Genomic DNA, 127,139 nt, shown 5'->3' with positions numbered 1-127,139 from the left:
AACAGCGAGACTACCGATACCAATAAATAGAGGGAGAGAAAGAAGGGATAAAAACAAAATGAGATTGATACCGTGTGCATTAAGATCTAATAGTGTAATATCTAAGGACTATTGCTAGAAATTTATCTAAAACTACACTCAGCCAAATAACCTTAAGATTTCCATAAGGCCCAACTTATGAAACGGCCTTTAAATAATTCATAATGATTCGGATGAATTTCATAATGTCACTCTATGACGTAAAATCGTCTCACAGCTTGGCTTTTATTCATGTTTAGCAACATGGTATTCTCAAGCGTCGGTAGCCGTGTGGATAAAACACGGGCTCGGTGATCCCGACGTTCATGGATCGAACCCAGTCTGCATCATTTTAAGATTTTTTTGTTATTTTCATAAGTCTATCTTATGAAATTTGTCATAGCAAGCGCGATCAATTTTCATAAGGTATTCTTATGTCATGCATAAGAATTAGTTATAGCAAATTTTCATAAGGTATTTCGATGAATTTCGCTAGTTTTTTTCGCTGAGTGTAAATCTAATTAAAAAAATGAATTGGATTAAATTAAACCTAAAAGTAGTACGGATACGGAGTGGTGAATGGATGCTAAGTGATAGGTAAATGTTAACGAGGTAGGCGTTGGATAACTGTCTTTGACACTCCTGAAAATTTTCAACATTATTCCACACCAAGACACCGAAGTGTACAGAAGCTTTTTTCGATTAATAAAACTTGTTCGTTGTTGTTTGAGCCGCGTCTGTTCATTCCGTCCAGCCCTCCCCACACCGTATTCCTTCAGGTTATGGGCTCGTCAACGAAGGAAGGTTCCGGAATTCCGCAGCTGAATGGAACGAATTTCGAGAACTGGCGTTTTCGTGTTCAACTCTATCTGGATGCAGCGGAAGTTTCGGAGGTCCTAACGAAGCCAGTCCCCGGTGAAGCGGATGCTGGAAGAGCGAAGTTCCTGCAGACAGATCGGAAGGCGAAATCTCTTTTGGTTGGATTCCTTTCCGATGAGTGTCTTGGTATAGTCCGGGACAAGGAGACGGCTCGCGATATGTGGAAGGCCCTTGAAGATACCTACGCGAAGAAGTCTGTTGCAAGTCAGACACTGCTACGAAAACAGCTGGCGAGACTTCGGATGAAGGAGGGTGTGCAATTCCGCATTGTGTTATGGGGGAAATCAGTTTGGTTTTTCTAACACATGCTTGCTTAATTTTCTCACATGTGTGAGTTTTCAATTGAAGATGAAGAAATACTCGAATTTTCACCACTATCTGATATCGAGTTATTTTAAAATTTGCTTCAACACTTGCTCAGGACACTTACCTTTTCATTGAAACCAAGAAACACAACATTTTCACAATATTTCACTGCAAAACTGCTAATTTATAAATTATGCGCTATCTTTTCCAAATTCCCCCCCAACGCACACCAGCTCGCACCATTTCACTAGCACTATCTTACCGGGAACAGTCTCACTTTTTAATTGCCTCTCGAAACGTAATTGCTTCCATAATCGAAGTGTAAAATGTTTCACCGGCTTCAGAAATGGAATAATATTCACTACATCACGAAAAAGTCCGCGGCGATAGCCACACAATCGCGAAAACTGCACAAAATCGTTTTTCACTTTCCAACCGGCGCGGTATTTACTTCCATGTAGTGCACATACATGGTGTGGCTTTTCTTGATTTGCTGTTTCTTTTATTCTCCCATTGCCTATGCGTGCATATTTCTTGCGTCATATGCACAGCGTGATAAACAAGTTGAAGATGGGAAAGAGACAAATGAAATGCACTAACGAACCTGCCTCATCTGCACATCCGCGTGCAGGAGTGTTTGTTTACTCTCTGTAATGTCAGTAGGCGCTTTCACCAATACTTATAAATTGTGAGTTGAACCTTATGGGAAAGGAATCACCCGCAGCTGGGACAACACATGTCTTACTTCGATGAGAGGAAGATACTGAAGAGGCTAACCCAAAGATGTCGACGTGCGACGCTGGCCCACACGAGGGACGAGTCTTGCTGCGAGCATACCGACGGCCGAGCCGGCGTCGCTGCGAGCTCTAGTTCAGTTCCAACTACACTCAACATTGAGACTAGCATTGGGAGATCTTTTGCGCCCACACATCCACCCCTCTCTCTCAAAAAAAGTTTTAAATGATAAAGAAAAACAAAGTGAAAAATGCAAGTCGTTTGCACGGGTGAGCTACCAAAAAACCCTCAATGTCTTCTGAATAGGGATATTGTGGCGACCATTTTTCAAGACTTCAATTGTCGGGCGAAATTCAATCGCAGTGCAAGTACGACATGCAACACCCGGTTATGAGATAACCATCTTCCCTGCAATCAAGAAACACTATGATGGAAAATTCGAATCAGCTTTTCTTCCTGATGTTGCTATCCCGCACGTATCTTAGACTGCGGTTAAACTAGTCACTTATGTAGATCATATTTATCTCTAGTCTTAACTTGAATCCGCGTATTGGCCAACAACTTGTGCACTGCTGTATAAGGAATGCTGTATACAAATCGAGCTAACATTCGCAAAGTGCTCAACACGCCCAACACACCCTGGTGTGAAATTTAGAGGTTTAAAAGAAACTCGTTGAAATGCTAAACATTCTCGTAAATCTCAATAAATCGCCATAATATTCACATACAGCGAGGATTCATTGGTTGGTGGATCACGATAGGTCACGATGCCATACGTAGCAGCGAAGCAGTGTCGATGTTTTAAGCTAATTTTTGCCACGAATTAGGCAACAAAAACAGTGAGGTTTATGTTGAATCGAATGTTGGATTGCTGACTCTTAGTCTTTGGCAACCCCCTGGAAAAACTACTTGTGCACTATAAATGAAATTTTATGAAGAAGCATTTTTAAGCTTCAAGAATTTCGGCTTGACTTACACAATTTTCGTATTGCTTGGTTTACATGGTGTAAGTGACTTGATTCAAGTTAATGGAAAATGCTCAATTAAATGTGAATTGAGCGTGAAAACACCACCATCCATTTCACTTGAGCAACTGACTTGACTTGAACGAAAGTTGAACATGTTGAACTTTTTCATTCAAGACACGAAATCAAATCTCACTAGCCCCGTTTAAACACGCGATTCATGTGAGATGGATTCTTGAAAGAGAACATTATCCTATTTATAGAAGTGGTTCGTTCACAAAACCACAAATCAACTCAAATTTAGGTTCTCACAATTTAGGTTAATCGAAAAATGTGTCGTACCAAGCTCCTGTGACAATGCATTACACATACAAAGGTTCGATGTTGAACAAACGCTAGCCAAAATGTCTTGTTTAACCTGGATGCAAAAAGCGAGATTTTTTCCAGCGTGTTGTACAAAATGCACTAGCGCAATCGCTCGAGAGTTATTACTTAAGTTTTCAAAATTACACAACCTCATCGTTGGTGAGCACATCCAATTCTTTAGTTTTTTAAACCATTATTATACTAAGGGGAAATGTTTACACAACTCTGACGAATATTTTTTCTGGATTGTATTTCAATATATTAAGGTTTTTTGTCTAATTTGGTGAGTTTGTTCCTGCACATCGTTTTAAAACTTGGTACTTAATCGCCTACCAAACGTATCCTTTGGTTTTACCCTTCCACCAACAAAGTTCAAATTACCGAGACACCTAGGCCTGAGGGGACGTAGGGGTCTTTACACCTTTCATAGGTGTCCTAGAAATCATCCTTTCTCGTCTCTCCGATGCCGCTAGGACGTGGCCAGTACAGTTCTCAACCGTCGGAGGATTGTATTAAGCTTGTCTTAGAGTCAGTGATTTTCACCAAATCTCTGTGTTTTTTTTTATCTCCCTTTTTTGACACAGACCTAGTGATCTATATCGATCTTTGTAGTTTGGTAACAAAAGCAGACAACCCTCGTAAAAGCGGTCTATTACTGTACCACCTACGAATTGTGCGAATTCTTAATTCTAGAAGCTTCATATACTATCATCACGTCAAAATTCATTTTTGTTTAATTTTTTGTTACTTCTGAAACAGTATAAGACCGGTTGGGTGCGGTATTACGGTATGCTTCTATACCCGTTTGTTAGCGCACTATCGTTGCCTCAAATTAAACTGATCACTCTGCTTGATGCGTTATCGAAGATAATAGCGGTACAAGTTTGATCAAATATAGGAACTTGCGTGCTATTTTACGTTGCACTGTTAAAGATGCTATGGAAATATCGTGGGTTTCAGAGCTAGTTGAATTTATTTCAAAATGGTGGATCACAACACTTCATCAAAGTGTTTTTTGCTCGTACTTCTACAAGCTCTCTCAATTGGCACCAAATTGTTTGAAGTGGAATGATTTCCTCTATCATCTGTGTGTACATTTCCAAATGTTTTGTTTTTGTTTTCGGTTATAATCATTATCGTTTTTGGGTAATGCATTATAAAGGTTTGTAATCGCAAATTGAGTTTCTTGAGCTGAGAAGGGCTTGGTGTTTTTGTGGCTATCGCTTTTGATTCGTATGCAGAAGGTTCTAAGGTCAATCCCTGGCTCTTTCTTTATAATCCTACTTTGTATCTTACTCTCAGCTTTTTTTCATCTCTTCTACATGTGCAACTAATGTATAGTTTTATGTTTATAGCCATCGCTAGGACCATAAACGGAAGAAAGCCAAGCCACTTACCTACCTCAAAATTTCACAGCACAGTGTCAATTTTCCAATCACGTCTACACGTTATGTAACCAAGGAGCTTTTTCGTATCATCTTCAGAATAATCAACACCTTAGGCCAGGCATTAACGCACCGCCGTGAACCTTCTGCCACACAACCATATCATTAAACCCAGGGATGCGAAAGAAATCCATCTCATTTATTTGAATAATACCAACACATCTATCCAGTTTTTTTCCCAGCTTCTAATCATGTTTAAAGAGCACTCTTCAAATAAGAAGCGATCCCTTATCATTCGAATAAATTGTAACTCAATTGATTATCTGGGCATGAAACACGAAGAACTCTAAACATTCTTCAGACTGAATAAATACTGGATGTCGGGTAAAAGCCGGATCAAAATTTACCCAATGTTAGACCACTATTGGACCCACATCGGATAACTGTTGGGTCGGGTCTATGTTGAGTTTGGTAACCGAAATAAAATAAAAAAAACAGGTCCATTGTAAGTTTTTGTCGCGTTATACGTCATCAACGATGAACAAAGGTATAAGTTTGCGATTGGTTGCTATTGCTAGCTCGGGCTTAATTAAATGGTATGTACCGGTCATCAGTCGTCAGAGAGCCTTGACTGATGCAGGAGTTGGTGTCAATTGCATGATTGGAGGCCAGTTAGTTGGTTCCTGATGGTAAATAGAAGAATGAGTAGTTGCCTATTTCAGTTTCAATTTGAAATGTTGGTTGGTATTGAAATTTTGCAACACTGCATAAAACACTGACATCCCAGCATAACTTTGTGCAGGCGCAGAGGACTCAACGATCTGCCATGGGCAAGTGATTGTAATCATCACTTCCTTCTTCTATATATTAAGCTGTAATCTGATGTATCCAGTGCCATTCTCGCCTTAAAATAGAACACTACCAACACTCGCACACACTAAAGATGTCTATGGAGTTGTCCGGCTTGATGTCTGTTAATACCAATCTCGCTATTGTGATATCGTTTGTCTGACAACTTATTAATCTGACTTCAGCGGTCTTCTATATTAACTAGAGGCACCTCAACTAGGAGCAAACGCATTATATACCTCCATCTAATTAGCGTTCCTATCGTTCACTGACTCGTAGCTCTCACACACCCATATTAGGATGCCACATCCTCCCCTTGCAGAAATGTTCAAATACTACCAATAACAATGACTACTTTGAAGCAAGCTACAAGATATTACATAACTTGGATATAGGTAAGCCTGTGCAATTCAATTCGCCAAAATTCAATGGTCGATTTAAAATGTAATGATTGCACTCTGACAGAAGAAGAAGCACTGTTTAATAAGTAAGGCTCCTTTTATCACTTACTACTCCACCCTTGGTAACTTGAAACCTACTCGTCTCACTGTTGCTCCTCCCAACCAAAATAGGGGAAAAAAATGAAAAGAAAAGCATTATTGTTCTATCAATTGTGAGATTTTATACAATGAACTATACGCACTGCATCATTCGAAGTAAAAAAAACTTTTTTTTATTGCATAACAAGACGGCCTCTGTTAGATCCATAATTAAGTCATCGTGCCTTTTTTTTTTTGGTTGTTACAAAACATAGCACACATTAATAGTCTCTTCATATTCGTAATTTTACCAGATTTTACAAATTTATATTATAGAAACAAACAATTATTATTTAACCATCACTGAGCATATTAAAAACCGAAACGAGCATTGATGATTGCGCGCCTAATGTTTGCGGCCGCGATTTCATGCCGCTTGTGGTTAAAAAAAAAGGAATCTCAGCTAAAATAAATTTGCAGACAGAAAACTTAAAAAAACAGAGATCCATGGAAACAAATTTCGTTAATTTTGGTTACCCTTCAGATAGTCGCATGTTTGCATAACTATGACAACTATTTTCATGTACATACCTGTTATGTCCTGTGACTAATACTTAAGCCAAAATCCCTCAACGTCAACGTTACAAGTATATCAGATTAAAAAGAATCCATTACAAACATGTGATTGGTAAGCATCTCACATCAATGGCTACTTGTCCGATAATCGCTTTCACCCTTTTGGTTCAAGCATGTGCCCATAAAATTCCATTTTAGTTAATACTAGCTGTACCCGGCAAACTTTGTCTTGCCTACTGCGTTTTTTGGCGTTTCAAGTTTCTATCCAAGACCATGCCCCCGGTCACAAAATGTATGGATGATCGATTTTCAAAAACTCTAAATTTTTCCATGTCTTTTGCCTCATAAACCTTCCTTGGGTGAAAACTAACAGAACAAAACTAAGCCGATCATAATCGGACCTTCCGTTCGCAAGTTATGCGCGGTCCCACTTATGCCACTGCATTTTTATATAGATTTACGAAAGCAGATCAACACAGCTCCTCTTACCCTAATGAATCGAAAGGGATAATAACAAAAACAGTCTGAGGTCCCGGATGTTGCCTACCAACACGTCTCATGAACGCATGCGTGTGGCAGCTTTGTGTGTGTGGAACTGTCACAACTAAAGCCAGCGCAACGCGCTCACCGATCCACACTCACACCAAGATTCATGTACTATGTATTATGGTTTCACGACACCCGCACCACCCCACACTTTTCTTGATCAACTTCTCGTAACTGTCAGCCAAACACAACGAAAGTATGCTTATACGGCATGTGCCGAAAAGCACTCGCCCATATTTACGCATGTTGACGAGTATAGGCTTCTTCACCGTCCGCCGCAAGCAACTTTTTCCAACGATTCAGCGCAGCGGTCGGTGGCACGTACGGAACAAAACGCAAGCAAATGGGAACAAATCTGAGAAGGCTCTGCGAACCAAAACCCGTCAGATGTTTTGCATCCCCGCCCCGGTCACCCCCTCCGGTCATTGCGGCAGGCCCAGCAACGCATTTTGTTTTGCTCTGTTCCAAAACAAATACAACCAAACATTTGAAATGAACTCTCGATTCGGACGCCACCACGTGGCGGTGAGTGCATGGACAGTGCTGCTAGAAAACACATCTAGTTTAATTTTCTGAATTCTCATTTTCATTTCATTGTTTTTTTTTGTTCGGCATATTTCTTTGAAAACTTCAGTTTCTCTGCTTGTTTTTGATTCACGTGGTGACCGTTGGCTTATTCTTATTCAACACTAAAAAAATGCGTGACATCTACTTCACATTTGCGTTTTTTTTTTCCAATTTACAGTATTGGCCATGAGCTAAACTCGACGCAATATACAATGTTTGTTGGCCTTGGACTTATCTGACTCAACTTTGAAAATTTTATGGGTTATGTATTACTTGTTTTACTGTATTGGCCATGAGCTATACTCGACGCAATACATTTGTTGGCCATGGGCTTTACCCGACGCAACAATTCTAATGCTTGGCAATGAGCTAATACTCTACGCAAGCGTTACCTCCAGAGCTTCCACTGTATTGGCCATGAGCTATACTCGGCGCAATACTTCTGTTGGCCATGGGCTCAACCCGACGCAACAGGCAGAATACTTGGCAATGAGCTAAAAACTCTGCGCAAGTCATATCGTTACTATAAAGAGAAAGCATTTTTGGCAACCCTATTGCGTGAACACATCACCTATACTTACAATATTGACTCTTCATGGCACTCCATTACTTACACCACACCAACATTTCAAGTTTTTCTTTGATTTTATTTCACTTTCTGAATCTACGTTTACAACAATTTTCACTACGTAGCCATCGCGAATATCATGGCAGGATCGCCAATGTGATATCGTTTGTCTGACAACTTATTAATCTGACTTCAGCGGTCTTCTATATTAACTAGAGGCACCTCAACTAGGAGCAAACGCATTATATACCTCCATCTAATTAGCGTTCCTATCGTTCACTGACTCGTAGCTCTCACACACCCATATTAGGATGCCACAGCTATCTCCCTGCGTTTCCATGCGTTCTGGTGAAATAATCAACATCTTTTCCTCGATCTTTTCTTCGTCCTTGTAAAAAAGGATCTGCCTAATTCCATATGTAATGCTCTAAGTTTAACGTTGAACTTTCAATATTTTTCCCAATTCTTACATCGAATTTTGCATATCTGCGATTTTTTTTGAAAATGCATCGTGACCGTGGCATCCCAGAAGGTGCTTCACAACCAGCAGATTTTTTGTGCTCATTGAGCTAAAATACTTATTGCAGATGAAAACCGACAAAAATGTGGCAACATTGTCGACTGACAGCATGAAAGAAATGTCCAACTGGGTCAATTCGTCACCAACCGGAGAAAAAGTTATTCGTGCATCAACGGCAAGTCTGTCTGATGTGTTGGTCTGCTGTCTCGTTCCTCAATCAAGCGACAACTTAAACGGCGGTTTCATCCCGTTATGTTCAGCGATCGAATCTCCGTACAATAGAGGCTTGCGTTAGGAACCTAACCTCAACGAAATCTCATACGATTTGTAAACATTGCAACCCGCTTCATGCGCGGTTTTTTCGGAACCCGTTTCGTGCGCGATCTCTCGGAACCCGCTTTGAGCGAGGGTTTTCGGAACCCGCTTCCTGCGCGGTTCCCTGGAACCCGCTTTGTGCACGATTCTTCAGAATCCGATTTTGAGTGTGGTTTTTCGGAACCCGCTTGATGCGCGGTTCCGTGGAACCCGCTTTTTGCGCGATTCTCTGGAACCCGCTTTGTGCGCGATTCTTCAGAATCCGCTTTGAATGTGGTTTTTCGGAACCCACTTGATGCGCGGTTTTTCGTAACCCGCTTGATGCGCGGTTCCTTGGAACCCGCTTTGAGCGCGATTCTCCGTAATCCGCTTCGTGCGCAGTTTTTTTTGACTCGCTTTTTGATTCGCGGTCTAGCGAAATCCACTTGATGTGCGGTTCTTCCGCACCCGCTACCAGCGCAGTCTTTTCAACTCGCTCAAATACGTTCTCGTGGGACTCGCTTCGTTGAAATCTTGCAGATTACTAAAAACACAATTTTCTCACCTTCACTTTACTCACTTGTTTTTGTCTCAACCCGGGTGATTCCTTTCCGTCTTTAATAAATATACGGTTCGTAGCTTGTGTTGCAGTAAAAAAAAATATCTGCAACTCCTGGAAGGTTCGCCATTGTGCAATTCCGCATTGTGTTATGGGAAAGGAATCACCCGCAGCTGGGACAACACATGTCTTACTTCGATGAGAGGAAGATACTGAAGAGGCTAACCCAAAGATGTCGACGTGCGACGCTGGCCCACACGAGGGACGAGTCTTGCTGCGAGCATACCGACGGCCGAGCCGGCGTCGCTGCGAGCTCTAGTTCAGTTCCAACTACACTCAACATTGAGACTAGCATTGGGAGATCTTTTGCGCCCACACAGAGGGAACTTCAATGCGGCATCATTTCCAGCAGTTCGACGACATCGTGCGACAACTCAAGACCGCTGGCGCGAAACTCGAGGAGAACGATACGGTGTCGCAGTTATTTTTGACCCTTCCCGACAGCTACGACTCTTTGGTAACGGCATTGGAGAACATCGGTGAATACGATCTGACGTTGGAGACCGTGAAGCAACGATTGCTGGCAGAAGAATCCAAGAGGTCTGATCGGATGGAAGATTCTTGTCAGGATCGAAGCGCTGCGTTTGTCGGAGGAGGAAGCAAGAAATCTAAGAAGTTTTCCGGCAAGTGTCATCGTTGCGGCAAACAAGGCCACATGCAGAAGGATTGTCGCGTAAAGAAGCCCGAAGGTAAGGTCAATGCTGCCGTTGGAAGCAAATCGGTTTCGTTCATGGTCAGCAAGATGCCGGCGCAAGTGGAGCGGAAGCAGTCAAGTTTCGTAGTCGATTCCGGATGTAGCGATCATCTCGTGAACAACGTGGACTGTATGCAGTCAGTCAGGAAGCTTGAAGAACCGTTCGTGATAGATGTGGCCAAGGACGGCGTTTCGATCGTTGGAAAGTACGAAGGAGAAGTAACCGGGCTTTCGAAAGAAGGTGTGCGCTTCGAGATGAAAAACGTAATCTTCGTCCCCGAGCTGAGAGGAAACCTGCTGTCCGTGAAGAAAATGTCCCAAGGTGGAATCGATGTGCTGTTCACAAGCCGTGGTGGAAAGCATCAAGCGATCATGAAGAAAGATGACTCGGTTGTCGGAGTAGCAAATCTGAGAGGTAATTTATATGTGCTCGATTTAGACTTGGATGTTGCAGGCGATTCAGCAAATCTTTGCGCCATGGATGTTGGGAACCTCTGGCACCGTCGGTTGGGTCACGCTAGCCAGACCATGATGAACACGTTGGTGCGGTACAATATGGCGGAAGGAATCGGGCCGAAGGTCAATGCTGTTGGATTTTGCGATACCTGTGTCCTTGGCAAGCAATGCCGAGAGCCCTTCGATGGAACTCGTGTAAGAGCTGGACGTTTACTGGAGCGGATACACTCGGACGTCTGTGGCCCGATAGATCCCCCGGCCTGGGACGGATCAAGATACTTTGTGTCTTTCATCGATGATTACAGTCACTTTGCATGCGTCTACGTGATGAAAAGGAAGTCTGAAGTATTTGGTCGTTTTCAAGAGTATGAAGCGATGGTGACTGCCCAGTTTGAGAAACGGATCAGCAAACTAACAGTAGATCAAGGAAGGGAATACTGCTCGAAGGAACAAGAAGCATACTACAGACGGAAGGGAATTCAAGTCCAACCAACCGTAGCGTATTCGCCGCAGCAAAACGGTGTTGCGAGAGATTCAACCGCACCCTGGTTGAAAAGGTGAGGACAATGCTGATTGACTCGAATATGCCGAAGTACATGTGGTCCGAAGCGGTGCTTACTGGTACGTATATCCTGAATCGTTGCCCTACTGCTGCTGTTCCTGATAATCGTACACCTGCTGAGTATTGGACCGGTGCCAAACCTGACCTTTCCAAGTTGAGGATTTTCGGATGCAAGGCGTTTGCCTGGGTGCCTGGTCAACTGAGGAAGAAGCTAGATAACAAGAGTCGGGAAGCAGTGATGATTGGTTATGCACCCAACGGCTATCGACTCTGGGATAGGACATCGAGGAAGGTCTTCGTTGCCCGTGACATCAAATTCGACGAAAACTGTTTACCGTACTCTTTAGAAGATGATGAAGAATCGAAAGTTCCGTTGGTGATTCCGACGGTGTATCCGGCCGAGGAGACTGATCAGCAGGTTAATCAGGAAGATCCGATTCCGGTATCGAATGGCGACGAAGATGAAGCTGAAGTTGAATCTGACGATCAATTCGAAAACCCTGGCGCGCTCCCTTCACAATTGAGAGGTAATGACTGTTCGGAGTCTAACACCAGGCGTAGTGAACGGGAGCGCAAGCTCCCAGGTAAGTTTTTCGATTTTTTAACTGGGTTCAGAGCAACGTCTGCTGGCAAAATTCCAACATTCTCAGATCCACCGCAAACGTACGATGACATCAGAGCGCGAGATGACCGGCAGCTGTGGATGGATGCAGTTGGTGATGAACTCAAATCCATGGAAGCAAACGGTGTGTGGGAGCTGGTGCCATGTCCAGCCGGCGTCAAACCCCTCCAATCCAAGTGGGTCTTTCGTACCAAAGAAGATGAGGAAGGAAATCCTGTGCGGCGAAAGGCAAGACTGGTCGTCAAGGGATTCTTGCAAAAATCTGGATTTGACTACCACGAAACGTATGCCCCTGTTGCGAAGCTGACGACAATACGAATGGTCCTGGCCGTCGGTGTTCAACGAGGATTCCATTTTCACCAAATGGATGTGAAGACGGCGTTTCTTCACGGTGATCTGAGGGAAACGATATACATGGCAGTTCCGGATGGCGTCAAAGCGAAACCAGGATCGGTGTGCCGACTGTTGAAATCACTTTACGGATTGAAGCAATCCCCTTGATGTTGGAACGAGAAGTTCAATCAAGCGCTGCTGAAGTTGGGATTCGTTCGTTCGAAGCATGACTATTGTCTATACACCCGTACCGACGAGAGGGGGAATGATGCGATTTACGTCGTTCTCTACGTTGATGACCTGCTCATTGCTGGATTGAAGTTAGCATCAATTCTGAAGCTGAAGCGTGAACTGTCCCAGATGTTTTCGATGACCGACTGCGGAGAAATCAATCACTTCCTTGGAATCAAGATACGTTATGATCGAACCAACGGGCGGATGATGTTGTCTCAAGAAGCGAATTTAGAGAAGATGTTCCAGAAGTTTGGCTTGTCGGAATGCAATTCTACAAGGAACCCAATGGAGAAAGCGCTGCAATTGGAACGTGAGATTTCCGGTGTAATTGAAGAACCTTATCGGGAGCTTCTAGGAAGTCTAATGTACGTTATGGTTTCGACGAGGCCGGATATATGTTTTCCTGTCGGATACTTGGGAAGATTCCAAGCCCAGCCCGGGCATCAGCACTGGACGGCACTCAAGCGAATCGTGCGCTACCTAAGAGGAACAATGGACCATTGCCTAACCTTTACCCGAGACGACCAAGCAAAACCATTAGTGGGATTCGCGGATGCAGACTGGGCTACCGACACCGAAGACCGGAAGTCAGTGAGCGGTTTCGTGTTCCAGGTATTTGGATCAACTGTGACCTGGTCAAGCAAAAAGCAGACGACGGTGGCAACCTCATCGAGTGAAGCAGAGTATGTTGCATTAAGCGCTGCAGCATCGGAAGCAGTGTGGCTTGCTGGTGTACTGAACGATTTGGGCGAGAAGATGGAACCTGTAACAATATTTGAAGATAATCGTGGTTGCATCGGCATGGCTAAAAACGCGGAGAGCAAGAGAGTGAAGCATATTGATATAAAACATCACTTTCTTCGAGATCTGGTGGCTGCTGGAAAGATTTTGGTCGAACCGATAGCAAGCAAGTATCAAGTAGCAGACTTCTTCACGAAATCCTTGGACACTGGACGATTCGAGGAACTGCGGAAGGAGATAGGAATATCCAAACGAGAGGGAGTGTTAACGAGGTAGGCGTTGGATAACTGTCTTTGACACTCCTGAAAATTTTCAACATTATTCCACACCAAGACACCGAAGTGTACAGAAGCTTTTTACGATTAATAAAACTTGTTCGTTGTTGTTTGAGCCGCGTCTGTTCATTCCGTCCAGCCCTCCCCACACCGTATTCCTTCAGTAAACTTAACTAAAAAGGAATACTTTTTGTAAACGTAAATTAACAAAAAAAAATCCATCACCAACAGAAGGGAACCATAATTGGCGAACACATGAAACATCAATTCCGCAAATTTGTACTTGCTAGAAACAGGTAAATTGCTTAATTCATACTACATAACAGTGATTGTAAAATTAATTGAAAATACAGGATCTACACAGATACCGTACGCATGCACATTCCGGACGGAACGGAATTGCTATAAGCCACTAAACGTAAGTAACTCAAAGTATCCTTTTGTCGACTGAAATTCAATACATTTAAGAACAAAACATATGTATTCTTACACTTATTTCTGAATTGCCTGTTCGGTACTTTTTTGACGAGATTATAACAGCAGTACGATCTCGGTAGTTTCGGTAAATCGATTTTACTGAGGATCAGTAAAACACCTGTCAAAATCGTATGGAAAAGGTAAACAATGCATTTTTGCTGAACGAGTTCGGTGCTCAGCAGTTTTAATCTCGTCAAAAAATTACCGAACTCGGTAATCAAAATTAAGTGTGCTGCAGGGAAAATTTAACATATAAAGCATTAAACATATTTCTGTGCGTTTGTTTAAATTTTCGGAAGTCTGCCGTGTCTTGTTGCCGTATACGGGAACAATTTAAATTTTCCGTTTAATTTTTCCGGAATGTCAAGCCAAGCCGGAGAACAACTCCGTAAAAAAAGTGATTCTCCTGGTGGTGAGGGGGCGAGTTGTGGTACGTGTCGCCGTGTAGACAATAGTCGAATGTGTAAGAAGAGGCTTTCAGCCCTTACTCGCTGTTACCCGGCAGGGCGGCTTTGAGCAGGGTACCTCCACTAAAGTAAGGATTTCGGACGGAATTAAATGTATAAAATAAATAATAAATAATTTTGCAATATAAAAAAAAACTTTTAATCTACTTCTAACCTTTTGCCCCGTTCTCCCCAAGGCACTGGTAGTTGCTGCTGCTCGTTGGGGCCCTTGCTGTTCAACGGTGGTGGTGGTCGCTGTTGCTCTGCTCCCGCACGGTCTATAGTGGTAATCACGTCCAAATGTATGCGTGTCTCTTTTGTAGATGTAGTAGTGAACCTTGGGGGAAAATATGTGCACTCTTACCCCGGTTGTTAGTTTTATCATTATTTAGCCGTTTTACCCAAATCAGTTGGGTAATATTTTCATATGCAATCTGAATAGCCTTTGAATTGGCGTGCATTTTTGTGTATGGAAAAATTCAAGCTAGTGTTCGTGTGATGAAATGTCACTTATCTCTATGCGGAGCTTCTTCTTCTTCTTTCTTCTTCCACTTTTCTTCTTTGGGCTCACTTTTGGACTACCGAAGTAGTCGTCTTTGACGATTAGCTAGGGGGAGGAGATTGACTCCTTTATCAGACCCCCCCTAGCGACGGTGGTGATAAATCACCGGACAAGCTACTCGCCGTAGCAGGTCCCGGTAGAAACCGCAGTTTTACTACCGCAGGCAGTACTCCCCTTTGTACTGTCCTGCCTTCGTTCTCCTTTGCTATTAGCTACACGGGCGAGACAAAGCTCTATTGGCTGAGCCCGTGTAGTGAGAACGGTGGGATTTCGGACGCTTTGTGAACCGCTACGCAATGGCGGTGGTGGTCCTCACCCTAGCACTTTTAGCACTAATCACTGTGCCCGAACCACGGGCCGGCACAAATCGGGGAGAAATGTTCACTTTTCACACCCGACGAGACTGGGAACAACCATCCAGCCTATACGGACAACGCGAAAACGGCACTAATTAATTGTTCCGGCACGTCTTTCGCGGAGTTAAACATGCGTCCATCGCATTTCGTGGTTCGACATTTTCCCCTCAATCAAAACAAAACAGCCACACACCGCACTCGATTGTTTCTGCTGCTGCTGTTGCTGCTGCTGTCAATGTGTGCAATGAGTGGGGAGATTGGGGGTCAAATGACTCACCGATACAATAAGTGCGATACAATTTCCCTACATTCTAACTAAATAAATATCAAATAAAAAATAAATAAAAAAACAAACAAATTAAAATGATCCAAAACACAGTGGTGTAGGTGGTTGAAATGCACGTAACGACAAAAGTACACAAAATTGTAACCACGAGTTACAATGCTTCGATGCTTCGTTCGTCAGATTTGTGCCTCTATAGTTTGTATGCAAAATTGCAATGGGATTTCTTGATGTTTCACCTTAAGGTAAACCATTGTCATTGGGGTGGGGATTTCACCTGTTGACGAATAAACAATAAATATTGTTCGTGCAGTTGAAAATCGGAATTTTTGACACGCGAAAATCGATTTTTCTCCTAAACCGTGTGTCGGACGTACGTCGGGCACAGTGCGCTGGATAGAGGGCCAGGTCCGCTATCCAGCGCACTATGTCCGACGTTAGGTTTTATAATAGAGTTAATAAACTATAGAGGACGAATGTCGCTGCTGTTCCCTTTGTTTTCGTTCGCAAACATCCCGGGTATCTATCTGTCAATCCGCATACTTTTTCGCTTTGACACTTATATCCCTCCCTATCCCTCCCTAACGCAGAGTAAGGGATCTAGGAGTTATTTTGGATTCTAAACTAACTTTCACAGACCATTACAATACGATAATCCATAGAGCAAATAATATGCTTGGGTTTATAAAACGCTTCAGCTACAATTTTGAAGACCCGTATACAATAAAAACTCTGTACATTTCTTATGTGAGGTCAATTCTGGAATATTGCAGCGTTGTCTGGTCCCCTTTCAGAATAACGCACATCGACAGGATAGAATCAGTACAAAAACAATTTCTATTATATGCTCTTCGGAAACTAGGTTGGACAGTATTTCCTCTTCCATCATATGAAGCACGCTGCATGCTTATAAACATTCAGACATTAAAAGAGCGTCGTGAGATCGCCATGATCTCATTTGTAAATGATATTATTTCGCAACGAATTTACTCATCTGAAATTTTATCTACACACTTAAAACAGAATGCCGAGATCGGCTGTGCGGATCTCGGTTAAAGTTCATTTGCTGAAATCTCGGCTAAACGCTTGACGTTTAGTGTTTGATGATAGCGTCACCCACACACCAAATTATGGATTTCTCATCCAGCAAAATAAATTGCTGAGACGCAACCAGCAAATTTCATTTTGCTGCAACATCCGTAATGGTAACTGATATGTCAGCAATGATTGCAATTGCTGAATCATCAGTAAATCAGTTGTCAAACACTTGTAGTTCCGGAAAAAATGTTGCGCAACACTGGATTACCGAGAATTCAAAGAAATTCCGACAAAAAAGCCTCTTGCAGCCCGAAATGTAAGGCATCGCATCCATTATTGGTATTTCCTGCATTTGAGCATTGTTGGTCAGCTAAAAAATGCTGATTAAACCATTTAGTTTTAAAATTTGACAATTTGTAAACATTAAAAAAAAGAACAAAAATTTTCAGCTGGAGTCGAGCGCGGTCAAAATTGCTGGTCAACCAGCAAAATATGCTGTCAATACACATTGCTGGAGATCCAGCAAAAAATATTTTGCTGGATCGATTGCTGTATAGGGCACTGCATTGTTTTGATTTTGTATGGGATTTTGACGTTTCTTGGCCTTGTTGTTTACAAAGTCTCTGTAAGAGTGAAAGAGAAGGAAAGAATTCCATGCAGTGGCCTATTTCTCTCTTCTTGGCGTAACGTCCTCACTGGGACAAAGCCTGCTTCTCAGCTTAGTGTTCAATGAGCACTTCCACAGTTATTAACTGAGAGCTTCCTCTGCCAATGACCATTTTGCATGTGTATATCGTGTGGCAGGCACGAAGATACTCTATGCCCAAGGAAGTCAAGGAAATTTCCTTTACGAAAAGATCCTGGACCGACCGGGAATCGAACCCGTCACCCTCAGCATGGTCATGCTGAATACCCGTGCGTTTACCGCCTCGGCTATATGGGCAGTGGCCTATTTACAGCTTGTCAAAAACCAGCAAAATTTTGCTGGTTTCCAGCGAAATAAAAATAGTGTGCATGGGTGCTGCTATGAATAAACTTGACTTTTTGCTGATATCTCAGTTAAATTGCGATTGCCGAGCGCTCGGCTGTGCGTATAAATTTCAGTCGGCAGTCCGAAAGGCCACTTAGGAGGGCCTCGGTCAGCACTCACCTGCCGGGGATGAAGGGCCAATATAAATTTCAGTCGGCAGTCCGAAAGGCCACTTAGGAGGGCCTCGGTCAGCACTCACCTGCCGGGGAAGAAGGGCCAATATAAATTTCAGTCGGCAGTCCGAAAGGCCACTTAGGAGGGCCTCGGTCAGCACTCACCTGAACTGCTCCAAAACCGATACCCCAAGATTTTCAGTAGTAACTTGAATTAAAATACTTTTCTTATAATAATTTCTAATATTACTTTATTTAAAAACTAGCAATTTATCACTACAATTCCATTTCACAATTTGCAACTAACTAGAAACACGCGTCTGGTTCGGTTGAAAATTTTCACGTATATGAATTTCTGCTCGCATGCTTTGATCGCGAGTCGCACGTTGGCATGGTAACCGTGGACGACGTCGCCGCGCCAAGATACCCGAGCAAAACATCTACAGGGGATAGACAAAATGATCGGGACAGGCAAAATTTTCACTTTTCAAAAAATGTTCAATTAGATGTAACTTTTCGAAAAGTGCATCAAATATTTTCAAATTTTTACTGTAAGTTCCTCAACTAGTTGTGTATCAGTGGACAAAATTTGGAAAAGATCGGACAATTCTTCACGAAGTTATAACAATTTTTGAAAAAGGTAAAATTATCCGATAGCCAACTTTGAGCTGCTATATCTCCGGATTCAATGGACCGAATGCAATGAAATTTTGTCCATTTATGACTTATATAATGAGCTATGAAAAACCATTGACTTAACTTAATATTCTTAACACGGAAGAAAGTTATAATGACTAGATTATTTTTCTAAAAAAACACCAAATTATCCAAAACATCAACATCGTTTCAAAATTCAAGATGCAAATTATAGTTCATTTAGTTCCCCTCTAATTGACTTATATATAAATGCGTTTTGAAGGAAAGTAACAACATAGCCGCCAACAAATTGAAAAAGAAATGAAATACATATTAAAAATAGACCAATTTGCTAAAAAATCGTGAAAAAAATAAAATCGCTATAATTTTTTCTCTTGTTCAAAATTTCAAGTTAAGTCAAATGTTTTTTAGATTTCATTATATAAGTCATGAATGGTCAAAATTTCATTGCAATCGGTTCATTGAATCCGGAGATATAACAGCTCAAAGTTGGCTATAGGATAATTTTATCTTTTTCAAAAATCTTTATAACTTCGTGAAGAATTGTCCGATCTTTTCCAAATTTTGTCCACTGATACACAACTAGTTGAAGAACTTACAGTAAAAATTTAAGAATATTTGATGCACTTTTCGAAAAGTTACAGCTAGTTGAACATTTTTTGGAAAGTGAAAATTTTGCCTGTCCCGATCATTTTGTCTATCCCCTGTAGTTGCAGCTACTGTTGGCAACATTCTCCGGGCCCAAAGACGAGCTGATCGCTTGAAGTAAAACAATCTTGCTAACAGGCCTCGTGAACGACGATTTTGAAGTCTTGACGGACACAGTTCTAACATTTCCATCTGGACCCTTGAAAACCTTGTCTACAATTCCTTTTGGCCAACATCCTCGGTGTAAATTTTCATCCACTATCATTACAACGTCGCCTACATGATACTCGTGGTAGCTTCGGTTGTCTGGCCACTTGCGGCTTCTGATTAACTCCGGTCTGTAGGATGACAACCATTTTCGCCAGAAACGATCTGCGTAAATTTGAGCACTCTTGTAGGCCGCCCGGTAATCCATATTCCGCTCGTCGAAATCGTGATCGAACTGTATCGAGTTGTTTCTTCCCAATAGCAGCATGTTCGGAGTTAATGGTTCTGCATCAAGAGGATCGTCCGAAACGTGCGTCAACGGCCTGTTGTTGACAGTGTTCATCACTTCGCAAAGAGCAGTTCGCAACACCAAGTCCGTCGGATGTCTTTCTCGGAGCATCACACGTAGAGCATTCTTGACAGAGCGCACTAATCGCTCCCAGCATCCTCCAAAATGCGGAGCGCCAGGCGGGATGAACTTCCATTGTACACCTCTCACGCTCAACGTGTCCTCGATCTGTGGGGAATCCAGTGTTCTGACCAGTTTCTTGAGCTCTTGATCTGCACCGGTGAAATTTGTCCCATTATCTGTCATTATGCATTGTGGTAACCCACGGATGGACATAAAGCAGCGGATTGCCATTATGCAACTGTTCGTGTCCAACGATGGTACCACCTCGAGATGGACAGCCCTTGAAGTCATGCAGGTGAATAGAACCACCCACCTTTTCTCGACACGACGACCCACCTTAACAGACATCGGGCCGAAATAGTCTATTCCGGTGTTTGAAAACGGAAACACAAACGGGGTTGTTCGCTCCGGGGGAAGATTTCCCATTTGTGGGACGGTTGGTTTGGCCCGAAGCTCTCGACACTTGATGCAGGACATCGTTAATTTCTTCACCTGTGAGCGGATCTTCAGAATACGATGACGTTCTTTGATATTGTTTATCACCGTTTCCAAACCCTGATGAGCGTTGGCGACGTGGTACATACGAATCAGTAGGTTCGAGAAAGGATGATTATCGGGGAGAATTATCGGGTTGTTAACATCAAACGGTTTGCTGCAGTCTTGCACACGTCCGCGCATACGGACGATTCCATTATGGATGAACGGCGAATAACTTTTCAAGCGACTGCTGCTCTTCACAAAACCGGTCTGCTTCAGACTCCGCAACTCTTCGCCAAAAACCTCCGATTGTATCTTCCTGTACCATGCATTCCTTGCTTCGTTCATGTCATGAACAGTGATATTTAAACGTTTTGGTTTTTCATTTTTCGGTAGTACTAATATCCTTCTACTCTGTTAGCTTCGCAAGTGTTCTGGAAATCAGCTCCCAAATTTTTCGGATTCTTCGCGGTGAAAGTGCATCCTAATTTTGCGAGTGATTAAAGTGCATAAGTCCGAAGTGCTAAGAATTACTTCTTTTATGTGAGTAATCAACAGAATTGCAAATTGTGTGCTAAAATAGCAGTTTTAGTTTCTTGCGGTTTCGACTAATGAGACGGAACAATATAAGTGTGCAGTGTGTGTGGAAGACAAAGCCCAACTTGCATACAAGTTATGCTACCATCTGTATGGAAAGTGAGGTGGTGTGAATAACAATCCAGATAAAAAAAAAAATCAAGTGGCGAAAAAGTGCAACACATATCCCACAAGTACCGAAATTTGCTGGGCTGCCGTTTTGATACGATTAAAACCTAAAAGCAATTTAACGGCAAAATAAATCCGTTCGGGTGTCTTTGCCTTCTCAGTGCTTCTCGGTTCACTTGTATGAACTGCGGGGGGAACTGTTGAAATTCAATACGTGAGAGTAACACACTCACAATGCCGGTGGTGTGTATACACCGCAAACAAAGCAAAATTGCAGTCCTCGGGGGAGATTGGGGATAAATGCTTCTTACATAAATACTCATCTGTTTATTTATTTATTATTATTTTTTTTTGTGTGTGATCTAATCCAAATTTAAGTGTTATTCTACTTACAGAAATTATTATTGTGTTATTTAATCTTCCTTTTTCTTCTCTTTATTATACCTAAATTACTAATTGACGTTTGTTGCTTATATTTCGTGCTAGTTATTTTTATTTATTTATTTATTTTTATTATATTTTTTTTATTGTTATTTATTGAAGCTTTTATCGTGCAATCGTCCTATTTTTTTTTATGTTCTAGCGATATCATGAGTGGATCAAAGATGGAGATTGATAGAGAAAATGAGGAAGATGATTTGCAACTCCAAAGCAAATCAACACCCTCCGTCTCCTCATCCATCCTCAACACCGATAACGATGGCGCCGATAATGATGATAGCTACGATGATGATGACGACTACGAAGATGGAATCAACGTCACCCTGCTATCCTCTCCGCCATCAATTCAGGTCCCCCTAAACCCTGAGGTGTAATTAAATACCTCTACACAGGAAATTAAGAGGACAACTAAAATTAAACTAAGCGGAGCGGGTCAAAAACGCTTCAAGAGGCTCGTCGAGAGTGGGTATAGCCGAAAAGATGCTCATCTTTTGGCTTTAATACCATCTAACGATTCATCCAAGCGCCAAAGAAATACGGACTTGAATGGATCAAATACCAGCGGCAATCCAACGCCAGCTAAAATTGCGCGCAACAACGGAGGTGCCCATAAACCTCAGGTGACCAGCAGCAATGTGCAAAACCGGCTTGACGCGGCTCGATCGGGACTTCCTATACCCCAAAAGGGATTTGAAGGCAAGATCAAGCCATCATACCGGGATGTCACGAATTATGTAAAGCTGGGGGTACGCCCAAAAGGATACCCCGATATAGAGCTTTCAACTGAACAACTGACTGCTATTCAGAAAGATATATTGAAAAAAGTGGCAGGCCAACGTAAAGAGTTACTTAAGCCTAAATTTGGCAATTGTGTGCTCAAGTCAGGCTATTTAATCATCGTTTGCAAAATGCGGAGCGCCAGGCGGGATGAACTTCCATTGTACACCTCTCACGCTCAACGTGTCCTCGATCTGTGGGGAATCCAGTGTTCTGACCAGTTTCTTGAGCTCTTGATCTGCACCGGTGAAATTTGTCCCATTATCTGTCATTATGCATTGTGGTAACCCACGGATGGACATAAAGCAGCGGATTGCCATTATGCAACTGTTCGTGTCCAACGATGGTACCACCTCGAGATGGACAGCCCTTGAAGTCATGCAGGTGAATAGAACCACCCACCTTTTCTCGACACGACGACCCACCTTAACAGACATCGGGCCGAAATAGTCTATTCCGGTGTTTGAAAACGGAAACACAAACGGGGTTGTTCGCTCCGGGGGAAGATTTCCCATTTGTGGGACGGTTGGTTTGGCCCGAAGCTCTCGACACTTGATGCAGGACATCGTTAATTTCTTCACCTGTGAGCGGATCTTCAGAATACGATGACGTTCTTTGATATTGTTTATCACCGTTTCCAAACCCTGATGAGCGTTGGCGACGTGGTACATACGAATCAGTAGGTTCGAGAAAGGATGATTATCGGGGAGAATTATCGGGTTGTTAACATCAAACGGTTTGCTGCAGTCTTGCACACGTCCGCGCATACGGACGATTCCATTATGGATGAACGGCGAATAACTTTTCAAGCGACTGCTGCTCTTCACAAAACCGGTCTGCTTCAGACTCCGCAACTCTTCGCCAAAAACCTCCGATTGTATCTTCCTGTACCATGCATTCCTTGCTTCGTTCATGTCATGAACAGTGATATTTAAACGTTTTGGTTTTTCATTTTTCGGTAGTACTAATATCCTTCTACTCTGTTAGCTTCGCAAGTGTTCTGGAAATCAGCTCCCAAATTTTTCGGATTTTTCGCGGTGAAAGTGCATCCTAATTTTGCGAGTGATTAAAGTGCATAAGTCCGAAGTGCTAAGAATTACTTCTTTTATGTGAGTAATCAACAGAATTGCAAATTGTGTGCTAAAATAGCAGTTTTAGTTTCTTGCGGTTTCGACTAATGAGACGGAACAATATAAGTGTGCAGTGTGTGTGGAAGACAAAGCCCAACTTGCATACAAGTTATGCTACCATCTGTATGGAAAGTGAGGTGGTGTGAATAACAATCCAGATAAAAAAAAAAATCAAGTGGCGAAAAAGTGCAACACATATCCCACAAGTACCGAAATTTGCTGGGCTGCCGTTTTGATACGATTAAAACCTAAAAGCAATTTAACGGCAAAATAAATCCGTTCGGGTGTCTTTGCCTTCTCAGTGCTTCTCGGTTCACTTGTATGAACTGCGGGGGGAACTGTTGAAATTCAATACGTGAGAGTAACACACTCACAATGCCGGTGGTGTGTATACACCGCAAACAAAGCAAAATTGCAGTCCTCGGGGGAGATTGGGGATAAATGCTTCTTACATAAATACTCATCTGTTTATTTATTTATTATTATTTTTTTTTGTGTGTGATCTAATCCAAATTTAAGTGTTATTCTACTTACAGAAATTATTATTGTGTTATTTAATCTTCCTTTTTCTTCTCTTTATTATACCTAAATTACTAATTGACGTTTGTTGCTTATATTTCGTGCTAGTTATTTTTATTTATTTATTTATTTTTATTATATTTTTTTTATTGTTATTTATTGAAGCTTTTATCGTGCAATCGTCCTATTTTTTTTATGTTCTAGCGATATCATGAGTGGATCAAAGATGGAGATTGATAGAGAAAATGAGGAAGATGATTTGCAACTCCAAAGCAAATCAACACCCTCCGTCTCCTCATCCATCCTCAACACCGATAACGATGGCGCCGATAATGATGATAGCTACGATGATGATGACGACTACGAAGATGGAATCAACGTCACCCTGCTATCCTCTCCGCCATCAATTCAGGTCCCCCTAAACCCTGAGGTGTAATTAAATACCTCTACACAGGAAATTAAGAGGACAACTAAAATTAAACTAAGCGGAGCGGGTCAAAAACGCTTCAAGAGGCTCGTCGAGAGTGGGTATAGCCGAAAAGATGCTCATCTTTTGGCTTTAATACCATCTAACGATTCATCCAAGCGCCAAAGAAATACGGACTTGAATGGATCAAATACCAGCGGCAATCCAACGCCAGCTAAAATTGCGCGCAACAACGGAGGTGCCCATAAACCTCAGGTGACCAGCAGCAATGTGCAAAACCGGCTTGACGCGGCTCGATCGGGACTTCCTATACCCCAAAAGGGATTTGAAGGCAAGATCAAGCCATCATACCGGGATGTCACGAATTATGTAAAGCTGGGGGTACGCCCAAAAGGATACCCCGATATAGAGCTTTCAACTGAACAACTGACTGCTATTCAGAAAGATATATTGAAAAAAGTGGCAGGCCAACGTAAAGAGTTACTTAAGCCTAAATTTGGCAATTGTGTGCTCAAGTCAGGCTATTTAATCATCGTTTGCAAAAATCAAGAAACTGCAGACTGGTTAAAAAGCATTATTCCTTCAGTTAATCCCTGGGCAGGGGCGGAGCTTTTAGCGGTGGAAGAAAAGGATATCCCCCGTCCAGAGATACTCATTGGTTTCTTTCCATTGAGTGCAGAAGACTCCAACGAAGAGATTCTGGCTCTATTAGAGAGCCAAAATGATGGGTTGGCTGTCGATACGTGGAGGGTACTCCAACGTAACGTTAAAAACCAACATGTTGAACTAGTTTTCACAGTTGACGGAGGATCTCTGAACTCCATCAAAAAAAGTGATTTTAGTTTGGACTTCAAATTCGGATATGCTAACCTCAGGAAAAAATATCAAAAGAGGAATGAGGAAGGCAGTAGTGAAAGACCAGAGCTACGGGATGGTTGTGATTCTCACAAGACCCATACAAGTACTGGAGATGGCATAATGGTCGTAGATCAAAGTGCTCAAATCCCAGGACCCAGTGGTGTTAAGAGAGCACAAAAAATCCCTAAAAACTCTGGCCACGCTACAAGTATCGGTATCGAAAAAAATACAAACACAACGAAAAACGAAGAATCAGCACTAGGATACAGAGACCTGAAAATCCAAGGAGCGAAGTGTTCAAGTAAAGGTAGCCGCAGAACCAATGTTGGGGCAGCATTAAATCCCCGACCAAGCGGTGAACCAGATCAAATTCAACCCTAAAAATTTAAAATTCGTCCAAGTGAACCTTCACCATGCAAAGGGAGCAACCGCTATACTTTGTAAAAGGTTCACTGAGAGCAAACTGGATGTTGCCTTCATCCAGGAGCCGTGGGCAAATAAGAGTAGGATACTAGGAATTCCTACAACTTCTGGTAAGTTGATTTACGATAATGGGCAGCTCGTTCCAAGAGCTGCAATTTTAGTAAAGGGAAATTTAAAAATAGTTCCAATTACAGAATTCATAAATAAGGATATCGTTGCAGTTATGTTGGAGGTACCAACAACTCACGGGAAAACAGAAATTTGCATTGCATCTGCATATTTTCCTGGAGACCTGGGAGAGGTGCCTCCACCAGAAGTAGCGGCGTTTGTCAAATACTGCAGAAGGCAAAATAAGGCATTTATAATAGGATGTGATGCAAATGCCCATCACACTGTATGGGGAAGCACGGACATCAACTACAGAGGTGAGTACCTTTTAGAATATATTTCCAACAATAACATAGATGTATGCAACAGAGGAAATGTCCCAACTTTTATGAATATTAATAGAGGGGAAGTTCTTGATTTAACTTTGTGTAGTCCAACTATCACAGATAAGATCAAAAATTGGCATGTGTCAGACGAAATATCGTTATCTGATCACAAGCAAATATTGTTTGAATATGATGCTGGTCAACAACTCATACAAACCATTAGAGATCCCAGAAAGACAAACTGGGATATGTATAATATAGAGCTAGCAGCACTGGATAACACGTTAGCAATTAACACAAACACTATTGAATCGTTTGAGGAAACCTCAAAACAATTTTCAAATTTGATTATGCGTGCATTTAATAAGAGTTGCGCCGTCAAGGAACAGTCTACAAATAGAGATGTACCATGGTGGAACAACAAATTACAAAAACTTCGTAAAAAGACCAGGAAAATCTTTAACTGGGCGAAACGAACACAACAGTGGGCTCAATATAAAGAAACCCTCACTTCTTATAATAAAGAAATACGAAGATCGCAAAGGATACACTGGAGGCATACATGTGAAAACATTGAAAATACTCCTGCAACCGCAAGGTTGCAAAAAATCCTTGCTATAGATCACTCTAATGGGCTGGGTACTTTAAAGAAAGAAGATGGTTCTTTCACTACAACTGCTAATGAAACTTTAGAACTAATGATGAGAACTCACTTCCCCTGTTCTATTATTAATTCAAATGAAGACCAAAGTACATCTGCATTAGGAACTGACATCTGTAATACCAGGACGATCAGTCATACAACAATGAATGAAACGACTGGGCAAGAAAGATCCAGGACAAATGCCTCTACCTTGGCCGAAAAAAATTTCAATGTGAATAAAGTTGAATGGGCGATTGACACCTTTGAACCATTCAAATCGCCAGGTAGAGATGGAATTTTTCCTGTACTACTGCAGAAGGGTAAGGCGATTTTAACACCCATATTGACAAAACTTTTTCAAGCAAGTTTAGCATTAGGCTACATTCCAGAAGATTGGCGAAAAGTGCGGGTAGCTTTTATCCCAAAGGCAAATAAAAAGGATAAAACCTCACCAAAATCCTTCAGGCCGATAAGCTTATCGTCAGTTCTGCTTAAAACTATGGAAAAAATTATTGATGAATACGTAAAATCATCATATATGGCCAAAATTCCTCTCAGCAAATATCAGTTTGCATATCAGGAAGGCAAATCATCAGTAACAGCGTTACATGCAGTTGTTACAAAACTAGAAAGATCTTTGGGAGCAAAAGAAATTTCACTTGCGGCTTTCCTTGACATTGAGGGAGCATTTGACAACTCATCTCATAACTCAATGATATCTGCAATGACAAATCGTAATTTTGACAAATGGATCATAGATTGGGTTAGCGAGATGTTATCTAAAAGAGAGATATCAGCAAACCTTGGAAACTCTTTTATTAGTATTAAAGCAGTTAAAGGGTGCCCACAAGGAGGCGTACTATCACCTCTATTGTGGTCTTTAATAGTTGATGATCTTCTCAAAAATTTAGAATCTCAGGGATTCGAAGTTATTGGCTTCGCAGACGATATAGTCATATTAGTTCGAGGCAAATATGATTGTATCGTCACTAGCAGAATGCAAAGTGCTTTAAATTTTGTCTCTTCGTGGTGTGATAGGGAAGGACTAAACATAAACCCTTCTAAAACCACTATTATACCATTCACGCGAAAGAGAAAATATGTAATAAAAGATATTATATTGAAAGGTACACTTCTGGAACTTTCACATACAGTTAAATACCTTGGGGTATACCTTGACAGCAAGCTAAGCTGGAACTTTCATCTAGAGCAAGCAATCGCCAAAGCGACAAATGCTCTATGGATAAGTAAAAGAACTTTTGGTAGGCAATGGGGATTAAAGCCAAAAATGATCCATTGGATCTATACGGCAATTGTGAGACCCAGGGTAACCTACGCTTCATTGGTATGGTGGAGAAAAACTGAAGAAAAAGGGGCTCAAAAAAAGCTAGAAAAGCTTCAGAGATTAGCAACTTTTTCAATAACTGGTGCAATGAGGAGTACACCAACCAAAGCATTGGATGCTTTGCTTTGCTTGCTACCATTGCATCAATTTCTGCAACTAGAAGCTGAAAAGAGTGCGCTAAGGATCAAGAGATCTGTGAACCTCTTGGAAGGTGACCTTATTGGGCATCTCAGTATTCTTAAACAATTTAACGTTAATCCCTTGATTTTGAATAATGGAGATTGGATGGAGAAAAAATACAATTTCAATTGTTCATATCGAGTGATTGACACATCCCGTGAAATGTGGGAGTTAGGTGGTCCAGATCTTCGTCCAGGATCAATTGTATTTTATACAGATGGTTCAAGACTGAATGATCAAGTAGGAGCAGGAGTGACTGGTCCTGGGATAAACCTATCGATTTCTATGGGCAAGTGGCCCACTGTATTTCAAGCTGAAATTCAAGCAATTTTAGAATGTACTGTAATATGCTTACGCAAAAATTACAGGCATTCAAATATCTGCATCATGTCTGACAGTCAAGCAGCGCTGAATGCTTTGAGGTCGGCGACATGCACATCTAAACATGTGTGGGATTGTATACAATCACTTCAAAACCTGTCTTGTCGTAATCAAGTCAATTTATTTATTCTTCTTCTTTTATTCTTCTTCTTCGTCTTCAGTTTAAACTGTACAGACTGTTTCTTAAGAACTAAGCAACACATATTTTTCTGCAATAGAATCAGAACACCTTACATTCTACTAAACCATTTAAAATGTACAATCTGTTCATACAACACAATCTACTAAACATTACACATGTATTCGAAATCAAACTTTTCAATCTTATTGCAATATTTCTGACTACAATAACAATCTTTTAAAAAAAAAATCTAGCTGGTCACTATATTTCAATGTTTATCGTTCACCATGACTTGAAATGATACATAATCGTAAATATTCTTTGACCATCCAAACATTATCAATAGTAGGTACAGATGAATTAGCAAAATAATACACACAGTACAAAAAAAAAAGGAAAAAAACAGCGACAAATGACAAAAACCACGAATCCAACATAACACAAATCTTATGAATCAAGGCCTCCATGTGTTGTTAGACTTATTCACAAACTCTCTAAATTTAACATTAACTGGCCAAGTAGCTGGGTTCATTGCGCGAGATTTGTATTTTCCGTCTAATACCACCTTGAACGACAAATAATCGATTGCTCGGCGATCACTCCAGTTCGTCGTCAGTCTAATGATATCGATTTGCTCAAGCTCAGAAGTTCCAAGAGAACGGGAAACCATTCGATAAACGTCCCTTTCGCTAACGCTCACATCGATATTAGAGAGAAACAGGGAGAAGTTGGCATCATTCGTCGTGTTGTCCGTCGCACATCTTGATCGCTGGCTATCTTCGGCTTCGCTGCTTGTACAATTCGCAACGGCAGCACATGCATCTGTCCCATTCAAAAGTGCGTGTTTTGATTTTGGAGTCGAGTGACATGGTGTCATTCTTTTCGGTACATCCGACGGAGCAATTTTGGAAAGAGTTTGCACGATCTCCGATACTGTGTCTTTTAGCTCTCTCACTTCTTCTTCAATCGACTTGGCAGCAACTGTTCCATGAGAGAATGGTCGACGTTTACCTCTCATTTGTTGGTAATCTATCATGCACTGATCACACATCCATATTATATTGCCAGAAAGGACTGGCAACACAGCTTCGGTCAAATTCACACAAGCTGCATGAAAGAAGCAAGCGCAGTCTCCCTCGCAGACGGTGAAGTAATCAACACTCAAATCTATTCCTTCAGAGCATTTTTTGCAGCACTTGTCGATCGCCATTGTTCACTGGAAATTGTTTCTCGATACGCTTATTGCAACAAAATAAATCGCTGTATTTTGGAATTCACCGTTGATAATTACGACACTGATGAACTACAATCGCGTTCACATTTATTTCTTGAGCGGCTGGCGGTAGTCAAACAACTTTGAATTAGTTTTTGCAACAAAAAATCGTTAATCAAATACGGAGCAAACACCGACACGTTCGCACACAAAGCGGTACAACGCTAAATATTGGGCCATTGTGGAATTGATGGTAACGAAAAAGCCGATATGCTAGCAAGACTTGGATCGGCCCGTCAATTCATAGGGCCAGAACCCTATTGTGGGCTTTCTGCTGCATCTCTTAGAATGGAGCTGAAAGCTTGGGAAACTTTAAAAGTGGATGCCAATTGGAAAAACACTTCTATAGCGAGGCAGGCAAAACGTTTTATTACTCCGAACGTTAAAATGACTCGCAAAATACTAGAACTTTCCAAGAAAGATCTCAGTATATATGTCGGTCTAGTTACAGGCCATTGTCCGAGCCGATATCACTTGAAGCTGATTGGAAAACTTCAAGATGATTGTTGTCGCTTCTGTGAAGCAGAGAAAGAAGACTCGGAACACTTATTATGCCACTGTCCGGCAACTTTCAATACTAGAATTAGGTTCTTCGACAAAGGGCTGTTAGATCCCTTTGAAATATGGAGAACAAATCCCAGTACGGTAGTGCACTACATTCAGTACGCAATACCGTGCTGGAGTAATGCTATAAGTCCAACATTGACAATCACTTCCAATAGTGCTATGTCATATGGACAAAGCTAAAAACAAAATGGGGAATATATCACAATAGATCAAAACAATGGTCGCAGTGATGGAAATACCCGACACGGAATAAAAAAAATATCCTTCTCATCCTCAGGTAATATGCTGTTGACCTGATTAGGCGGTTGAAGTCGGAGAATCGCTCGATCTCGGGAAGGTCCATTAGGCAATCTTCAGATACAGTGCAGCACAACGAATCAACGGAAGTGTCGACGATCAGCTCGGCGTGGAAATTCACAAACTCAGCAGGCGACAGTTCTACCGGCGCGTCGATCGGCCAGCGGGTGCTGACATGTGGCAGGAAATCCGGACCTTTGAGCCATTCTTGCATACTGCCGAATTTGCTTGACTTCGTTGCCAGATCAGCAATGTTCAACTGCGATGGTACCCAATGCCACATATCGACACTGTGTCCGTTCTCCTTAATCTTCATAATGCGGGATCCAACATAGGCAGTAAGCTTCTGACTTGTCTTCAACCAACTCAAGCAAATTTTGGAGTCGGTCCAGAAATACACTTTCGTGATCTCTATCTTCATTTCGTCCTGAAGAGTTTTCACCATCTGACTCGCAATAACGCAGCCCTGAAGCTCCAAACGTGGCACTGTCGAATTCTTGAGAGGAGCGACCCTAGCCTTGGCGTAGACTAAGGCGACATACGACCTGTCTTCATGACGATGAACCATATAAACGACGCAAGCGAAGGCCTTATCACTAGCGTCACAAAAGGCATGCAGCTCAGCATTAGAGAACGACGGAATCTCTGGGAAATAGTACCTTGGCAGTCGAACCTCGTTAAGCTTCGCAGTTTGCTCCAACCATTCCCTCCATCTTGGAACCAAACCATCTGGAATCTCGTCATCCCAGCTGGACTGCAACCGCCACAGTTCTTGAAAAATAATTTTCAGCTGGATGGTGATGGGACTAAGCAAGCCCAACGGATCAAAAATGCCCATCATGAACTTCAAAAACTGTCGTTTTGTAGGTACACTTTCGCCGGTTCGAAACTCCTCAACCAGCTTCGGAAAATCCAGAGAAAATACAAGTTCGTCGGAGCGGAGATCCCATCTAATACCAAGCACACGTGTTTCGTTTTCCGTTCGATCGGCAATCAAGGTGGGGTCCAGGGAGTCTAACAGGGCTTCACTGTTCGATGCAAATTTGACCAACCGGAAACCACCATGTTCGTGAGTCTTGACTACACGTCGTACCAGTTGGATCGCCTCTTCCTCGGTGTCAGCACAATCAAAATAATCATCAACATAGTGCTGATCTACTACGGCTCGCTCCACATCTGGATACTCTTCTTCCAACTCCTTCGCATTGAAATTCTTGATGAATTGAGCCACGGAGGGAGAAGACACTGCTCCGAATATCATGACCATCATGATGTACACGTTAGGGGGTAACGAGCGATCCATTCCACGAAAAAAGAAGCGCTGCGAGTCCTGGTCCACTCTACGGATGAGAACTTGGTGGAACATCTCCTTTATGTCCGCCACGAAAGCAATCTTCTTCTTCCTAGCACGCATCAGTATGGCAATTAAAGCAGGAACGAAGTCAGGACCTTTCAGCAGCAAGTCATTGAGGGAAAAACCGTGCGATTTCGCCTTGGCGTCCATAACCAGGCGGAATTTTTCGCCAGACTCGACGCTGAAGTGTGGCAAGTACCACGTATTTGACGTTTCATCCAGCTCTCCAGGTTCCAGCAGCCGAGCATACCCCTTGTTCACGTAATCTTCGATCTTGCTGCAATACTTCTCTGCGAACTCGGGATTGGAGTCCATCTTCCTCTCGATAATCTGCAGCCGCCGCAACGCATGGGGTTTGCTATCCGGAAACGAAAAATTGTTATACTTGTAGAGTTGGCCTACTTCGAAGCGTTCTCCACGCCGTGTGATGGTACGGTTCATAATATCGATTGCACGTTGGTCCTCATCGGACATCTTCGGAGACTGTCCGGTTATCCCAAAATCTTCCACCTTATAGACCTGCTTCACCAGATCCGTCAGCTCAACGTCGTCATCCTCAGAACACAGTAACGCATGACAGTAGTCCGGTGCTGCATCGCTCGGTTCAATCGAACCGTGAACGGTCCAACCTAGATGGCAACGAGTCAACTGCAGACCGTACAGCGAGTATTGCACTGTTTTTAGTGGTACAATCAAACCAGCATTATTTGAGCCGATGAGCATACACGGTCTGGCACCGTGAACTGCGACCAGCTTATCTTCGTCGAGCATTGGATACAGCTGCTTCACCTTGTCGATGTCGAACTTCACTGGTGGCAAATCGAGGTTCTGTACAGTGCGAATGCCATTTGCCCTAAAACGTTTTGCTTGAGTCGAAGGTCCAGAGATGTCGAAAGATAGCAGCATTGAATGTTCCTCCTTGTGCGAAATACCGTTCGTCCATCGGTAAGTCACAGGAGATGTCCTTCTGTTTGTCAAATGATTGCTATAATGAATTTTACATGAAATGTAATAACTGTAATGTAAGCTAGATTTAAGACACACTTCCTTAAAAGAGAATTATTTCTCACTGGAAGTGTACCTGAATTGTACAAAAATTTGAAAAGAAAAAAAAAAATGTCGGTCCCTGCAGACCAATCCGCGCAGCAACGTTGGCATCAACCATCGACAACGAAGAGCCTTCATCAAACAGAGCAAACACTTCCTCGACGCCATTCGGACCCATGATCTTCACTTTTCCTACACGTAGCAGCGTGTTCACGTTCCTACCATTCACATTGCACACGTTCGGAGTGCCAGGCGTGATGTTTCGTGGCACAGCATCGGTATGAACCAGGTCGTGATGATTTTTACCGCAGATGGAACACGTTTTCTTGGATTTACAGCTCTTCCTGGCGTGGTCAGAATTCAAGCAGATATAACACACCTTACACGATTTTGCGGCGGTCCGACGCTGAGCTATAGACAGTGCATGGAACTTCTCGCACTTGTCCAGACTAAAATGCGAACTCTCCAGGCATAGTGGACACTGCTTTGCTGCTGCTGCTGCATCATCACGACTGTTGACGTTGAATACAACCGGCTTTGACTTTGCGGAGAAACTCGGTTTCTTGATGCCGAACGCAGGATTGAGGCTTGCCAACTGGTTGTCCATCTCATCCTCCAACCAGCGAGCAAAAGTGTTGAAGTCCACTACGATGTCTTGCTTCATCAATGCTGCCTTGTGTCGAACCCACATCTGTTTGCTGAATCCAGGCAACTTTTCAGCCAGGTGTGATATGAGTTCGGGGTTGAGAAGATAATTATCTGCCTTTGCGTTCTGCATTGCGACCATAGTACCGACTACAGCATTGTAGAAAGTCCTAAACGACTCGATGTTGCCTTCTCTTACGACTTCGAGGTTCCTCAGTGCTTCCAATCGATTGGCCACGACCCATTCCGTGCGCCCGAAATTCGATTTCAGCATCCTCATAATCTGAGTAACGTTGTCCGGGGAAGACAACAATGACTCCACGGTTTTTCGCGCCTTACCTTGTAACGCCTTGTTTAACCGTCTCAAGTTATCACGGTCGGTCAGTTGGAACTCCTCAGTGGACGTGTTGAACTCGTTCTCGAAAATCGTCCACTCCATGATGTCGCCAGAAAATGGTGGCAAATCCTTCACGTTTCTGCCTTGCAGTGCCTTGAACGCTTCGAACAGGATCGCATTCACTCCAGGCTCGGGAGCACGCTGGTTGTTCGCTACAGCCTCGCGACGGGGTTGTCGAACCACGTGATTTGATGGTTCCAGGTTTGCATGGCACAGATCGTTCGGGTTTGTTGGCTCCACATTTCCGGACTCGGCGATCCATTGGGTGACACGTTGGGATACACTGGTGTACGCACTCGAGTTGCTACCCCTGCTACTGCAGATGCTCGAGCCGTAACTTGAACCAGCCTTCAGTTCTTCCTTCTTGAGTTCACGCTCACGTTTTCGCCTGAGAAACTCAGCCTTCCTCTCTTCCGTCTTCAGCACCAGGTCTTGCTCAATCTGAAGGGCAGCTAATCGTTTTTCAGCCAGGATCCTGTCTCGTTCGATTGAAGCCTTCAATTCATCCTCCTCGATCTGCTCCTCCAACAACAGGGCCTTCAGTTGGCTGTCGGTTTCGCTAATACGGGAAGATCGGCTTTTGTTCGAACGCCTACCGGATAGGGCAGCACCGATCGATACACGGGAACCAGGAACAAAGTTGTTTTCCACGTCATTCGGGGTCGGAGCTGGGACATTTTGCTGATTCGATTTCGCCTGCTGCTGCTGACTGACAGGTGTGCGAAGCATGGTCGACGGTCGCGGAAGTCCTATTAAAAAATTCTCAAAACGCTTGGGCACTGTACCTTTATTTTCTCTTTCAGAGCGGCGCAACTGTTGCTCCATATAAACCGGCGCCTGGTATTCGAAGGACCAATATAAATTTCAGTCGGCAGTCCGAAAGGCCACTTAGGAGGGCCTCGGTCAGCACTCACCTGCCGGGGAAGAAGGGCCAATATAAATTTCAGTCGGCAGTCCGAAAGGCCACTTAGGAGGGCCTCGGTCAGCACTCACCTGCCGGGGAAGAAGGGCCAATATAAATTTCAGTCGGCAGTCCGAAAGGCCACTTAGGAGGGCCTCGGTCAGCACTCACCTGCCGGGGAAGAAGGGCCAATATAAATTTCAGTCGGCAGTCCGAAAGGCCACTTAGGAGGGCCTCGGTCAGCACTCACCTGCCGGGGAAGAAGGGCCAATATAAATTTCAGTCGGCAGTCCGAAAGGCCACTTAGGAGGGCCTCGGTCAGCACTCACTTGCCGGGGAAGAAGGGCCAATATAAATTTCAGTCGGCAGTCCGAAAGGCCACTTAGGAGGGCCTCGGTCAGCACTCACCTGCCGGGGAAGAAGGGCCAATATAAATTTCAGTCGGCAGTCCGAAAGGCCACTTAGGAGGGCCTCGGTCAGCACTCACCTGCCGGGGAAGAAGGGCCAATATAAATTTCAGTCGGCAGTCCGAAAGGCCACTTAGGAGGGCCTCGGTCAGCACTCACCTGAACTGCTCCAAAACCGATACCCCAAGATTTTCAGTAGTAACTTGAATTAAAATACTTTTCTTATAATAATTTCTAATATTACTTTATTTAAAAACTAGCAATTTATCACTACAATTCCATTTCACAATTTGCAACTAACTAGAAACACGCGTCTGGTTCGGTTGAAAATTTTCACGTATATGAATTTCTGCTCGCATGCTTTGATCGCGAGTCGCACGTTGGCATGGTAACCGTGGACGACGTCGCCGCGCCAAGATACCCGAGCAAAACATCTAGTTGCAGCTACTGTTGGCAACAGTGCGAATCTCGGCAAAAGAATGAAAATTAGCCGAGCTCATCTGAGTGTGTAAATTCAATTTCTATGCGCCTACACGGCGTCTTCGTAGTCGAACACCTTTTAAAACTTGTTATAATCGGACGGATTACGCTAAATTTGGACCAATCAATCAAATGATGTCAATCTATAATGAACATTGCGAAATGATTGACTTTACAATGTCTCGGTATAATCTGAAACAATATTTCAATAACAACAGAAATAGACACGCATAGTTTGAACGAACTACCACAGACAAACAGACGTCACATTTCGAAGATTTTTCAAATCAAACTATAGTCACGCAAACAGGTTCGCCCAATGCTAAAAGGACTGAGTTTGGCCGACCATCAACTAGGTGGCGGTAGTGGGCAAACGTCAAACTCGAGCAAAAACGATGCGAGCGCCACGGGTGATCAGTTGGCCAACTATCAAATTTTTAAATATACCGTTAAATCGGTGTACGATGCGAAATATCAGAGTGTTACGTCTGTTTGTCTGTGGAACTACTTTTTAGACCCCTATGAAAAAATAATAAAATGCATTAATTAGAAATAGAAAACAAAATTTATGTTTATGTTTATGTCTATGTACTAGTCTACGTTGGATTGACGAAATAAAGAAATAAATAAATTCCAAGTATCTTCACCAGCAAGAGATGTTGCGGCGGCGACGCCAGCGACATTCTCCCTCTATAGTTTATTACCTCTATTGGTTTCATGTATAGATTTTGAGAAAATTCAATTGTCGGGTGTGGGGAAACTTCGGGTTTCAACCGCGACGACAATAAATAAATAAATAGGTTCCCGGGCACCAAAATGAATTAAAATTTGGATTTCCACTCAGCTTAACGTGTAGACCCAAGTAACAATCTTAATTCTATTTGGTTTTATTTGTTTTTATTTATTTGGTTTTATTTTGTTTTATGATCTTATCGGAGTTTCAGCTGAGCACAACTATTCTTCGTCAATATGTGGTTTTAAAAACACCTCCAAGAATACTTGAGGTTCAGTTCATAAAACCATAAACACAACAAGAACTGTTGAACTTATTTTCAGTTTTATAAGGTTCTTGTAGTTATCTTCAATCATCCGTTCTTGGTCAAGAGCAACTGTTCTCGCATGAGAACAGTTTGATACATGAAAAATACAAGAAAAAACTCAAGCATTGGATTTTGATTCTCGTCGTTCCATTATTGCTGCCAATCAAGAACACCTACCCAGAAACCCAACCGCGACGCGGTGCAGTGCCAAGTTCCTCTGGTTGCAGCACCCGAAATGGGGTGGGTATGATCATCCAGGACGTCGATTCCCGTGCAATCGGGGTTCCAATTATCGATCTTCAAAATCAACAACTACTTCAAGCATAACTTTTCAATCCGACGTAACTCGAGAATGTAAACAAATCCGGGTTAACTGCTGCATGCATGATTCATAAAGCAAATTGAAGAATCCACATAACTGTTAGTTGATTTATTGCTTAATTTGTTTAACTAAGCATATTATTCGAAACGACGTATCTAACTATTTTGATGTTTACAACTTTACTGATAGATACACCGTTTTGATATATGAGAAAACCAAACGACGTATCTAGCCAAAATCAAAAGTAACAGATACACCAAACTGGCACCATACAAAAGCGACGTATCTGGCATGACGTATCTCGAACCAACCCGGTGTATGTGTATTTTTGTCAAAATTCATTGTGAAAATGATATGGAATGAGTAGGTTTTGTTCCTTACCTAGTGCGTGCAATATCCCTGGCGATGTTAAGCACGAAAGAACTTATGAAAAGTCTTTTTATAAAAAACTATTTTAGTGAAATGGTCGTCAACATTGACCATGAATTTACTCAGATCAGTGAAAAAGTTAGATACGTCGATTTGAAAAATTATGCTTGACTTACCAGTTGGAAGTGCTGACCGGAGGAATGAGGCACTGCACCGCATCAAGGCCGGTTATCGAAAAGGTGTGCCTGGTTGGCAACGGTACCGGGTTGATAATTAAATTCATCGGACGAGATTCACTAAATCCACCGCGGTGCGATAACACTAGCACAGACAAACAGACGTAACACTCTGATATTTCGCATCGTACACCGATTTAACGGTATATTTTAAAATTTGATAGTTGGCCAACTGATCACCCGTGGCGCTCGCATCGTTTTTGCTCGAGTTTGACGTTTGCCCACTACCGCCACCTAGTTGATGGTCGGCCAAACTCAGTCCTTTTAGCATTGGGCGAACCTGTTTGCGTGACTATAGTTTGATTTGAAAAATCTTCGAAATGTGACGTCTGTTTGTCTGTGACACTAGTTTACAAAATAAAACGAAAGTCGTGAACTTCTGTCAACGACCAAAATTTTTGAAGCATAATTTAGCGCTGATTTCGAAACCGTGCTTCAAAAAAATTAAAGTAGAACAGTTTTTGAGGTTTAGCTCAATATCGAAATTTACAACTTTTTAAAATATGGAATTTAATAAAATTCAAATATCTTGCGTTTTGTTCAACCAATTTTAAATCTTTTTCCATAAATTAAAAGCTGAATATAATACCATTCGATCATCTGAATGCAGGTTTCAGACTGATGAAATTCAAAATATTGGCGAGTTTTGGGGACAATCTCTTTAAATTTTAGCAATTTTTCCAAAAATTTATGAAGAAATGTATTTTTTTCAATGAGAAAAAATCAATTTAAAAATTCTTTCTCAACGTTTATTTGACACATCATATGTAGGCGAGTTACAGTAAAAAATTCAGCTCAATCGGAGCATTGATTACGGAGAATGAGATGTGTGAAATGAGCGTCTTTGCATAAAAATAGAGCAAAAATCGATTTCAAATCATCATCCTTGTATCGAAAGTCGAAAAAATTTCCGCTCTACAGTAATTTTTTTTCTTTCGCGTTTTCGTACTCAGGGCATGATTCTACACCAAAAACGATCATCAGCTTACCGAGTTCAAAAATGCTGTAAACTAGTGTAGTTTATTATTTGTTTACAATGTGGCGTACATGATTTATGACGTTCTTGGCGGAGTTTGCATAAACCTACATCAAGAACGTTATAAACCTGAGTACACTTGAGTAATACTTCTTAGCCTTGCATAAGATGAAATAAATTTAAGACGTTCTTGATGGAGGCCAACCAGGCTGCATTGAGAACGTTATAAATCCTAGTGTTCTTGAGTTATGCTTTTAGCTCTGGCATGAGTTGAAAGATATTTAAGATGATCTTATGGTGATGTTGATTAAAACCATCGATGATGGACCGACCACCGGCCTAGATTTCAATGGAAGCCATGTTGAGAAAACTAATGTGCAATGTTCGCATGACCAGGAATAATATTTTTAAATATTTTATTAGTGCGTTATAATGGAAGCGCGTTGCAATTTTTGGAAGTATCTTGCAACATATATACCACAGACAAACAGACGTAACACTTGCGAAATTTCCATCGACCACGCATTTAACGATCATTTTAAATTTTCATAGTTATGGCTTTCACAACCAGAGGCGCGCGCATCGTTTTTCTATGCGTTTGACGTTTCACACTAGCGCCTTCTGTTGACGATATTGCACAACACAGTGATTCGTGCAACTTTTCCACCAGGTGATGGTAGTGTAGACTGAGCGATGGATTTCCATGAAAATCGTTCGAGCTGTTACGTCTGTTTGTCTGTGTATATACGATGAACTTTGCTTGGCATTTGGCATCCTTGTTACACCACGGAAATATTTCCAATTTGTGTAATAAAATAATCCCGATTACAATAATGTGTCATTTTCATTGTGTTTTTAATTTCAATTTAATTCACCAAACTTTTCTGACGACATAAAAGCTGCATCAGCAACAACCCCGACAAATTTATTATCGTTTCATCGTGCACTTGAAGAATTCTACAAGGAGAGATCAATTCGCCTTGAGGACAACTTGGGAAGAACAACAAGTTTTAAGAGAAATTTAAAAACAACTCTCCAAGAGCATCTTAGGATGGGCCTCTTTGGTCTTATGGCGGGTTTATGGATGAGTTTAACCGTTATGTGACCGGCAAACTTTTTGCTTTTTTCTACACCGTGTATTTTAAATGGGTGCTGGGTACCCGGGTACCCTGCCGGCCACATAAGGGTTAAAGACACTGTATGCATATAGTGTCTTTAGATGAGTTGATGTCGTTTTGCAGATAAGTTTGGTTTATGCATGGTTTTAAAGAACAGGTGTTGAAGAATACTTCAAAAGCATTATAAATTTAATTTTGTTACTTGGGGATTCAGAATATGGAATTATCTCAACACCGTTAAAGAAGCCAATTAGCGGCCTTGCTGCTAAAAAGCATTGCAACGACTAGATTTGCAATGAGCGAACGGACGCTGTAGTCCAACCGCCATTTCAAACAAAAATATATACTGCACCAATGCGCCACATGCGGCGGGTGACAGAACTTTCAACCTAATCAAACTCAAAACTCGTGTCTTTCAAGTTTACAGTGCTGAAACCGCTTGAAACGCTTTTTTCGTCCACCCGCCGCGCTGGAAACTCTTGACTGCGCGTTTGTCAGCCGCAGCTGTCAGTGCTTTGTGTGTCCGAGAAGGAGCAAAATCTCTTTGTTGTCAAAATAAAGTTTTGTCGCAGCAGCAGTCAAGTCAAGTCAGTCGTCGTCGTCCCCAGTCGGTCTAGGTTCAATCCTAGTCGACGCCGTCGGTATTTCTGAGACAAAAATATCTGATCACGCCTTCCCTCGGATAGGAAGTAAAGCCGTAGGTCCCGGCCCATGTGTTGATGGGTTCGATATGTAGGGTGTCAGGTGTGTGTGGATGTCTCCCTGACCGTCCGTGTTTAGGCTAGTACCAGAAATAGGCGGACGTTAAACTAGAGCTGATGCCGAACGGTGTCGGCTCGCCAGAAATAAGAAGAAGAAGAAGAAGTCGTCGTCGTCGTCTCAGCAGCAAAAAGCATCGCAGCCAGCCATCCGCGGATCAAAATTAGGAGGAAGAAATATTTTTCGTCGCCGTTCGAATCATATATTTCGTCGCGGAAAAAGTGTCGTCGCAGTCGTTTGTGTGAAATTTTCTGTGTTCGAACCAAATTGGAAGTGTTTGCAAAGTGGAAATTGCAAGTTGATTTGATTTTTCTTCGCTGGTGCTCCACCTCGGGGACCCATCAGAAGCGCAGTGCACTCTTGGTCGAGTAGTGGAGTGGAAGTGGGAAGGTCAAGTAGCGCTCCGAAGAGAGTAGTGCCAAGTTCTTATTTTTTTCTCGGTCGCTAACGGATGTGTGTTGTGACATAGTGGCTTGCAGAAGCTTACCAATTTTGCGAAGAAAAGGCCAAACCTACGATTGAAAGCCTCCGGGTGATCCTTTTGACGTGGGCAGGAACCTGTGGAAGGGAGGATTACCGTCTGAAAAACGCACTAATTACAGTGTTGTCCAAGGCAGCAGCAGCAGGTAAGATGTCCGCCATTGTTTTTATTCTCTGCGGTGCGTCAATCCGGGATTTTGGCAAAAATGATCATTAAAGTGTCGTTATGTAAAGTATACGCTTTTTTAATTAGCTTATGATCGTTTTCTTGGACTTTGTACACTTTTTTTCAGTATTAAGTATATATTCAGTTTAACGTTAGCCTATAGTTCTAAACTTTTCATTATGTCAAGGAAGCATTACAAATTGATACAAATTGTTTAAGTAGTAACTTATTATAGTTTACATTTTGTCTAATAAAGCTATGGTTTGCCGCAAGAAGCATTTACTTTGATCTCGGTGGCATTTGGTTCTCCTAGGATATCGTAATGTGTTTATTGAATAAATGAATTAAAAATACCGTAAAATAGGGTGTAATGGGAACTCACGGAAGTGGAGGCGAACAAGCTCTAACACCAACTATGCAGAAGTTTCACATTAAGAACTTCTGAAGAAATTCGAATGGATTTCCGAAATTCAAATGCCTTCTTTCAGATAATTCTTCAGGGATTCTTCGGAGATTCCTACTACAAAATTTCTCCCAAAGATTCTTCTAAAATTTCAATCAGAGATCTCTTTAGATTTTTAGAAGTTCCTTAAAAGATGTCTTCAGGAATTCCTTCAGAGATGTATCCTGTAGCTCCTTCTGAGATTTTATCCAAGTTGGTAGATTCAAGGGTGGTCCTAGGAGTTTCATATTATTTTTTTCAGAAGATTTCATAGGTATTTCGACAGGAGATATTCTTTCAGGAGGAATCGGGGATACCTCGAGGAGATCCTACAGTAAATCATCCAGAAGGAGTTTCTTCAGGATTTTGTCCAGAAGTAGAGAACTCCTGGAGTAATCTCTGAAGGAATTTCAAAAGGAATCTCCGAAGGAATTATAGAAGAATCCCTGAAGGAATTTCTGGAGGGATCCTTGAAGAAATTCTAGGATAGATCTCAGCAGGAACTCCTGTAGGAACCCTTGATGGAACTCCTGGAGCGGTCCCTGAAGGAACTGAAGAGTAATTTCTTCAGGAGTTCCTTTAGGAATTCATCTACAATTATAATCAGGGATTTATCCTGGCGTTCCTTCAGGGACCGCTCCAGGAGTTCCATCAAGGGTTCCTACAGGAGTTCCTGCTGAGATCTCTCCTAGAATTCCTTCAAGGATCCCTCCAGAAATTCCTTCAGGGATTCTTCTATAATTCCTTCGGAGATTCCTTTTGAAATTCCTTCAGAGATTACTCCAGGAGTTTTCAAGTGATTTCGGCAGGAGTTCTCGCCAGTTGATTTAGGGATCTATCCAGGAGTTCTTTTAGGGAGTTCCATTATATTCAGTATTCAGGAATACCTACAGGCGTTTTATCAGGGATTACTTCAGAAGTTTCCTCAGCTATTTTAACAGGAGTTCCCTCAGGTATTCCCTCAACAGATTAGTCCAGGATTTCTTCTGAAGTTCTTTCAGGAGTTCTTACAGGAGTTTTTACAACAGTGATTAGTTCAGGAGCTAAAAAAAATCATCCAAAAGTTTCAGCGATTCTTGCCGACGTTTCTCCAGATATTCGTCATGAGATTTCTCAGGGATTCTTTCCTTCAGAGATTACCCCCTGGAGAATTCAGAAATTTCCCAGAAATTTCTTCAGTGATTACAGAAGTTAATTCATGGATTTGCCCAAAAGTATCTTCCAAGATTCCTCCAGGAGTTTATACAGGGCGTTGCATGCTAGTCCGTTGTCTTCAAAAAGCTATACTATGGAAGCATTGAACGTGTCCGTGTCAAGCCTGGCCACCCCACGAACATTTCTGGCGTTCGGTTTGAATAGGCCGAATCTGCATAGGAATTACAGCAAGATTACGACATATTCAAATCGGCCTTACGACCTAAGATCAAAACAAGCACGCAGCGTTGGCAAGATCTGCCATCTTACTGTTTTATTTATTTATTTATTATAATAGAGTATAATACCACAAGTAACCTCTTAATGGTTTTCAAAGTATATGCTATTCTGCCGTAATTCTGCAAAGTTACGTAAGCGACATTGATAGCTTTGGCCCATTTTTTGGTTATCATGCATAAAACTCTTGCTCATCCTCCAAGTTTCCTTCCATAGATGTCAGATTACGACTAGATCTTGCAATCTAAAACAGCAGGCATATCACAGTGTTATTTTTAGACCAGATATTATACATAATATACCAAAAAATGTCGACATTTTGAATGGCGCTTACGTCACTTTGCAGAATTACGGCAGTATTGTTGTTGTTGATGATGTTTATTTGACTTATAATTTTGAAAGAGGGAAAAGCCCCTTTGGGTATTCGTTGCAATTCGAAATCGTTCTTAAAGAGACATAAATTCTCTTTATCTAAAAAAGAACAATACATAATTACAAAAACAATACTTAATATTAAAGGCTTATCCGGAATCGATCCATGTCAGAGGCGACAACATCCAAGGGACCACCACATGTATCAGGAATCAAAAGCTTGAGTGGAACCAGCGTTGCCTAGGCAGGAGGTTACTGAAAAAATAAAAATGAAAAAAACAATGTGAGTAATTTCTTTGAACTAAGAATTGTTTCCGAAGTTACAACGGGAATGCCTCTAGGAGTTTCTCAGGAAAATCCTCTAGGAGTCCGTTACGAATTTTCCTAGGAGTTCCAAATAGACTGTCCCTATGAGTTCCATTAAATGTTTTTTTTTTTACTTTTACCAATTATTTCTCTAGTAGATCCACTGGGAATTCCTCTAGGATTTTCTTCGGGAATTCCTGTCAGAGTTTCACTAGGAATTCTGCTCAAAGTTTCAATGGAAGGTCTTCCAGTTACACCGGAAGTTTTACTCGAAGATCCTCTGTGAATACTTGTAGGTCCTCATCCACCCCCAGAAATTGTGATAGTTGCACCACCGTCAATCCATCCAGCAAATCCACCGTGAATTCCTTCAAAATGTTCACTGGAATTCCTCTAAGACTTCCACCAGAGATTCCTCTGGGAGTTACAGCAAGAACCCCTCTGGGAATTTTACTAGGGATTCGTCTAGGAGTTCCAAAGAGAATATCTCTAGGAGTTGCATCGATTATTTCTCTAATTTTCAACGGGAAGTCCGGCAAGAGTTTTATCGGGAATTCTTCTCGCAGTTCCACCAAAAAATCTCTTTAGAAATCGTTCCAAATGCTCCAAAGACAATTTCTCCAAGAATTCCTCGTCATCAGGGATGGGAACACTCACTTTCAAAGAGTTACACTCACTTGCTATTTTCTCAGCTCAGAAGCGTGCAATCAAGAAACGATGTATGGACTACTTTTGCCCTGTGGTTTTGTCTAAAACTTTGCCGAATAGAGTAGGGTCGCACACAAATCCCAAAGTCGTGACAGAGCTATGAATGTGACTCTCCACGATGTGAGTGTAATTTACATTCACCTCGTGGAGAGTTGCTTTCGCAGTTCCCTCACGACTTCGGTATGCATGTGCGACCTGTACTCTATTCAGCAAACTTTTAGACAAAACCACAAGGCAAAAGTCGTCCATACATCGTTTCTTGATTGCACGCTTCTGAGCTGAGAAAACTGCAAATGAGTGTAACTTTTTCCAAGTGAGTGTTCCTATCGTTGCTCGTCATACTTCTCTATGTGTTCCACAGTGAAATTCTTTAGGAGTTTAACCGCAAATTTCCCCTGGAAGATAAACTTTTAATCCCTAGAGAAGTTCTGTCAGGAATTCCTTTGAAAGTTTAATTCACTGGGGATTCTTCTCGAAGTTCTAATGTATAAACATGTAGGAGTTCTACTAGATATTCCTAGGTACTCCTTACCGTCGAGAATACTTGTGGGAATTCCTTTTCAAAATACCTTCGGAAAATCCTCTCTCTAAGCACTAAGAATTGCTTTAGGAGATCCAGAGTTTCTCTAATAATTCCATCGATAATTCCACTAGAATTTAGCCCGGAAAACATTGTATGAGTTGCACACAGATTTTTTCTCAGAAGTTTCACCAGTAATTACTTTAGGAGTTCCACCGTACATTCCTGCAGGACTCTACAAGTTTCACCAAATAGTGCTCTAAAATTTCCGCAGAAAATTTAGCGGAAAGTCTTTTAGGAGCTCCTTCGGAAATTTCTCTAGGCAGCATAAATTTATTACGTAATAATTAAATTTTAATTTTTGGACCCTTCCCCTCCATGACGCATTTTTTTTTTGTGTGAAAATCCAGAGTTCCACTCTAATTTCTCTTGGATTTCTACCGTTACCGGATTTTTATCTGGGAGCTCCATCAGATAGTCTTCCTAGAGTTTTTCTGTGAATACCTGTAGGAGCTCCGCAACACATATAATTCGTGAATTCCTCTAGAAGCTTCTCCGGGAATTCCTTTTGAATTTATAGTAGGTACACCCAGAGGAGTTTAACCGAAAAATCCTCTACGACTTTCACTAAATGCCCTATGTTTATGGTTTATAGTTTCTATGGATGCTCCACATGGAATTCTTCGAAGACTTATAATCGATTTTTTTTTCTAGGATTTTCATCGGGAAACCCTTTTAGATTTCCTACGAAAAATTTTCAAGGAGCTTCACCGGGAAATGCTGTAAAAATTTCACCAGGCGTTACAGCAGTAATTCCTCTAAGAGCTAATTTTATTTTTTTTTAATTAAAATAAAACATAAACAAAAAACAGTTCCACCAGGATTTTCTCAAGGACTTCCACAGGAATTGCCCTAGGAGTTTCATCGCTTATTCTTCTAGGGTTTCTACCAAGAATCTCTCTAGCAGAAATTGTTGGAAATAAAAACACAGGCGAGGCTTCGTTCTCCAAACCCAGGCACTGACTGATATCGCTACCAGCTCAGTGCTTCTCCTTTATTCAATCTAGGCATAACATATTTACAATTTATTTCCATTTACCTACCAGTTGATACCTAGCTCTTCACTGAGCTGTGTGATGAACCTCCAAGGATATATGTACCTACATTTAACAGAAATTTCTTCAGTAGATCTCCAGAATTTCGTCTCTCAGGAAATTTCTTCAAACCATCGTCCGAACCTTCACAATTTTTTTCCCATTATTTTACAAGTCCCGATGGAGATCGACCTGCAATTTCTTCACTAGTTTCTCCGAGAAACTCTTAAGGAATTTTCCGCGGTATTTTAGATGATTTATCGGTAAATCCCTCAAGGAGGGATTCCATTTCCCGGTTTGACTACAGAAATTCTCGGCGCATCTTCTGGAGAAATTCTTGGTGAACCTCCTGGAGTAATCCTCAGTATAACTATTTCTTTGGAGTAATCCTCAGTATATTCTATTTCTAAAGCACGGAAAACTTCATTTTCTAAAGTACGGAATTATGTTATAATCAATTCTTTGATCACAAAGAACCATATGCCAGATTGGTTTCTCCCACTTTGCACCACAAGCGTGAAACACCATATGAGGTCAGCTGTCAAATGTCCACTTATGTTGCAAGAACACATTTTGAGTTTCTCTGATGATCACACTAGACCATGGCCTGGAAAGATCGAGATCATCATTTGTTCATTTTTATACCAGAACATTACAGTGACGGTAAATGATGAAAATTGAGCCTTCGAAAGCCTACATTTGTTGTAAAAATCTGAGCGCAATACAATATGGTTTTCTCCGGTTGCCACTCCGGGACCACGTGGAACCAATATGACTATTCGTTTAGAGCCCCTAGGAGCTCTTTCGAAGATATTAGTTTGCTCACTAATAAATTTGTTTAGAATACCAGATTGGTTTCATTTGAATAAAATTCACCATGACGTTTAAGGAGGAGGTGTTTCTTCTAAAATTCTTTCAGCAGTTCATTCTGGAATCCCTCAAAGTGTTATTGGATTTCCTTTTTCTGCGAAATCCTCCCTTTTTAAATCCTCCAGCACTTCCTTCTTAGATTTCTCCAAAAATTTCCTTAGGAATTCCATTTGAGAATTCATCCTTGTATTCCTTCAGGGGTTCCTTCAGAGCTCCCTCCAAGAATTCCTTTCGGAGTTAGTTCTTAGATTCCACCAACAGTTCCTTCTGAAATTTCTCCGGTAATTTTTTTTTCTAAGGTTTTTTTTTAAGTTTATTCATGGTTTCCTTCAGGAGTTCTTTCAAGATTTTCTTCTCCTCTCTTTCACCAACAGGGAAGAGAACCGGAATTTCTTTTGAGATTCCATCAGAACTTCTCTCTGAGTTTTCTAAAGCAGTTACTTTCGGGATTCCTCCAGCATTTTCTTCTTGGTTTCCTTCAGCAATTCACTCAAATATTTATTCCGAGATCTCTGCAAGTAACCCTTCTGGCATTCTTTCAAAACCCCTCCAGGAGTTGCTTCTGGGATTTTTCCAGGAGTTCTTTTTCGGGTTCCGTCAGGAATTCCTTCCTGGATTCTTCTGGGATCCTTTTACGGATTCCTCCCATAGTTCTTTCTGGGATTCCTCCAGGATTTTCTTTCTAAGGTTTCACAAAAAGTTCTATCTGGATATCTTCCGGAATTCCCCAAAAGTTATTTTCGGGTTTCCTTCAGAAATTCAGAAATTAAATAGCTGCATGTCTCATGAAAGGAAGCCGGCATTTATGTCCGATATTTGTTCTTTTTTCCTCCCCTGTTGGGGAAATCAAGCCACTGTGTCCAATAATTATTAATTAATGTGAATTGAAAAAAAAAAATCATGCAATATATTATTTTTTAATTTACTGCATAATGATACATAAGCAAATTAAATTTTTATTAATTACGAAATACCTTTTTGCAATAGGCTTAGTAGAAAGCTACGTTGCATATCATAAGCCCCTGACGATAGGGGGTCACACTTCGTCACAAAATCACAAACACCCCCTTCCCCCCCAAAAAGCTACGTCATTTATGGACGCCCCCTAAGATAATATATCGTTTCATGTACATTTAATCACTCATTCATGTCAAAGTGTGAGAAACTTTGGGACACGGTGAAAATCGTCGTTATTTTCATACAAAAGTACGAATGGTGCAGTTTCAAAATATTGATTTGGAAGTAATCACTCTGTAGTTCAAATTTCAAAAATATTAATAAACCGTATTTGCCACTGCTCCGAAATAAAAGATTCAACGGTTGAAAATTGGCATTCAAAATGTTGGCATCCTTTCAAAACACATGACTCTGTACGACGGTAGAACAAGTTTTATGTTGGCTGATGGCACAAATGTTGCGAACACACGAAGAATGTAAAAAATAGGATATAATGACTCATTTATAACAGTAGGAATCTACGACATATGAATGCTAATTCAATGTTAGCTTCAAACATATCTTTTAAATATTGTTTCCATTATTATGAAGAAGTTTTTAAAGAAAAATGTTTCAAATTAAACGACCATTATTTTGAAAAAAAAAATTGGTTTTGAAGGCACTGAAAATTCCCTGAAATCTGTGTCCGCTAACAAAGCTGCCAAGAAGTAGCTTCGTGAGGACATGTCATGTTCCAGTGCGATCGTAATTTCGTATAAAAGTTTAAAATGTGGAATTTAATAGTAAGAAATCAAAGCTTGTTTTTTATCGGAGATGGCGCCACCACATTAAAAGTAAAATCATTTTTCTTGTTTTCTTATTCCGCATCGCAGCGATTTGTGCCTTGGGGCAAAAAGTTGCAAATTAGAAACAAAATCATTATACCTATGCGTTTCTTCCGGATTCATTACAGTAACAGAGAATTTATTACGCCACCATACTAATTTCAAGCTGTTTACTTCTTTTTTTCTGACTGGCTTTTTCCACCCATGCTGCGCATGATGTTTCCGAGTGGATAGGTGCAGGCGGCGCCGCTGTATATGTGAAAAACACGTGGAATACGAGCGCCGTCTACGATCGCATAGCGTAACCTTCGCCATTACTTTACACTGTTATCACGTTTACCGCATTCATCAGAAAAGTGCCTCTACCGGCACTCTAGCAAAAACACAGCTGATTGCTTCCTATTGAATTTCACCTATGACTGATGTTTTTATTACAACAAGTTATCACTTCCAAAGCAGAAATAGGAACCAAATTTATAATCTCTTAATTTTACATAAAAAATCATTATTTTGTATAAACATCATATTTTTTCACTTATTAACAAGGCTTGTAACTATGTACTGTCAAAAATTCAGACAAATCGGTTCGAATTGCAATTTATTACAGCTCAATGAAATTGAAAAGGTCTTACGAAACGAGATCTAGTAACCAGTTAATATGAGCATATCGACATATGGAGAGCAAATCTAGAACAAAAACGAATCGAGATGAGGAGATATCGAGATAAGGAGATATCGACATGTAGAGAGGTAAAATGTATGCAGATTGAAGGGACCGATCAATCCATCGAGATAGGGAGAGATATTGAGATGTAGAACATCAACATGTGGAGAGTCGACTGTAGTTTTGTTCTCATTCCCTGCTCGGGTATAGTATCCCGAGCAGAAGAGAATAACAACAGCATAACAAAATGCGTTATTTTGGCAAATTAACCCTCGAGCGATCGCGCTGTTGTATTTTGTACAACACGTTGAAAAAATCTCGCTTTTTGTACTCAGCGTTAGCGTGGTGCTGACGCAGGTAGCGAACCGCGCGAGTTACGGAAGGTTAACTGCATAATGGAATTAGTTATTTTTATTGTTATTAACATAACATATTGAGTTATAAACTTGTCTGTCATAAGCGGCAAAATAACAAGTCACATAACAAAAATTTGTTCTTGGAAAATCAATTTAATAACATGTTTTGTTAGTGTCAATAACAACTTAATAACAGTGAATTTGGGAAATATTTCAAGAACAAGTTTTGATATTATAGAGTTATTGATAACATCCCGAAAGCAAAATTAGTTATGATATCAAACAATCGCACATGCTGTTGAATAGGATGCTAAAGTGGAGGCGATATGCGTACACTTTACCCGTGGTTAAATGAAATCTTGTACGCATATGGCCTCCACATTAGCATCCTTTTCTACATCATATATGACTTCGTGTTGGCTGAGAATGCTACACATATTTAGACTAGCATGTGAGAATGGTGGAACAATCATTGCGAACTTCAGTTTCTCTCTTCCCTCATATAGGCGTATTTTCAACTATTCATGTAATCTTTTACCACAAATAGGTAGATCCGACTTCATACTCTGGAATGACAGGGAAAACATGTGAAAATATAAAATATTTCTCTTTTTTTTCAGCATTCGAATTTCGGTCCCCATACAGAGTACCTCGGATCATTATCATCGTTTGACGAATTCTTTTCAAGATTACGGCTCAGCTATGGATTATTTCCGGAAGAGCCTTTATTTAGTTTTAAATATTGTTTATAATGTTTTTCGAAAAGATAAAGAGGTTTTGTGCCTTTTTGAGAACGATTTCACGCATAGTTTTCGAAATCACTCAAAGGGGTTTTCCCTCTTCCAAAATTTAAAGTTAAAAATAAATAAATAAATAAATAAATAAAATATTTCTGAAGCATGACTCGCGAAATACTGTAAATAACGTTGTTGAATGACGTATCAGAAGGCCGGCTCCAGAGGCACGTTATCCTTCATTTGGGACATTTGTGCCATTAAAAATATACATTTTAAATATAACAATTTTAAATACATTTTTGCTGTATAAGAATGGAATCAACCATTTTTAAGCTTAAGAAACTGTTGTTCAGTTACTTCTGTTCCTTGGGATAGCATAAAGTATTTGTACACTCTCAATAATACAATAATAATCAAACTTGTTCCACAACAAAATGTAATATTGAAATGTTATTTGATGGCTGTATACCAATAGCTTGGTCATAACAAAAAAAGATTGTCCAACAAAACATGTTACGGAAACGTAATGCCTTGATGATATAATAACAAAACGAGATATAAAAACAGGTTTTGTAATTTCGTAGTTATTAATTTGATATTCCCCTCTGCTCGGGTATCTTCGTGCCTGCCACACGAATACATATGTAAAATAATCATTGGCAGAGAAAGCTCTCAGTAAATACCTGTAGAAGTGCTCATAAAACACTGAGAAGCACGATTTTTTCAGTAGGGATGTTACGCCAAGAAGAAAAAGAAGCCGACTATCAATCTCTTTGGGTATCCTAAGAACAACAGACATGAAAATCCAAGAAGGTTGAACCATGTGGCGCCGGGTATTGGAGCAAAAACTATACGAAGTTCATTGTCGTTACCCAATTTCCGGAATTGCGCATTGACCAGACCTGACCAGAACCCTTCAAAAATGATCCTAAACGATATGTTTCTCATTTTAAAGAAGTGTGCAGAGAAGTTATATAATAAAATGTGTACAGTTGCTTGGTTGCAAAGTTATAGCTTGCCAATTTAGGGTCTCTAAAGCGGTATTTTTCAGTTGAAGCAGGTTCCCGGTGGCCACAGTGGCAAAATCCGGATTTCTCCGGTGGTTTAGATATGTGCCCCTATCATTTGAGCCAAAGAGATCCACCATCGGACAAGACATTGATTTTTGCGGGCTGTCCAAAGTTTGGGGTCAAAAATGACCCCAGGGCAGGCATGGGAATGAGACTTTTTTCAGTTTACCGTTCATCGATACTGGCAGTAAAATAAAAACAAAACAACGGCAGCACCAATACCATCAGACGCCGCGCCGACGGCAGTCGAGCAGACGCTTGACGGTTTTCGCTTCCCCACGAAAATTTTTATGAGCAGTCGTGCTGAGGCGGGTGATTGCGAAAAATGTCAAATATTTTCAACTGCTAATAACTCATTTGTTTTAATAAATAACTTAATTCGATTTGCACAAATAGCTAGAGCACACTCCTAGCCTTGTGATGCATGTAAAGAAGTTTGTCTAGAAGCGGTTGGAAACGCAGAAAAATGCGAAAATGGGAAAGACAGAAATTTCTGTTGTCGTTGTGCTCGAGTTCTGGCGCTCTCGCACTTGGAAACCGTTTCGAGGAAGAAGGCTGCAGGAAAAAAAATGTTATGACATTTATTTTTCGAACAGTTTGAGTTTGGCTGGGCCTGTGATGTTCGTGTGGAAAAATGTCAAATGTACAGCCGGTAACCGTTTTTTCCAGTACATTTCTCATCCCTGGTCCCAAGCACCGTGCATTACTCCCTGCGCCGTAGAGCTAGTGCTGCGATTGTCTCTCGCACAATTACGAAAGCTCTCACTCATACGTCTCTTGTCTCTCGGCAAAACGGGAGACGAGCACTTGCGATTGTGTGAAGCACACCCTTTTTTCGCACCGCACGGTGCATCCCGCCAATCCCTGTTTTTAATAGATGCATCATACCTAAATACTAACATTAATTCAGTTTTGTGTTCAAGATTTGCCGAAAAACCTATTTAAAACAATTAACTTCCTTAATTTTTTTGCTCCTTTGCACCTATAGTGGTGGTAGTGTTCCCATAGTGGTGGGTCCCATAAGAATTCAATGGGATGCGCCACTATAGGAACCAATGTTAAATTTTACCTCCATAATAGGAACCGTGTACCTATAGTTGGTGCAAGTGATTTATTAGCAAAAACTGAAATAAACAATAGTTTTTGCATTTTTTCTAGAAAGTTTATGTGAAAAACTACCGATCAACGTTTTCAGCCTTTTTATTTTGTGGTTTTATCAATTTTATTCAATTATTTTACTACAAGGAGCTACTAATAGCACCACTATTGGTACATTTACCCTACTGAAGGACCGCGGGTTCAGAATCGTAGCGCTGCAGGAGGTGTGTTGGACAGGATCTATGGTGCGAACGTTTAGAGGTAATCATACCATCTACCAGAGTTGCGGAAACACATGTGAGCAGGGAACAGCTTTTATAGTGATGGGTGACATGCAGAGGCGCGTGATCGGTTTGTGGCCGATCGACGAAAGAATGTGCAGACTGAGGATCAAGGGCCGATTCTTCAACTTCAGCATAATAAACGTGCACAGCCCACACTCCGGAAGTACTGATGATGACAAGGACGCATTTTACGCGCAGCTCGAACGCGAGTACGACCGCTGCCCAAGCCACGACGTCAAGATCATCATAGTGGATCTAAACGCTCAGGTAGGCCAGGAGGAGGAATTCAGACTGACGATTAAAAAGTTCAGCGCCCACCTGCTGACGAACGAAAATGGCCTACGTCTCATCGATTTCGCCGCCTCCAAGAACATGGCCATTCGTAGTACCTTCTTCCAGCACAGCCTCTCGTATCGTTACACCTGGAAATCACCACAACAAACGGAATCACAAATCGACCACGTTCTGATTGATTGACGGCACTTCTCCGACATTATCGACGTCAGGACCTATCGTGGCGCTAATATCGACTCTGATCACTACCTGGTGATGGTTAAACTGCGCCCAAAACTCTCCGTTATTAACAATACAGTACCGGCGGCCGCCCCGGTACGATCTAGAGCGACTGAAGCAACCGGATGTCGCCACCGCATACGCGCAGCATCTCGAGGCAGCGTTGCCGGACGAGGGTGTGCTCGATGTGGCCCCTCTAGAAGACTGTTGGAGTACAGTCAAAGCAGCAATCAACAACGCAGCCGAGAACACTATCGGGTACGTAGAACGGAGTCGACGGATCGATTGGTTCGACGAGGAGTGCAGAGCGGTTCTGGAGGAGAAGGATGCAGCGCGGACGGTAATGCTGCAGCATGGAACCCGACAGAATGTGGAGTGATACAGACAGAAGCGGAAGCAGCAGACCCGTCTCTTCCGGGAGAAAAAGCGCCGCCTGGAAGAAGCGGAGTGTGAGGAAATGGAACTGCTGTGCCGTTCACAAGAAACACGTAAGTTCTACTAGAAGCTCAACGCATCCCGCAAAGGCTACGTGCCGCAAGCCGAAATCTGCAGGGATAAGGACGGGAGCCTCCTGACGGACAAACGTGAGGTGATCGAAAGGTGGAAGCAGGACTTCGACGAGCACCTGAATGGCGAAGAGAATGTAGGCACGTAGGACCAAGGCAGCGGAGGAAATGACTATGTTGGTGCAGCAGAGGACGGGAACGAACCAACTCCCACGCTGAGGGAAGTTAAGGATGCCATCCTCCAGCTCAAAAACAACAAAGCAGCTGGTAAGGACGGTATCGCAGCAGAACTCATCAAGATGGGCCCGTAAAAGTTGGCCACCTGTCTGCACCAGTTAGTAGTCAAGATCTGGGAAACCGAACAGCTTTCGGAGGAGTGGAAGGAAGAGATAATCTGTCCCATCCACAAGAAAGGCGACAAGTTAATGTGTGAGAACTTTCGAGCGATCACCATTTTGAATGTCGCCTACAAAGTGCTGTCCCAGATCATCTTCCGTCGTCTTTCACCTAAAGTAAATGAGTTCGTGGGAAGTTACCAAGCCGGTTTCAACGACGGCTGGTCGACAACGGACCAGATCTTTACCGTACGGCAAATCCTCCAGAAATGCCGTGAATACCAGGTCCCAACGCACCACCTGTTCATCGACTTCAAAGCGGCATACGACAGTATCGACCGCACAGAACTATGGAAAATCATGGACGAGGATAGCTTTTCCGGGAAGCTTACCAGACTGATAAGAGCAACGATGGACGGTGTGCAGAACAGCGTAAGGATTTCGGGTGAACTATCCAGTTCATTTGAATCTCGACGGGGACTACGACGAGGTGATGGACTTTCCTGCCTACTATTCAACATCGCCCTGGAAGGTGTTATGCGACGAGCCGGGCTCAACAGCCGGGGTACGATCTTCACGAAATCCGGCCAATTTGTCTGTTTTGCGGATGACATGGATATTATTACTAGAACATTTGGAACGGTGGCAGAACTGTACACCCGCCTGAAACGCGAAGCAGCAAAGGTCGGACTGGTTGTGAATGCGGCTAAGACAAAGTACAAGCTGGTAGGTGGGACTGAGCAAGACAGGACAAGCCTTGGCAGCAATGTTACGATAGACGGGGATACTTTCGAGGTGGTAGAAGAATTCGTCTACCTCGGTTCCTTGCTAACGGCGGGCAATTACGTGAGCCGTGAAATACGAAGGCGTATCATCAGTGGAAGTCGTGCCTACTATGGGCTCCAGAAGAAACTGCGGTCAAAAAAGATTCACCCCCGCACCAAATGTACCATGGACAAGACGTTAATAAGACCGGTGGTTCTCTACGGACACGAGACATGGGCGATGCTCGATGAGGACCTGCAAGCACTCGGAGTTTTCGAGCGACAGGTGCTAAGGACGATCTTCGGCGGCGTGCAGGAGAACGGTGTGTGGCGGAGAAGGATGAACCACGAGCTGCACTTTACGGTGAACCCAGCATCCAGAAGGTGGCCAAAGCCGAAAGGATACGGTGGGCAGGGCATGTTGCAAGAATGCCGGACAACAACCCTGCAAAGTTGGTGTTTGCTAACCATCTGGTTGGTACAAGAAGGCGTGGAGCGCAGAGAGCACGATGGGCGGACCAGGTGGAGCGTGATCTGGCGAGTGTTGGGCGTGACCGAGGTTGGAGAGCTGCAGCTGCAAATCGAGTATAATGGCGGCAAATTGTTGATTCAGTATTATCATGAATTTAATGTTAACTAAATAAATGAATGAATGTTAATACTGGTCCTGCCTTCGTTGTTATCATTCAACTAATGTTTTAACGTGATTGAAAATGCAGAGGATTCCTCGGTCTTTAATAGTGTTCATTTTATGATCTTTACTCTTATTTTTTACTGTGGAAGTGCTTGTCGCTTCCTGTGTGTTTCTGTCTTAATGGGCGTGTAGAAAAAAAAATAATAAAAAGATTCGTAAATATTTGTGCCGATGTTCATACTCATATTTTAATTTTATATTACCTCATCGTACCAAATTGGTTTGATAATTATTGGTCGTAAGATTCACCTTGGATAAATCCGTTTTTACCAATGTAGGAAATCTTACTCATAAAATCGCACATCCCGAACACCGTTTCTCGCGTGTTGGTGGATAGTCGAAAATCGCGTCGCGATTCGCGATTCAATGCCTCGCGCGCTGACATTCTTCGTTGGTTGTTTTTCCAATTCGCAATGTAGGTAGGCAGAGCATTATTTGAGACAAGGATTTTCTCTCTTTGTTTTCAATAGCGGTGGAAATCGGGCCAAAATTGTACGCACCACCCAACCTAGCTCGGTAAATAACAGTCATGAAAAATTCTTTTGTCCCAGCTGATGATGTGCATTTCCTTCCGTTTTTTCTTCTCTATTTCGCAGATACTGTGCACTGACTGAAGTGTTGGTGCAGTTTGAGCTCAGCTCGGTGACCGTAGTGTGACTGAGTGAAGAAACAACCAGACGCAGCAGCAGCAGGTGTAGGAGGAAGGAGGAGCACCAGATATTGAGAGAAACATGTCTTCGCAGCCGTCCAGTTCCGCAGTTCGCGCTCTTTCGCTGGAGTACAAAAGCCTCCAGGAGGAACCGGTGGAAGGTTTCCGAGTAAAACTGCTGAACGAGGATAATCTGTTCGAGTGGGAGGTCGCAATTTTTGGACCGCCAGACACCCTCTACCAGGGTGGATATTTTAAGGTAAGTTTACAATATTTTGAACCTAAACTAAGGCAGGGACCTGGAACCTGAAAAAATTGGGGGATTTTACTTCACCTTGAACAAACTTGAAATCTCAGAGAATTTTTGGGAATGTGAACACTAAGTGAATAATATGTTAATCCTCTACTTTTTATGGTTGCTCTACTAGAGCACCATTGGTTTTCGACGAACTCGGAACGGACGGAATTAGATGTATATGATGCAATTAGTTTTAGAATTTGATTGTAATTTCATAAGTAGACCTGTTCATAGATGAACGCACCCACTGGTCAAATTCTTAAATCTTATGTTAAAATGAACTTTGTCAAATTTTCAGCTCATTTGATAAATATTTACGTGTGCTTCAAGGTGATTTTGTGATTATCGGCTATTTTGATCTTCGAAAAAATATGAGTTTTGATCGGAAACACATACACGAATTTTTATCACTTGCCATGCAACAGTAAAAGAAATCGCATGAATTAGAAATTACGTTATGCTGCCACATCAGGGTGTTACAGAAGCGTTCCAGAGGTATTACAGGAAACTCAGGAAGCTTCATGAACGGATTTCCGGGGGTTTCACCGGAGTTCCAGGGGTAATCCAGGGGATTTCTTGGGCGTTCCTTGGGGTGTCATGGGCGTTCCAGATTATTTCAGGAGTTTGCATGCGGTCCAAGGAGCGTTTCAGAGGAATTCAGAGCGTTCCATTGGGTGTTCCTGAGGGCTTTCAGCAAATCCCTGTGGCGTTCAGGGGGCTTTCAGGGAATGCCTGAATGGCCTTACAGGGATTTTCCAAGGATGTTCCAGGGGTTCAGGGGGTCCCTAGGGCGTTCCACGGATTTTACAGGAGACTTCATGGGGCTTTAAAGGGGTTTCAGGACATCCCATGGGCGTTTCAGCGTTGTTCCAAGGGATCTCAGGAGATTTCCATGCAATTTCATGGGGTCCCAGGGGCGATCTAGGGTTTTTTAAAGGTTTCAGTGGCGTTCCTCGTGCCTTCAGGGGGTATCAGAGATTTCCCTTGGGGTCTCTGGGAGTCCCAAAGGCGTTCCGTGAGGCTTCAGGGGGTTTTAGAAGTGTTCCAGAGCTGTTCTACGATAGTTCTGAAAACTTCAGAAGCGTACCAGGCATGTTTCAGGAAGTCTCAGGGGGTTTCATGGAGGTTCTATGGGGCTTCAGGGGATTTCTAAGGTCAGGAGTGTTCCAGGCCATGAGTGTTCCAAGGGTTTCAGAAGTGTACCAGGAGTTTTAAAGGGGTTTTAGGGGCTTTCCATGGGGCTTCAGGGGTTCTCAGGGCGTTCCAGGGTTTTTTGGGATCCTAGGAGGTTTCAGAGGCGCTCCATTGTACGTCAGCGTGTTTCAGAGGCGTTCCAGGGCGTCAAAGAAGTTTCAGATGTTCCAGGTGGTTTCATGAGCGTTCCAAGAGATTTCATTGTGGCTTTTTCAGGGACTTGAAATTTAGCCAGTTTTTCATGAATGGTTTGATTTAATTCAAAATGTGGGATTCGGGAGCGTAGGAAGGTGTGGTGATTTATGACTTGATGACGGCATTGTGGTACCTTTCCAGGTAGTCCTTCTGGGATTCACAGGATACCACCTAGAAATTCTTTGCAGTTTCTCCACAAATTTGTTCCAGGACTTTTATAGGAGTTCCCAGGAAGTGCTTGATGAGATTCTGCCAGGGGTTTGCAGGGTGCAATCGAATAAAAACCGTGGCGATTATTTTGAAATAAAGCTCTTTATTAATCAAACGTGTTTTACACGAGCGCGTCTTGTTTACTTCTGACAATTCTCTCTCAAGGTGGTTACGTAAAATACTATTGTAAATAGGGTGGGTTCAAATGGACCGCCACAGGTTCATTTGAAAAACACACTAAACCGCCTTCAACCAGAGGTTGTACAGACTGAACAAGCACTAACATTAGACAACGGACAACACAAATAACACCATGTGGCCCAGTGAAGAATTTTTCGTTTGACGAAAAGTTTTCCCCGACTAGAGCGGGAATCGAACCCACACTCCGAGGCTTACGAAACGCCTAGATGACTGACGCCTCTAGCCGCACGGCCATGAAGCTTACATTTAGGATTCCCTTCGAAATTCCCTTTGAGGGTTTTCCAGGAGTTTCTTTTGAGATTCCTAAAGAGGTTCCGTCTGGGATTACTTCGAGAGCTCTTAACAGCATCTCTCGAAGAATTCTTCCAAAGATTTTTTTTTGCATTAAAGAGACTTTACCCTATAAGGGCATTCGTCTCTGGAATAATTTATTTCGAATTTAGAACCAAATCTTTTTTTTGTCAAACTCTCCTTATTTCTAGCAAAAATTCTGTCCAGCTTCTTATTTTGAATTGTGTACCATTCGTCGTTCGTCATCTTGTTCTTATCCGCTTCGGGCTCTGCTGTTGTAATTTCCATTTCTGTTACACCGCTCAATTGGGTATCCGAACTCTGATCACGCTTTCTTTTTGTTTCTCGTATTGCTTCCTTTCCATTGTCAGCCTGTTTGTTGTTGTCGATGGCAGGTGGTGGCAACTGGGTTTTTTGGAGTTGCGGTGGTCCAGTTTCGATATGTTGATGTTGGTTTGATGCTTTTGTGGCTTCCGAACACTTGACGTTAGGATGCGCAAGTTTATTGCAATGTTGACAGGTGACAGGCTGATTTCGGTACGTCACACTAGTCATTTGGTCTTTGATTCGAACGTATGACGGAATGTGCTGCTTCAATTCAATGCGCACAACTCGAACACCGTTTGGTGTACCCGGGAAATACTTTTTCCAAACCTCTTGTACTACTGATTTGACTTTACCATACTGGGCCATATGCTCCGCGACGTCTACGTTGGGAATATCTGGCGGCAAATCGTGGACTCTGATATTGATGGCAGAGTCTTCCATGAAAACGGGGATGAGGAACTTTTTGCTATCAATTATCATTGAATGTTTCAAATGATGTGAAGCGGCCAGATTTTCTGCCACCTCCAAATTACAAAACTCAATAAGAGCTTGCTTGCGGATGCTGTGTAGTTGAAGCACTTTCACTGTCGTCATGTCCAGTTTGATTTCCTGTTGCAGAAATTTTTGCACGGCGGCAGTATTCGGTCGAGCTGGCAATACGCTGAAGTCGACGACTAGCGTATTTTGGCGTGTACCTCCCATTGTTGGAATAACAATAGAAAGCTGTAGCACGGATAGCAATCAGAAAGTGAACCGATGCGGTTGAGAGCTGGCTGACAACTGTTCTTCCAGAGATCCTTTCTGGGATTTCTTAAGGAATACGTAGGGCAGCATCCATTTATTACGTAACGCTAAAATCAACATTTTTCGACCTCCCCCTCCCCCCTCCATAACGCTTTTTTGTATGAAAATCCGAAAATTTTTGTATGGTCCGTAACGCTCGGCCATACTTCCCCCTCTCCCTAGAGCGTTACGTAATTTGTGGATGGCGCCTAGTGAGATTCAGATTACCTCAGGAGTTCCTAGATTCCTTCAAAATTCCTTCCGAAATGTCCCTATAAATTAATTACGCGATTCCTTTAAGAATTATTTCTCGAAATACTCCAGCAATTCCTCCTGAGATTTCTCCAGGACATTTATCTGCGGTTTCTTCAAATTTGTTCTAGGCTCTCTCTAGGATTTCCATCTAAGATTCTTTTTGGAGTTCCTTCAGAAGGTCCCTCTGGGATCTCTTGAGATATTTTAAAAAGAGTCTTTCAGAAGTTTTTTCCAGGATTCCGGGACTTCAAGAGATCTCATTAAGGAGAAACTTCAAAGAACACAAACATGGCTGCCACAATGGCCGACTTGGTCCCCTACTCGCGTTTTCAAGAGCACCAATCTTGAAAATTCGTAAACAAATGCGCTCGATTCGGAAAAGCTGCCTCTTTTTGCAAGTGAGCAAAGCCAGGATTAACAAGTTCGGCTTAGTTTGATGCTTATTTCGTCAGATTTGTGCCTCTAAAGTTTGTTTGCAAAATTGCAAAGGGATTTCTTGATGTTTCACCTTAAGTTTCGGCAATCCTCCAGAAATTCCATCCGATATTCTCCCAATAGTTTCTTTTGCAATGTCTTTAAAAGTTTTGATGTACTTCCAGAAAGTATTCCTGGAAATTCCAGCAATTTCATCTAGGAAGCCTCTAGGAGTTCGGGGATTGCTTCATGTATTTTTTCCGAGATTCCTTCAGAATCTCCTTCAAAATTCCATTAGAGATTCCTTGTGAGATCCTATAACAGTTCCCCGAAAGCCATTACCCCGAATAGTTCGTTACCCCGAATGCCAACAAAACAATGTCTTAAAATACATAACACTTTTCCCAGATAATTTCAGATGGGCAGAAATAGTTTCCACCAAATATTTGTAACTGGCACTGCACTGACATTGAATGCAAATAGAGTAAGGTGGGGCAAAAGTTCGACCTTAGATGAAAATTAAGCTTTTTTCAAGAAATCAAAGCAGATAAAAATAAATGAATACCGTGTGGTGATTCTACCATCCATGAGCTAAACATTTGCTGAACAAAGTTACGCCAAATGTCTTTTCAATTTTGAGTTACAACACTTTTTGTATGTGTGTGTCTAACTCGAAATCTTGCCCCACCACTGGGGCAAAAGTTCGAATCTAGTGTTTGTGGAATTCTACTAACCGTAGCACACTATTTCGACACTTTGGTAATCTGAATACCTAAAACCAATTAACATTTGATGTTGGAACTGAAATACACTTTAAATTTTGATCTGGATTTTACCCAAATCAGGGTTAAATTGACTACACAAAAAATAGTAGTTTTCCGCCAAATTCAGATGAAACAACATTTTTTTCAACTTTGATCGAATTTTCTCACTAATTCCATCATTTTTAGAGATAATATGTACATTTTGCAGAAATTTAGGTTTTTACCTAAAGTTGCTGCATGACTCGAACTCTTGCCCCACATTTCGAACTTTTGCCCCACTATGTGTAAAATACGATTTCCAAATCTTTTTTTGCAAAAAGTTATACATGCTAAAGCATCTTCAAAATATACCTAGTTACGCCCCAAAATAAAATATCGAATTCGATTTCATTACAATTTCATTCCATGCGTTGGAAGGACCATCGCATATTACAATTTTTTGATCAAAAACCAACACACAAATGTCCCAAATGGAGGATAACGTGCCTCTGGAGCCGGCCTTCTGATACCTGCCCCACTCGAACTTTTGCCCCACTTTACTCTACAGTTTCTTACCGATTTTGGTAACACCCGTTTTTGTCTACTCCCGATTTTGGCAACACCCGTTTTTGGCAATAATTTCTTACCGATTTTGGCGACACCCGATTTTGGCAACATTTTTTTACCGATTTTGGCAACAAAACATTTTGACCAAAAATTTTTACCGAAAAATCGTTTGTATTTGTAAATGTATTTATATTTTAGCCTTACTCTTCTTCAAAAAATCAAAATTCGTTAAATTTTCCAAAATAACAATTTTACAAATCATGACGTAATTTATGAACGTCACCTACAGGGATCGTTTTAGAACTTGTGAATAGGCCATATTTAAAATATAAGCAAAATTTACGTATAAAAGTTGAAAATAATCCACAAAAAATATTACCGATTTTGGCAACACCCCAATTTGGCAACATAAAATTCACCTCGTGTTGCCAAAATCGGTAAGAAACTGTAGTATGAACCTTAACATCAGATACATATTTTTCCTTCTTTTGTTCAAGTGCTATTCTTTCGAGCCTGAGAATACTGAGGATATAAAGCAATAGTTAATTTAGAATATATAAAAAAGCGGTACTGTATGATAAGTAAGTGACAATTTCATATAATACTGCTGCTTTAGTTAACTCAAACTGTTCTTTGTGGCAAGTCTTTCGACTTTGTTCCATGGACTGTGCACAACTTGCCAAGCACTTATCACTATGACAATATAAGACGAAAGAACAACCTATGATAAAAGAAGGTAAATCTGTATTACATGCGATTGCTCCACATCATTATCTTATTATTAACGCCTAAGTCTAGAAAGAATAGCTTAGGCGCTGTCCATAAACTACGTAGACTTTTTTTTCGGCCATCTGAGACCCCCCCTCCCCCCTCGTAGACTTTTGTTCATACAAAATTTTCGTAATTTGTAAGAAGCGTAGACTTTGTCCAGACCCCCCCCCACCCCCCCGTCCCCCCTTAAGAGTCTATGTAGTTTATGGACAGGCCCTATGCACAAAAGAAGGAAAAATTTCTAATGAATATGACAATAACTATTGGAAATTATTTTTTCGGGGTAATAATTGGGGGGAAATGGACTATTCGGGGTAATGTCATTCGGGGTATTGGAATTCGGGGTACTGGACCATTCGGGGTATTGGTTTTCGGGGAGATGGTTTTCGGGGTAATGGAATTCAGGCATGTGGTAAAGGACCCCTTGCGAAGTTCCTCCTGCAGTTTCTTCAGGGATTTCTTCGGGAATTCTACAAGAACCCTTCGGAAATCCTACAAGAACCCTGACTAGAACTTCTTTCAGTATTCCTCCAAAATCTTTTCTGGGGTTTTTCAAGGAACTCCTTCCCGTTTTTTTTCAGGAATTACTTTTGGGATTGCTTGAAGATTTACTTCCGGGATTCCTACGGTAATTCCACCGGGTACTCCTTTCGGTAATTCCTCCGCGAACTTCTTCTGGACTTCTGTCAGGAATTGCTTCTAAAATTTCTTGCGGGCTCTTTCGTGGATTCCTCCGGGGACTTTTTCTGGGATTCTTTTGGGAACTCTTTCCTAAAAGAAGTAATACTGAAAAAAATCTCGGAAATAATTTCTGGAGAAATCCAGGAAAGTATCTCTGGAAGAATCCCGGGAATGCCTCCTGGAGGAATCCTGGTAAGAGCTTTTGATAATATCCCAAACGGAATCTCTATAGGAATCTTAGAGGAAACTCCTGGAAAACCCCAGGGGAAACTTCTGAAGGAATCCTAAATAAACCCCTGGAAAAATTTCAAGAAGAGCTTCTGGGAATCCTAAAAGAATCTTCTGGAACAAATTTGCGGAGAAACCGCGAAGGATTCCTGGAAACATCCCGAATAGAGTTCGTGTGAAATTTCAGAAGGGCCTGTCTATAAACTACGTAGACTCCGAGGGGAAGAGGTGGCGATGCTTCTGAGCAAGGATGGAAACACTCACTTGCAAAGAGTTGCACTCACTTGCAGTTTTCTCAGCTCAGAAGCGTGCAATCAAAAAACGATGTATGTACGTCTTTTTCCATATGATTTTGTCTACAAGTTTGCCGAATAGAGTAGGGGTCGCACACGCATATCGAATTCGTGAGTGAGCTGCGAATGCAACTCTCCACGAGGTGAATGTAATTTACACTCACCACGTGGAGAGTCGCTTTCACAGCTCTGTTACGATTTTGGGATTCGTGAATGACCCCTATTCTATTCGACAAAGTTTGAGACAAAACCACAAGGCAAAAGTCGTCCATACATCGTTTCTTGATTGCACGCTTCTGAGCTGAGAAAATAGCAAGTGAGTGTATTTTTTTTAAGTGAGTGTTCCCATCCCATTCGCCATCGCGAAAAAATCCGTCCTGATAAACGTGAACAAACAAACGAGAACAAGCAAATATACACCGTGAACTGGAACTAGTTCCAGCTGTCAATATGGGCGTTCTAGTTCACGGTGTACATTTCTTATTGTTGTTACGTCGGCGTCGGTGGTGTAGTGGTAAGCGTGGTTGCCTCTCACCCCAGTCGGTCGGGGTTCAATTCCCGTCGACGCCGATGGGATTTTCTGAGACATAAAATCCGTGATCACGTCTTCCCTCGGATAGGAAGTAAAGCCGTAGGTCCCGGCCCATGTGTTGATGGGTTCGATATGTAGGGTCCTCAGGTGTGGTGGCTGTCTCCCTGGGGCGTCGGAATTTAAGGCTTAGCTCCTAGACCCAGCCGACGTAAAACACAACTGGCGCCGAACGGTGCTAGTTGGCTAGAAAGAAGAAGAAGAAGAAGAAGAAGATTGTTGTTATCGTTGCTGTGCATAGTTCCCGTTTGTTCCCGTTGCCGTGACTGAGAGTTCACGTATATCGGAACGGATTTTTTTGCGTGTATACGTGTATACATTATAAATACACTGTATAGGTTTGGAATGCATGTAAATAAGTTTATCTAAACAAGATTTGAAACGCAGAAAAATGGGAAAATGGGAGAGACAGAAAATTTGATCATCGTTATGCTCGAGTATTGGCGCTCTCGCGCTTGGAAACTGTTTCGAGGGAGCAGGCAGAGTGCAGGAAAAAAATGTTATGACATTTTTTTTTCGAGCAGTTTAAGTTTGGATGCACGGTAAAAAATCTGCACTCTGATATGAACAGATTGGCACTTGAATTCGCACTACTGTCCAATCAGTTTGTTATCATCTAAATATCATTTGAAAAAGAACATTCAATGCCTCTGCAATTTTAATAGAAGTTCACTTCAATTCGTTGTTGACAATGTTTTGATTTCAAAATCAAAATTAAAAAAAAGCACCCAGATTCGATATCAGGACCTTTAGAGTCACGGTCTTCTGCTTTACCATTAGACTACTTCACATTTGATAATGAGGTGCGAATCGAAGCGAAACACTTTCTACCACCTGTCATCTATATTTACTTTCATGCCCCAAACAGTCAATACCAAATCAACAGCTTTTCACTTTGGATTGTATTGCTTTGTGCATTAGTGCAAATCGAAGTGATTTTTAGTTGATTTCTCCAGTGGGTTTGTTTTGATTCTCAAATCAACACTGACAGCATTGCGATATCAAAGGAAAAGTTTTTCAGATCATGTTGATTGGGATGTTGAATAGTTAAGGGATTTTTCCCTTACATCGAGCGTGCAGAATTTTTACCGTGTGGGCCTGTGATGTTCGTGTGGGAAATACCGTGGATGAATTTCAGTAATTTTTTTGCTGAGTATCAGCACAACGTTGCTGATCAACTGTCAAAATTGCTGGATGGTTCAGCAAGTTGAAAAATAATTGCTGATACTCAGTAAATTCGTATTGCTGAATGATATCAGCACAAAAAAATCAGCAAATTTTGCTGAATACTAGCAAACAAAATTTGCAGTACCGTGGATACATAGTTATGGATCACACACGGTTACGGATCAATTCGATGTTTACGATCGTATATTGCAGCTTAGCATGGCATGGAGTGACATAGTATAGTGCACGCTATGTCTGAACCAACAGATTATAAAAATTGAATGTACATCGGGTTTCTTTCCATAAAACATCAGTATTCAAGCTATATTTTCATTTGCAGAAGGTTTCAAAATATTCTATCGGGGAAATTTTGATTTTTTCATCTTTTTGACCGTTTTTCATACAAATTTGCTTGAAATCCTCATTTTCGGTGAATTTCTCTCCCATACAAAATGTATGGAAAAATTTTCACCGATAGAATATTTTAATACCTTCTGCAAATGAAAATATAGCTTGAATACTGATGTTTTATGGAAAGAAACCCGATGTACATTCAATTTTTATAATCTGTTGGTTCAGACATAGCGTGTAGTGTTTATGCTATGAAGACTATGCTATGTTATGCCATGCTGTGCAGTGAGGCGACATTTGACCGTAAACATCGAATTGATCCGTAACCGTGTGTGATCCATAACTGTGTATCCACGGTACTGCAAATTTTGTTTGCTAGTATTCAGCAAATTTTGCTGATTTTTTTGTGCTGATATCATTCAGCAATACGAATTTACTGAGTATCAGCAATTATTTTTCAACTTGCTGAACCATCCAGCAATTTTGACAGTTGATCAGCAACGTTGTGCTGATACTCAGCAAAAAAATTACTGAAATTCAGCAATTCATTTTGCTGATTTTTTTTTGTGCTGGAAGCATTTTCAAAAAAATTGGTATGTGGCCCTACACCGTTTTTTTCAGTACTTTTTCCATCCCTGGTCCCTAAGCCGTTTTGGAGGCAGTTGCAACATAAAGTATTATTAAACTAGTTTTCCCAAGAGTGAGTTTGTGTTGAATTTCAAGAAAAAATCAATACCAAAATAGAGCCGTAATACCGTTATGAATAATAAAATACTACACAGTATTCATCCCGAATCTGTGATACACAGGAGCTATCATGAGGAAAAAATGGTCAACCAACTACAATCGAGTCAAATACACTTGAAAGCATGTGAAATCTAACAGACGTCAGCAATTACTTGGAAAGCTTTTGCGTGTCAAGACGTTCAAAGTTTTGAATAGCCGAAATTAAACGCATGAACGATCGAATTTTCAAAGCAAGACAAAACATGAGAAAATACATGTCTCTGTATCATTACATCTGCCTGGCGATCTATTTGATGTACAAACAAACTAGGTATCGACTTAAAAAAGCGACATCAATAAGTAGCAATAAGTTGATCAACATCGGAATACGACCAGAGAGCACGCAACAGAAAGCAGCGCCGTTTTACAACGAGGGACAAGGTGAGAGGAAGTACGAACGAATGGCTACTACAGCAGCAAACAGCAACATCGGCAAGGTTATCTGTCCCATAGAATAATTCGCTTCCAAAAGCTAACTAAGGTAGATATACTAGAGAGGCAAGTTCACGCTGGCGCTGGCTGCCTAAACGAGAGAGGGAGACTAGAGATAGAGACCAACCGTACTGTATAGAGATATACATAGCAGCAATAGCACTACTGGTTCGAATGAACTCAGCCAAGTGTGAATGAAAGCCAGATCGGATATAGCTACCAAGTCAGAGAACTACCGACAGTGTTGGACAATAAATTAGGAACAAAAACCATCATTATAGGAAATAATAAACTCATCTAGTTGAGTGCGTGAAAAGATGATGATCAAAGACTTTATTGAAGTTTTTTCTTCCTTTTACGATATCAAAGGATATGGAAGGATATGGAAATGAAAGCAATAAATATCAAATCTCTGATATTTTCGATAATGCAGACTGTCCCAATAGAAAAATATGATGCAAAGTGCTTTAAAACTTTTTCGGACTATCATCTTGATGATATTTACACAGAATGATAAAATTATCAATGTTAACGTTTGTGAATGATACCTTTTTAATAGGGTGAGACTATCTGTTGGAATGTATTAGATTTCGACAAAACAGCTTGTTTTCTTCGTTCTGATTTTTGTCAATGATGAATTCTTTTAAATTATATTTTCAGTCCTATGGCAATGACTATGACCATATCAGGTGTTGTACATTTTGCATGAGAAATTCATTTCGTTGCTAATGTATTAGCCATTACTGTACATATAGCTCACTCAACTGCCAATGTGTATTACCGAACAGTGTGGTCAGCAATTGATTGACCATTGGCTAGGAAGACTACTCAATTATACATATCGGAAGTTGAACCAACCGAGAGTGCAATAATGCAACTATACGTCTATTCTTCTGGGATTATTTTTAGGATTCATTTGTAATGCGAGATGCCGCGCGGTGGTGGTTTGTTGCACTCTGCTAGCTAGACTTTTCTGCGAAAGTTCGGGTCGCAAACACTTTGTTTGGCGGAAGGAAGTTGCAATTCAAGGATGGCATCTGATGAATCAGAGATTCCCAATCAATTGATTTCAAGTGACTCGGAGTATGATGAGATAAGAAAAATATCGCTACGCATACCTTGTTGTATACACTCAGTAGCAAAAAAAAGCCGAGCTGAATTTTTCTCCCAAAATCCGTCATGTTCAATCTGCTGCAACTTTGGCAATTATCAATATTTTTGGCAGAAAATTTTACCACTTCATCATCAATATATTGATAATGTATGGTCAAAATTTTAAATTGATAAAAATTATATATTCTGAGTTATAACAATTTATATGAAAAAATCCAGTTTTGGACGTACTTTTTTCAAAAATCCGTAAATCAATGAAACATTTAAGTAGCTTCATGAAAATTTCACTGCAGCGTCAGTAAATATAAGAAATGTTGGGGTCAAAATTTGAAATGTTTTCATCTAGCGGTTTGGGCCACAGAAATCGTCAAAGTTGAAGTATCAATGTGGGTGCCTACAGTTTTCACTCCATATTGACCATGATAAAACACCGATGCAGAAAAAAAACCGAGGTCAATTCGTTCCATTAAAGTTTAGATCTAAGTTTTAACAAACATTCCATCTTGTATGACAATTTTTTATAAATTTTCTTGTAATCTGCTAGTCATCTATGACATTCTACACGTAACACATAGTGCGTTACTCGTTACACGTAATGCGTTACAAACATACATATGTTAGTGAATATACAAGTAGTTTGTATAATTTACAAATTTTAGTTACTGTAAAAACATTATTATAAGCAAATAAGTTGAGGGGTATAATTTAGAACCACAAAGTATTATAAAGTAAGGCGTTACATTCACATGTTTGCTTATGATAAGGTTTTTACAGTAGCGAAAATTTGTAAATTATACAAACTACTTGTATATTCACTAACATATGTATGTTTGTAACGCATTACGTGTAACGCGTAACGCATTATGTGTTACGTGTAGAATGTCATAGATGACTAGCAGACTACATGAAAATTTATAAAAAATTATCATACAAGATGGGAGTGTACTGTCTATTATATGGAAAACCTAGAGTTCTCAGAGATATCTGGTGATAAGGAGGGATTGGTAAACTATTCTTCTTGTTAAGAGTAAAATAACTCGTATTACAGACATTTTATTATCGATTCATTTTATTATTCTCTTTCACCATTTTCCACATTTTAAGTTTTTTTTTTATCTGACAGTTTATCAAGGAATTTTATCTTTATTTTTTTTAATATTAGTTCTGATGTTCCATCAGGAATGTTCTTAAATAACTGAGCATATTAGACTCCTCCTAATGAATTTCCGGTGAATCATCAGGATGAATTGTTAAGAATTGATAACCTCCATATTCTGTTGTGCTATAATCAGGCAACCCACAAGCATATATTTCCGAAAATATTGGTTCCAACTATAATCTGAATTCCTTAAGAGCTTCCTTCAGAAATTGCTTTAGATAATAATTCAAAAACTCTCGGCGATGCATTCAGAAACTATTCCAGAGTTTTTCAGAAAATGTTTTAAAAGTTCCTTCAAAAGTTTGTACTGGAGGTACTTTGGAAAGTCTTCCAAGGATTTTGGCAGGCAGAAACTCCCACACAAACTTCCAATTTTTCCAAGAATTCCACTAGGGATTCCTCCAGAAGTTTCACAAAGAGTTGTGTTGAGTTTCTGCAGAAATTCCTCTAGGATTCCTATTCGAAAAATCCTTCGAAAGTTCCATTAAAAACTCTCTTAAACGATCTTCCAAGGATTTATCCCAAAACTTTCTCAAGGGTAAAGCAAACCACAAAAAATACTCCAGGATTTTTTTTTTGAATATAAGAATTTCTCTCAGAAAATCTTCCTGGAATTTCTTGAGAAAATCTTTTATGCAATTCAGTAATAGGGTGACAAAGGGTATTATCGGCAGGTTTGTTCTCTTCGTCATGGGGGGTTTTTATGGCCCAAATTGCCTGAAATTTGGGCACATAACTCAGCTTGGTTGGGAAGGATGTGATGCCAGCTTTGAGATCAACAGGTTCCAAAAAACCCCAAAGACGAAGAGAACAAAACGGCCGAAAATACGTAAGCTCCCCTATTTATATTATATAACTCATTTCGGTATCATAATGGCCCATTAGTTCATTATGCAACTGAAATGAGTTGCATAATGAAAAATAGTTGCATAATGTTCATTATGCATCTCATTTGAGTTGCACTATGAACATTATGCAACTCAAATGAGTTGTAAAACTCGATTTTTTTCAGCACTCCTCGTATTTATCCTACTCGCCAAGCCTCGCTTGCTAAGTACACGACGCGTGCTGAAAAAAAAAACAACTTTTTGCAACTCGTTACATAAATAACTATTACCAGTTCCTGAAAAAACCTCCCAGATATTTTTGAAGAAATTCTTTGAAGGACTCCTTTTGAAATTCTACGTAGATTTACTTTTGAAAACATCCGGAAAATCCCAGAGAAATTTAGTCAAAAATTCCTCGAGATTTTAGAATGGCCTCTATAAATTTCTTCAAGATCTCCTTAAGAAAGTCTTACTCGGATAGCTTCCAAAAATGTTGCATGGATTCCTTTACAAAACACTTCAAGAATTCCTTTCATAAAATTTTGCATCGATTGTTCCCGAAATTCATCTACGAATTTCTTCAGATTTTTTTTTCATAGAGATTTCTCCAAAAAAATTTCAAAGCATCCATCAAGAAAAACTTCCATGGACATTCTAAAAAATACTCCATGGATTTTTTCAAAGAAATTGATTCACGAATACAATTTAGAACTCCTTCCAAATTTTCTAAGAAGCTTTCTGAAGAATTTTTCTCCAGGGATTGCTTTAGAAATTCTGCAAGATATTATTAAGAAAATTCCCAAGATTTCTTCACATTTCTTTAGATAATTCTTGAAGACATTGTTCTTCCAGAAGTTGCTCCATGGATCTCTTAAGAAAGTCTTAGAAAATACTCTAAGGATTCCTTCAGAATTTTTTATGCAGATTCTTTCAGAGATTCTTATAAGGATTCATCTGGAAGGGCAGGAAGACATTCTTGGAGAGCTTCCGGCAAAAATTCAGATATAGATTTCATCACAAAGTCCGCCGAGTATTTATCTGTGTATATTTTCAGAAATTCATCCAGGTCTTCCTCCAAGCGTACTTCTAGAAATTTTTCTATGGCTTCCTCCAGGAATTCATTAAAACATGTTTAGGATTTTTATTAGGGGATTTCTCCAGGATTTTTTGTACAAAAATGTCTTAAGAGGATTTTTTTTGTATCTGTATTAACGAGATTTTTAGCCCTAGGCTAGTTCATCTCGGGACCCACGATTTACTTTCCTTCCGAAAGAAGAACTCACATTTTGCGAGTTTGTCGGGAGTGAGATTCGATCCCAGGTCCTCGGCGTGATAGTCAAGTGTCTTTAAGGAGGATTTGTTAGGTATTCCTCCGGGGGTTGCCAGGTGTTTCGCCAGGTATTCCTTCTAAAATTTTTTCAGCAAACCTATTTATGGATTTTAAAAAAATATATGTAGAAATTTCCAGATTTTTCTCCAGGAATTCATTTTAAATTCAGGAATTTCCTCTGGATTTTGTTTTTCAGACACTATCTCCGGGATTCCTCCAGTCATGTTTTCGGACAATCCTACATTAATTCCTCTTGTCATTCTTTCAATGATTTTTTTTTTTGCGATTTCTCTTTGGATTGCTCCTGGGTCTCTTTGAGGGATTCGTTCAAATTGTTCCAAGGGACTCGTTTTGAGATTCTTTCAGGGATTACTCCAAAATTCTTATAGATTCTTTAAAGGATTTTTTTTTCAGAATTCTATCTGGAATTTCTCCCGGGCTTCCTTCCTTCATTCTTTTAGGAATTCCTCCCAGTATTCCTTCATTGAGTCTTCCCGGTATACATTCATTGATTCTTCGCGATTTTCCTTGAGTGATTCCTCATGAGATTCTTTTAACGACTCCCCCGATATTCCTCGGGGATTTTTCCCGGGAAAACTTTTGGCATTAATTTAGGTATTCTTTCTACTAGACTTGTTTAGGAATCTTTGGATTATTTTTCCAGAATCCCTGATATTCATTAAGAGGCTTCTTCAGAAATCTTGTCGAGTGCACTCCATAGGTTCTTCTCGTAACTCCTTTCTAGATTTCCTGGGATTCCTCTTAAGATTTTTTTCAGGGATCACTGCAGGAGTTTTTCATGGTTCTTGGCGTATCTATCCTCACCATACACATTCATTCATTCGCTTCCGATCCAAGTGTGTATTTTTTTTTCTCGGCTCGGAACATAAACCACTGCGACCAAAATTTGATCTATTGTGGTATATCCCGTGTCCTTTGTGTAGTGCATGTCGTATTACTGTATCGCCATTGAGAAGTTATAAAGTATTCGGTTTTGTTACAGTAGTCATTTTCAACTTAATCGCAAGGGAGGATTCTGATTGATAGGTTCCGCTTTAAACACGCTCCTTTTTCAGTCAAAATCGGATCCCCTAACGATAAAGTCAAGAAATGATACCGATATTGACCATGCATCGTAACCCTAGTCCTTACTGTTTCAAACTAGAAAACATCGAATAATAGATTAGAAATACTAATCCATTTGTCCTTGTTTCAAGATCTATCTCGGCCACATCTTAAACCGAGACCTTTTACTTTCAACAAGGTGTGAAATGTAATAAGGACGAAAGTGTTTTCCTTTGATTACTAAGTCATGCTGTCACTAGTTGGAAGCAGTTAGAACTAGGGTTCGGTTTGGTAGATCTTTCTCCGCAACGCAACCCAAAAAGGTTTTTTTTTTAATTTCTTTGTATTTGTGAATTTTAACTTATTGCTAATTCTTCACACACCCAAAAAGGTGGTCTACCCACGCTACGGGTTAAAGATCGAGCATATTTCGTTGTTTTTGATGATTATTTCTCTTTCTCTTTTATTACTTTGCACGATATAATAGTCCTGTTCAACGACGTAGGTTGAACTTGCTCGAACTTGCTCCATCCCGCTCTTTCCCGTTTGTTGCCAAATGGGTAAGATTAGGATGGAGCAACTTCGAGTAAGTTCAACCTACGTCGTTGAACAGGACTTATATGTAGCAGCGAAGCAGTGTCAATGTTTGAATTAAGCGATCAAAACAAAAACATTGGACGCCATGTTGAATCGAATGCTGGGTTGATGATTCTGGCCCTTCGTCATCCCCCTGGCAAAAATAAGACGATGATTTTTTTTTGTATGGAGTTTTCATTAACGCGGCCGCGTAAGTGAAAACCGCGTAAAAAAAAGACCTGACTGTAAGTTAAAATACACAGAAATAAAGTTTAAAAGAAGCTTCCAATGTAAACTACCGATGAACAACAGCAAGCAACGAATAACAAATGCCAAGCGAGTAGCGATCGCAATGGAGTTGCGTATTGTTTCAGGACTAGTAAATATCAATAGAATGAGGCGAATATTTATAAGGAACTCTGTGATAATTTCTAGATTTCCTGATAGGATTCGTCCATAAACTACGTAGAATTTTAGAAAGAGAGGTGGTCTGGCCAAAGTCTACGATGCATACAAATGTCGAAAATTTTAACTGGACAATAGTCTACGAGAAGAAGAGAGGGAGCCAGAGATGGCCAAAAATGAATCTACGTTGTTTATGGAGAAATTTGTTAAGTAGTCATCTACAGTATATAGGGTGTTGGACCATATGGGCAGGGGACCTTTTTTGGGCACTTTGCGCTCTTTGTTTACAGATAAAACAAAACAGTTCTGCATCCTACAACCTTTATTTCTTCTTATTCGTTTCAGGCTCATATGAAATTTCCTCCTGATTATCCGTACTCACCTCCGTCAATACGTTTCTTAACAAAAGTATGGCATCCAAATGTATATGAGGTAACAGTAACAGTAAGTTCCCAAAAGTGTCTTGAAAATAACATTTCTCACCCCACTTCTTCAGAACGGCGACCTCTGCATCTCGATCCTGCATCCACCGGTTGACGATCCGCAGAGTGGCGAACTGCCCTGCGAAAGGTGGAATCCTACTCAGAACGTTAGAACCATCCTGCTTTCCGTGATCTCACTGCTCAACGAGCCAAACACCTTCTCCCCAGCAAACGTAGACGCCTCGGTAATGTACCGGAGATGGCGGGATTCGCAGGGTAAAGACAATGAGTACCCCAACATTATTAGGTAGGCGGCTCTGCCCACAGTTAGGTTACATACGACGGACGAAATCGAGTTCTAACGTGTGGATTGCACTTTTAGGAAACAAGCACAAGCCGCTAAAGCTGAGGCAGAAAAAGAAGGTATTATCGTACCCACCACCCTAGAAGAATACTGCATCAAATCCAAAACGAAACCTAGTAGTCAAGAACCTCAGGTAAGTGCAACACAATCTTTGTTCAATGGAATTTACAAGATTTAAAAAAATATACTTGGATCGCCGGGAATGCAACTCAGAAACTGAGAAATCTGAGCCATACAAAATAATTTGGGTTTTTATACACAAAATCTTACATTAAATGGATAGCCCCTAAAAAAGAATTGTACACCGGTTTGGCTCTCCATCCTCGGTCATACCCGATGCTCGCCAGATCACGTTCTTAATGGACCACCTAACTCGCTTCGCTTAATACCTAATTTGCAGGGTTGTTGTCCGGCATTCTTGTTATATGAGCTCGCGGTTTATGCTTCTCCGTCGAGGAGTGTTATAGAGTCATACGACTCATTCGGATGGTTAGCACCGGTAATCACCACGAGCCAAAATCATTTACCATAAATGTTGGCTCTACGATCCCAACTGATACGATTAGTTACCACCCATCATCGAAGAGGCGTAAATCGACATTAAGGAGATTCTGCATCTACTGCAACAATTCAAGTTGTCCACATGGACAGTTTTATATCCTATACATAAAAAAATAATGAAGAGCCATCGCTATGAACACGAGCCTTTTCATCATCTACCCGAGGGTGAGGGAAAGGAATTAGGGATGAGATGGAAAATCCGGACAGGTAGGGAAATAGGAGCGTCGCTAACGCACCTGTCTCTGGAGCCGACCCACTAAACACCTATATTTTACTCGGCGGCGGCGTGACGGCTATTTTTGACCAGCGGCGGCGGCGTTATCGGCGTCACGATGAACTTGTCAGCCGTCAGTAAGGATCCGAGGTGGACGAATTCCTCCACGACCTCGAAAGTATCCCCGTCTATCGTAACATTACTACCCAGACGGATCCGGTCGTGTTCGGTTCCGCCTACCAGCATGTACTTTGTTTTTGAGGCATTTACCACCAGTCCGACCTTTGCTGCTTCGCGTTTCAGGCGGATGTACAGCTCTGCCACCGTTTCAAATGTTCTGGCAATAATGTCCATGTCGTCCGCAAAGCACACAAATTGTCCGGAGGTTTTGATGATCGTTACAAATCCTAATAAAAGTAATATAGGATTTGTGACAGGTTTTGGAACCTTTAACAGCCAGCTGACTTCAAAATGTTGTTTGGGCTCTATTTCCCACGTTTCTCGGGTGATTTTGATTAGTAATTTATTAATGTCATAGTCGCTTTGTCGATTTTTTACCATGTTAGTTGGTCATATTTTCTTTAAATAATGCAATTAAAATCAACCGACGAATTAATAGTGGGAAGGAGATTTGCAGCACTTAATTGTGCTGATAGATTCGAAGCTAACGTGCGAACATTTAAACGCATTGTTGACATCAATGCGTTCGACGTGACATTTCGGGCAAAAGCTGACTGCTTTTTATTAACTGAACAACGTTACTTTTGTATGACTAGGTTGACATTTCTAGGCCACGCATGAGAAAATGACATGGTTTATCGAGATAGGACCGATAGGACAGAACGAATTTGAATATTTTTCATAGTATATGTAGGGGGATGAATACATAATAGTTGACAAGCAATTTTTGTTTTATTACAATCAACTGACCAACTTGGCGAGGCTTGCTTACATAACAACTGACAATAAACAAACCTATTTTCCTTGACTTTCTACGCAATGGACATCCGACCAAACACACGTGTTTTCGTTAATCTCCTAGGCATTATTAAGACATGACGTATGTGCATGACGAAACAACTAGCAGGACACAGTTCCAGACGTCTCTTTTTAATAACGACATTCAGCATATTTCCAATAAAACTACACTTCAATAAAGCAAAGACAAAGCTGCTATGATAGAACAGATCAGAATGACTTAATTGACTATTACCTTGGAGATCTACTTCGAATAACTGCCAAATTGATAAGAACCTAACTAAATACATGGACCATACTACAAAAAACCAATTGACAAAAAGAAAAAAAAGGGGAAACTTATTAAAACTATTTTTGTTCAACGCAGGCCAAAACAGTGTCGACTTGGGCCACGATATGCCTACGTACTTCTGTGTGTTGAAACAAAAATAGAGGCTCCTAGAAGCAAATGTAGGGAAAGGGTGCGGTGTAGAACATAAGCACAGTGTTGCTACCGCCGTAATCCCTTTAAAAAAAAAAAAAAAAGATTTTGTGAAAATCGTTCCCCGGCTTTTGAGCCCGGCTCGTCGCATCACATCTTCCAGAGCGATGTAGGCATGAGAGTCCGTCGCCTTGTCGCAGTCCCCGGCGAGATTCGAATGAACTGGATAGTTCACCCGAAATCCTTACGCAGTTTTGCACACCGTCCATCGTTGCTCTTATCTTATCAGTCTAGTCAGCTTCCCGGGAAAGCTGGTCTCGTCCATAATTTTCCATAGCTCTGTGCGGTCGATACTGTCGTATGCCGCTTTGAAGTCGATGAACAGGTGATGCGTTGGGACCTGGTATTCACGGCATTTCTGGAGGATTTGCCGTACGGTGAAGATCTGGTCCGTTGTCGATCGGCCGTCGATGAAACCGGCTTGGTAACTTCCCACGAACTCATTTACTTTAGGTGATGATCTGGGATAGCACTTTGTAGGCGGCATTCAAAATGGTGATCGCTCGAAAGTTCTCACACATTAACTTCTCGCCTTTCTTGTGGATGGGACAGATTATTCCTTCCTTCCACTCCTCCGGTAGCTGTTCGGTTTTCCAGATCTTGACTACTAACTGGTGCAGACAGGTGGCCAACTTTTCCGAGCCCATTTTGATGAGTTCTGCTGCGATACCGTCCTTATCAGGTATCAGGTATCAGTAGGTCGGCTCTAGAGGCACGTTCTCCTCCATTCGGGAAATTTGTGCCATCGCCATGAACACGAGCCTATTCATCATTTACCTGACGGAGAAGGGAAAGAAAAAGGATAGGACATGGGAAAGGACAGGTAAGGGAATAGGGTCGTCATACTCGCAAAAGCGTACCACAATGGGTTCACATAGCGTCCTGAAAAGGACACTGTAATAACGCATAAGCGTGCCACAATGGGTTCAAACAGCGCCCTGAGAAGGGCACTGTGATATGATATATGATATTGTTCTACCATCTATTGTAGCAAGGCAGCTGCCTATAGCACTGGAATAATCTGAAAAGCGATTTGATCAAGATTGTGCTGTTGTTAGTGGTCAGTCATTCTCCTGTATGAAGGGCCAAAAAGGGTTGTGCGAACCCGCAAGCAGAGACACTTGCGCGAAACCCGCGTCAGGGGAAAAGAATCTCCTTCCAGAAGAAAGTTCTCACGAACAACTGCAAAATCAAGCCCTCGATTGACAGAATACTCCCAATAGATGGGGTCGAAGAGCCCGCCCTCAATCCACGAAATGTTAACAACAAGGAGGAGGCAGTTCCAAGCTCCTGTCCAAATCGTTTCAATCGGGTGCCCTGATGGTCCCTCCCTTTCCCAATATATGATGAGATATGTATATGTAATGTATGTCAGTGTGTGTTGTGTATGTTTTGTTATACATTTGTTTAAAAAACAATCATAATCATAATTAATAAGCATTTATAAACAAAACATTTACCTGATTACTCCTGAAATAAAATGTGGATTAGCAACAAAACATTGAAAAAAGCACATCAAATCTCGATCCTGGAATGTCTGCTCACCACTGATCGGCCACTTTAGGCATGAAAACATTAATAAGATCGAAATTTGATGTGGTGGTAGATCTTACGCCGCAACGCACCATTCTAAGGTGATCTACCCACGTTACGGGGTAGCGCCCTGAGAAGGGCACTGTGATAATGCATAAAGCGTAAAGAGAGCCTATAGCTCTTTACCACAGCTGGTCAAGAACAACAGAACATCCTGAAGATTCAGGTTTCTGAAGTCAGTTTCACTTAATAAGTGTTTCCCGAGTACTCGGAAACGCAATTGCGCAAAAGCTGGACAGTTACATATTAAATGATACGAAGTTCCATAATCGGATTCACAGCTATCACATGCAAATGAATCAGCTTGCTGAATATTCGCCATGTGATAACTGAGTCGGCAGTGGCCAGTCAATGCTTTGACCAGCATGCTGCAATTCTGCTTTGACAGATTTGTTAGATACTTTGCCACCCCTAGAGATGGCTCAGTACAATACAATTTTGTTTGACGACATGACTCCAAACTATTCCAGTATTGTTTGTGTTGAGTGGCAGCCCAGGTGTCAATCTGAAGCTTCACCCAACACTTGGATACCGGAATAGCTGGCTCAGGGCCAATGAAGTCATGTGATGCTCCAGTGCGAGCTAACTCATCAGCCAATTCATTTCCAGCGATGGAAGAATGGCCAGGTACCCATACAAGGTGAACAGCGTTTGCTGAATTCAGCTCCTCAATTTGAGTTCGACAAGCGATAACTATCTTCGACCTGGAGTTGGCCGAAGCAAGTGCTTTAATAGCAGCCTGGCTATCTGAACAGAAGTATATTACTTTGCCCATTACGTGCTGCTGAAGTGCTGATTGCACTCCGCACATAAGAGCAAAGATTTCGGCCTGAAAAACGGTGCAGTGTCTGCCAAGTGAATAAGACTGATACAGCCTTAGCTCACGAGAATAAACACCAGCACCTGCTCGACCTTCGAGAAGGGAGCCATCAGTGTAACATACGATGCCGTCTGAAATACTTCTCTCCAGATAACCAGATGTCCACTCTTCCCGGGAAGGGAATTTCGTGGAAAATGTCCTATATGGAAAATTACAAGCAATTGTAAGATCATTTGGAGCAAGGACAACTTTGTCCCAATTCACCAAGAGTGGAAACAACGAGGTGTGTGTTGAACTGCGGTTCACAGGAGTTTCCTCTAGTAAACCGAGTACCCATAGGCGGTAAGTGCAAGAAAGTGCTTCTTGTTTGAGATGAATGTGTAGTGGGGCAACGTCAAAGAGAACTTCGAGCGCTGCCGTGGGAGTTGAAGAGAACGCTCCAGACATCGCCATTAAGCACATCCTTTGGAGATGGCCTAACTTTGATTGGACCGTTCTCACTTCGCCCTTTTGCCATCACACAAGACATCCATAGGCCAATATTGGCCGAACAACAGTTGTGTAGATCCATTTGATATACTTGGGTTTAGACCCCAAGTTGTACCAAAGGTTCGCCGGCATTGCCCGAAGGCCATACAAGCTTTCTTGATTCTAAACTCAATGTGAGGTGTCCAGGAAAGCTTGGAATCAAGAATGACTCCAACGTACTTTACCTGTTCAGTCACATTGATTTCAGAATCAAAGAGACGTAAAGTTCGAACACCATTACGGTTGCGCTTTTCCGTGAAAAGAACAATAGATGTTTTACTCGGATTTACCGAAAGGCCATATTGGCGACACCAACCCTCAACTACCTGAAGAGCGTTTTGCATCAGGTCGAAAAGGGTGCTGATGCACATACCGACTAACAATGTTAGGTAGTCGTCGGCAAAACCATAAGTAGGAAAACCGCTATTATTGAGTTGCCTCAATAGCGTATCTGCTACGAGATTCCATAAAAGTGGTGATAAGACTCCCCCTTGGGGGCATCCACAAACACTCAATTTCCTAATCGCCGCTTGACGCAATGTCGAGAAGAGATGTCGGTTTTTGAGCATTTGGTGAATCCAATTGGAAATCATTGGAGATATACCATGACCCCGTGCGGCTTCCAATATGGCATCGAAAGGCACGTTGTCAAAGGCACCCTCGATATCTAAGAAAACACCCAAACAAGATTGCTTTTGAGCGAATGCCTTCTCGATATCGTAAACAACTTTGTGTAAAAGAGTCACAGTGGACTTTCCAGATTGGTAAGCATGTTGGTTCACATGAAGAGGCACATTGGCCAGATGAACATCACGGATGTGATGATCGACTATGCGTTCTAAGCATTTCAGAAGAAAAGAGGTCAAACTGATAGGTCTGAAGCTCTTTGCTTCTTCATACGACGCGCGACCCACTTTCGGAATAAACTTCACAGTAATATCCCGCCAGGATTTGGGAATATACCCTGTAGCAAAACTGCAAACAAGTAGTTGTTTCAAAACATGTTTGAAATGATCAAATCCCTTCTGAAGCAAAATAGGATAAATCCCATCTGCCCCAGGAGATTTGAAAGGAGCAAAGCTATTAAGTGCCCATTCAATCGATTCTAAAGTTATGATACTCCGAGCCGAAGCTAAAGAATCATAACTACAAGAAAAGACATCAGGTTCATCCGAAGATGTAATATCCACACATCCGGGGAAGTGTGTACTGAATAAACATTCTAAAACTTCCTCATCAGAGGAAGTGAAATCACCATTTGGCAAACGAAGTTCGTTCACTTGAAAATCCTTAGATTTTGCAAGGATTTTGTTCAATCGACTGGCTTCACTCAGACTGGAAACATTTGTACAAAGGTTTTTCCAGCCGGATCGTTCAGCAGACCGAAGAGCTTTCTGGTAGGCCTTGCGAGCCGACCTGAAAGCCTCCGATCCAGCCGAACGTCGTCTGTTCCAACTCTTTCTACATTGTTTCCTGAGCTTCGCCAGATCGGAGTTCCACCAAGGGGTTCCTCTTGTGGTCTTCACAGACCGCAAAGGGCAGGCTTCTTCAAAAGCTTCCATGATGAAGGCCGTTGTAGTATCAACGGCATCATCTAAATCACTTGGAGTGTCAATTGATGGTGAGTATCCATGAAATTTGGCTGCAACCAAATCGGTAAAGAGATCCCAGTTGGTTGACCGGGGATTCCTGAAACGCAAAGTTTGCGAAGTAACATTCACATGTTCAAACAAGATGTAACGATGGTCAGATAAAGATTCTTCATCTGACACATGCCAATTGGTCAGCTCATGACTAATTCTGCTAGAGCAAAGCGTTATGTCTAACACTTCCTCTCTACCAGATACCATAAAGGTTGGGCGGTTGCCTATGTTAAGTAATCCAAGATCTGTACTACTCAAGTATTCCATCAAACTGGAGCCTCTCAAATTGATGTCTGAGCTGCCCCAGATTATATGGTGAGCATTAGCATCACTACCAACAATTAGCGGAAGGCCTTTTGAAGTGCAGTATGCAATGACTTGCTTGAAAGCATCCGTAGGGGATGGTTCATCATGCGGTAAATAAACCGAACAATAAACGTATTTCCTGTTGAGGTTTCCAACAGATACATCTATTGTGATAGCACATACATCTCTGGTAGTTAGTTCAGAGATGAGTGTAGCAACGATTGCGTTGTTGACAAGCACACATGCTCGAGGCATGACACGTGAGTTTGCCATTTCATTTTTACTGAAAGTAGCAAACACCGGATTCACAAGGTTTCCTAAATAGAAATTCCCCTTACGAAAGTAAGGTTCTTGGACTAACGCCACTTGGGCTGTACCATTTTGCATAAGTCTACAAAGATTGATCGTTGCTGTTCTTTTGTGCTGAAGATTGATCTGAGCTATCCTAACCGTAGCCACTACCCAAACTAGGCAAGATTAAACTCTTAACAATCACAGCACAAAAAAGAACAGCAACAATAAAGCCAGATCGGTATCGATTTGAGTGCGCCAAAGGCGAGGATGCACAGAATACACTGTGTAAAACGCATAATGCGAAACCATATAGGTGAAAATTTAAACTAATTAATAACATCTTCATAATCCCGCCCTTATTCAGCCTCAAGTATGAGATTGAAGAAGGGCAGCTGACTGTCTCGGAGAAACACAAGGTCCACCGCGCTATTGCTCCGGTTAGCACAGTAAGGGCAAATACTGTGGAGGGTGCCCTGGTACTCCACAGGCTCCGTTTGCGGTTAGGTTTTTATTAGACCCCCCTAGCCATTCATTCCTAGGCACGGTAAGCGTAAAGCCGCATAACACCATGAATTAGGGGTCACCTGATTAGTGGATTTCTACCACTGGAACAGGCGGTCCGTAGTGCTATTCTTAGCCAGTTGAACTAACCGCTACCGACACTACACAGCTATCTAGGCTGATCGGGAAAAGAAGTACGGTGAAGATCTGGTCCGTTGTCGATCGGCCGTCGATGAAACCGGCTTGGTAACTTCCCACGAACTCATTTACTTTAGGTGATGATCTGGGATAGCACTTTGTAGGCGGCATTCAAAATGGTGATCGCTCGAAAGTTCTCACACATTAACTTCTCGCCTTTCTTGTGGATGGGACAGATTATTCCTTCCTTCCACTCCTCCGGTAGCTGTTCGGTTTTCCAGATCTTGACTACTAACTGGTGCAGACAGGTGGCCAACTTTTCCGAGCCCATTTTGATGAGTTCTGCTGCGATACCGTCCTTACCAGCCGCTTTGTTGTTTTTGAGCTGGCGGATGGCATCCTTAACTTCCCTCAGCGTGGGAGTTGGTTCGTTCCCGTCCTCTGCTGCACCAACATAGTCATTTCCTCCGCTGCCTTGGTCCTCCGTGCCTACATTCTCTTTGCCATTCAGGTGCTCGTAGAAGTAGTGCTTCCACCTTTCGATCACCTCACGTTTGTCCGTCAGGAGGCTCCCGTCCTTATCCCTGCAGATTTCGGCTTGCGGCACGTAGCCTTTGCGGGATGCGTTGAGCTTCTGGTAGAACTTGCGTGTTTCCTGTGAACGGCACAGCAGTTCCATTTCCTCGCACTCCGCTTCTTCCAGGCGGCGCTTTTTCTCCCAGAAGAGACGGGTCTGCTGCTTCCGCTTCTGTCCGTATCGCTCCACATTCTGTCGGGTTCCATGCTGCAGCATTACCGCCCGCGCTGCATCCTTCTCCTCCAGAACCGCTCTGCACTCCTCGTCGAACCAATCGTTTCGTCGACTCCGTTCTTCGTACCCGATAGTGCTCTCGGCTGCGTTGTTGATGGCTGCTTTCACTGTCCTCCAGCAGTCCTCTAGAGGGGCCACATCGAGTACACCCTCGTCCGGCAACGCTGCCTCGAGATTCTGCGCGTATGCGGTGGCGACATCCGGTTGCTTCAGTCGCTCTAGATCGTACCGGGGCGGCCGCCGGTAATGTACGTTGTTAATGACGGAGAGTTTTGGCCGCTAGTTTAGGTAACCATCACCAGGTAGTGATCAGAGTCGATATTAGCGCCACGATAGGTCCTGACGTCGATAATGTCGGAGAAGTGCCGTCCATCAATCAGAACGTGATCGATTTGCGATTCCGTTTTTTGCTGTGATCTCCAGGTGTAACGATACGGGAGGCTGTGCTGGAAGAAGGTGCTACGAATGGCCATGTTCTTGCAGGCGGCGAAATCGATGAGGCGTAGGCCATTTTCGTTTGTCAGCTGGTGGGCGCTGAACTTTCCAATCGTCGGTCTGAATTCCTCCTCCTGGCCTATCTGAGCGTTTAGATCCCCTATGATGATCTTGACGTCGTGGTTTGGGCAGCGGTCGTACTCGCGTTCGAGCTGCGCGTAAAATGCGTCTTTGTCATCATCAGTGCTTCCGGAGTGAGGGCTGTGCACGTTTATTATGCTAATGTTGAAGAATCGGCCCTTGATCCTCAACCTGCACATTCTTTCGTCGATCGGCCACCAACCGATCACGCGCCTCTGCATGTCGCCCATATGGTATGATTACCTCTAAACGTTCGCACCATAGATCCTGTCCAACACACCTCCTGCAGCGCTACGATTCCGAACCCGCGGTCCTTCAGTATATCGGCGAGTATGCGGGTGCTCCCGATGAAGTTGAGAGATCTGCAGTTCCACGTACCGAGCTTCCAATTGCAAGTCCCTTTTCGTCGCTGTGGTCGTCGCCATTGGTATCGGTTCGCATTCTTCTCTTGTTGATTTTCCGGTGCTAGTCTTTTTTACGGCTGGCTCGCAGGGCCTGACACCAACCCACTAACCCAGGGAGCTGGGCTTACCTTCCCGGAAGCTACGGGTTCTGCATTGGCATTTCATCCAACTACAGTGCTAAATAACTAGGCTCGAGCGCCAGTCTTCGCCGGGGGTGGTGTTTTTAATGGGCGCCCAAGAGATAATATTTTACCTGAGCTTCCACCCCAGTTGGAACCTGGTATTCACGGCATTTCTGCAAAATTTGCCGTACGGTAAAGATCTGGTCCGTTGTCGACCGGCCGTCGATGAAGCCGGCTTGATAACTTCCTGTTGTGGTAGTGTAATACCACCTTTAATGGAAATGAGTTCTGAGAGGAGTTGCTCAGAATCTTAGAAATAGCAATGTATCCGAATAGGTGAAATAAAAGAGAAATGTTTTATCTGTTGACTGAAACAGACGTGTTTTATTTAAATGTCGTCGCGTTGCTCCTTTGGTTATAACATTTCCCACGAACTCATTTGTTTTACACACCAAATTTTCAATCTTTGTTCCAGCAATCTTTTTTGCTGGACATTAACCAGCAATGTATTGTTTTACTGATACTCAGCATGTGCTTCGACAAATTGCTGCAATTCAGTTTAATTATTTACTGGAAGTGTTTCAGCAACACATTTTTTGCTGAAAATCAGTAATTCGTTTGACAATCGGCAACTAATCTGACATTTCGCCGAAAATCAGCAAAAATAATTACTGAACGTTTTTCAGTAAACTATTTTTTACTGAACACCAGCAAACTTTCTAGCTGTCACTTGAAAACGTCAAAGTAATGCATTTCCCGCTTCTTGTACCAGTCGCGCGTTTCATGTGGTGTTGTTTGTGCAAGTTTTATCCGAAATTCTAGAATTGTACAAAATAAATACAAAATTTACAGTTTTCGTTTAGCCAATGCTGAAATAAGAGTTGGTAGGTATGTTTTTTTCTTCAAGACGTTAACAGTTTTTTGACATATTTATTTTGTTTTCAGGATAAAGCCGCTAACTTGGGGAGCGTGCCTAAAACATCCGGCACTTGCTGCACAAACGAAGATATTTTCGTCTGTGCTTGCTTTTCAAAATGTACATGAAAAATATTATCGATATTTAATAGCAAACGAACATTTAATAAATAAATGGAAAGAGGCAAACGCTTATTTTATTTTATTTAGAATAAAAATAAACGTCCATAACATCAACAACCAAAAATCTCTTCAGTAGCTATTTACTGATCATCCAGTAAATCATCACTAATTTTACGGTTGTTCAGCAAAAAAAAAACTGTCAAAAAATTCTCATCCCAATTACTGAAAAATCAGCAAATTGAATCTTGCTTTACTGGTTATTCAGCAGCAGAACTGTCACTCGATGCAAATTCGCTTTGCTGGATATTCCAGCAGTTTTTGTATTGCTGGACTTGCAGCACAAAAAAAATCAGCAAAAATTTGCTGATTTCCAGCTATAAAACTTTGGTGTGTAGGTGACAGACGACGGAAGATGGTCTGGGATAGCACTTTGTAGGCAGCATTCAAAATAGTGATCGCCCTGAAGTTCTCACATTCCAAATGGCGTGAATGGGGCAGATTACCCCTTCCTTCCACTCTTCCGGTAGCTGTTCGGTTTCCCAGATCCTGACTATCAGCCGATGCAGAGAGGTGGCCAATTTTTCTGGGCCTATCTTGAGGAGTTCAGCTGCGATACCATCCTTACCAGCTGCTTTGTTGGTTTTGAGCTGGTGAATGGCATCCTTAACTTCCCTCAGCGTGGGAGTTGGTTCATTTCCGTCCTCCGCTGCACTGGCGTCGTCGTTCCCTCCGTTGCCGTGGGCTCCCGTGCCTACGTTCTCCACGCCGTTCAGGTGCTGATCGAAGTGCTGCTTCCACCTTTCGACCATCTCACGTCCGTCCGTCAAGAGGCCTCCGTCTTTATCCCTGCATATTTCGGCTCGCGGCACGGAGCCGTTACGGGATGCGTTGAGCTTCTGATAGAACTTCCGTGTTTCTTGGGAACGGCACAGCAGTTCCATATCTTCACACTCCGCTTCTTCCAGGCGGCGCTTTTTCTCCCGAAAGAGGCGGGTCTGCTGTTTCCGCTTCTGTTTATAACGTTCCACATTCTGTCGGGTCCCTTGCTGCAGCATTACCGCCATCGCTGCGTTCTTCTCCTCCAAAACCGTTCTGCACTCTTCGTCGAACCATTCGTTCCGTCGATTCCGTTCCACGTACCCGGTGGTGCTCTCGGCTGCGTCGTTGATGGCTACTTTCACTGTACTCCAGCAGTCCTCTAGAGGGGCCTCATCGAGCTCGCCCTCGTCTGGCAACGCAGCCTCGAGATTCTGCGCGTATGCTGAGGCGACATCCGGTTGTTTCAGTCGCTCAAGGATTTTACCCTGGCGGTCGCCGGTATCGTACATTGTTGATGACGGAGAGTTTTGGGCGCAGTTTAACCATCACCAGATAGTGGTCAGAGTCGATGTTGGCGCCACGATAGGTCCCGACGTCGATAATGTCGGAGAAGTGCCGTCCGTCAATCAGAACGTGGTCGATTTGAGATTCCGTCTGCTGTGGTGATCTCCAGGTGTAACGATAAGGGAGGCTGTGTTGGAAAAAAGTGCTACGTATGGCAATATTTTTGGAGGCGGCGAAAACAATGAGTCGTAGGCCGTTTTCGTTCGTCTGCTGGTGGGCGCTGAACTTACCAATTGTCGGTCTGAATTCCTCCTCCTGGACTACCTGAGTGTTCAAATCTCCTATGATGATCTTGACGTCGTGACTTGGGCAGCGATTGTACTCCCTTCGAGCTGCGCGTAAAATGCGTCCTTGTCATCATCAGTGCTTCCGGAATGTGGGCTGTGTACGTTTATTATGCTGAAGTTGAAGAATCGGCCTTTGATCCTCAACCTGCACATTCTTTCGTCGATCGGCCACCAACCGATCACGCGCCTCTGCATATCACCCATCACTATGAAAGCTGTTCCCAGCTCGCGTGTATTGCCGCAGCTCTGGTAGATGGTATGATAACCTCTAAACGTTCGCGCCATGGATCCTGTCCAACACACCTCCTGCAGCGTTACGATGCCGAACCCGCGGTCCTTCAGTAGATCGGCGAGTATGCGGGTGCTCCCAATGAAGTTGAGAGATCGGCAGTTCCACGTACCGAGTTTCCAATCGCAAGTCCTTTTTGTTCGCTGGGGTCGTTGCCGTTGGTCTCGGTTCGAATTATTCTGTTGCTGATTTTCCGTTACAATGGTTTTTTACGGCTGGCTCGTAGGGCCTGACACCAACCCCCTACTTTCCGGAGGACCATAGTGCACAGTTGAGCTTAGAGTCCTTCCCTGGCACTCGGACGTAGATCAGCCGCCCCTAACATGGGCATCAGACGCTGTTGTGAGCCACTCCTCCTGGAGAACAGACGCACAGGTTTGCCGAAGCAAACCCCCCCCCCCTTCCCTGTCAGCCTACGACCAAAGTTCCCACCGTGGTTGGTTACCCGATCTTCCCTAAGGTTGCTCATAGTTTCCGGCCGGTACCGCGAGGAGGTAGGGATAGGAGTTGCTGGGCAGTTGGTTTGAAGAGTTTGATATGGCTCATAATTGAAAAAATAGTAGTTGATACCCTAAGGAACAACTTTGTAGAAGACCATATAATGATAAAACTTAATTTAGTTGCGGTTTCAGCTAACGAGAGCATGGTGAGGATTTACTCTCGGTTGTTACATGCAGCACGTGTGTGCCATTCGAAACTTGCGCGCTTCATCATAGGCGGCTATGTTGTCCTTTATTTCAATTGCTTACGCACGTGGGCGGGTATCGAGACAATGAAGAATTACATAGCTGCCTATGATGTAGCGCGCCAGTTTTACCATTATATGGTCTTCAACAAAGTTGTTCCTAAACTACAAAGTTGTTGAAACCCTAAACTACTATTTTTTCAGTTATGAGCCAAATCAAACTCTTCAAACCAGCGTGCTGAATGAGAGACTGGAGGTCATCCAATTTCCCATATATTTGGACTAAAGATCCCATACAAACCTTCAACTCATTTGAGCTAGCTCAGTTTTAAACCGATTGAGCTGAAACTTTCACAGGTTGTTCTTCTCATACATAGGCACGATTCTAGAGGGTGCCCCGTGTATTTTCCCAACTTCTGTTTCTCGCCATACAAATGTGGGCCGGTCTAGTACCCATTACCACGGTGAATGGTGACCTATCATGGAATCAGGCTACCTTACTACCCTCTACTAATTGTACTATATCATAAAATTTTGTGATTTTTTTTCTACTTTTGTGGATATTACTTTAATTTTAATCTATAACGAAGGCATTTAACAGCGGCATCAACAATGTTTATAAGATTGGTGTCAAATGCATGCCCTTATTCGCCTAAATCCTAAATCCTCTTAGATCCACGGTGACTGGTGACTTGACGGCAGTGGTGGAAAGCATCATGCGCTTGACGTGTTTTTTGGTTCGCATCAAACACAATCTTTGCTCACGCGCTCGCGAACCCAAAAAGAGAGAACGGTTCACGATTTCCCGGATCGACGAACCAACACAAAACAAATGTCGAACGAGCAGAATCGCAGTTGGTTCGCCAGAAGCATCACAATGTAGAACACTTGGTTTGTTGCCATTTTTTGTACACTTAAAGGTAATTAGTTGGGTGTTTTTCGATTATACTGATCAGGTATCATTCCAATAAATGATACCTACGAAAAAGTTTACCAACATTTGATTTCATTACGGAAATATCGGCCGCGAACCTCTAAAATAAAAAAGCATCGCGCTTGCAAAAGATGCGATGCACTCGTTGGCGTTCGTGTCGTACGATCGTGAGCCACAGACGTACGAACACCATCGCACAGCAAAGGTTTGCGATGCGATGGCATTTTTTTGTAGCGCGTAAGCACACGTTCGCGATCAATTTCCACCACTGCTTGACGGTACATTTCACACTAATCAAATCCATTTTGTTTAACTGTTGTGAAACAGACGCCGCTGCGAAGTCGTGAGCCAAATTCGAATGTGATTATAATGATTTTTGGCCGAGTCTAAATGGGTGCAAATGTCGCAATATTGTTCATACACTAAAATAAATTTGGTTGTGGAAATTACCGATTTCATAGTGAAATTAATAACTGTACCTATGGTTTTCAACCGACAATAATTTCCAATTAATTCTAAAACAATGCCAATTTAACTAGCAGTGCAGTTAACATTATCAAAAATAATCGTAATTTAACAGCTGGGTATTGTATTTTTGGTCATACTGTGTTGTAAGATGCATATCCTTGAAAATTGCACAATGTTTTGTTGTTGAGACGATTACGCTTTTATTCATATTTACTGCAATTCATTGTAACTTCAATCATATTTCAGTAAACTTCACAGATTTTGTTGTTGATTGAAAATCATATGTACCGCAAACCGGGGTGAAATTTTTTATTTGGGTACTATATTGTAATTGCATACCAAGAACTTCTAAGCGTCGCAATGATCTCAAAACTTCTTACCTCATCTAATTCATAAATGTCTAGAGATGAGTTTAGACTCTTATTTGTTTAGAAAAAAGTTAGTTTTGCCTTATTTTTTTTAGGAATTTGCAATATATTTCTCACCTAGCTGAAATCATTGCTTCTAAACAATCAATTGCCACTAGGACTTCCCGTATTTTTTTTTTGTTTTAGCATTTTTGTGGAGCCTTGGTTGAAAAGTTATGAAGCTATTCTGAGAAGGAACAAGTTTAAATAAGTTCTTTTTTTTTGACGAAAAAGTCGTTTATTGTAACAGAATCACTTACAGGGGATGGCCAAAATGTTTGGGATAGGCAACTTTTTTTCTCCCACAAAAAAATTCAACATGCTGTAACTTTTCATAGAGTGCATCAAAAAATCTCAAATTTTGACTGTTTGTCAACCTATTATGTGTGCATCATTGGTACAAATTTGGGCTCGATTGATTAATTTTTCGCGAAGTTAGAACCGTTTGGGTAAAACACTATTATTTAGACATCTAATTTTTGAACTGTCATATCTCGGAAACCAGTGAACCGAATTGAATGATTTTTTTAACGTATATCAACAATATATTGATACTTAATACGACGTTATAAAATGTAATTTTTTCTCACGGCGAATTAAGTTATACCGGATTGAAATTTTTACCCATAGAGAGGAAAGTTAGTCAAATTTACAATACCACACAAAAATTACTAAATGTGTTCTTCCTTCAATCTAAATAGGCTCTAATATATCTTGTTAGAGAAAACTTGAGAACAGAAGTGAAAAATCTTTGAATATCAGCACTAAAATTTATTGACATTGATGTAAAAAAAATACACCTTTTTTGAGAAAAATCCAAAAACTGTCAATCCATGATAACTTTTTTCAACGTTTAAAAAGTACCTATGTTTGAATAGTTTGGAAAGCATTTACATATTGTTAGTGTACGTTCAAAATTTCATTCAATTCGGTTCACTGGTTTCCGAGATATGACAGCTCAAAAATGAGTTGTCTGAAAAATAGTGTTTTACCCGAACGGTTCTAACTTAGCGAAATATTAATCAATCGAGCCCAAATTTGTACCAATGATACACACATAATAGGTTGACAAACAGTCAAAATTTGAGATTTTTTGATGCGCCCTATGAAAAGTTATAGCTTGTTGGACATTTTTGTGAGAGAAAAAAAAGTTGCCTATCCCAAACATTTTGGCCATCCCCTGTATTTCAAAGGAAATTGCGTACCTTTAAGCGTTAAGGGGAAAATTTCAAAATTTTATTTTGCATTTTGAGTGTTAAATTCACTAGTTGTAAGAGTTTTGACGCATTATTCGGGTTTAGTAGTACAAAATTAAGTGGATAAGGAAATTTTTCATTTTAATCGATGCTTAATTGTATAGGGTAGAAGCTTCAGTTTTGGCCAGTCCGGAGTTTTGGCCATAGTGCGGTATTGAGCCTGTTGCGATCTAAATCGACGTAAATTTATTTTTTACTAGTAGATCCTAATACAATATGATAATTACAGCTGTGAAAACCACACATTTTGATTAAAAACTGGAAGAAAAAAATATATTTCCTTAAAAAATCTGCTCCCATATATCTATTTTGGCCAGGGTACTTCTAATTTGGCCACTCCCATAAGAAATACACATGATTGGCCAAAATAGAAACCAAACTTAAGAATATGGCCAAAACTGCGGCAGAGCTTCTATTTTGGCCAGCGCCACTTTTAATACAAAAATCAAGTTCTGCATTTTTCCTTCAAAATATAGATTGAAACCTTTCTTTTGACGCATTGGTTGTTTTCATAGGATTATTGGTTAGTTTTATAAAAATAATTTCCCTTAGACTGGCCAAAACCGGTGCCCGCACCCTACTGATCAATTTCGCCCCAAAATGGCATCTTTAATTTTCTGATTTCTGATTAAGAGTTTAAATTTGTTGAACAAAATTCTGTGACATGGTTACATGGAGATCCACGGGTACTGCTTTTCCAGAAATTCTTTTGCCAATTTTGAATAGCCACTAATTTTATTCGCAAAATTTGTTTTAAAGTGATCATTTTGACCCCGGATTACGGTACGATTATTATTTTACTATGGAATCGATACTTTCCACAACAAAATTTATTCCAGTTTACACGGAGAAAAAACAATGCTCAAGATTGCCAAGGTTGCTTTATGTACGCTGGTTAAAACAAACTGTTGCTTATACTCTGCAAAATTTGGCAATTTCAACCAATTGGCTTCTTTAGTGGTGTTGAGATAATTCCATAGTCTGAATCTGCATGTCAAACTGAGCCGAAATCCAAATGTTCATCAATTTTGGTGCCGGAAAACTATTTAAAAATCAATTTATTCCGTGTTGTCCGTTGCCTAATGTTGGTTAATGTTCAGTCTGTGCAACCTCTGGTTGAAGACGGTGTAGTGTCTTTTTTAAAAATCAATTTGAAGTTTGTATGGGAGCGGTTTATCGAACCACCCCTCGTCGCATTTTGTACTAGGCGGAGCTGTAAGCAGTTGTCCAGCTGTTAAAAGGCGATTTCAAAAAACCTCTTGAAATTGATTTTAGGTTCTTGTACCGACTTTTCGAACCCTTTAAGCAGAATACTCTCATCGAATGAGTGTAATCAGTTTTGGACCTTTTCATTCCGCCCTATGTCCTAGCGCGGAATTAAAAGGTACAAAACTGATTCCACCCATTCGAAGTTAATTTTAGGTACCAAAATAAAGTTCTAAAAATCTGAAAAAAATCATAGCGGCTCAGAAAAAGATGCTCTTTCGTTTAAAAATAAAAAAAATCATTGAATTTTACAAAATTTAAAAACTTAATTCTTTGTTTGAAACAATTAAATCCATGATTACATCATTTACACGCAGAGAAATAAATCGTAAACACAATTAAATTCTAGCTTAAATCGACCAATTTATCAGTTTACTATAGCTGTGAAGAATTAGCATTAAGTTAAAATTCACAAATACAAAGAAATTTTAAAAAAAGTTTACTATAGCGACAAACTGATTTGTAGTTTTTTTTATTAAGAGATTTTACCCTCTACGGGCATTCATCTCTATACTGTTTCATACTACAAACATTTTCTTTTGTCGAAATTTTTGATAGTTTGTTAGAACAAACAGAGATTCGGTAGTTTCAATATAAAATAACGGCTTGCTTTAAACGACTGCAGTTTTGCTACTTACAAAGCCGGAATGTGATTGTGTTGGTGACGGCAGCTCCAGCAGCAGTTCGGAAATCTATGTTTAGTCACTCGGCAGGCGGATGCAAAGGAGAACGAATAAAAAAGACAAAAAGGCGAAATCGACCATTTTTTTGTGGATGCTGTTTTAAGTACCTATGCGTTATCCATCACGACCAAAACTGCACTTGGAAGTTGGGGTGATGGATTTTCTACACTTTCATCGTTGTGCCGATTTTGGGGTAATAATTTTAAAGATGTGTGAGTGCTTCCGGGTCATGTTTGTGGTCTCCATTTTGTAGAAACAAGTTTTTAACGTTACACGGAATGGTTATAATTGGTTGTTTTTATCGATAAACTCTAAGTAAAAACGAAGAAATATAACTTTGGAATAAGTAAATGCTGAGTTTGAAAATCGACCATGCGTTTTATTGTTTTAAACAAACCTCATTTTTCTGCGTGTAACAGTTCCAAATACAACCAAATTTGTAAATGGTTTTGAAGCCGCAACAAGTTTTTTTTATTAAATTCATCAATCGATTTGGTTGTACCTAGAAAATCATGCCCCTTTTTGGTTATTTCTTATTATGTATTACAAAAATGAATAAATCTACAAAATAAATGTTGAAATAATTCATTGATGGCTGATACAAATATTTAATTTGTTCTATGTAAAACACCCCTATTCATTTGGAGATTAATCAGCCTCGGGCTGAAAATCTCCCCAATAAAGCTAATAATAATAATAATAATAAACACCTCACGAGGTGCTTGGTCGACCTGAATGACTCACTTGAGTTAAAAGGTCGTTAATAAAACAAACAAACAACAACCTCACGAGGTATGAAATAAAATAAATAAATTCATTGGCTACAGCGCCATTAGCGATCTAATTTGATTGTATAACATTTCGCGGTGTCCCATTTGGTGGTATTACATTTCGCGGTAAGTACCATTTTGCGGTACGTCATTTCGCGGTTTGGACCATTTCGCGGTACTGTTGAGAACCACTGGATTGGATAGTTTCTTCTGCATGCTCGCCGATAGCATTGTAATATGCCTTCGGACGATGCACAATCGTATTGTTACCACCGTGTCGTGTATGTGTTGTGTTTTTGTAATGCATTTTTTTTATCATGTAAATAAAGTTACGTTTTAATGGTTTTAATCTGTTATTCACTAACCTGGGTGTTTAAATAGAAGACTGTCAGGGGCTGTTCATAAACCACGTAGACCAAATTTTGGCCATCTCAGACCCCCCCCTCCCCCCTCGTAGACTTTCGTCCATACAAAAAATTTGAAATTTGTATGGAGCGTAGACTTTGGCCAGACCCCCCCCTCCCCCCAAAAAGTCTACGTGGTTTATGAATGGTCCCTCATGTCTTCCGGCCACCCCGCACTCCAGGTCGTAACAGGTACGTATCATTTCGCCGTTTTTACCCACTAAGGACGTACATTTCAGAATTCACAACGAATCTAAACCCACATAGAAATATTGGAATCTAAACCCATATCTCTCTTTTTATTTATCATAACAAATGTACCAACAAGCATGGAATATAGAACGTTTGCTGTTCCCAAACAATATGTACCAATAATAGAGTTTCCGAAAGTAAGAACCAACCAACTCACCCATTTGTTTCAAACGACATTTTTTTGGTTTATTGCAACAAAATTTCATTTCGAAACAACTAGCTATTTAGTTTGAAATTCAACAAAAGTGTTAGTTGTTTCAAACTACACCGATTTTTCATCTTGCTGTGTTTTAAAGAAGGTAAATTATTCGATGATTTAACAGCTTGAATGATGTCAATTAACTTTTATTAACTGTAATTCGAAAGAACGGCCTATGTGTTAAAGAAGGGAAATATACCATGAAAATATTAGTAGCCTAATGCCAACAACTACTTGACCAGTATAACTAGAAAGAACAGTCTATGTTTAAAAGAAGAAAAAATACCCGATAAAACATTATTAGATTGATTTGTGCCACCAATTGTTTCGACAAGATAGCTCAAAACTATTGCAGAATTAAAAGCTACGAAACTGATTACACTCATTCGAAGAGGGTATTCTGCGTAGAGGGTTCGAAAAGTCGGTACAAGATATTTTTTAAATTTATAATTCTGCCAAATATGTATTACATACATACAGGGGGTGGCCAAAATGTTTGGGATAGGCAACTATTTTTTCTCTCACAAAAAAGTTTAACATGCTGTAACTTCTCGAAGAGTGCATCAAAAATTCTCGAATTTTGACTGTTTGTCACTCTACTATATGTGCATCATTGGTACAAATTTGAGCCCGATTGGTTAATCTTTCGCGAAGCTAGAACCGTTTTCGTAAAACACTATTTTTCAGACAGCTTATTTTTGAACTGTCATATCTCGAAATCAGTTAACCGAATTGATTGAAATTTTGAACGTTTATCAACAATGTATTAGTACTTCAAAAGATATCAAAACATAGGTACTTTTTAAACATTTAAAAATGTTATCACGGATTGACACTTTTTGGATCTTTCTCAAAAAAATATAATTTTTTTACATCAATGTCATTAATTTTAAGCTTTGATATCCAAATATTTTCTACTTCTGTTCTTAAGATATCTCGAATAAAATATATTGAAGCCTATTTGGATTGAAGGAAGAACCCATTTAGTAATTTTTGTGCGGTATTGTAAATTTGACTTATTTTCCTCTATATGAGTGAAAATGTCAAACCGGTATAACTTTATTCGTCGTGAGAAAATATAACGTTTTATAATGTCGCATCAGGTATCAATATATTGTTGATAAACGTTCAAAATTTCATTCGATTCGGTTCACTGGTTTCGGAGATATGACAGTTCAAAAACTGGTTGTCCAAAAAATAGTGTTTTACGAGAATGGTTCTAGCTTCGCGAAAGATTAATCAATCGAGCCCAAATTTATACCAATGATGCACATATAATAGGTTGACAAACAGTAAAAATTTGAGAATTTTTGATGCACTCTATGAAAAGTTAAAGCCTATTGAATTTTTTGAGAGAGAAAAAAAGTTGCCTATCCCAAACATTATGGACATCCCCTGTATATGAATACAATTATCTATCATTATGCTATTGCCACACAATAGATTGAAAACTGTAAGGTATTTTTCGAGATATATTGTCTATCCGGTTGGAATCAAGACCGACATTCAATCAAAAATTGCCATTTTCTTAGTCTACAAGTGTCGCAACTGTTTCGCATCTAGTGCGCTGTGTTGCTGACAACAACGGGAAGGATGCGCACTACTTTTGACATGATTAAAAAACGTCGCGAGTTGGGTCGCGTCACGACTTGATTGTGCGAAGTCCGGTTTGGTGGCGGCCCGACAATAAATAATGTATTCTGGGAAATGATTTTCGTGAAATTCGGCATTTCGAGAAATGGTTTTCCGGGAAATGACGGACAACCGTAAATCTATCTATCTATCTATATATATAAAAATGAGTTTGAAGTCCCTTTGAGGCAACAAAACTCACGAACGGATGAGCCAATCAGCACGACTCTTGCACGGTTCGATTCGTCTTCATGGTGGCTGTGTTTATATGCACAAAAAGTTACGAAAATCAACTAGAAAAGTAAGAAAATTGATGAAGTGCTGATTTTGCATGAGCTGGGAAGGAAATCAACACGATCGAAATGAAACCAATCTAGAGTGCGGTGCTAAATATTTTGAGCTCAACAGTTGTCAAACCACCGCAACCGGGCAAGACAAAGTTTGCCGGGACAGCTAGTCTATATATAAAAATGAGTTTGAAGTTCCTTTGAGGCAACAAAACTCAGGAACGGCTGAACCGATCAGGCTGACCCTTGAACTGTTTGATTCGTATTCATGGCGGCTGTGTTTATAAGTAATAAAAACAACGAAAAATAACTAGAAAAGCAAGAAAATTGATAAAGTACTGATTTTCGTGAGCTGGGAAGAAAATCAACACGATTGAAATGAAACCAATCTAGAGTGCGGTGACCTTATGACCTCAACAGTTGTCAAACCACCACAGCTTGGCAAGACAAAGTTTGCCGGGACTTTAATTAACTCTTCTGCGGCCTTGTTTGTGTATCCATTTGTGTGAAGGGCAAATATGAAAAGTGCTGGTAAATGACGTACGAGTTTTCTCTAGAAAAGCTTCAAAAATAATCAAATACCGTCAAGGCGCCATTCACCGTGGGAGCTCCATTCACCGTGTGCCTTCGAATATTTTTTCATTATTTCCATATTATGATTGAATTATATGCCAATTTCCCTTCAATTTCACCAATGGTCCACTGCACGAATTTATGCCGGCCTGCTTACTCTCACACGAAATTTGACGTTTAAGAGGTGTCGGCACCGCTCAAACGTCAAATTTTCTGTGGGAGTGAGCAGGCCAGCGTAAATTCGTGCAGTGGACCATACAACACTAAGACCAAGCCCACTCATGGGCTCAATCAAGCGTTTTAACGTTAAGTAGAGCCCCGAACAAAGAAGCGAACCGCACCGGTCGCTGCTAAGTAGGGCTCGAAAGCGAAAAGTTTACGTACGGTTCGTAGCAGGGCTTAGAATATAGAGACACGCAAAGTACGGTCTCTATCCGTAGGCTCGTGCGCTCTCTCGCGTTTAGCTCTCTGGGTAGCGTAAAGAGGAGACGAAAGAACATGAGTATTGATTTGTTGCCAGGTATATAGTTTCTAGAGAATGATTTTCTTGTTTTGTATAGGTAGGGATTTATTTTAGTTTGCATCAAATATTTGAAATTTTCAACCAATCAATATCATAGATCGTTACACGAATAACACAACAAATTGTCTGACATAGAATTGTGATAGAATGACAATACAAACGCAGAAAAATAATAATATTTAAGCTTTGCTTAAGTATGTTATGAATAAAGTTTTCGCTTCTTCGCCAATTTTAGGATCATGCATATCTAAAATGTATTGATTTTCTCTTAAAAATAGTTACGATTGCTCATAATCGCACCTTTAGTTTTTGATTCGGCCGATCGTTTCGAAACTAATATTTGAAGAAATGTATAGTGATTCAGTGAGTTTTGCTGTTTTAACACGTACATGTTTGAGCCGGGTTTTCTACGCAGCAAGTAAAGCTTAGTTTCGCACATTTAGAAAAATGTCCAAATATATAACTCGCGAAGTTCGTTCCGACAAGTTTCAAAATTATCGTCATCCGACGCAGATTCCGGTGAGAAGATGTGCGTATTTTCTAACCCAAAAAGAAACTATTTGACGGTAATAAGTGACCACAAGGTTTGCTTTCTTCACTTTCCGGGCTGAGATCCTCCGCTTTGGAAGAGCTGTGCCTCGCGTTTCGTTTTGTCGTGTATATTTCAAAAAGGCAAAAGAGTTTTGGTTTGATTGCTGTTTTTAAAAATGGTGGTCGTCAGTGGGTGGTTTATTAAATATAAATTTAAAAATATAAATTAAATAAACGAGACATTAGGAAGAAAGTGTGCGAAATTGGTAACTTCACCGTCCACGCATCCTTCCTCCCCTGTAAATTCGAGAAGTACCTTGCCGAAATAAAATATTCTGTACTCCAGTATTTCGAAGAATCATCTTTGTGCGTAAATACAACGCAGTAGACCAGGCCGCTTTGATGCATGTGTCATATCTCTGATATGCGCATAGAATCTGCTTCCAACAAAATATTTATATAACAGCATCCAAAAGATCGCAATATATATTAAGATTTGCGGGTGATGCTTTGAAACTAAAAAGTTGTGACTGAGTATAGAATTAGTTGATGTTAAAATACACGTTAATGAAAAAAGGTTGCGCAAACTTATCGCAGACTGTTAGAAGACAGCTTCTACTATGACCAGGATTCAAGAATCTTGACCTACGCGAAGTTGTAAAGGAGACAACTACGTTATGAATGTGTTGGAAATGCAAGGGATGTAATAATTCAATAAACCTAATTATTAAATTGATTGATTGATTTGTCTTTATTTGAGAGACTTTCAGCCCTTGGCTGGTTCGTCTCTGGCCTAATTATTAAAAAGGATGCTCATAATCTCAAATTCAGATAAATTTCTTGCGAGAAAGGCAACATGAATATTGAAGAGATGGATATTATTTAAGATAAAAATTCAACCTACAAGTCATACAGTAAGCAACAAACATATAATTTAAAAAAAAGACTGCTTGAATTCCGGGATTAAATACAATCATAAATTATTGAGAAAATGATATCTTTAAACGCACCAAAACTGGTACAAATCTCCAAGGGAATTATTTATTTGAATTCAATTTTTACTAACAGTTTTCAGTCTTATCCAAAACCCCATCTTTCATAATATGAGCACAAATTATTATACTGAATAAGATTTGCAATAACCCCATAGAAATACACAAATATTGCGATGATTCACAGAAGTGCAAAAAACCGATGGTACGGAGAGAATAGAGACCACCGGTGCGCAAAGGCGACCGATCATTATTTTACTCACATGGAAACGAACGACCGGTGCGAAAGTGGGTTGATAACGAAGTTAAAAATCGTTAACGACGTGCTGTTGCGTGTGTAGTATTAAGCCCACGGGTGGGCTTGGTCTAATGTATTGTTACCATGTCAAAACTAAAGTGTGTTTACATGAAGCGGGTTTCTGCTCGTTCACTGCATTCATAGTGAAAAAACGAAAACTGCGCTAAGGTGATTTAAGCGATAAACTAAATGTAGTAACGTTTTTATTCCACCAAGAAGCAATTAAATTCACATTTCAGGTATGTATTTTGCATTACCGAAGTAAGTTTAACAAGAAAGTACGATTACTCGTACTTTTTAATTGAAACAAAAAGGCACGGTAAATGGGTACCCTAAAAATCAATGGTCTCCATTCACCGTGCCCAATATTGTCCCATATATCTAGAAAAAATCGAAAATTTGAACATTCGTTTTTCTAATAAAATCTTGCAAGTTATTACTTGAAATAAATTTAAACGAAGAAAATTCCCTTGGCCTGGGTTGTTTTGATCATCTTTAAACAAAGTAGAATAAAATTTCTCATACACGGTAAATGGGTCCCTATTACCACGGAATTAGGCGACCCTACTACCCTTTACTAATTGTACTATATCACCAAGTTTTGTGAAAAAATTTCTAATTCTGTGGATATTGCTTTAATTTTAACCTATAATGTAGGCATTTAAAAGCGGCACCAACAATGTGAATAAGACTGATGTCAAATGACAGCCCTTATTTGCCCCGAATCCTCTTAGATCCACGGTGAATGGTGCCTTGACGGTAGTTGAAAAACAAGAACACACCGCCGAAAGGAAAACCGCAAAACGGTAAACCGCGAAATGGTATTTACCGCGAAATGTCATACCGCGAAACAGTACACAGCGCGAAATGGCTCACCGCGAAATGGTTTACCGCGAAATGTCGGACAACCACCATTTCCTCCAAACAACAAAATAGTAGTTTGGATACGCCTTTTACTGCCGTGAATCGCAAGTCAGTCCCATCTGCATTTTGGGCAAAAATGAGTTAATGGCCGTTTTCGAGCTTTCTTCGGATGATCTTTCAGCTGCGTGCAAAATAATATATAGTTTGTTCAGTAAAATTGAAAAACAACACCAAGTCAGATTGTCCCATAATGAAATGTAATCGCAAGTCAGTCCCATTACGAACTTGTGCACTCTCCAGTGCAAAACCTGACACTATTTTAGCCAGTTTTATATTTTTCACTGTTACGTTTTTACGTTTGAAACAGTGTGTGAAAATTTCATGATGATCGCAGAAGTTTTCAATTCATGGCGATTTTTTAGAGTTTCACATAGAAATCGAATTTGAAAACTTCAAAGGCCATTTTCTCAATGCCTACTTTTTACATATGGGACTGACTTGCGATTCACGGCAGTTTACCTTTGTCGAAACTAACTAAATATTTAGTTCGGTGTCCAAATTTCCGCACAATCACAAACAACATAGATTCTGCTAAGAGCAAACTAAGTTTTCGATACAAATGACAAATATGCCAGTTACCTAGAAATACCTAAAAATTGGTTGAATAATGAAACAAAAGCAATCAAATTCAATGTTTGATGTATCAATCAAATCACATTTTGAAACAATCTTAGTTTGAAATACAAACAAAAGTTTTGTTGTTTAAAATGATGCTGTTTTTCCTCTGCGATAAAACCTTGAATGATTTATACGCCAGTTCGCCGGCATTCAATGCAATTAAAAAGCCATTGAAATTTTCTCATTGAACGTGCATCGTTCTATTTTCATGCATCTAAAAATCATAAAATTATGCTAAAGGTACCGGTCCTAACTTAGGGTAGGGCGGGGCAAGATGAGCACCCTAAGGATCACGTTGAGTTTATTGTAAGTTAACACAATTTTTCAAAGTACCTCTCAGTAGTTCTTTACTATATCATGTTTTCTATCACCCATAAACATGTGAGGGTTCAAAATTCACAATAAGTATGATTTATTTGACTAAACAAAAAAGATGTTTTATGATCAGTTCGAACATGCTACGGGGCAAGACGAGCACCACTACGGGGCAGGAAGAGCACTTCATTAAAATCACAATATTTTAACAATAAATTGGCCATACAGTGATTGATATAGTGAACCTTGTTTATAGCTATGGTATCACGTTCTAAAATGATCTTTTTTTTCGGTTATTGAAAAAAAATGCGATTTTATAATACTTTATACAAAATGACCCGAAAAACAATAAACGATTATTATGTTGCTTATTTTCAGGAATTCACGCAATCAAATAGTTGCAGAGGTTACGGAAACCTATGTCCGCCACTATTGAGTGAATTACAATAATTTCAAAATATTTTCTATATTCCCCTGATGGGGAATAATGAGTGCTCATCTTGCCCCATTATAGGTTAATAACTAAAAATGAATAAATTTTAATGTTTGTTTTTAGAAAATATTTTCTAATGTAAATTAAAATGCTTTGCATTAAGCTAGTAATGTTGGCTGATAACCAGAATTATGGTAAAAATTTGATTCTGACATAAAAACCTTATTTTATTCTGATGATTTCTTATAAGAAAATGCTAAAAATCCATGCTATTGACTAATTTGACGATATTTTTAAATTCGTCCATTATGAAGCACCTTTTATCAGGTTTACAAACAGGATGAACATTATTCGAACGGATTATGAAGTTGTTTGGGCAAAATTCATCATAAAAGTAGTAAAACGGAGGGGTGCTCATCTTGCCCCGGGTGGCCATCTTGCCCCGTCCTACCCTACTTCTTTCTCCAGCATCGATTGATGTGCTCAAACATTCACCGTACCAACAGGCACCTTGCAGGCATTCTGACTTCTTTGATGTTTGATGTCATTTATGCTACACATGTGAGTAATCGTCATAAGTTTCTGCCTTTCATCAAGTCCGCCTTCGTTCGTTGCGTTTCTGGAACAGAAAGAGAATCGGTCGGAAACAAGTTACAAATAATGCAACCGTCATAAATGAGGCATATGGCACACGCCGCCGCGAGGGTCTCTGCTCTGGCCATGGTCGTCGTCGTCGTCTTCTTCGATGATGGAAGGGCATCGTGTTAACGAAGAAAAATGTTTACCGTGACTGCTTTTCTTGCATCACATCATCATGAGACGTGGTTAGTGCTGTGTTGTGCGGTGGGGGTGAGAAATTACTCCCATGGGAACTGCAGTCGGCATCTAGAAATGTTTACCACGGACACAAACATTATTGCCGGTCGCCGATTGTGTTGTGACGTGGTGGCGGTTCAGTTCAGGATTGGGACGCGACTGCGGCGGAAAATGGCACTTTCGCACACAACTCACATCAGAGGAGGGTAAGGAAGTCAGATGGGTCCCGATTTGTTATCCCGTTTTTGCCCGGGTACGGTCTCTCCTCTCCTGCCAGGATCGTAAAAAAGTGGGAAAATAATAAGTTGTACAAATTGTATTTTCACGCATCATGTGTCACTTGTGGTAATCGGTTTGTTTATTAACTGATGGTTTGTCATCGTTTTGAGTATGGGCCTATATGTTCCTATGGAATGATGACTGTATGACTACAAAGACTACAGTGTGCCAAATGTATTTAGTAACACAGAGCAACAGTTTATTAATCCCTTTATTAAAAAAGTGTAGGCGGACACCGGTTTTGGTCAGTCTAAGGGAAATATTTTTTTATAAAAATAACCAATAATCCTGTAAAAACTATCAATGTGCCAAATGAAAGATTTCAATCTATATTTTGTTGAAAAAATGCGGAAGACATGCTAATACTTGATTTTTGAATTAAAAGTGGCACTGGCCAAAATAGAAGCATTGTCACTGTTTTGGCCATATTCTCAACTTTGGTTTCTATTTTGGCCAATCACGTGTATTCTTATGGGAGCCAAAATAGACATATGGGGGCTGATTTTTCAAGGAAAATTGTTCTCTATAATTTTTTAATCAAAATCTATGGTTTTCGCAGCTGTAATCATTATATCATATTAGGATCCACTTTTAAAATATGAATTTATTCCGATATGGATCGCAACAGCCTGAATAACGCCCTATGGCCAAAACTCCTGACTGGTCAAAACTGATGCTTCTACCATATACATTTATTTACATGATTTTTGGGCAATTCAAGGTGCACTTCGACCTTATTTTACGTCGGTTTATTTTACACCGGATTTATTTACGTCCACTTTTTTATGTCCAAAATTTAGATCAAAATCTATTTCAATCATCGATTTAAATCTTGAAGAGTTTTCTAAAAATACACATAATGTTCAGTAAAATTCGAACGGACAACAAAGGCCAACCTGTGATAGCTCCTGATATAGTTTTTTTTCTGTTAGATGGCATCACTGTTCAAATAGCGTCATATACATATTGTTGAATATATACAAAGTATGAGACTCTTAAGCATAATTTTACTAGACTTCAAACGCTATTTCATGCTGCATAACACAAGAGTGTATTTTTTGAAAGTTGGCAACACTGCCGAACTGTAAATAAAAATCAGTATATTGCGATGGTGTTAAAACGGTGAAGGTCCTTGTATCAAATCTGGGTGTGGCATAAGCTTTTTTTTATTTTTGTATTTAAATCAAAACATTGTCAACAGCAAATTGAAGCGGTGTTCCAATGAAATTAGAGAGACATTGGATGTTCCTTTCCTTGTGATATTCAAATGATCTGATAGGCAAGTAGCGCGAATTCAAGTGCCAATCTCTTCGTATCAGCGTGCAGAATTTTTACCGTGTACATTGTTTCACGATGCGACACAAAAATTATATTATTGCTGGCACCATTGACTATGCTGATTCAAATAGAGCTCAATATCTCTGAAATGATGTGAGATAGATAATTTGAATTTTTGGCAATGTTATAGTTTTATATTGTGTCATTGTTTGACATTGTGACACAAACATTCTATTATTGCTGGCAATACTGTTTATGCAGATTCAAATAGAGCTCAATAACTCAGACCCGGTGTGAGATAGGCAATTCCAATGTTCGACAATGCTATAGAGTAGTACATTGTTTCACATTGCGACACAAAAAGTATATTATTGCTGATACAGATACTGATGATACAGATGGGCATTTTTTTATTATCATACAAATTAGGCCGACGGGTCTCAGATTTTCATGAAACTTTTTCCACAGGCAGGGCTTATGGATATATGAACAAAAAAATTGAGGAAAATTCAGAGTCGCCCATTTTTCCGGAAAACTCGTGGAAAATTTTCGAAAACATATTTTTGAGAAGGTTATTTCATAAGCTTCAATCGCTGAAATTTTTAGATTTCACTTTTTTTTTCGTTTTTGAGAATGTAATTTTAAAAGCTTTCATCGCTGAAATTTTTGGAATGTACTTTTTTCACGTTACTGAGTTATGGTCAATTATGTGAAAATGACCATGTAAGATTGTAAGCCTATATTATATGGTCATTTTTCACAAAATTTGCCATAACTCAGGAACGAAAATTAAGTGCTTTCCAAAATTTCAGCGATCAAACATATTTTTTCCACGAGTTCGGGCATAGTTTTTCCGGCTTTTCTTTACGAATTTTCTCAACTGTGGGGAATTTTATGGGAAACTTTTTCTAGTTCATATTTTTTTTTTTTTGGATTTCTGAGAAAATTTGCTTTCATTTTCTAAAAAAAACTTTGTTTCTACGATGCTTCGTTCACGCAGAAAAATGGCGCTTGTTTAAAACAATAAAACACATGGTTGATTTTATAACTGAGAATTTACTTATTCCAAAGTTATATTTATTTGTTTTCATTCAGAGTTTATTGATAAAAACAACCGATTACCATCATTTCATATAATGTCAAAAATTTCATTTGTTTCAACAAAATAAAAACCATAAACATGGTCCGAAAGCACTCACACATCTATAAAATGCTTACCCCAACATCGCCACAGCGAAGAAGGTGCAGCAAATCCATCACCCCAACTTTCAAGTGCAGCTTTGGCCGTGATGGATAACGCGCAGGTACTCACGACAGTATCCACAAAAAGTTGATCGGTTTCGCCTTTTTTGTCTTTTTCTAGTCGTTCTCCTCGCCATCCGCTTACCGACGATCTAAAAATAGATTTCCGAGCTGCCGCAGTTGCTGCCGTCACCAAAACAATCACAATCCGGGTTGTTAGTGGCAAAAGTGCAGTCGTTTGAATCAATCAATTATTTCATGTTTAAAAAACCATATCTCTGTTTGTTTTAACAAACTGTCAAAAATTTCGACAAATGAAAATATTTGTATTAGGCGCCATCCACAAATTACGTAACGCTCTAGGGGGATAGGGGAATACGGCCGAGCGTTACGGCCCATACAAAAATTTTCGGGGTTTCATACAAAAAAGCGTTACGGAGGGGGGAGGGGGGGGTCAAAAATTGTCGATTTTAGCGTTACGTAATAAATGGATGCTGCCTTATCAAACAAATGGAACAGTTCAGTTTAAACTAGAAATCAGTTTGTCGCTATAGTAAACTGAAAAATCGGTTGATTTGAACTAGAATTCAATTGTGTTTACAATTTATTTTTCTGTGTGTTCTTAAGTTATGATTTTTTCAAAGTAAGTAGTGCCAGAGGAAAACAAAAAAAATCCTGGAGTTTTCCTGAGTTTTCCGGGAAAATAGGCGACCCTGAATTTTCCTCATTTTTTTGTTCATATATCCATGAGCCCTACCTGTGGAAAAAGTTTCATGAAAATCTGAGACCCTTCGGCCCAAACCCGTACGGTAATAAAAAAAACCCAAATTAATCCACCTAGTGATGATAGTGCCTTTCTCGTTGAATATGTTCTCACGATCTTTCCGTCGATGTAGGCCAAAGCGTTCTGAATCCTGATACTTTATAAGAATAGCAAGCACTTTATCAAAGCCATCATTGAATTGACTCAAAAGTTATTGATGGGATATAGTCCGACGTTATGTTTAACGTATGAGCAGAACTGAAACATATCAGACTTCTCAGTTGACTGCTTGAGCACCATCACTAACACTAACACTGGAGGCCAATCAATATCTAGACGATACTTACAAGCCAAGATATAACCTTCAACACAATCACAGATCGCTTTGCGTTTATTCTGCATACTTAAGGCTATATTTTATTATCATATCAGAGGTTACAACATTCATGTAAAATTTGACAAAAAAATGCAAGCATGTGAAATTTCCCATACAAACTTCAACCACATTACAGAGTAACCAGTTGCATCAAAATTTTATCCAGTAATTTTAGACGCAAAAGGGAATTGGAAAACTTTTGTTCGGGATTGATGCGATAAATTTTAAATTTTACCATACAACGTTGACTGATCCTACTGTATATTTACACCTCAGGAATCTGAAATTGTGTGATTTGGTGAGATCTCTTCACGGTTAGCTAGACAGTTAAACGTTAAACAGCAGCAGAAACGCGGCGTGTGCCGTGAGCGTTCAATTTGCGTGCTGATGAATACTTGAATCAACCGTTGAAAACAAGAACAATAGGTAATGAGTATAGTGAGACGTCTGTTTGTATTTGGGTTTAATTTGTCAAGATTTTGTTCTCTTACATATATTTGTCGCTTGCATTGATTTTATTCACTTTCGTAGTTCCGGCGAAGCACCAAACGCTGGTTCTGCAACCCTACCGGTTGCTTTTATGTGGTATAAGCCTATTTTCTAGCTAACCGTTCCTCAGGTTATTAAAAAAGCCGTGGTTTGATGTGTCACATGGTACATTTGGTCACTTTCGGTAGGGTACCCCGAACTGGTTCCGGAGCCCTACCGGGTCTCCCAGATATAGCCTTAGACTATTTCATTGCTAATGTGCATTATGTTACCTAAACAACAAGATTTGATGTATCGCCTGCTTGGGTATGGATCATTTTTGCATTTTACCACTTCCAGTGGAACACCCAGTACCAGTTCCAGGATTGTACCGATTGTTCCTGATGTGTTCTTAGACTAGCTCAATGCAAAGTGTTAATCAGTTTTCCTAAAAAGTCGCGAATTGATGTATCGCATGCATGAGTGCGGTTCATTTTTGCATTTCGCCAGTTCCGGCGAGATACTCGAAACTTGTTCCGGAACACTGCCGATAGTCTAAACTGTCTTAAATATGGCCTGAGACTATTTTCTTGCTGACCGTTCTTCGCGTTATCGAAGAAGACGTTATTTAATATGCTGTGTGCATACGTTTGGTTTCATTCTACATTTGACCACTTCAGGTTAACGAAAGACCAGATTTGATGTGTCGCATGCACGGATTTGGTTCACTTTCATATTTGGCCATTTCCGCCGGGACACCCGGAACCGGTTCCGGATTACTACCGATTCAGATATGTTCTGAGAATATTTTCCTGCTCACTGTTCATAAGGTTATCGGAAAAGCCGCGGTTTGATAGGTCGCATGCATGGGTTTAGTTCCCTTTTATATTTGGCCACTTCCGGCGGGATACCTGGAACCGGTTCCAGATCACTACCGGTTCAAGTATGTTCTGAGAATTTTTGCCTGCTTACTGTTCATCAGGATATCAAAAAAGCCACCATTTGATATGTCGCATGTATGGGTTTGGTTAGCTTTTATACTTTGCCACCTGCAGCGGAACATCTAGAACCGGTTCCGGAACACTACCGGTTCCGATATGATCTGAGAATGTTTTCCTGCTTATTGTTGATCAGGTTATCGAAAAAGCCGCGGTTTGGTATGTCGCATGCATGGGTTTAGTTCACTTTTATGTTTCGCCACTTCCGGCGGGACACCCGGAACCGTTTCCGGAACACAACCGGTTCAGATATGGTCTGAGACCATTTTCCTGCCTGCCGTTCATCAGGTTATCAAAAAAGCCTCAGTTTGATGTGTCGCGTGCATGGGTTTAGTTCGATTTTATGTTTGGCCACTTCCGACGCGACCGATCCGAACCATTTTCAATAGGAAACAATGAGACCAGATTCCGCGTCGAATGAACCGTTGGTCATTAAAATCGGTTAAGGTTCACTGCCAAAAAGTGATGTGAGTTTATTTGTACACACATACACACACACATACACACACATACACACATACACACATACACACACACACAGACATCACTTCAATTCGTCGAGCTGAGTTGATTGGTATATGTGACTCGACCCTCCGGGCCTTCTATCAACAAGTCATTTTTGGAGTGAACATATAGCTTTTCCAGTACACTTAGTGTACGAGAAAGGCAAAAATCCCCAGATTAAAAAAAAAACTTAATATCTCTGATATGATGTGAGATAGGCAGTTCGAATGTTCGACAATGTTATGGTGCACCTCAAGTGCAGTACATTGTTTTACATTGCGACACATAAAATATGTTATTGCTGGAAACAGTGTACATGGTGTACATGGATTCAAATACATATATAGCTAAATACAGTTTGTGATGACTCACTCATAGTGCAAATTTTTGGTAATACCAATCCGTGTGGTCAATCATGAATTTCAATTAACTCAACGTACAGATGGGTGAATTATTTGTTAAATTGGGAAAAAATCCACAGCTCAGGTGAGATTTGAACTCACGACCCTTATTCGCTAGATAAGTGCTTTACCAACTAAGCTACCGAGCCAATTAATGACCCGGCAACTTAGTTGTCATAAGGTTCAATTCTAATCTCATCGATATAAGCGATTTGTTTTGCTCTCGCTCTTCGTACATATGTACAACAGAGAATATTATATTTGCGGTTTAGAAGAAGATGATATAGATCGATGAGATTAGAATTGAACCTTATGACAACTAAGTTGCTGGGTCATTAATTGGCTCGGTAGCTTAGTTGGTAAAGCCTATCGTTGTTAGTTTCTATAATGTCCCAGTAGTGTACCAAAATTACCTAATTAATGTTCAAAATTTTAAGTCCATTTAAATTAGAGAAATGTCTGTTTTTCATGTTATAAATATAAATCCAGATATACAAGAAGCTCCCCCTCAAAAATCAAGCAAAAACCAACGTAACGATAAATGGTTCACAGCGTAAGAAAATTATTCGTTAAATGTAGTGCGAATAGTCTATTTAAAATGTTCTATGTTTATAGTATGCCCTTGAAAAAAGGCCCAATAAAAGAACCCGAAACGTCGGGCAAAGCAAAACACACCGTTTAGAATAGTCCAAGACAAAGAAAGCCTGATCTTCGGAAGTAACAGATTTCCAGTCGCACTCGTCCAGCACAAATTTCTAATATTTAAACATTGGAACAGATGTCAACTAAAATCATTGCAAATTTTCGTCATGAATCGTTGTAGTCATTTATTGCTACGATAAGTTCTTTGTATAATTAGTTTAAATTAGGTAAGGGTTAGGATAAGTGAAAAAATGTATTTCTGACACGCAGGTGAAAAATAAAGCCTGCGAAAAATCTTAACTGTTACAGCAAATGAAATTTAATATGTTAATAATTAGTATTGATGAAAGCTTAAATTTATTTTACTTAATTAGGATGATAGTGTGTAATAAAACACAGAACACCTATATTAAGTTGAAGGGTGTAGAAATTGATTGAGATACTAATAAAGATTATAAAAAAGTATTGCAAAAATACATCTCATTCATTTGAACACTAACCAACAAATCTTTTCAATCATTTTTCCTTCTAGTAATGTTCAAAACGATTTCATTCAATCAGAGCACCTATAAAATGACAAGCGAATCTTTGTCAATTGAATAAATTGTCACTCGAATGAGTAGCTGGGCACGAAATTCCGCCAGACTAAAAAAATATCGAATGTCGAGTTGAAATCAGGCAATTTTCCATCGAATGTCACTGTTGGACCAACATCGAACAACTATTGGGTCTATGTTGGGTATGGTGGCCAAAATAAAAATAGGTGAATGATAGGTTTATATCGGGTTTGACGTCATCAATGATGGTAAAAACTTTAAATCTACAACACCACAAATTTTGCTTCCTAGCTGGGGCTCAATTGAATGACTTGTGCCTTGACTCAGGCTGGAGCTGATGTCAATTGAATGATCAGAGGCTAGTCAATAGGACAGATCGGTGAAGTACTAGATTTGCAATAATGAGCTGAATTTTAGTCTGGTGAGAAGGTCAATTCTCCGTTTCTGCAATAAAATGGTACAAACAGCGTGGGTATTCTGATTCCTTGCCTAATTTAATGCTGTTTGAGCAAAACTTTGGGCAACAATATTGTTGTTTTCTCCATTTCTTGCAACATAAACAACATAGTTATCCAAAGTTTTGCTCAAACAGCATCAAATTAGGCAAGGAATCATAATACCCACTCTTTTTGCACCATTTCATTGAAGAAACGGAGAATTGACCTTCTCACCATACTAAAATTCAGCTCATTACTACAAATCTAGTACTACACCGAACGTGCCCCATTGATATGTCGATGGTAAATGGAAAAATGAGTTGATAACCTATCTCAATTTCAGCTTTAAATGTTGGATGATACTGACACTTCGCAGCACTGGTTAAAATTGTATTTATTTAGCATATAGCGCATTTACTGCAGGTCATCAAATGCCAATCAGCCGTATATGCGCAATAAGTGCTAATTAAATGCGTGTTTTGGTGCAATATACGGCTAATTAAATGCTTATCCCACCTATCTCCCAAATTGTCGAAAATAAAAACAAAAATATTTTCCCCTGCCAATTTCAGCCGCTTCATATTCTTCTCTTTCTCTTTTCATTTTTCTCTCACTTTCCTGTGTAACTTTCGAGGCTGTTGTGTTTTTTTGCAGTTGTTATTTTGCTGATCCCACTGAAATTGGGATTCGATCTCTCGCTCCTCTGGTTGATGATGATGTTGTACCGTGCTACAGGATAAGTTATAAATGATCAGATAATGTGCGTTGATTTTTTGATCTATTAAAGGCATGAGTGCCACACCGGCAGTTATTTCGTTGTGGTCCGGACAACGGCGCGGACAAGTGCTGATAGTTGACTCGACCACATAAGACACGATGGAATAAGGAACCAATCCTGGGATTTATTTGGAAAAGATATTATGTATATCTTTTCTCCCATTGATTTGCTTTTTGCTGCCAATATATGATAGAACAGGCATCGTATACAAATTACGTAACGCTATAGGGGGAGGGAGGAGTGCAACGTAGCGTTACGATTCATACAAAAACTTTTGGGTTTTCATACATAGGGGAGGAAGGGGGTCTGAAAAGGCTAATTTTAATGACCATCACTCATCTCTTTTGGCAGTTTCATGGCAATAAAGCAGCAGTTGTGTTGCTTGTTAACCAAAACGTATCGTATATTGGAAATGTTGTTAGATTTTAGGCGGCATTTAAATTGCAAACATAGGGCAATTTAGCAGTCGAAGTGCTATGATACGACAGCAAGCAGATATAATGCTGTTTTAAAGCGTTCCGTTGTGTTTCACTTCCTGATTGTTTAGATGCGCTTAATTAGAAACTGAGTGTTTGTAAGGGATTAGACACATCAGTTCAACTATGTATCATAATTATTAGACTATTGCATATGAAGAACCACCATCGATCTAATCATCACTTTTTTTCTTTTTGTTTTTCATTGCAGCTCGACATGACTGACTTTTACGACGATGACTACGATTTAGACACCGAAGACGACGATCAAGGCTCGGTCGAATCCTTTGCCGACGGGGATGACAGCGGTAATGGTGAGTCATAACAGACTAACTAAGCACCCCCACATCCCCCTTTAGCCTGTAGCGTTGGTTCAGTTTAATTTACTATATATATTTGTAATTATTTTAAATTGACCCGAGAAGGCAAACTGCGGAGGTAAACTGAAAAAAAAAAGAAAAAAAAAAAAGATTGATTGCTGGTGCAATCCATCCGTTTAGATGAGTTTATCAGAAAATAAAAGATTTTATAATTTTTGTGTTTATAGTTATTATGGAAACATTGTTTTGAGTTTTGTGAACGTCGATTGTTGTTGTCGACTGAAGAAATGGCTTGAAAAAAATCAATCATCTAGCTCTATGTACATTTATACATTTATTTGTTCCACATCATTAAGACAAGACATAATCAACAATAGTACGCCACAATACTCGGTTTGTGGCTGCCGCTCTCCATCCTCGGTCACGCCCAATGCTCGCCAAGTCACGCTCCACCTGGTCCGCCCATCGTGCTCTCTGCGCTCCACGCCTTCTTGTGCCGACCGGATCTGTTGCAAACACCAGCTTTGCAGGGTTGTTGTCCGGCATTCTTGCAACATGCCCTGCCCACCGTATCCTTCCGGCTTTGGCCACCTTCTGGATGCTGGGTTCGCCGTAAAGTGCAGCGAGCTCGTGGTTCATCCTTCTCCGCCACACACCGTTCTCCTGCACACCGCCGAAGATCGTTCTTAGCACGCGTCGCTCGAAAACTCCGAGTGCTTGTAGGTCCTCCTCGAGCATGGTCCATGTCTCGTGCCCGTAGAGGATTACCGGTCTTATTAACGTTTTGTACATGGTGCATTTGGTGCGTGGGTGAATCTTTTTCGACCGCAGTTTCTTCTGGAGCCCGTAGTAGGCCCGACTTCCGCTGATGATGCGCCTCCGAATTTCACGGCTCACGTTGTTGTCAGCCGTCAGTAAGGATCCGAGGTAGACGAATTCCTCCACCACCTCGAAAGTATCCCCGTCTATCGTAACATTACTACCCAGACGGATCCGGTCGTGTTCGGTTCCACCTACCAGCATGTACTTTGTTTTTGAGGCATTCACCACCAGTCCGACCTTTGCTGCTTCGCGTTTCAGGCGGGTGTACAGTTCTGCCACCGTTCCAAATGTTCTAGCGATAATGTCCATGTCGTCCGCAAAGCACACAAATTGACCGGATTTTGTGAAAATCGTTCCCCGGCTGTTGAGCCCGGCTCGTCGCATCACACCTTCCAGCGCGATGTTGAAGAGTAGACATGAGAGTCCGTCACCTTGTCGCAGTCCCCGGCGAGATACGAATGAACTGGATAGTTCACCCGAAACCCTTACGCAGTTTTGCACACCGTCCATCGTTGCTTTAATCAGTCTAGTCAGCTTCCCAGGAAAGCCGTTTTCGTCCATGATTCTCCATAGCTCTGCGCGGTCGATACTATCGTATGCCGCTTTGAAGTCGATGAACAGGTGGTGCGTTGGGACCTGGTATTCACGGCATTTCTGGAGGATTTGCCGTACGGTAAAGATCTGGTCCGTTGTCGACCGGCCGTCGATGAAGCCGGCTTGATAACTTCCCACGAACTCATTTGTTTTAGGTGACAGACGACGGAAGATGATCTGGGATAGCACTTTGTAGGCAGCATTCAAAATAGTGATCGCCCTGAAGTTCTCACATTCCAAATGGTCGCCTTTCTTGTGAATGGGGCAGATTACCCCTTCCTTCCACTCCTCCGGTAGCTGTTCGGTTTCCCAGATCCTGACTATCAGCCGATGTAGACAGGTGGCCAACTTTTCTGGGCCCATCTTGATGAGTTCAGCTGCGATTCCATCCTTACCAGCTGCTTTGTTGGTTTTGAGCTGGTAAATGGCATCCTTAACTTCCCTCAGCGTGGGAGTTGGTTCATTTCCGTCCTCCGCTGCACTGGCGTCGTCGTTTCTTCCGTTGCCGTGGGCTCCCGTGCCTACGTTCTCCACGCCGTTCAGGTGCTGATCGAAGTGCTGCTTCCACCTTTCGATCACCTCACGTCCGTCCGTCAAGAGGCCTCCGTCTTTATCCCTGCATATTTCGGCTCGCGGCACGAAGCCGTTGCGGGATGCATTGAGCTTCTGATAGAACTTCCGTGTTTCTTGGGAACGGCACAGCAGTTCCATTTCTTCACACTCCGCTTCTTCCAGGCGGCGCTTTTTCTCCCGAAAGAGGCGGGTCTGCTGTTTCCGCTTCTGTTTGTAACGTTCCACGTTCTGTCGAGTCCCCTGCTGCAGCATTACCGCCCTCGCTGCGTTCTTCTCCTCCAAAACCGTTCTGCACTCTTCGTCGAACCATTCGTTTCGTCGATTCCGTTCCACGTACCCGATGGTGCTCTCGGCTGCGTCGTTGATGGCTGCTTTCACTGTACTCCAGCAGTCCTCTAGAGGGGCCTCATCGAGCTCGCCCTCGTCTGGCAACGCGGCTTCGAGATTCTGCGCGTATGCTGAGGCGACATCCGGTTGCTTCAGTCGCTCTAGGTTGTACCGTGGCGGTCGCCGGTACCGTACATTGTTGATGACGGAGAGTTTTGGGCGCAGTTTGACCATCACCAGATAGTGGTCGGAGTCGATGTTGGCGCCACGATAGGTCCTGACGTCGATAATGTCGGAGAAGTGCCGTCCGTCAATCAGAACGTGGTCGATTTGAGATTCCGTCTGCTGTGGTGATCTCCAGGTGTAACGATAAGGGAGGCTGTGTTGGAAAAAGGTGCTACGTATGGCCATATTTTTGGAGGCGGCGAAATCAATGAGTCGTAGGCCGTTTTCGTTCGTTTGCTGGTGGGCGCTAAACTTACCAATCGTCGGTCTGAATTCCTCCTCCTGGCCTACCTGAGCGTTCAAATCTCCTATGATGATCTTGACGTCGTGGCTTGGGCAGCGGTCGTACTCGCGTTCGAGCTGCGCGTAAAATGCGTCCTTGTCATCATCAGTACTTCCGGAGTGTGGGCTGTGCACGTTTATTATGCTGAAGTTGAAGAATCGGCCCTTGATCCTCAACCTGCACATTCTTTCGTCGATCGGCCACCAACCGATCACGCGCCTCTGCATATCACCCATCACGATGAAAGCTGTTCCCAGCTCGCGTGTGTTGCCGCAGCTCTGGTAGATGGTATGATTACCTCTAAACGTTCGCACCATGGATCCTGTCCAACACACCTCCTGCAGCGCTACGATGCCGAACCCGCGGTCCTTCAGTAGATCGGCGAGTATGCGGGTGCTCCCAATGAAGTTGAGAGATCGGCAGTTCCACGTACCGAGTTTCCAATCGCAAGTCCTTTTTGTTCGCTGGGGTCGTTGCCGTTGGTCTCGGTTCGTATTATTCTGTTGCTGATTTTCCGTTACAATGGGTTTTTACGGCTGGCTCGTAGGGCCTGACACCAACCCCCTACTTTCCGGAGGACCATAGTGCACAGTTGAGCTTAGAGTCCTTCCCTGGCACTCGGACGTAGATCAGCCGCCCCTAACATGGGGATCAGACGCTGTTGTGAGCCGCTCCTCCTGGAGAACAGACGCTCAGGTTTGCCGAAGCAAACCCCCCCTTCCCTGTCAGCCTACGACCAAAGGTCCCACCGGGGTTGGTTACCCGATCTTCCCTAAGGTTGCTCATAGTTTCCGGCCGGTACCGCGTGGAGGTAGGGATAGGAGTTGCTGGGCAGAGGCTAGTGGATCACAATGGGATCTGAATTGCGCAGCATACCCAGCCTTTACCGTGCCTAGCTCTATGTAAAACGATGAAATTACTTTATCACAGCATCCTATGACACGGAAAACAATGACTTAAATTCGATTTAGGTTATTTTTTGTCCATAGAAACCCATATTTTGCGTTCAATGTGCGGCACAGTTATTTTTTTCTGTACATATTCAAAATTTAGATACGATGAGAAAATGGAATGTAATACTAGAACAGTAACAGCCCCAAACATTTTATCCCATTGCAATGCTTTGAACTCGTTTTATTAGTTTCTTAACTATTTGCAATAAATAAGATTTATCATAGAAAATTCATTATCAGTGAGTTGGAAACTCGCAAACCATCATTGAACGCTTAGAAACGAAAAATAGCAGCAAGTAAATTGGTAGTTTACCGTCAATGCGCCATTCACCGTGGGGGCTCCATTCACCGTGTGCCTTCGAATATTTTTTCATTATTTCCATATTATGATTGAATGACATGACAATTTCCCTTCAATTTCACCAATAGAACATTGTATTGGTGAAATTGAAGGGAAATTGCCATATCATTCAATCATAATATGGAAATAATGAAAAAATATTCGAAGGCACACGGTGAATGGAGCCCCCACGGTGAATGGCGCCTTGACGGTACATCATTTGGCTCTGTATTGCTTGACGTAATATCGATGTCGATGAAAACGGTAATTTTCATTCAAATGAAACTTAAGTGTATAATTCAAAATTTATTCAATTTGGGTTTCAGTTTATTATCAACTGAAATAAGTTTGCGTAAGTAGTCAATTTCAAAATAAAGTGTGCAAGCCATATTTTGGGTCAAATCCCCCAGATACTGCTTGAAACAGATTGATCCAAACTACGATTTGTTTACCCGCATGTTTTTTCATCTTCAACGAAATTATGCCAAACGACTTGTGCCAAGTGAGTTTTCCTCGACAGCAGTAAACCGAACACCATCCCTATACAAATTGCGCCACTTTGTTCATTAAACTCGACTCGACACGCATTCTGTTTTGTTTTTGTATTATAAATTTCCTTGCCATCCTAATGCATCATTTCTTCCATGTCAACGCATCAAACAACAGTAGTTTTCGTTCATGTGTAAAATGCAGCGAATGTTCGAAGCAATATAAATAGTGGTATAATAATAAATAAAAAAACACATTTAAAGTTAAAAATATTTAAATTGAACAAAAATGCATAGAAAAAGCCAAGCAGCCCAATTTATCTCGACCTTTTTTTTCTCATAGTGAGTAGTATTAAAAAAATAAACATCGCGCGGAAAAAAAGCATCATTAAATGGAGTAAAAAAATGTTCAAGCGGTACTTTAATTTTTCTTTACTTTTTATTTTCGTTTTTGTAAACAATTAGGGTAGATCTATTGATTTTACATAACCAGAAATACAAGAAATTATTTTATTTTTACACATTTTGTGGCACTGGTTATTCATCTCTAGAACATCCGAACCGTCCATCAGTTTTCTGATTATGCTCAACCAACAAACGGGGGTCTATGGATCGGGAGAAGAGAAGGAATGTTAGTGATACATACTTACCTTACCGATCAGGCTAAAGCCGGGGTGGCCTCTGCTGTACACATAGTAGCCGTCTCCATTCCACTCGGTCCATGGCTGTTGGTCTCCAGTTCCGCACTCTGCGTAGGGTCCGCAGATCGTCCTCCACTTGGTCGACCCACTTAGCTCTTCTTGTACCGGTCGGATGGCTCTCGAGAACCATTTTAGTCGGGTTGCTATCCGACATCCTGATGACGTGACCCGCCCACCGTAGCCTTCCGATTTTAGCGGTGTGGACGATTGTTGGTTCTCTTAGCATCTGATGCAGCTCGTGGTTCATTCGCCTTCTCCAAGTCCCGTCTTCCATCTGCACTCCGCCGTAAATGGTTGGCAACACCTTCCGTTCGAAAACTCCTAGGGCGCGTTGGTCCTCTGCACGTAGAGTCCATGTTTCGTGTCCATAGATCGAACTTTGTTCGATCGTAGAGTTCTGCGGAGTCCAAGGTATGCTCGTTTCCTGCCACAATGCGTCTCTGAATTTCTCTGCTGGTGTCGTTGTCGGCGGTTACCAATGAGCCCAAGTTTACGAATTCTTCAACCGCCTCGATTTCATCACCGTCGATATAAATTCGGGGTGGCGGGCGTGGTGATTCCTCCCTGGAGCCCTTTGTCATCATGTACTTTGTCTTCGACACATTAATGACTAATCCGATTCGCCTGGCTTCATTCTTCAGTCGGATGTACGTTTCCGAGCAAGATGTACGTTAGCGAGCAAGCACGAAAGACCATCAACTTGACGTAAGCAAAGCCTCTACGAGATTCGAAGGGACACTTCCCTTATACTCCGATTACGCATATCACTCGATTCATCGTCGCCTTGATCAATCGTATCAGTTTATCCGGGAATCCGTATTCTAATGTAATCTAATCTAACACATGCGCAGCCAGCACTAGAAAGCATCCTGGAAAATAATTGGGTTAGATTACACCCAATCATTTTTCTTGACAATGTTGATGATTGCAGCATATCAAAGATATGACACAAGCGTCAAAGCGGCCAGGCCTACTGCGCAGCGTTTACCACAAAGATGATTCTTAGAAGCGTTTCGATGCCAATAAACTTTCGTTTTGCATCGAATCACTTCTCGAATCTACAGGGGAGGAAGGATGCGTGGACATGCCGTACCAAACGTTTTTTAGGTATGATGAAATATGAAAGCATGAAACATTCTCACCAAGTTCGTCGCTGCATATCCGTTTGACACTTCACTGTTTCTGTGCTAGTGTAGCATGCGTTTGTGAACCACTGTTAAACCGAAATCATAACTGATAACCAAAGTCTAAACGCCATCCGCCTTGGACCGATCAATGTACTCAAAATGCATAGCAAAGTATTTTTTTTTTTTTTATGGGTTTTTAGTTGGAGCTGCGTGACAGCTTGATTGTCAAGGCTGAACCCGTTATTCAAATTTCATCTCTACCAAGACCAATGTTTAGACGGAATAGGCTATGTTGCCCAATTTAACACTAGTTTTTACATTGTGCCTAAGTAGTTTTAATCAAAATTTTGCATTTTCCCTCCCGTAGATGTTTAAGTCATGTCTGTCTACCCTCAGTCATGTGAAGTATATGAAGCTATCAGAATAAATCTTTACCCGCGAAACCTGAAGCACCAGGAATGTTTATATCCTTGCTATTACTTCTTGGAAATAACATAACACAAAATGCTGTCTATGTTGACAACTGTGCCTATGCTATCTCCAAGAAATAATATGTAAAATGTATAGTTGAATTAATTATGGTCAAATACCAATTGAAGACAACAACCTTTACTGCGATAACACCTATGTTGGTAGCCACCTACAGCACTGGCGCAATCCCCAATGATAGACACTAGTTTTGAACATGCCATGCATGGGCTTCCAATGATACGAGAAACGAAAACAGAGCCAATCCGTTCATTTGTCCTATCGGTCCTACCTAGATAACCCAAGTCATTTTCTCCCCGTAACCTAGAAATGTCAGCCTAGTCATACACAAGTAACGTCCTTCAGCTTAGAAACAATCAGTTTTTGTCCAAAATGTCAAAGTGTTAAAGTATGGTCCACTGCACGAACTTGGGCCGGCCCGCTCACTCCCAAAGATAATTTGGCGTTTGAGCGGTGTCGTCACCGCTCAAACGTCAAACCATGTGTGAGAGCAAGCAGGCCAGTAGTATCGTGCAGTAATCCATTGTTCGCACGTTAGCTTCGAATCTATCAGCACTATTATGTGCTGCAGCTTTCCTTCCTACTATTCGGTTGATTTTACCAGATTTATATAAAGAGAATATTACTGGATATCATTGTAATATTAAAAAAAAACAAATTTGTTTTGATAAAATTACTAATTTAAATATATTTGATTATTGTAAATTACTCAAATTATTGTAAATTTAGTAGTAAATCAAAATCAACCAAAAAAACGTTGGAAAGAAAGCCCAAACAGCATTTTCAAGTCTACTGGCAATAAAAAGTTTTCAAAACCTGTTACAAAACCTATAATATTTCTAGTAGGATTTGTAACGATCCTCAAATCCTTCTTAAATCCAACCAACTTGGAACTATTGCTTGGGTATAGAATCTATTGAGCCCCGGCGGTCCCTCCGTGTTTATCGAGCATGTCTGATGAATATGCAAAAACATATGATCAGCCATACTCCATCTGCAGCAGCCGGTTCGTAATGAACCGTTGGAGGCGCATTAAAGTGTTAAAAAGGTGATATGATTCACTAAAGAATACTACATCACAATAACCTTCACTTTAATACCGTCAAACCCTGCGAACTTGGCCAGGGCAAAATGCATAGCAAAGTAATTACAACATTACAACCATATGTGACGACAAAAACAAACCCATCGCTGTGGAGTGGACCTGATGTGATGGTTAGCACACTTGACTATCACGCCGAGGAGCTGGGATCGAATCCCACTCCCGACAAACTCGCAAAATGTGAGTTCTTCCTTCGGAAGGGAAGCAAAACGTGGGTCCCGAGATGAACTAGCCTAGGGCAAAAAATCTCGTTAATATAGAAAAAAAACATCGCTATTATTCTTTCTTCCGTACCTCTCCGTGTGCGGTCCGTACCCAAGCGTATTTTGAAAGGAAAGGTTTCAAATTGCACAATCGGGTAGGTCCAGCAAGTGCGCCTAAAATACACTGATCTAACAATTTACATGCTAGGGCAATCACTCCAGTCGTCTCCTTTTAGCATATGTAAGATATAGGATAGGAATAATTCTGTAAGCCTATATAAGCCAAAAGGAAATCAATATAGAATCAATCTTTGACCGAGAATCTACTTGGGTAGTCGTTTGGTCCGAACCGCACTGATAAAATACTTTCGTAAAAGCTCAACGAATATGCTTCGTAAAACCAGTTTTCGTAAATTGAAAGCAATTTGCTGAAACATTACAAGTGGAGTTGTATCATGTACGAAATCACGAATCCGACAGACGCCAAGCTCGCTCATTCGTAGATTTTAGCTCCCGCCTTGTAGAATGAAACAAAACAAACAAATGTCAAACGTTTTTTACTAACCATGCGTAAAAAGAAAATTTCGCTTCGCCAGCAACAAAGCTTTGCAGTCATCACTGATGTTTGAGTGGAGCACAGAGACAACAAAGCAACTTGTTTTCGAGTGCATATGACGGTGCGTGTGCGAGAAGAGGAAAGAAAGCATGCTCTCAGTTGGAAGTAAAAGTTATTTATAAATTGAATCAGCGTTCTGGTTGTTTCCGAACGGTTTCAACAAGCGCCTACAGATGGATGTCTAGCACTGGTAGGTATCAATCAGAAGATACGTGTTCGGAGCCTGTGAAAACCAAGCTGATATACGCATGCTATTTTTTTTTTCATCATGATTTATGTCGGTCCGACAAAAAAAGAGACAGAAAAAATCTGTGTTATTTTGTCGGAGAGATCTTTTTTACGAAACGAACTCAGTCATACTACGAATCTTTTCGTTGCAGAAAACAACGAATGGCATTCGTAAACCGGACGAGCGATTTCGTACAATGCAACAAAATATTTTTTCAGTGCGGAGGTTACTTCTCGAAGCCCTCCCTAGTTCGGATACCATCTAGACTGAAAAGAAAGCCTTCTCCAAAATCAAAGACACGGCGCCGTACCGTCACACTAGTTACATCTTGTGGAATACCAGGATGCTGCTGATAACTGCTTGAAATCACAGAACAAGACAACACTCGTGAACATAATTATTATACGAATGTTCTCAATATTTCGTGGTGACACTACGCTCAAATCTATCTCAGTGTACCATCCTGATTTGTAGTACTACAGCACTAGCAGTATCCGTTTGTCCGGGAATTCGTATTCGTGCATAATCTGCCATAGTTGGTCTCGATCGATTGTATCATACGCCGATTTAAAATTGCCAATTTAAAATTAACAAGTGAAATGCCACGTTGTATTCGTGGCATTTCTGCAACACCTGACGGATGGCAAACATCTGGTCCGTTGTAGCGCGTTCATCCATGAATCAGTTGCAGTCGGTGATAGACGACGGCATCCCAAGTAACAATCTTGATTCTATTTGGTTTTATTTGTTTTTATGATAGTTTTATCGGAACATTGCATATTCTAGTTGATCTTATCGGAGTTTCAGCTGAGCACAACTATTCTTCGTCAATCTGTGGTTTAAAAACACTTCCAAGAATACTTGAGGTTCAGTTTATAAAACCATAAACACAACAAGAACTGTTGAACTTATTTTCAGTTTTATAAGGTTCTTGTAGTTGTCTTATATCTTGTATATCAATCATCCGTTCTTGATCAAGAGCAACTGTTCTCGCATGAAAACAGTTTGGTACATGAAAAATACAAGAAAAACTCAAGCATCAGATTTTGATTCTCATCGTTCCATTATTGCTGCCAATCAAGAACACCTACCCGGAAACCCAACTGCGACGCGCTGCAGTGCTAAGTTCCTCCGGTTGCAGCATCCGAAATGAAGTGGGTTTGATCATCCAGGACGTAGATTCCCGTGCAATCGGGGTTCCAAACATCAATCTTTAAAATCAACAACTACTTACCTATTGGAAATGCTGACCGGAGGAATGAGGCACTGCGCCGCATTAAGGCCAGTTATCGAAAAAGGTCTGCCTGGTTGGTAACGATACCGGGCTGATGATTAAATTCATCGGACGAGATCCGCAAAATCCACCGCGGTGCGATAATTTATTGTTTGTTTACAATTTGGCGTACATGATTTATGACGATCTCGGCGGAGTTTGCATAAACCTACATCAAGAACGTTATAAATCTGACTACTCTTGAGGAATACTTCTTACCCTTGCTTAAATTGAAATAAATTTAAGACGTTCTTGATGGAGGCCAACCAGGCTACATTGAGAACGTTATAAATCCTAGTATTCTTGAGTTATGCTTTTAGCTCTGGCATGAGTTGAAAGAAATTTAAGACGATCTTATGGTGATGTTGATTAAAACCATCGATAATGGACCGACCACCGGCCTTAACCTTCACGTACCCGAGCCTCAACATCTAATTTTCAAAATGCTGGCATTTCGTCAATTTTCATCCAACTTTTTTGAAGTCGCCCTCAATCGATCATAAATTGGTGCTAGTTTATTACACCCAAGTGGTCATGCGATATCCGGAACCATTCCGGAGATATTCCGGATTGTACTGGGGTCAGGGAGGGTGCCGAAATGGCAAAAAATGATTATTTCGTGTGTTATTGTGTTTGAACCATCGATTTTCAGCGGAATTTTCATTGCGAACAATAAAACACATCTGCGATAATCAGATTTGAATAAGTTGACTCATCCGGATCACCGCGACAGGTCCCGCGGGGGCCTCATTGGGGACACTTCTGGTTTTCACCCAAAACATGTCGTGCGACATATCAAACTTCATGATTTCGAATGATTGAATCAGAAATGATACCCTGAAGTCTGTATCAACTAATATGGCCACCCCGGAACATCTAGCATAGGTTCCACGGGGGTGACATCTGGACCATTTCTGGTTTGCAAACAAAACATGCCGTACGACATATCAAACTTCATGATTTCAAGAGAACGGGGAAGAAAAAATTATTGAAGTATGAAGCAACTGATATGGCCACTCCGGAACACCTGAAACAGGTTCCGCGGGGGCCTCTCAAACACAATAACACACGAAATAACCACTTTTAGGCATTTGGCAAAACAGACACCTCCCCCACCCCCTGACCCCAGTTCAATCCAGAAAATCTCCGGAATGGTTACAGATGTTACATGACCACTTGAGTGTGATAAACTAGCACCAATTTATGATCGATTAAGGGCGACTTCAAAAAAATCGGATGAAAATTGACGAAATGCCAGCATTTTCAAAATGAGTTGTCGGGGGTCGGTATTGTGAAGGTTAATTTCAATGGAAGCCGTGTTGAGAAAACTCATGAACAATGTTCTCATGACCAGGAATAATATTTTTAATAAAATAAACTAATAAAATATGCATTATAATGGAAGCGCGTTGCATTTTTTGGAAGTATCTTGCAACATATATACGATGAATTTGGCATCCTTGTTACACCACGGAAATATTTCCAATTTATTACACAAATTAAATTAATCTCAATTACAATAATGTGTCATTTTCATTGTGTTTTTTTTTTCAATTTAATTCACCAAACTTTTCTGTCCACATAAAAGCTGCATCAGCAACAACACTGACAAATTTATTTTCGTTTTATCGTGCACTTGAAGAATTCTACAAGGAGAGAGCAATTCGTCTTGAGGACAACCTTGGGAAGTACAACAAGTTTTAAGAGAAATTTAAAAACAACTCTCCAAGAGCATCTTAGGATTGACCGCTTTTGTCTTATGGCGGGTTTATGGTTAAGTTGATGTCGTTTTGCAGAGCAATTTGGTTTATGCATGGTTTTAAAGAATTGGTGTTGAAGAGTACTTCAAAATCATTATAAAATTAATTTTGTTACTTGGGATACAATTTGAGAGAGTATCTTGTAAACAGCGCTCAGTAGTGTGGTAGCGCAATAGTTTCCGCAATCCAAATTGTAATCTTTTTTGTAGATGGGACACACGATACCTTCCATCCATTCCTCCGGTAATACTTACTTCATCCTCCCACATCTTCGTAATGACGCAGTTTATAGTGATCTCCCAGAGTGTCTGAAAGCTCATGTATACATGAATGAGACAGTGTGCCATGCGCTGGTTTGAAATGCGTCTCAAGAAAATTTGTGAGATTTGAGTCATAGCATGCTCATCAAAAAATTTTGTGTACTGTACATACCTCAATGAGACGTCTCGTGAGACTCGTCTCATTGAGGTGTTCGTCAGTTAAAACGAATTGAACCGGAAATATTTTAGTGACCCAGATTAGATCTTATGAACCTGACCCTAGAGGTGTGCGCCGATTTGAAATCTGTCGGCGGCGGCGTTTTGCACTTTTTTGGCCGGCGGCGTGATCGGCGTGACGCCGAATGAATTTTCGGCGGCGGCGTGAAACGGCGTGGCCATAATTTGAAATTTTGGTTCCGTTAATCAATATCAGTGTTTTATTTTTCAGTAACTCATCATGTTGAAGATGCAATGACATGTTTATAAATAGTTACAGTTAAGTTTTTTTATTTTCGTATAATTTTTGAAAATTTATTGAAATAATTGTTTGTTATGGTGAATCATCAATCAGCTAGCTGCCCAAAAAAATATACAGAGTGACCTTCTAAAGGAATTCTCGGAAGAAATTCTAGAGGAATTTGCGTTGGAAGTTCTAGATGAATTTTTGAACAATCTCTTTACGGAATTCCCGGAGGAACTCGTAGAGGCATTCCTCTAGGTATACCTAAAGGAATTCACGGATGAACTTCTAAACGAATTTCCAAAAGAACTTCTAAAAGAATTCCCCGATGAACTCCTAGAGGAACGTTTGGAGAAACTCCTGGAAGAATAACGGAAACAAATCTTAGAAGAACTATTAGAGAAATTGCCGGAGGATCTCTTAGAGGAATTTCCGGAGGAATTCTTAGGGGAAATACCGGTGGAACTCATAGAAGAATTCTCGGAGTAAACTTCGGGCATTCTTTGTGCAACTCCCAAAAATATTTTTAGAGCAACTAGTAAAATAATTGCCGGAAGAATTTTCGGAGAAACTCCTAGAGAAATTGCCGAAGAAATTCGAAAAGCAATTCAAGGACGAACTCGTAGAGAAATTACCAGAGGTATTCATAGATGAGGTTCCGGATGAACTCTTAATGAATTTCCCGGAAGTATTTCTTGAGGGATTCCCAGCTTGATTTCTAGAGCAACTCCAGATGGAACTCCTAGAAGAATTCACAAGAAATTCGTGAAGAAATTCCCGGAAGAACTCGTAGAGAAATTCCCGAGCTCAAATACTTCTAGATACTTCTAGAGAAATTCCTGGGACAAGTCCTAGAGTTCCTGGGACATTCCCGGAACTTCAGAGGAATTTCCGGAAGAACTTCTAGAGGAACTTCCGGGAGAATTCTTAAAGGAATTCTCGGAGGAAACTCCTGGCATACCCAGTGCAAATTCCTGGAGAACTTCGTCCTGGTGAAGCTCGTAAAGGTGTTTGCAAAGATATTCAAATTCCCGGAAGTACTCCTAGACGAATTCCCGGAAGAACTTCTAGAGGAATTCCCGGAGGTAATTTTAAAGAAAGTCACGGTGAAATGCTTAGTGTGATTCTCGAAAAAAAAAAATGGTAAGGTATCCCCGAAGAACCTCGTAGAGGAATTCCCGGAAGAATTCCTAGAGAAATTCCCACAAGAACTTCTAGAGGAATGTTCGGAGAAACTTCAGGAAGAATTTCCGAAAGAACTCTTAAAAAAACTTCGGGAAGAATTTCAGGAGGAACTGCTACAGAACTTGCCGGAAGAACTCCCAGAAGAATTCCCGAAAGAACTCCTAGAGGAATTACAAGAGAAACTTCTAGAGGAATTATCGGAGGAAACTTCTGGTCTTTCCATTGCAGTTTCTATGAACTCTAAAAGGAATTCCCGTAGAAATTCGTTAAGGAATTCCCGGATGAACTCGTTGAAGAACTCGTGGAAGATTTCCCGGAGGAGCTCCTAGAGGAATTGACTGACTATCTCCTAAAGGAATAAACTTCTAGACTTCTAGATGATTCTTGGAGGATCTCCTAAAAGAATACCCGTAGGAACTCTTAGCGGAATTCTTGGCGAAACTGCTGGAAGAATCCTCAAAAGAGTTGCTGGAGAAATTACATTTCTTCTGGAGATGAACTCGACAAAAACATTTTTTTCAGAATCACTAGCATTTTTTTCAATCTTCGGAATCCCTAGATTCATTCCTCAGTCATCAGTTATCTTCAGGAACCCCCGGTATCTTTGTGAACTCGATTTAATTCAAAGGACAA

At 41.0% G+C, this 127,139-nt stretch overlaps 1 protein-coding gene across 1 annotated transcript; it reads left to right on the top strand.

Annotated features, from left to right (window-relative positions):
* Positions 1-40,674: 40,674 nt before the first annotated feature.
* LOC109427892 (ubiquitin-conjugating enzyme E2 R2) lies at positions 40,675-112,735 on the top strand. Its single transcript, XM_062851576.1, has 7 exons — positions 40,675-40,695; positions 40,974-41,493; positions 56,655-56,966; positions 74,304-74,390; positions 74,455-74,687; positions 74,763-74,877; positions 112,388-112,735. Exons 3-7 carry the CDS (start codon positions 56,790-56,792, stop codon positions 112,499-112,501), a joined length of 726 nt encoding a protein of 241 aa, XP_062707560.1. The 5' UTR covers positions 40,675-40,695; positions 40,974-41,493; positions 56,655-56,789; the 3' UTR covers positions 112,502-112,735.
* The last annotated feature ends 14,404 nt before the right edge of the window (positions 112,736-127,139 follow it).

This window comes from Aedes albopictus, chromosome 2, assembly GCF_035046485.1.
Source record: "Aedes albopictus strain Foshan chromosome 2, AalbF5, whole genome shotgun sequence".
Taxonomy (NCBI): domain Eukaryota; kingdom Metazoa; phylum Arthropoda; class Insecta; order Diptera; family Culicidae; genus Aedes; species Aedes albopictus.
Note: the sequence above shows the minus strand (reverse complement) of the source record. Positions and strands in the feature narration are given on the sequence as shown.

What these genes read in the sequence shown, in the direction of transcription:
- LOC109427892 (XM_062851576.1), top strand. Translation starts at nt 56,790, where the DNA reads ATGTCTTCGCAGCCGTCCAGTTCCGCAGTTCGCGCTCTTTCGCTGGAG. An exon ending in GGCATCCAAATGTATATGAG is followed by an intron (nt 74,391 to 74,454) that starts GTAACAGTAACA and finishes CCACTTCTTCAG; the next exon opens with AACGGCGACCTCTGCATCTC. An exon ending in CTAGTAGTCAAGAACCTCAG is followed by an intron (nt 74,878 to 112,387) that starts GTAAGTGCAACA and finishes TTTTCATTGCAG; the next exon opens with CTCGACATGACTGACTTTTA.